The 121819-nt window shown below is 41.6% G+C and overlaps 2 protein-coding genes across 2 annotated transcripts; both read left to right on the top strand.

Moving 5' to 3' along the window:
- Positions 1-33994: 33994 nt before the first annotated feature.
- MINDY4B (MINDY family member 4B) lies at positions 33995-78658 on the top strand (the record flags this gene model as incomplete). Its single annotated transcript, XM_080929604.1, has 12 exons — positions 33995-34012; positions 34239-34313; positions 35843-36010; positions 43986-44105; positions 44779-44870; positions 46735-46900; positions 47504-47569; positions 61429-61499; positions 63534-63603; positions 64235-64396; positions 76931-77111; positions 78516-78658. 12 exons carry the CDS (start codon positions 33995-33997, stop codon positions 78656-78658), a joined length of 1332 nt encoding a protein of 443 aa, XP_080785730.1.
- Positions 78659-82422: 3764 nt separating this feature from the next.
- On the top strand, positions 82423-107511 carry LOC308430469 (uncharacterized protein; the record flags this gene model as incomplete). Its single annotated transcript, XM_080929603.1, has 4 exons — positions 82423-82652; positions 82708-82860; positions 94123-94193; positions 107093-107511. The coding sequence occupies 4 exons, from the start codon at positions 82423-82425 to the stop codon at positions 107383-107385; spliced, it is 747 nt and encodes a 248-aa protein (XP_080785729.1). The 3' UTR covers positions 107386-107511.
- Between the last annotated feature and the right edge of the window lie 14308 nt (positions 107512-121819).

The raw sequence follows: 121819 nt of genomic DNA, 5'->3' as shown, positions 1-121819 counted from the left end.
CTGGTGGTCAAAACCAGAAAACTTTATAAGCAAACAGGCAAGCCAGCAAGACAGGAAGAAAAATGGAAGGAAGAAACGAAGAAAGAAAGGAAGAAAGGAAGGAAGGAAGGGAAGGAGGGAGGAAAAAAGCAGGTCAATGGTTTCTTTCTTTATGCCTTTGAGTACCGAATAACGATGGTACTTGCAGTGGACAGCGTCCTACTAGACAACTTGGTGAAAGCAACCCACTGGGAACTGTTTCCAGCTTGGTGTCTGCAGCACTAATGAGCTCCAAATTTTGAAATTCAGAATTGAGATGGGATTGCAGTGTGTCGTGGGAGTTGGGAAGCATGGCCCAAGTCAAATTTTTCTCCTTGAATTATTCATCAAATGAATCTGCTGGTGACCAGAGGCCACAAGTAAGCCTGAAACTGAGGTACCTAACTCTCCAGGTGTTACCCTCAGGAAAGCCCCCAGGAAAGAAGAAAGGACAAAGATATCACAGTGGTCCGGCCACACCAAAGCTCATAGAAGGTTTGGAAATGATCAGGAAAACCAACCTGGAACTAGGAAGATGGATCAGTTAATAAAGTGCTGCTTCAAAATCATAAAAGCCTGAGTTCAGATCCCCAACACCTATGTGAAAAGCCCAGGCACAAGTCTGTGACCCCAGTAATGGGAGGGCAGAGAGAGAGGCACATCTCAGAGCTCGCTGGCTAGCCAGTCATACCTAATGAGTGAGTTCCAAGGTCAGTGACAGACCACAACTCAAAAAGAAAAATGGAGATGATTGAGAAAGGCACCCAAGTCGGCCTTCAGCCCCCATGAGCTCCTCTCCTCATATGCACACACATTTTCATTCAGAACAGTTTACACGGAACAGACTGCACACCTGGAATATAACCAGCTCTGGTGGTGGCATGCTATTTACCCTCAGTCATCAGAATACACTCTGATGTGTTTCACCTTAATTCATGACACCTGCGAGTTTCTAGAAGCCCACCAGCTAGTCTGTCCAGGAGCCAGTACATGCTTTGGTGATGGACTAGTGGCTCTCAGGCCTGGAAGTCATACCCTGAAATTCCCAGAAGGCTGTGTTAGGAGGGAAAGGGAGAGTCAAGGGCTGGAGAATGGGGTGAATGCCTCTCTTCTCCATCTCCCACTTTCCTCTCTGCTTAGAGTTCTGAAAGCCTCTGTAACACCATGCCCTTTCTGAGAACCTCTGTAACACCATGCCCCCCCCCTTTCTTTGCTGTAGAAAACAAGTGCTTGGTTGCTCTCTCTCCTATTAAAAGGTAGGCTTGGGAGAGAAACTGCAAATCTAATGAGAACCTCACAGACAGACCAACAATAATCCCCCCTGTGGGTAGGAACTAGAGACAGGCTCCTTAAAGACAATAGAATGTCCGTGAAAATCCTGTCACACACACACAAATCAATCAGTCTGAACGCTCACAGTTCACACTCTGTGTGCCCATCTTCCAACAGATGAAATGCCTGGGGTTGCTCTGAGCAGAGCGCCCTGATGTAACACGCTTCTGTGTGCTCCTTCATAGGGATCATAGCCCCTAAGCCAGACATTCATTTTTGCTGTGCTAGGCCTTTCTTTCTCATGGTGGCTAGCATTCTCCTGAGGAAGTCCAAATCTGAGTAGATTATTATCAGATCTAATTCTTCCAAATAACTACTTTTACTGATGCCACTGTAACTGAAGATGTGAAGCCGGGGTTTAGGATTCCAAGGGTGCATCTTATATACACAGGGTTAATTTTATTCCTGACTCCACTTGGAGTTCTTGGCCTTTTGTTACTTACTGTTGTATCACCATGCCTCAGTTTCTTGAGTTAGGATCACAGGCTGAGCCACAATGATCCTTTCCTTGATCCTTTTGTTTCAGTGCAGACTTACAATATTTTTATGAATTATGTCCTTGTAACTTGCTTTACTTTATCCTTGTTGTCTTGAGGAAAAAGTGTGATGTGCCCTTAACAAATCCAAACCTTAACACTATCCAACAGCTACACAAAACTAAGGCAACATTGAAAAAAGCAGCCTAATACTCAAATGCAATGTACCAACTCTAAGCCAGTTGAGAATTTCAGGATATGTGGGAGGCACTTGGTAACAATTTCTTGAATGACTCTCAACCAGACTCAGTCTTTTCTATTCCAGAGAACTAGCTGCCTCTAACAATGGCTAACATCCTTCAACTGAGTTCCTTTCCTACCATCTGACTGACCCTTCCATTTTCTTGATTTCCATTTCACTCCACCTCCAACAAGGCCTAGGAAATTTGAAGGGCATAGATTATCTTGATATTGCATTTCAGCAGCAACAGAACTTCACAGTGCTGTAGCTACATATAACACCCAGGGGAACATGCTGATACTGGTTGATACTGCGTCTAATGAATGAACCAAAAAGCTCCTAAGATATTGGTAAAGTTTCAGGATATGACCTGCAGGACATGGAGTGAAGGCCTCTCTTCTGCTCTTAAATCAGTTCTAAAGGTCACAGAAACTACACTGTCTCTAAAATGTAGATCCCTTTTCTCAGAAACTATATTTAAAATGAACCAGCTAGATAAACAGAGAAGGAACCGGCTGTCATTTGACTTCTCCTCAACTCCCTTTGCTTATCTGAAACTAGTCCACAGGATATCTGGTGTATTGGTCAAGGTTCTCTAGAGTAACAGAACTTAGAAAATAAATATCTCTCTCATTCATATGTATGGAGATTTATTAGGATGACTTGCAGGCTGTGGTCCAGCTTATCCAACTATGGATGCCTACAGATAGAAGGACAAAGAATCCAGTAATGCTTCAGTTCACCAGGCTGGATGTCTCAGCTGGTCTTCAGTAGGCTCTGATAACAGTGAAGGAATTACTAGAGATACAATAACCAGCAGGCAAAGAGCAAATGCTTCTGTCTTCCATGTCATTATACAGGCTTCCAGCAGAAGGTGTGGTCCAGATTAAAGAATGGTTATCCCACTTCAAAGATCCAAATAAGAAGCGAGTCTTCCCAGTTCAAATTCATCAAAATCCCATCATTGGCATGCGACTCCATTTGGGGGTTTTAGGGAATTCCAGATGTAGTCAAGTTGACATGAAGAATATCCATCACAAGTCCACCATTTGTCAACTTGACACACAACTGCCTTAATTGGTTCTGTAATAGTGTCTTCAAAAGCCCATTATGTATTATCTAGGCCAGTTGATTCAGGATGGTGAAGAACATAGAAAAAACAGTGGATTTTATAGTCATGGGCCCACTGTTGCACTTCTTTGATTGTAAAGTGAACTCCTTGGTAAGAAGCAATACTGTGTGGAATACCAGGATGATGGATAAGGTATTCTGTAAGTCCATGGATGGTAGTTTTGGAAGAAGCATTATTTACAGAAAAGGCAAATCAGTAAACTCAATAAGTATCTACTCCAGTAAGGATGAAGTGGTCCAGATTGCTGGCTTGTCTCCCTGGAAAATAGTGTCATATCTGAGGCTCAAGGCTGGTTTCCCTGTTGGTAGATTTGGCACTTGACAGCAACTGTAGCCAGATCAGAATTTGTGAATGGCAGCCATATTGTCAATCCCATATGTAACATACATTTTCTTCTACCATGGCTACCATTGGAAAATGACGTAAGTTGTTGGGGAAAGAGAAGGCTGATAATCCAAAGAACTCCACCTCAGCTAAAGTCACATTTGTTGGGCATTTGCATGGGACACAAGATCTTTAGATCCTTCATTCATTGAAGAGAATACTTCTCCCCAAGATATAGTGGTTTTAATGGAAATACCCCCCATAGGCTCATAAGAAGTGATACTATTAGGAGACATGGCCTTGTTGAAGTATGTGTAGCTTTGTTGGAGAAAGTGTGTTGCTGCAGTTGGTCTTTGGGGTTTCAAGTACTCAAGCCAGGCCCAGTGGTACTCTCTCTTCCTGCTGCCTGCCAATGAGGATGTAGAATTCTCAGTTGCCTTTCTAGAACCTTACTTGTCTCTGTGTTTCTATGATTCCTACCATGACAATAATGGACTAACCCTCTGAACTGTAAGTTAGCACCAATAAAATGTTTCCCTTTATTAGAGGTGCTGTGGTCATCACAGCAATAGAAACCCTTATTAGACAGAACTTGGTACCGAGGTCTAGGGTATTATTGCTGTGATATGCTAGACCATGCTTTCATTTGGAGAAATATGGAACACTTTGAAACTTTAAACAAGAAAAGCAGTTGGACACTTTAGTGGCACTTAATGGATCATACTAATAGAAACCTGGGAGGCGGGTTGCTGAAGATGATTTGAGCTCTGGAGGTCAAGCTTAAAAGTTATTTTTGAAAAGGATAATATTATAGTGTGGTCTGGAGCCCAATCTTGTTGTATTTTGGTGAAGAGCAAGGTTGTTTTCTTCCTTTGTCAAAAATATCTGCCTGAGGCTTAGTTAAAGGATTATGGATTAATAATTTTGGCAAAGGAGATTTCCAGACAGCCTACCTAGTATTGACTGTGTTGATTAATTATTAGTGGCCATGCTTATGCAGATCTATAATAAAAAGAAGCAAACTGAGCAAAAACAAAAAATAGTATAGTTTGAGGAGAAAGGGAACACAGGGCTGGGGGTATAAAGAAGGACGGAGTCTTGTGTTCAAGGAGATACACAGATTAAAGAAAAGCTTAATGTTAAAGGACAAACTCAGGGCAACACCTCACCCAGCAAAGCTTTCAGCTTGGGAAAAGGAATTAAAGAAAATATTAGAGCCAGATGTGGTGTCATACACTTTTAATTCTAGCACTGGGTGGCAGAAGCAGGCAGATTTTATAGTTCAAGGCCCCCCTGGTTTACAGAGCAAGTGCCAGGACAGCTAAGCTTAGGCAGTGGAGGAAACTATCAAAACCAAGATAGCTGCTAAAATGTATTTAAACAAGGGGGCCATGTTGCAGCCCCCAGAAAACAGCAGCACTAGACAGCTTTGGCCACATACTTCTGATTTTAGAGTTAAAGACAAAAGAAAAAAGGTATAGAATATCATTCAGTGAGAACAGGTACCCAGGCCATCTGCCATCAGGAACAGCAGAGATCTAGGGACACAGACCTGGTGAGACGATGCTCCGAGTAGTCAGGGAACAGAGAGGTCTGTGCCGAGCACTTGGAAAGTATGCCCCCCTGATTGGCACAGGGGAGCAGGAACCCTGCCTAAGGCTCCCTGTTTCCACACGGTGGGCCCGTGCATGCAGAACAGGTGCTCAGGTCATCTGCTACCAGGAACAGTGGAGATCCAGGGACACAGGTCTGGTGAGACGGCATTCCGAGTAGCCGGGGAGAAGAGAGGTCTGTGCCAAGTGCTTGAAAAATGCGCCACCCCCTGATTGGTTCAGGGGAGCAGGAACCCAGCGTTAGAGTGTCTGCTTCCACCCGGTATGCCAGTGCGTGCAGAACAGGTGCTCAGGCCATCTGCCATCAGGAACATCCAAGATCCAGGGACACAAGCCAGGTACACGGGAGGGACAAGAGCCAGTAACTGACAACAAGACCACGTATAATCACAGACAACAAGATGGCAAGAGGAAAGTAAAAAAATGTACTCCAGGGAAACCAAGACAACCCGGCAACACCAGAACCCAGCTCTCCCATCACAGCAAACAGCAGAATGTCAAACACTCCAGAAAAGGAAGACTCAGACCTGAAATCATACCTCAAGATGATGATGGAGATCCTTAAACAAGAATGGGAGGAAAAGGATAAAGAAATAGAAGCTTTTAAAGAGAAAATAAGAAAAACACCCAGATAACTCAAAGAACTAGAGGAAAACAGAACCAAAGAGATGAAGGAATTTAAGAAGGAATTTAAAATGAAAATGGAAACAATAAAGAAAACACTAAAAGAGAAAACAGTAGAGGTAGAAAACCAAAAAAAGAAATTAGAAGTCACAGATGCAAGCATCTCCAACAGACTACAAGAGATGGAAGAGAGAATCTCAAGAGCCAAAGACAACATTGAAAACATAGACAAAACAGTCAGAGAAGATGCAAAAACCAAAAATCTCTTAACCCAAAATGTCCGAGAGATCCAGGACACAATGAGAAGACCAAACCTAAGGATAATAGAAATAGAAGAGGGCAATGAATATCAACTAAGAGGCACAGTAAATATCTTCAACAAAATCATAGAAGAAAACTTCCTTAGCCTTAAGAATGAGATGACCATGAGTATAAAAGAAGCCTACAGAACTCCAATAGAGTGGACCAGAAAAGAAATTTCTCCCAATACATAATAGGCAAAACACCAAGTGCCCAAAGCAAAGAAAGAATACTAAAAGCAGTAAGGGAAAAAGGTCATGTAACATATAAAGGCAGACCAATCAGAATCATGCTTGATTTCTCAACAGAGACTATGAAAGTTAGAAGATTCTGGACAGATATCATGCAGACCCTAAGAGAACACAAGTGTCAGCCCAAGCTGCTATACCCAGCAAAACAATCAATCACCATAGATGGAGAGACCAAGATATTGCAAGACAAAACTAAATTTGCACCATATCTGACCACAAACCCAGCACTACAACGAATTATAGTTGGAAAACCCAATACAATGAGGGGAACTACATCCCAGTAAACAAGAAAATCCCTAAGCAAGAAAACCAATGGAAGAAAGACAGATGGGCACAATTCTACCTCCAAAAGCAAAAATAGCAGGAAACAGCAACCACTATTCCTTGATATCTGTTAACATAAATGGACTCAATTCCTCAATAAAAAGATATAGGCTATCAGACTGGATACATAAGCAAAACCCAGCATTTTGCTGCATATAGGAAACTCATCTCAGAGACAAAGACAGACACTATCCCTGAATAAAAGTTTAGGAAAAAACCTTCCAAGCAAATGGCCCCAAGAAGAAAGCTGGAGTGGCCATTCTAATATCAAATAAAGTAGATTTTCAACCAAAAGTTATCAAAAACTATAAGGAAGGACACTTTTTACTCATTACAGGGAAAATTTGTCAGGAGGAACCCTCAATCATTAACATATATGCTCCAAATACAAGGGCACCCATATTCATAAAAGAAACCATACTAAAGCTCAAAAAAGTCCATTGCACCCCAAACAATAACAGTGGGAGACCTCAACACCCCACTCTCACCAATGAACAGATCATGGAAACAGAAACTGAACAAGGACACAGTAAAATTAGCAGAGGCTATGAACCAATTGAAATTAATAGACATCTACAAAACAGTTAACCCTAAAACAAAAGAATACACCTTCTTCTCACCACCTCATGGCACCTTCTCCAAAACTGACCATATAATCAGTCACAAAACAAGCCTCAATGGATATAAGAAGATTGAAATACTCCCGTGCATCCTATCAGAGCACCATGGTCTAAGGCTAGTCTTTTTTAACAACAAAGACAACAAAAAGCCCATATCCACATGGAAAGTAAACAATGCTCTATTAATCAATAGCATGGTCAAAGAAGAAATAAAGAAAGAAATTAAGGATTTTCTAAAATTTAATGAAAATGAAAACAAAACATACCCAAACCCATGTGATACAATGAAAGCAATACTGAGAGGAAAACTCATAGCTCTGAGTGCTTCCAAAAAGAAACTGGAGAGAGCATACACTAGCAACTTGACAGCACAGTGGAAAACTCCAGAACAAAAAAAAAAAAAAAAAAAGCAGATACACCCAAGAGGAGTAGATGGCAAGAAACAATCAAACTGAGAGCAGAAATTGACCAAATAGCAACTAAAAGAACCATGGAAATAATCAATAAAACCAGGAACTGGTTATTTGAGAAAATTAACAAGATTGATAAACCCTTAGCCAGACAAACTAGAGGGCAAAGAGAGAGTATCCAAATTAACAAAATCATAAAGGAAAGTGGATACATAACAACTGAAACTGAGGAAATTCTAGCAATCATCAGATCCTGCTATAAAAGCATATACTCAACAAAGCTGGAAAATCTGGAGGAAATGGAAGAATTCCTAGACAGATACCAGATACTAAAGTTAAACCAGGACCAGGTAAACCAACTAAATAATCTCATAACACCTAAAGAAATAGAAGCAGTCATAAAAATCCTCCCAATCAAAAAAAAAAAAAAAAAAAAAAAAAAAGCCCAGGTCCAGATGGGTACAATGCAGAATTTTATCAGATATTTATTGACAATCTAATACCAATAGTCTCCAAACTATTCCACAAAATAGAATCAGATGGAACACTACCTAATCATTTTTTGAGGCCACAATAACCATATTTCTTAAACCACACAAAGACCCTCCAAGAAAAGAGAACTTGAGACCAATCTCACTTATGAACATTGATGCAAAAATACTCAACAAAATCCTTGCAAACCAAATCCAAGAACACATCACAACTATAATTCACCATGATCAAGCAGGCTTCATCCCTTGGATGCAGGGATGGTGTAATATATGGAAATCTATTAACGTTAGGCCAACAGACTATATGAAGTTCAAGAAAAAAAGAGAAATAAGAAAAAAAATGAAAAACCATCATGCTTAATTTTTACACACCAAGAAAAGGTTGACTAATTCCAGGTTACATCTTGTTTTACATTTACTTTATGCTCATTGTAACTAGTAAGGTCTTAATGTACACTATCAAACCTTTAAAAAAAAAAACAAGTACTGACAAAAATGTATTCGTATACTTTTAGGTAACAATGCTTAAAATCTGTACATTTATCTTTGTTTTTTAAAATAAAGTTGTTCAATTAAAAACAACAACAACAAAAAGTATTATTCAGCAGCTAATGAAGGCTATTGAGGCCCTACATGTGACAGGGGTGTCCTTATATTAAGAGCCAGAGAAGCCATTGCATCAAGTGTTCAAGGTGAAGCCTGAATTGCCTTGCATATTCTCAACTGTTGAATCTGCCAGAGCCATGAGATGCCTGCTGAGCAAAGCTGATAACATGGAGTAAAACCGGCAAGAAGTTTGCTGCAGTCAACAGAGCTGAAAGGAGCTGGGAATTTTCCCTGCTGGTTTTTCATCCAGTATTTCCTTATTTTGTTCCCTTTTTACCCTTTTGTAATGGTAATATATATCATGTGCCATTGTATGTTGGAAGTATGTTGGAAATAAATTCATTTTCATTTTTACAGGGGATTACAGTAAGAGATTATATGAGTCTCAGAATAGACTTCGAACTTTGACCCTTTAAACAATCCAGATACTATTCAGATACTGTGATGGACTATGAAGACTTGAAGTTGAACTAAATGCATTTTATGTTATGATATAACTACAACCCTACATGGCCAGAGGATAGGATGTGGTGGTTTGAATAAAAATGGTCTCCATAAGCTAATAAGCAGTGGCACCAATAGGATGTGTGGTCTTGTTAGAGTAGATGTGGTGCTGTTGGAGAAAGTACATCATTGCAGATAGACTGAGTTTTCAGAAGCCCAGTGGCTCTCTCTCTCTCTATTCCTACTGCCTCCATATCTGGATGTAGAACTCTCAGCTACCTGTCCCGCACAACGTCTGCCTGTGTGCTACCATGCTTCCCTCCATGACTATCACAGACTAAACTTATAAACTGTAAGATAGCCCCAGTTAGATGTTTTCCTTTATAAGAGTTGCTGTGGTCATGATGTCTCTTGAGAGCAATAGAAACTCTAAGACACTAGATGTTCTCATCAATTTTCCAATAATGCTCTTTCCAATCAGTGGCCATCCAACTAATCCACTGGATAGAGCCCATGAATCATTGAACAATCACACATCTGGCCATTTCTCCTTTCAAATAAAATGTATGACTATGTATACTGCTCAAAGTTCTGCCTACTGTCAAAGTTTCACTAGTATCTTTTCAAGTTGTCCCAGAAAGTGTTTGTATAACTATAGTTGTCCATTTCTGGGTGATCCCTGCACAACATGCACAACCATCAGTAAACCAGGCCCTAGTCTTCTCTTCCCTAGTCAACAGATCAGAGGGCATTCTTTGCAGGAGACATTGTAATGGGAGAAGAAAACATAGGCATTTGGACATTTTTGTATCTTCAAGACTTTATTTGAAAATATAATTCTGCTGTGGACCATGGGTGGCTTGAATAAAACCCATCTCATGATGAACAGCTCAGGTCACTTGGTAACTTGGTGGCCCATTTTCAAACATTCAGTTTTCATTAAGGCCCAGTAGTAGCCCAAGGGCTGTTCCCAAGGACTATTTCTCAAAGGGAAAGCAGTTGTCTGTAGATGATAGAAAAGTCTTGTTCCAAAATCCCAGAGGTCTCTTCTGTGATTCAATCACAGGAGCCTGCCAAAGGTTCCAAACAGCATCTTTATCTGCCACTGACACCTCAAGTATCAGTTCTGCTTGATAATATAGTCCAAGCAGTAGAGCATCCTTAACAGCAGCCTGGACCTGTTGAAGAGCCTTCTCTCATTCCAGGGCCCGCACAAATCTAACAGCTTTACAAGTCACTTAGTTTATGGACTGAAATAACACACCCAAACCAGGAGTGTGCTATCTCTGGAGCCCAAACAGACCCACTTGACACTGTGCTTCCTTTTTGGTGGTGGGAGGGGCCAGGACAATAAATTATTCTTCATCTTAGAAGGAATATTTTTGTATGCCCCACATCATGGACTTCTAAGGAATTTCACTGAGGTAAAAGGCACCTGAATTTTGGTTGGATTCATTTTCATCCTCTAATGTACATAAGTATTGCCAATGAGTCCAAAGTGAGTGCTCCACTCACTTGGCTCAATCAGCATAATATCATCCATATAGTGAAACAATGAAATATTCTGTGAAGGAGATAGTCAAGATGTCTTTTAAGTTATGACACAGGGCAGAAAAGTTAGTATATAGTTGGGGTAAAACTGTAAAGGTATTGCTGACCTTGGCAATTGAAGGCAAACTACTTCTGACAGTCTTCATGGATAGATACAAAGTAAAAGGCATCTGCATACCATGTACCAAAAGATGTGTTAATCGGCTCAAGTAAGGACACCACATCTGGCACAGCAGAATCAATCGGAGTCACTACCTGATTGAGTTTTCAATAGTCATTTGTCATTCTCCATGATCTATCTGTCTTCTGTACTGGCACACTAAGAAAATTAAAGGTGGATACAGTGGGAAACAACACCCTGTGTCCTTTAACTCCTTGAGGGTGGCACTAATTTCTACAGTTCCCCCAGGGATATGATACTGATTTTCATTTACTGTTTTCCCTGGTAAAAGAAACTCTAAAAACTTCCATTTAGCCTTTTTAACCAAAATAGCCCTCACTCCATGGGTCAAGGAATTCTAAGTATATCTATCCCACTTATACATTCTGGGACAGAAGAAATAACCACAAGATGAGATCCAGGGTCAACTGGACCTACTGTGAATCAATCTTCAGACAGATCCCATTAATCTCCTGATCTCTATAAGCCAAATGTTTCTTGGAATTTCCCACAATCAGCATTAATTAAAAACTAATATACAGTAGACACTGCAGAATCTGACTGTTTCCTTTCCTACAGTGTACAATCACCCCTGTAAAAGGCTGTAGGTCCCTGTGAGAAAAGAATAGAGAAAGACTAACAGTAAAATTCTTAGATATTTTATTAAGGTCCTTCCTCAGGGGAACCTGGCTAACTATTTCTTCAAGGGGTTCTGGGTTTGTGAACTGTCCTAGGTTTAGAAATTGGTTCATGACCTAAAACTTTTGCCACAATCCAATGAACCTTCTTTTATTATTTTGAGAAAATTTTCGCAGGCATCTTACCTACTTTGTGAGTGAAAACATCATTGTTGATTAGCCAGTACCAAAGGTCCACACAAGTTAGACCATGATCAAGTTCACTTTGCATGTGCTGATCATTACGTGTCAGGTCACTGTGGACTTTGCTTTGTCTACGCTGCCCAGTGTAATAAGTATGATCACCTTGTCTTTTGTGATCCAGTGCTGCGACCTGGCCCCTGCTACATCAGGGACTGATTAGACCCACTGCATTTTTGTGGGACATTGTAAGTATTTACATTTCAAATATTATCTCTTTTCCCTGTGCCCTCATACCCCCTTCCCTGCTTCTATGAGGATGCTCCTTTTTCCACCCATCCACTCCCACTTCACTGCCCTGGCATTCCCCTACACTGGGGTATGGACCTTCACAGAACCAAGGCCTTTTCCTCCTATTGAGGGCAGATAATTCCATCCTTTGTTATGAATGTAGCTGGAGTCATGGGTGCCTCCATGTGTACTCATTGGTTGGTGGTTTAGTCCCTGGGAGCTCGGGGGTCTGGTTGGTTGATATTGTTGCTCTTCCTATGCGTCTTTTCTCTAACTTCTCCACTGAGATCCCTGTGCTCAGTTCAATGGTTAGGTGCAAGCATCCTCATCTGTATTGGTAATGCTCTGGCAGAGCCTCTCAGGAGACACCCATATGAAGCTCCAGTCAGCAAACCCACTGCATTTGATTTATCCAACCAAGCAATAGCTTCTCCAACCACAAGGCAAAGGATGGCAACAAAGCCTTTTTAATATGCTAGTGCCCCTTTCACAAGTGTGTGTCTTATAAAATTAGTGAAGAGTGTGCTTCTGGGCCTTCCCGTTGTGCAGGATTATATTTTACACAGTGTACCAGCTCTAGCATTACAATTTCCCTGAGCCTTAAAATCTCTTCATCAGCACTAAGCCAATGGATATTAGATATCTATGACTCCTTTTTAATAAGCCATCTTTTGACAAATGCTTCAATCAACTATTCAAACAAACTTTGATACCTTTTTGCTTTTTAACTTTGTGAACTTCCATTGGTTATTAAACCTAAAATCTCCAACCAATGAGCTCATATCAATAAATTCAGCCTTATCTAGTTGTATATTTCTTCCACACCATACAGTTCATTCCCACACATATGGTCTAGACTTCTTCTTGAATGAGTTAGCAAACTCATTGAGCTCTTTAGTACTATAGTGAGTTCATGCACTACTTTCTACCTCTCCTCTAGGAACCTTAAGTCTGGTTATCAGTCTAAAGTTAACTATTGGTGGGTCCTGAGGAACATCAGCATTGTCTTACCCAGCATTTCCTTCAGAGAAAGTCACTGCTCATTTAGCAGACAATGAAGAATTCATTTTCTCCATGAAAGGTAGAAAAGGCAATTATTTCAGAGATTTGGGTATAACTTCCACTGTGGATGGAATGGCTACTTTCTCAGGTAAGATTAACCCTTGAGAATCCAAAGGTTTGAAGTTCACATCTTTAGTAGGATCCTCTCATGTTTCCCTATTCCCAAGTGACAGGATTCCAATCCTTTCCTAATTAATGTTGTTACTTTAACCACTAACCCCCTCCAAGTCTGGGACTTCAGTTTTGCCCAATATCTAGCTAAATTTATACTCAAGTTTGATGATTCCTGACTTGAGCTCTGTGGCTGGTAGACAGGAGATTCTCTTCGAGAGCACACTTGGAAATATTTAGGCTGTTTATATGCATCTGGGCTTTGTCCGTTTTATCACACAATTAATTGTTGTCCTTTGCCATATTCTGAGATAGTAAAAGTTGGTTAATTTTATAATAGAGTTAATTATTTTCTTTTTTCAATGTATCCAGAGATGCTAGGATCAACTAATTAACATCACTCTTTTCCTTATTTTTCCACAAATTGTCAAAAATTTTATACACAGAGCTACCAAATTATTCATCACTCACAACTAATAAGTAAGAATTATCAAATCCATTTATCTCCTTAAGTATGCATAACAGTTCACACCATGGGGTTTTAGTGTTCTCTGAGCTCTCAAGAGAGGCTTCAGTAACTGGAGGTGCTCAGGCAACTATAGGGGTTGGCAAATTGGAGTGCCTTTTGCAGATACTTAAAAGATTCTTAAAAGATCCATTCTCATATATTTGTTCTAAATATACTTCTGGTACCAAAATATTTATTAGTCAAGGGTCTCTAGAGTGTCAGAACTTATTGGAGATAGATAGATAGATAGATAGATAGATAGATAGATAGGTAGATAGATAGGAAAAAGAAAGAAAGAAAGAAAAAGAAAAAAAGAAAGAAAGAAAGAAAGAAAGAAAGAAAGAAAGAAAGAAAGAAAGAAAGAAAGAAAGAGAGGGTGTTATTAGAACAATTTTTAGGCTGTGGTCCAGGTAATCCAATAATGACTGCTTATGTACAGAAGATCCAAGGATACAGTAATCTAGTTCATGAGGCTGAATGTCTCAGGTAGCCTTTAGAATACACTGAAATCCTGTAGCTGTAACACCAGTGAAGAAACGGACTTGCTCATGAAGCAAGAACAAGCAGGCCGAGAGCAAAAGCTTCTTCATTTCAGGTCCTCATATAGACTTCCAGAAGAATACATGGGCCAGATTAGTTAAAGGTATATCTTCCCATCTCAAAACACTTAGATTTAAAAGTGTGCTCTCACACCCCAAAGACCCAGATTAGAAGTAGATCTTTACATTTCAAATAAAAAAAAAATCCCTCCCAAGTATGCTCCTCCATTATGGAGCTTTAATTAGTTCCAGATACAGTCAAGTTGGCCACCAAGAATAGTCATCACACCTGGCTTCTATAGGATGTGCACACAGATAACAAGGATAGCAACTTTTCATGGCTCTTAATAGCTCCTCCTAACAGCGAATGAATACATTCCTCCTCACCCATTCTCTCTCCCTCAAGTCCCTCCTATTTCATTCTGAAAGTTTTTCAGTTCCTCTGGATCCTCAGAAATAAGTCTGTTATTCCAGTGTCTGCATCAGCACAGCTCACAGCTCACAGCCAACCTTAGGCCTCTGTGAGAAATTACATAATCACAATGGAGGAACTGTTCCCAAGGAAGGCTGTGCCTCATCTCCATTCTGAAAGTGATGAGACCTGTGGTGGGGTGGAGTCAGGGAGGAGAAGAGCATTCCTGGCACTGAGGTACTTTCTGGACAGTGTTCTAACTATCCGTTTTATGTCTGGGGTGCCATGTGTCTTTGTACAGCCTCTCACTACAAGTTCCTGTTTTCTCTTCTCCATATACAGGTATCAACATTTCAGACAAAAGAGAGAAGCCTCAGTCTTATCAGTTTTCATTTCAATCTACTTCATGCATTTAGAAATCTCTTCAGCCCATATTCTGTATAGTTAAGAATCAGTCTGTGACTGCACTATCCACAACATACAAGATGATTTCCCCATCACAGTTGGCAGAGCTAATGATGCCTCAATAACGTCTACCAGATGGTGTGTTATTCCTCAGGAGCATTTGTTTCTGCCACACAGTGATGAACAGGGGTCCCAAGCCTGCCATACCCATGCAATCTTAGGTCAGTGATATTTGGGCTCTGCACATAGTCTCCCAAGATAAACAAAGCAACATGAAGACATACCTCAAGCCTCTTAAATCTTTTAAATCTTATATCCTATGCTTTCCTTTCTGCTTCAAGAGTGCCACATTTCATTTTTCACTAATAATAGTCAGGCTTATCTGCTATTTTTAAAATGGCTACTTTGAACTTGGAAGTTTCTGTGTGAGACATTTTGGGACTTTCTAAATCTGTCTACTGCCCAGATAGTTCAAAGTTCTTATTCTGTGAATTGCAGACACTTCAGACTGTAGGTCCAATTAATGACTCCCTTCAGTTGAGGCATGACCCTCAAACCATTAGGTGTAAAGAAGGCAACATGGATGTGATTAGATCCAACTAGAGAAGTGCTCAGCATCCTAGTGGAAGCCAACTCTGGGAGATACAAGCACAGCGCTTGGGAAGTTCTTGTTTATCCAGCAGATCACTAGGCAGAAATTATTTCATCAGGTCTGCATTACCAAACATCATGGTGGGGCCTGACAGAGAAAGAATTGAAAACTAGCCAAACAGTAAGAACACTTCATACAAACTTACTCAGAAGAGAATGAGATTGATCTAGGCAGCAGAAGGGTAAAGAGCCTAGATGGAAGGCTAACTGAGTCATTAATTGTCCTATTATCAACAAGCACCTGGTGGGAATTTTTCTATTTTTCTATACATAAACAACCCATGTGTTACAATAGAGGAGATGAGGAGCCAGAATAGAAGCCTTAGAGGTAGGATCCAAAGAAGGGCCATCAGAGGTTCAATTCTCACAGCTAAATGTGTGAATGTATCTTGGAAGTCAAGGAGAAGTAGGCATGTGAACATAAGAGAAGGTGTGTCCTCTGCCTGCAAATCTAGCACAGAAGACCTCACCTGCCACTGTACCCATCATGGGCTAGAAAGTGATGTTTTCACATACAAGTACACAGACACAAAAGCAAAGGGTAATAATGGAGATAGGGATGTGTCAAATGACATAAAGAGAAGAGGCAAAAGATAGACTCTTTATTCAGAAAGCCCATCTTCTCCCCTTATCATGATACACAAGATTCCTTTATTAAGACAAACTACATGTCATTACATGACTAGAATTTATTATGTAATAATTACTCCATAGTCACTTTGGTAAAAATACACATCTGTAGGTTGATGTCAAGGCAATACATGATTCAACAGTAGATAGTGGGAGAAAACAAAGTTTTAGTAAACTGGAAGAGGAGGAGGATGCAGGAGATTTGAGAGGAGGCAACATGGAAGCAGACGTGGATGTTTCTCTCAGTGCATCTTTAGATGGATAAAGTTGTTATGATTATTTCTAAGGGTTTCTATGGGTCAGTTTATCTTATCTAGGTGGGCAGTTTATATCTTTGTCAACTGGTTGTAAACTTATTGTGGAGAGAGAGAGAGAGAGAGAGAGAGAGAGAGAGAGAGAGAGAGAGAGAGAGAGAGAGAGAGATCATGGATTGAGAATTTAACATATAAACCTGTTTGATAAGTTATTGATTGTTGAGTCATGACTTTACTGGGCTGTGGAGAACAGTGTGTTAAAGCAATGGCTGAGTGGCAGCTGGAATGTGCAGGTCCAGCTCTGTTGCTCTCATTAGGTGAGGGTGCTCAAGGCCCATGGAAAGAGATGTGTGGGTACCAGGCTTGGTCACTAACCGCCTGGGGGATTGCACTAGAGCAGCGCCCTGAAGTGAGAGCTCCTGCAGAGTCTCACTCTGGGCCAATAGCAACAGAACTCTTTTAATATTTGCCACAACATACATCTATAAAATTTCCCCTCAGTGTCAGTGGTTGCTGTAAGGGCCTTTTGTTTTTTTCTACTTTATTTTTATTTGTTTGCAATTCCAGTACCTGGAGCTGGAGTAGCAGGTATTTATATGGTCCTGGTAATTGAACTCTGCTCTTAACCTCTGAGTCAACTCTCCAGCTCCCTGGTGGAACCTTTTCTAATGGATAACTGCTGCTAAAACATGGAAAGAAAGAAATCACAATTAATCCTTTGATCCTTTGCCTTGAGTATGTGGAAAGGGCAGAGATTTATAAGTCTAAGCTAATGCTGCAGCTCCTCTTTCTCCTCCTCCTTCTCTTCCTCTTCTTTTTTATCAATTTATTTTTATTTTATGTTCATTGGTATTTTGCCTGCATGTGTGCCTGTGTGAAGTGTCAGAAACTCCAGAACTAGAGTTACAGACAGGTGTGAGTTGCCATTTGGCTGCTGGAAATTGAATCCTGTCCTGTGGAAGAGCAGCCAGTGATAATGAGCCCTCTTAGTTAAGGTTCTTATAAGAAAGATTGCATCTTCAGGCTTAAGGCAAGAAAACCCGAAGATCAGACTAGGCTGCATAGTGAGTTTCAGAATATCAATATCCTGTCTCAAGGAGGGAAGAAATGAAATAAAAGGGAGAAGACAAAAGAGAGTAGAAAGGACAGAGAGAAAGGGAGAGGGGGAATGAAATTTCTAGGTTTGAGGTAATCCCTGCAGGCCTTAGGCAGTGATGGTACCACCAACTCCACCTCTACCTCCACCACCACCCCCATCATCATCTAACCCTGGAGTCCCAGTACTTCATTCTCTAGCATGTTCTGGATAAGCTTCCGCATCTGAATGACATAGGTCTGGCAAGGTTAGAATCTGAAGCTTGCACCAGCTTCTGGAGAATCCCTCAGTGCAAAGAGCAGTGTGACCACCTGCTGGGAACATGCAGAACAGCACACCTGCTCCGTGCTCCCATCCCTTCAACTACTTGATGCTCTTCATTGCACCTAAGCCCTCTTCTCCATGACTCTGGCAGGATCTTCACAGCTGTGCTTTAAGATTGCTTACTCTGTAAGGCAATAAGGCCTTCTTTGAGGGGAGGAAGATGAGGCTTACAGTAGTCACAGCTATACCAGAGGCAGCTGGACTTAAGCCAGAGCTATGAAAGAATTGTGACTGTTGGGATGTGGTTGGGAGAGGGTGGAGGAATGAGTAGGGCACAGGAAGAGCCAATGAGAGGACAACTGAGTCAGAACCACTAGGACTGGATGAGCTGTGGTCACTGGACCCATGAACCAAACCACTGACAAGAAGGTGGGAAGAAGGGGACAGGGAGTAGAGAAAAGACCAGCAGAAAACAGAGGGAAAAAGGCAGGAAACAGGCTGAGACCTGAAAGAAGAACCTAGAGTCTGTAGCAAACACTTAAGATATTCATGGAAGGAGCTAGTTAGGGTGTCACAAGGTCTACCCTTCCTTTCTGGATAGTAATATCATTCTGAGTGAAGTGGATAGCTGTTCCACCAGGCTGGATTTCCAACCTCCCTTGACACTAGTAGTAACATGATTCTGGCCAATAGAATGTGAGCAAACATGGTATGCAAATTCTCGATCATGCTCTTAAGGTATACACCCTTCCTTCCTTCCTTTCCTTTTCTTTTTTTTTTTTTTTTTTTTTTTTTTTTTTTTTCCTCCCTTAACTGCATTTTTTTTCAGGCAGCTACAGATAAGATTTGGGTATCTTAGCCTTAACATTCATTTTTTTCCTTACCACTTAATTTAAAAATAAAGAGGGATACATATACAGATTTTTAAAGCATTTTGACATAACATTATATGAATAATTTTGTCAGTACTTAAGTCTTATAGAGGTTTGATAGCATGCATTGAAATCCCATTAGTTACCATAAGCATGAAGTGCATGTAGGACAGAACATAACATGGAAACAGATATCTTTTTGGGTATAGATTAAGCATAATGACCTGTGAATACCAAAAATTGCCACAAAGCTATTATCTTAGCTCTTGGATTATTAATGATTTAAGGTCCAGGTGTACCACACTCTGAGAGGGTGCTATACATTTATTTTTTTTCTAAGAAGGACTGAGGCTTTCATTTCTTTCTTTCTTTCTTTCTTTTTTTTTTTTTTTTTTTTTGGCCTTTGTTTTTCTTGAGCTTCATATAACCTGTGAGTTGTTTCTGGGATGTTCAGAGCTTTCTGGGGTTAGTATCAAATCATCAGTGACTGCATAGTATGTCTGTTGTTTTGTGACTGGGTTACCTCACAGGATGATAGTCTCTAGATGCATTCATTTTCTTAGGAATTACATAAAGTCATCGTTTCTGATAGCTGAGTAGTACTCCATTGTGTAAATATACCAATATTTTTGTATCCATTCATCTACTGAAAGACATCTGGTTTCTTTCCAGCTTCAGGCTATTATAAATAGGACTACTATGAACATGGTGGTGTATGTGTCTTTACTGGAATGTTAGAGCTTCTCTGGGGTATATTCCCAAAGTGGAATAACTGGGTCTTCAGGTAGTAATATGTCCAATTTACTGAGGAACCACCAGAATGATTTTCAGAGTGGTTGTACCAGTTTACAACCACACAAACAGTGGAGGAGTGTTTCTCTTTCTCGACATCCTGGCCAGCATCTGCTGTCATCTGAATTTTTGATCTTAGCCATTCTGACTGGTGTGAGGTGGAATCTCGGGGTTGTTTTGATTTGCATTTCCCTGACGACTAAAGATGCTTAGCACTTCCTGAGATGCTTCTCAGCCATTTGATATTCCTCAATTGAGAACTTTTGTTTTTAGCTCTGTACCCCATTTGTTAATAGGATTGTTTGATTCTCTGGCATCTAACTTCTTGAGTTCTCTGTAAATATTGGATATTAACTCTCTATCAGGTGTGGGGTTGGTAAAGATCTTTTCCCAATCTGTTGGCTGCCATTTTGTTTTTTTGACAGCGCCCTTACCCTTACAGAAACTTTGCATTCTCATTAAGACTCATTTCTCAATCATTAGTTTCAGAGCACAAACCATTGGAGTTCTGTTCAGGAAAATTTCCCCTATGCCTATGTGTTCTAAGGTTGTTCCTATTTTCTCTTCTAATAGTTTCAGTGTACCTGGTTTAATGTGGAGATCTTTGATCCACTTGCACTTGAGCTTTGTACAAGGTGATGAGAAAAGGTCTATTTTTATTCTTCTGCATGCTAATTTCCAGTTGGACCAATACCATTTGTTGAATAGGCTGTCCTTCTTCCATTGAATGTTTACAGCTCCCTTGTCAAAAAATCAAGTGACCATATGTGTGAGGGTTCATTACTGGATCTTCTATTCCATTGATCCACATGCCAATCTCTACATCAGTACCATGTGGTTTTTAGCACAATTGCCTTGTAATATAGCTTGAGATCAGGGATGGTGATTCCTGCATATGTTTTCTTGTTGTTGAGGATGGATTTCGATATTCTAGGTCTTTTGTTATTCCAGCTGAAATGGCACATTGCTCTTTCAAAATCTACAAAGAATTGGGTTGGAATTTTGATGGGGATTGCATTGAATCTGTACATTGATTTTGATAAGATGGCCATTTTTACAATGTTGATCCTTCCAATCCATGAGAATAAGAGATCTTTCCATCTTCTGAGATCTTCCTCAATTTCCTTTTTCAGAGATTTGAAGTTCTTGTCATATAGGTTCTTCACTAGCTTAGTTAGAGTCACACCAAGGTATTTCATATTGTTTGTGACTATTGTGAAGTTTATCTTTTTTCTAATTTCTTTCTCTGAATGTTTGTCCTTTGAGTAGAGGAAGGCTACTGATTTATTTGAGTTAATATTATATCCAGCCACCTTGCTGAACTTGTTTATCAGCTGTAGAAGTTCTCTGGTGGAATTTTTGGGGTCACTTAAGTATACTATGATGTCATCTGCAAATGGTGATATTTTTACTTCTTCCTTTCCAATTTGTATCCCTTTGACTTCCTTTTGTTGCCTAATTGCTCTGGCCAAGACTTCCAGTACTATGTTGAATAGGTAGGGGGAGAGTGGGCAGCCTTGTCTAGTCCCTGATTTTAGTAAGATTGCTTCAAGTTTCTCACCATTAAGTTTGATGTTGGCTATTGGTTTGCTGTATATAGCTTTTATTATGTTTAGATATGGGCCTTGGATTTCTGTTCTTTCTAAGACTTTTAACATGAGGGGGTGTTGAATTTTGTCAAATGCTTTCTCAGCATCTAGTGAGATGACCATGTCATTGTTTTCTTTGGGTTTGTTTATATGATGGATTATGTTGGTGGATTTGTGTATATTAAACCATCCCTGCATCCCAGGGATGAAGCCTACTTGATCATGCAGAATGATTGTTTTGATGTGTTCTTGGATTCATTTTGCAAGAATTTTGTTAAGTATTTTTGCATCAATGTTCATAAGTTGTCTCAAGCTCTTTTTTCTTGAAGGGTCTTTGTGTGGTTTAGGAACAAGGGCTATTGTAGCCTTGAAAAGTGAGTTAGGTAATGTTCCATCTGACTCTATTTTGTGGAATAGTTTGGAGAGTATTGGTATTAGGTCATCAATAAATGTCTGATTTAGTTCTGCGCTAAACCTGTCTGGACCTGGGCTTTTTTGGTTGGGAGGCTTTTGATGACTGCTTCTATTTCTTTAGGTGTTATGGGGTTATTTAGATGGTTTACCTGGTCCTGGTTTAACTTTAGTATCTGGTATCTGTCTCGGAATTCATCCATTTCCTCCGGATTTTCCAGGTTTGCTGAGTATAGGCTTTTGTAGTAGGATCTTATGATTGCTAGAATTTCCTCAGTTTCAGTTATTATGTCTCCACTTTCCTTTCTGATTTTGTTAAGTTGGATACTCTCTCTTTGCCCTCTAGTTAGGCTGGCTAAAGGTTTATCAATCTTGTTAATTTTCTCAAAGAACCAGTTCCTGGTTTTGTTGATTATTTCCATGGTTCTTTTTGTTTCTATTTGGTCAATTTCTGCTCTGAGTTTGATTATTTCTTGCCATCTACTCCTCTTTGTTGTATCTGCTTCCTTTTGTTCTAGAGCTTTCAACTGTGCTATCAAGTTGCTAGTGTATGCTCTCTCCAGTTTCTTTTTAGAAGCACTCAGAGCTATGAGTTTTCCTCTCAGTACTGCTTTCTTGGTATCCCATAGGTTTGGGTATGCTGTGTTTTCATTTTCATTAAATTTTAGAAAATCCTCAATTTTTTTCTTTATTTCATCTTTGACCATGTTATCATTTAATAGAGCATTGTTTAGTTTGCATGTGTATATGGGCTTCTTGTTGTCTTTGTTGTTATTAAAAAGCAACTTAGTTTATAGTGATATGATAGGATGCATGGGAGCATTTCAATCTTTTTATATCCATTGAGGCTTGTTTTGTGACTGATTATATGGTCAGTTTTGGAGAAGGTGCCATGAGGTGGTGAGAAGAAGGTGTATTCTTTTGTTTTAGGGTAAACTGTTCTGTAGATGTCTATTAATTTCAATTGGTTCATAACCTCTTCTAGTTTCACTGTGTCCTTGTTCAGTTTTGGCTTCCATGATCTGCCCATTGATGAGAGTGGGATGTTGAGTTCTCCCACTATTATTGTGTGGGGTGCAAGAGTTTTAGTAGGGTTTCTTTTATGAATATGGGTGCTCTTGTATTTGGAGCATATATTTTAAGGATTGAGGGTTCTTCCTGACAAATTTTCCCTGTAATGAGTAAAATGTGTCCTTCCTCATTTTTTTTTTGATAACTTTTGGTTGGATAATCTATATCAGAATGGCTACTCCAGCTTGTTGCTTGGAGCAGTTTGCTTGGAAGATTTTTTTTTCCAACCTTTTACTCTGAGATAGTGTCTGTCTTTGTCTCTGAGATGAATTTCCTGTGTGCAGCAAAATGCTGGATTGTGTTTATGTATCCAGTCTGATAGCCTGTGTCTTTTAATTGGGTAATTGAGTCCATTTATGTTAACATATATTAAGGCCTAGTGGTTGCTGTTTCCTGCTATTTTTTCTTTTAGAGGTAGAATTGTGTCTGTTTGCCTTTCTTTTTTTGGTTTTCTTGCTTAGTTATTTTCTTGTTTTTACTAGGATGTAGTTTTTCTCCTTGTATTGAGTTTTCTACCTATTATTCTTTGTAGTACTGGATTTGTGGTCAGATATTGTATAAATTTAGTTTTGTCCTGGAATATCTTGGTCTCTCCATCTATGGTTATTGGGAGTTTTGCTGAGTATAGCAGCCTGGGCTGACACTTGTGTTCTCTTAAGGTCTGCATGATGTCTGTCCAGGATCTTCTAGCTTTCATAGTCTCTGTTGAGAAATCAGGTATGATTCTGATTGGTCTGCCTTTATATGTTACATGACCTTTTTCCCTTACTGCTTTTAGTATTTTTTCTTTGCTTTGGGTACTTGGTGTTTTGACTATTATGTGTCAGGAGGAATTTCTTTTCTGGTCCACTCTATTTGGAATTCTGTAGGCTTCTTTTATGTTCATGGTCATCTCATTCTTAAGGCTAAGGAAGTGTTCTTCTATGATTTTGTTGAAGATATTTACTGTGCCTCTTAGTTGATATTCATTGCCCTCTTCTATTCCTATTATCCTTAGGTTTGGTCTTCTCATTTTGTCCTGGATCTCCTGAACATTTTAGATTAGGAGCTTTTTGGCTTTTTTCTTCTCTGACTGTTTTATCTATGTTTTCAATGTTTTCTTCGGCTCCTGAGATTCTCTTTTCCATCTCTTGCAGTCCTTTGGCAATGTTGTCATCTGTGACTCCTGGTTTTTTTTTTGTTTTGTTTTGTTTTGTTTTGTTTTTTTGTTTTTTTGTTTTTTTTTTCCCTTTGGTTTTCCTCTTCCAGGGTTGCCTTTTTTAGTGTTTTCTTTATTGTTTTTATTTCCATTTTCAATTCCTTCATCTCTTTGGTTCTGTTATCCTCTAGTTCTTCGATTTCTTTGAGTGTTTTACATGTTTCCTTTTTAAAAGCTTCTGTTTGCTTATGGTTGTCCTCCCGTTCTTGTTTAAGTGAGTTTTTCACGCTCTTCTCAAAGATCTCCATCATCATCTTGAGATATGATTTCCGGTCTGAGTCTTCTTTTTCTGGAGTCTTTGGCATTCCACTGCTTGCTGTCATGGAAGAGCTGGGTTCTGATGTTGTCAGGTTGTCTTGGTTTCCATTGTTTAAGATCTTTTGCTTTCCTCTTGCCATCTTGTTGTCTGTGATTATACATCGTCTTGTCAGTGATTGGTACCCGTCCCTCCCATATACAGCGCAGTCTCGCCAGGCCTGTGTCCCTGAATCTCCACTGTTCCTGTTGGCAAATGGCTTCCTTCTTTTCCCTTTTATCTGCACCAAAATGCAGAGCTAATGATGGGAGACAATCAGGATTATTTGTGCCAAATTCTAGACATCATATATTTTATCCATGAACATTTTAACTATCTAGAAATCTTCTTAAAGTTATGATCACAGTACCAGTATCACACCTGGAAAAATAATACCTCTTTATTGTCAAGCATATAGTGCTGAATTTCCCCTAGCTTGTGTTTCCTTTTTTCAAACATACTCAACACATTATAAGTAGTTCCCATGTATCTTTTAACATGGAATGACTTGGAATTTTCTGGGAAGGATTCTCGAGCCTCCAGTGTGCTTCAGTTGCACATCTGGGGTTCTCTCCACCACACAAGTGTGCCCTAATTCTGGAACCAATGCAGTCCCTCAGTCTGTCTGTTGCTTAGAGTGACATTGGACAGGGAAGCCTGAATATAGCACCCAGACTTTTTTCTGGCTAACACATGTCCTAGTCCTTTTCAGGACCTGATCCCCCAAAGAAAATAGAGACACTGCACCCCCCCAGGCCCTGATCACCAAGAACTGAGTATCTTTTCCAAGGTAAACAATAAGTTGTGATGAAAATTGAGCAGTTTGTAAAATGGAGCTACAAGAATTCAGTCCTGTCTCTGTGTTCAGACAACCAGAAGAGGGCATCGGATCCCATTACAGATGGTTGTGAGCCACCATGTGGTTGCTGGGAATTGAACTCAGGACCTCTGAAAGAGTATTCAGTGCTCTTAACCACTGAGCCATCTCTTGTGGGAGAAGGTAAGAAAGAAGTACAGCGGGCCAGGAAATTGAACAGAGGTGTGTAGCAGTGGGAGATGGGGAATTGGCAGTAGCCACTAGAAAGTCCCAGATGCGAGGAAAGGAAGAGGCTCCCAGGTCCCAACAGAAATGACATTAACTGAAATACCCAGTAATGGGGAGAGAGAGACTGTGGAGGCCTTATCCAGACTGTAGACATAGCTCCCAGTTGAGGGAGAGGGCCACCCACCCATCTCAAAAATATTAACACAGAATTGTTCCTGTCTACAGGAAATGCAGGGACAAAAGGTGAAGCTGAGGCCATCCAGAGCCCGCCCCACCTAGAGATCCATCCCATCTGCAGACACCAAACCCAGACACCATTGCTGATGCCAAGAAGTGTTTGCCGACAGGAGCTTGGTATGGGTGTTCCCTGAGAGACTGCCAGAGCCTGACAAATACAGAGGCCGATGCTCACAGCCAACCATCAATCAGACTGAGCTCAGGGACCCCAGTGGAGGAGTTAGGGGAAGACTGAAGGAGCTGAAGGAGTTTGCAACCCCACTGGAAAAACAACAATATCAACCAACCAGACCCCCCCCCCCAGTCAGAACACCCAGGGATTAAGCCACCAATCAAAGAGTCCACATGGAGGAACCCATGGCTCCAGCTGCATATGCAGCAGAGGATGGCCTTGTTGGGCATCAGTGGGAGGAGAGGCCCTTGGTCCTATGAAGGCTCCATGCCACACAGCGTAGGGAAGTGGTAGGGTGGTAGGTGGAGGTAGGTTGGTGCGTGGGAGAGCCCCCTCATAGAAGCCGGGAGAAGGGGGAATGGGATAGGGAGATTTCGGAGGGGAAACTGGGAAGGGGGAAAACATCTGAAATGTAGATAAATAAATTAAGTAATCAAATTTATTTTAAAAATACGGCTCTATCCAGTTGTGGAGTCAGCAACGTTTCTAGATGGGATCAAATAGAAAATATGTTAGGTTTGGCAGGCCCTTTGGTTTCGGTTACCACTCTTCAATCCTCTACTGTGTGCAAAAGTGCTCACAGGATAGAGTGTGTTCCAATAAAACTTTCCTGATAGGTACAAGTTTTTAATTATAAAGTATTATGTTGTTATACAGTATGTAGTTGTATCATCATATGTTTTATGATTGTATGCTCTGTAGGACTATGGAATAGTGTAATAGATGTTCTTCTCTCCTTTCTTTATTCACATAAACACATAACAATCCGGCAGACATGGTGCCCTGTATCCACTACCTTGGCACTTAGGCTAAGGCAGATAACCAACCTGGGATACACAGGGAAATGTTGTCTCAAGAAATCAAAATAGTAATAATAAAAAGAAATCAAGATACGAAAATAACTTAAATTATAAGATATATCAAAGCATAAGAATAAATACGGACTGTGGGCTAGTCATTACTGTATCCCAACCATTTCATCTCTATAATTAGCATGAAACTGAGGCCCAGAAAGGTGAATCAATTCATCCAGACTTTCAGAGCAGTCCAGATTACAGCCTATCTTTGTTCCTTTAAAGCTTGTTTTCTAGGCAAAAAATGTATATTAAAAATTATTTGAAAGGCCAAGGGCAAGAGCCCAACCTCACCCTGCAACATGGATGTTCAGTAACAACAGAGAACCTGACTGTGCCTGTCGCCTAGTAACCGTAGCCTCTGATGAAAGAGCACTCTGATTTGTTATTTATAACTTATTTCCCAGTAGAGAGGGTGACGGATCTGATTACATTGTTAAAAGAGCCAGGGAAATCCTGAGATACAGTCTTAGAATAGATACAAACTTGCAGTCACAGCTGCCAGGAGATGGGGGACAGCCTCATAATAGTGTTGTCCCCAATACTATCAATAGTCACATAAGGAGTCACCTCTGGCTAAACACACATGGCAGATGGTGTAAGCGGTGGGAGGACAGGAGGCCGCCCACTACCTGTATGAAGATTCTAAGAAGCTTGCTGGACCTCATTTCTTACTGGCTAGGCTGCCTCCCTTCCTGATTTTATCAATATGGAAGGCTTCTGGGTCCTAGAGTTACATGCCTCTGAAGGAGCCATCTAGATTCCAAGAAAATGGAACATCTTTGTGACCATGAAAGCAGCACAGAGTGCTCCAAAACCTAATCACAAACAAAACCTCATCGGAACCAGACAACGCCCTGGGTCTCAAGAGACTTCAGGAGAGCGAGGCAGACCTGAGACGTTCAGTAGAACCCACGAACATATTACATAGAAATCGTCTCGTATTGTCCACCAACATATTCCATAGAAATCGTCTCGTATTGTCCAATCCGGTAGCTTTTTTTTTTTTTTCACTTGATTAGGCCCAGAAAGGGACGTTTCTTAGGTGAGACTGTCAGAACCTGGACTGGGGTGGGGAAGAAAGAGAGACAGAGCTCACAGAATTTCAGACTCCAGAGACCAGGGCATTGGGGTCTAACTTTTATTGTCCACTACAAAAACTTATATACAACTTTTCAGCCAGTAAGAGTGAGGTTACATAATCAAGGGCCAAACTTGTGCGTTAAACACTGTCCTGCTGTATCTAAGTTGCTTGCCCTAGACTCTGTAGGGAAGGAATCAATCACCCAGGGGGTTTCTGTGAAGACAGAGGAAGCAGCCATTGCTCTGGGCTCCAGGGCTCCGGTCCTGTTCTGTCTCTTCACTGGTTTGCCAAGAGCAGAGCAGAGCAGGCTGCCCTGAACAGGCTACCCAGGCTCTTCTTCCCTTTTCCCTCCACCAGGTTCTCTCCCACACCCCCACATGAGACTGCCCAGCAGATTCAACGATCTGTACGTTGCTTCCTTGTCACCTCTGAGGCACTGGAGTGGTCCCTAAAACCAGGAAAAGAATAAAAAGAAAAAAAAAAAAAAAGGAGCAGATTCGAACCAGCGACAGGATTAATCCGGCAGAGCCTTTGTGTCTCAGGTCCACCAGTGTGAACATCACATGTCTGTTACTGCAAGGTCAAGGAAACAGAAGACACTCGTTAACACAGTGAGGAACATAAAGAACAGGATTGCTATGGCACTGCAGATACCCAGTGAGAAACTTCAGAGCCATCACTGCCGCATGTGGTCCTAGACAGAGAGACAGGTGTCTTACTCTCCTCTCACTCTGTGGGAGGAGTTGAGGACTGTTCCTGCGGGTTTTTGTTTGGCTAATTCTTGTTTTGTTGTTATTGTTTTGTTTTGTTTTTTAAACAGTGTTACTAGGCAGCTGAGGCTAGCCTAGAACTTCGCCACAGCCTCCCAAGAAGTGAGATCACAAATCTATGCCTGTGAACCCTTGAGACATGTGTGTGTTTCCCTCAGTCCGTCTGTATTCTTGGCACTCAGAATCAAACCAGATTCTGCCCTGGGCTCTATCCTCTCTTTCCTGCCTGGCGTGTGGACACCTGGAGGGGAGCATGGACAGAGGACCCCCATTCCTACCTCCCAGCGTTGTTCCAGCTGTGCCTGGGTACACAGGAGACTGGGATCTCTCATTACTGACCGAGTCCTGCTTCCCTGAGCGAGTGCACTCGGGACACCCAAGCATCTTGGCAGACACACAGCCTGACATCTTGAAACAGCACCCATTTGTTATCTAAGTGTCTGTGGGTCAGGAATTTGGGGCACGGCTTAGCGGGATCCCTGATCAGTTTCACAAGCCAGTGGGCCAGGCTGACTCTCCATCCTTATTTACAAGTCGAGGACTAATTCTGAACTTTAAGTGCAGCTCTTTACAACAAAGCCCCACCCCCACCCCTGCCCCCACCTCCGGCTATGTGATCCTTAAGGAAGTCCTTGCTTGTCCAAACTGCTTTATCTGATGCCAAATGTGAATGTATACACCTTACTCAGTGAACCAAGGATTAAAGCCCTTTTGCAGGAAGAAATGCCCAGGAAGGGAAGCTCATTGACTAGCCGATCGGGACCTATCTAGATACTTTATTAGCACGCAGAACTCCAGGTTTTTGTGCTAAGTGACTGATTGCCATGATCCTCAGTGGGGTGGGTGGTTGCATGGTCTGAAGCAAGAAGAGTTAGTCAGGGAGTTGGTCCCACGTCTACCGTTCTCAGTTCTGAGATTCATGGGGCTGTGCTCACTCAACCTTACCAGTTCCTCTGTTTGGTGGCACGGTCCACTTGTCCCACAGAAATGTCTCCACATAGCCATTCTGGTATTCAGTAACCTGCAGGAGATTCCCTGGCATGAGATGGGTTTTGCATTTGGTGATTTGGCTTCACTGTCAGTTGATGTTAGAGCTCTGAGCGTGTCTATGGCCGGTGACACTGAGCCCGGATGGCAGGTTAAGTGTATTGAATACATTTTTCTGTTTCCTACAGTGCTTGGATTGAATCCAGGGTTGAAAGTGAATTGTCCAGGCCATGCGTGCATAGATCTGAACACTTGGTCCCCAGCTAATGCTGCAGTTCCGGTGACTGTGAAACTTTTTGATACTTAGCCTAGCATAGAGACAATAAACCACTGTGTATTTTTATAGCCTGGCTCTGCTCCTGATTTTCAAATCTGCATTTCCTCTGCCAAGATGTAAACAAACTTCTGCCACAGAAGATACAACCAGGTTAGTGCCTGTGCCTTCTCTACCATGAGACTGTAATTCAAAATAAATATTTCCTTTAAGTTGCTTCTGATTGGTATTTGGTTATAGCAAAAAGAAAATGACCTGGCACCCAGGCAAACTCCTCACTGTTGAACTACGACTCACTCTCCATGTTTGACTTTCAACATTTTCAAACAATTTATAACAGTTACCCAAAATTCGACCTACGAGCTCTAAAACAATGGTCCCCAAGAAACCTTGGTAATTCGGCAGAATAGGGCACAGAACTCAGAATGCCTCTTAGCTGTATTTAAAAAGATGCAAACAAGCAACAAGATGAAAACATTTATAAAGGTCCCAAGAGTCTCGACATGTCCAAAGGACAGAAGCCTCTGTCCCACAGAAGAGGCATTCTCTCTGATGCTTGGGTACAATTATCAGCTGAGAAACTCCCTAAATACCTAGGAATATCTTTACCTGACATTACTGACAAATTGAGCCATTAGCCTTGGTGATAAACTAAATATTCAACCTCTTTTCACTCCACAGAAGTCAGGGGTTTCAGCTGAAAGTTCCAAACTTCTAATCAAGGCTTAGTCTTCCTAGGAACCGGTTCTACTCTGAGTCTGCCAGTTTGTAGGGAAGGATCATCCATTTCCTTTGTTATTCAGGAATTCCCAAGTTTTGAGGAATCGGGTGCAAAAAAAAAAAAAAAAAAAAAACCCTCAACATATATTTTCCATGTACCATCCTAGTCATTAAGGCCTTTCAAATAATCACTGGGATCCACAGCCATTACTACTCGGCCAAAGGCAATTGCTGAGGAACTGAGGCCATTTCCTCTCTCAGAACTTTGGAGTTCCTGGCCTGTCTCAGACTCTTGCTGCCACTCTGAAAATAATACATTAATAGTAAATAAATAAGTAAACCATAAATATAAAGATATTAAGGGGGAACTTTAACATGTAAAAGATGAGAAAACACTGATTAAAAGTTGGATTTTTGGCGAGTCATGGTCATTAAGATTCTATTACCTGTGTCAAAAGGAGCATCGGAAACAAATTGGAAGACCTAATGACTTCTCTATGGTTATATTGTTAGAAGAGCAGACATCTGACCCTGGGCCTGACCTCATCTTTCTCCTTCTCACTATAAAACCAAAGAACGAAAGGAGAATACACCAGCCATCTCCTAGGAGATGCGGATTGGCAGAATTCTGTTAGGAATATCCAGTTCCATGTCAGAAAGTAGAACTAGAGAAAGTGAATAATGAGACATACAGGGTTTAACCTGATCCTAAAGAAATCTTTCCAGAGGCAAAGTGATTTAGACACTAACAAGACTTTAAAAATAAAACCAAGAGCCTCTAAAGTTCACCTTCTCTGTAGATGAAGTATTACATGAAAGCAACAAGAGAGAAAAATTTGATGTAATCTTGCAAGCTAATGAAAATGTTTGTGTAAGTCCCAGGCTTACTAAGGTGACTTTAAGACTGAACCAAGGAAATGATTGTCACGGCAGTCATGACTTTTCAAAGGCACAGAGCAAACCTTGATCCCATTACATTTTCCATACTTGGAATCCACACAAGCTGTTCTCATGGTTGGAATTCTATACACCATACTCAAATTACCCACACTTCTTCATTGCATCAAAAGCAGACTTGGGGCAGGAACATTGGGTGACTGCTGTGGGCAAGGGGAAAAGATACAAACCATAGGAGAAGGAAAATAGTCCTGGGTTTCCTACTGACCCTGCCCTCCAGCCCCGATCCAGGACCTTGTAACCCTTCTTCCCCATTGGCCTCACTTTTATATCCAGTCCTTCCATTCTATGTCTTTTTAAGAAATGCTCAAAAGCTCTGCTAAATGTAGCTACGTCTTGGTATCCAGAATCAGCCCTTCCCCCCTTGCCAGCACCTAACTGAAAAGGAAAAAGTGTGGGAAGTAGTGAACTGAACAAGGGATGATTGTGAATGAAAAGTTTGTTAAATGGCTGTCATCATTTGACTTAACCAAGTCTTGGATTAAGTCTACAGAACACTTGGGAGATAAACACAGTCCAAACAAGAAGATATACTATGTTCATAGATTAGACATCTTAATAAAGATAGCAAATCATTCCCATTTCACAGATTAAAAGAAACACTTATATAAAAAATGATTATGTCTTAGTCAGGGTTTTTATTCCTGCACAAAACATCATGACCAAGAAGCAAGTTGGGGAGGAAAGGGTTTATTCAGCTTACACTTCCACATTGCTGTTCATCACCAAAGGAAGTCAGGGCTAGAATCCAAGCAGTCAGGAAGCAGGAGCTGATGCAGAGGCCATGGAGGGATGTCACTTACTGGCTTGCTCCCCCTGGGTTGCTCGGCCTGCTTTCTTATAGAGCCCAGGTCTACCAGCCCAGGGATGGCACCACCCACAATGGGCTGGGCCCTCCCCCCTTGATCACTAGTTGAGAAAATGCCTTACAGCTGGATCTCATGGAGGCATTTCCTCAACTGAGGCTCCCTTCTCTGTGATAATTCCAGCTTGTGTCGAGTTGACACAAAACCAGCCAGTACAGATTACATAATTTGTCAAAGGCAGTGTGTAGTAGGTAAAGTGTGATCCAGAGATAAGAGGCGTGGGCACAGAGGTTGTGCAGCTGCCCTGGCCTTTCTCTTGCTCATGCTAGCTCATGTGTTAGCTTCACAGCCTTTCCTCTCTGGGCTTCCTGCACCACCGAGGGAAGGACATCTTATCCACCATGGCCTCTGCTGGTGACTCTCATGTGTATTGTCACCTTGTCCATCACTGGATGTGTGTGTCTATCTTCAAAGCATTCTATGCAAGTCAGAAGAAAAACAGCCCTAAACACACAGATTTCATAACAATTTTTAAGAAAAATGAACTTCTTAGCTGTTCTTCACTTCTGGATTTTTAAGTCTTTAAATAATTTAGATGGCAGATCTAAAATTTATTTTTATATGATTTTCTAAATAGAAATTTTGAGAACATTTCTCATTATTATATTCGTTGAGAACAAGAATTATGAAATTTCTTCTTTCTTTCTTTTCTCAGTAGTAGGGGTACCTAATAAATATTAAACATGGATGCCACCATTCCAACTGTAAAATTATAAAGAGAAAAACAAAGGAGACTTTTATGGGAATAGAATTAATAGTTAAACAGGGACAATTAACGGACTTCTTTACACCTCTTAGGTCTATAACAGAACACTAAATCTGGTAGACATTCATGGGACATGTGACTATGAAGTGGTTAACATCATCCCAAATTAGTCAAAGAGACAGTGCAGAGTGTCCCTAGGGCCACACTGTGGAAGTCGAAAGGTGCCTGTGATTTTCTGCCTTTCTTTCCTCCAGGGCTATGTATGTACCAATCCTCTCTGCCCTGACTACAATAAAACTAAGCGACCTCTTTGCATGCCTCTGATTTTATGGGACTGATGTTCAGAAATGTCTTCAGAAAAAAATGATCTCCTTAAGAGGTTCCATTTTAACACTCAGTAGTGGGAAAGGGGGATAAAACACTTGCTGGTGAGCAATCCTTTGTTTTTGCAGCAACAGCCAAAGTGGTGTGACAGCCACTGATGTTTTTAGTGCCAATTACTTACAATGCATTCAGCCAATAGGGAAGACGTTACTCTTGAGATTCCTCCTTGAAACAAATCAGAGCAGTCCTTCTGCCTCTGTGCCAGGCTTCTGTTCACCAAATTCTACACCAAAAATCTGTTTGTCTTCCTTTGCCTGTACAATCATCTTTTATGTGATCATGGTTCCAGCCCCAGTGCTAACGGACTTCTGCTCCAGGAGATACCCTGCCTCAGGAACAGTTGGGTTAGTTACACCCGCACAGTGCCTCATCAATTCCATTAGCTCCAATGATTTGATATGGGTAATTGGAACCCTTTTGTTTGGAAATCTATCCCGGATTAAACATTCAAGGAACTTATGCAGTGGTCAAAAGCAAAAAAAAAAAAAAGAAAGAAAGAAAAAAAAACAATGTACTCCATCTCTAATGAAAGTTTAATGGAATCTGCTCAGAGCAGCAACCCTGTGACTGGAGCTCGGGGCTGCCTGTGCTCCGGACAGCTTGCCCACACGCAGGCAGCTCCTCTACCTGAACAACCTCCTTTGTCCAAATCCCCGAATTATTTAAATGGATCCAGAGATCTCAATCCAGGAGCGAAATCCTTTAGAGCTGGACTTAAATGAAATTACTAGGAAACTTTTATTTTTTGACCAATGGAGGGGAGTCTTCAGGTAAGATGTCATCGTCACACTTCTGTGACACAGAGATTCTCACTGTTTAAGTAATCAACTTTTATGCTTGGCTTGTGACAAGTTTCCATTATAGACTTATATTTAAAATGCCCCCCTAACCTATCTGACAGAGACTTCCCCAGCAAGGCAGGGTCTGGGGAGGTGTGCGGATGTGAGATTTAACCAGACTGAGTAGTCTACTTAATGTTCTCTCTTTCACTTATAGGTTGGGAAACAGTCATACAACTCCTCAGGTAACTACTTTCCCAAACTCAGAAATGAAGAGGGGCAAGTAGCTCGGGTAATGACTTTCTCTGTAGTTGCTTCTTTGAGCAATCACATTTAACAGCGTAATCTGAGTTTATTCAATGCACATAATGTCACACAGGCAGTAGCATTTATCGGGTGAAAACACAAAGCTAGAAAACCCATGGAAGATTTTTTTTTCTCAGTAATCTCTCTTCCTACTTTTAAGAGCTACTTTCCTCCACTAAGTACACCATATGCTATTGTTTTAGAAAAGGTGATATTAGAACAGAAAAGTCTGACTTACAACACAAAGGTTTGAGGTGACAGTTGGGCTTGGCAGCTTTGAAAGCAGATCTACAGGCCTCGGAGAGTGTGTTTGCCCTTGCTGCTTTTAAATAAGAAAAATAAAATTATATTCGGGAGTTGAAAGGGATTTTCCAATCTCTCACAAAATGTAAAATGAAAGATGTTTTTCATCCATATAGCCTGGTATGTAAGAAGTTAATGACTTTGAATTTTGGGTTGCACTTCAGTCACAGGAGCAACGCAGCATTAAGATGATATTTCCTGGCACTAATATATGTGATCAAGCAACCGAATTGTTACTATTAACTACAATGCTAAGCACCTTCCTCCCAGAAATGTGTGAGCAAAAGCCTTATTTTTTTTTTTCTAAACACCCTCTTAGCCATAGTCTAAATTAGAATCAGGGAGATAATGTTTCTACTTTAGATCTGGAAGTATTAAATTTTGATGGTTACCTCGGGGGAGATAGACCACTCAAAAGATAAGACAATTTTTGAAAGGAAGAAGTAAATAAAAGTCAAGTTCTGGTTTTACCTAGGATGGGTAAGCCCACTGGTGTAAGTGTGAATTTTTCCACTTGGGTTAAAAAAATTCATCTCCTTTCATCAGCAATCTGCAGCTCAGATGCTGTGTTCGTGAGATAAGAAAGCATCCTTACCTCCAAGAATACAGAAAAGTGAAGAAGACCGAGTCTGCCATGGTCTAGCTGCCCATTGGGGAAGCTGTTTTCATAATACTGCATAGGGATGTGTGAACCTAAAGAGGTGATCTTAACTAACACACTATGCCAAAGCATCAGCAAAGAAATGTAAACATAGATTTGCATTTCCGTAAAAGGTGGGATGCGTGTTCTGTGTTTCACACTCCCTTGAAGGGAAATATGAATCAGGAAGAAGTAATGGGAGTGACCCAATTCTTTGACTGTCTGATTAATAAGTTAACAAGATAACCTGGAAAAGACATGACTCATTCAACACTTATAAAATGTCATCCCAAAACAAGGCATGGTGGCATTTACCCTTTAGTTTTCTCTAAACATAATTTCAAGTCAAGATCTTGATATCATTAATTATGTTTCCACAGTTACATTTCAGCATCCCAGTTCCATAAAATTTAAGGTTCCCTTTGACACAGACATTTTGGCCTGGTCAGTTCTTTTACTGCCATTTATCAGGGTTTCAGATATCTTTAAATGTGATGCGATGTTTCCGTAACACTGAAGACTTAAGTGAGGTCTTTACTGTTTGCTTTACTTGGGGCTGACGTTTCATACAGAATCACGATGGCAGCCATATATCTGCTGAGGAAACTGGAGGTGGATCCAGAATGTTTCAGTTCCAAGGACAGGGACAGTTGCCATCCAGTGGTGCCTGTGCTATTCCGAGACTCTCCGTCGTGTCTTCAGAACTGCATGGTTCTCCTATCTCCCCGGCAATGGCCACAGTAAGCACAGCTTGTCAATTAAACATGAAGTGAAATGCTATCCTCCCCCAGACAGCAAGACTGGGGAAGCTGATCTTCTGCCCGGTGACAGCCTTGCTGAACATGAGACTACCGATGGCTGTTGGGCGTAAAAGGAGTATATCACTAAAATGACTTATTTATGGTACCTGTGAAGGACACTTGTGTTAGCTGTCTTCCTCACAGACTCTGCCTCTTTACTCCCTCATCCTGACGGTTACATTTGAGAAAGAGCAGGGGGTACATTCTAATGGCTTGTTACTCAGTATACACTAGGATACACCCCCTAAGTAGCAGATGGATACGTGCTTCAGAATGTAAAAACACAAGGTGGTAAGAGAGGGCCATGTTCAGGAGTAGACAGGAGGGAGAGAGAGAGACAGGGACAGAAAGACAGAAAGAGACAGAGAGACAGAGGCAGAGAGACAGAAAGACAGAAAGAGACAGACAGAAAGACAGAGACAGACAGAGAGAGAGAGAGAGAGAGAGAGAGAGAGAGAGAGAGAGAGAGAGAGAGAGAGAGAGATTTGTTAGGCCTGTCTTTCAAACAAGGTATTGATCTCAGAAAGAAACAGTCTTGGGAGCTTTCAATTAATACATAGACTTAAGAACTTGACAAACCAGGTGTGATAGCACATCTTCAGTCCCAGCACTTAGGAGGGAGAGGCAGGAGGGTCTGAGTGAGTCTCAGGCCACAGTGAGTTCAGGACAGCCTACACTACGTAGAAGGGGCTTGTCACAAAAGAAACAAACAAAAATAAAAACTGATATTTGAGGCTCTAAGGTGATCAGGGATGCTCCTGGCCTCACAGACCATTTATTGAATTCAAGTCTTGACCCTGGTAAGAGTGGGGGTTAGAACAGGAGCCTCCCACAGAAAGACAACAGAGTCATCCCATTAGGCCCAACAAGCCAGGGTTGGAAGCAAGATCACTCGGGTGAGATTGCACTGTGATTGGGCTGTCCAATGGGGTCTTTTAAATCAGAATGACACTCCAAGACAATGTGTGTCTCACACTCTCCCCATCCTCCACATGTCTGTGCCACATTCTAGAGCCTCAAGGCTTAAGGATGAGAGTTAGCAGTTTCTTCAAAGGCATGTGCCCCTGGACACTTGCAAAGACAATCAAAAGCAGCACACGGATCTTGGCAATGACCTGCAGCATCTGCTGTGTGGCCAGACCCACCACGTTCATGAAGCTGCATGTGTACATATATGAAGCTGCATGTGTACATATATGAAGCTGCATGTGTACATATATGAAGCTGCATGTGTACATATATGAAGCTGCATGTGTACATATATGAAGCTGCATGTGTACATATATGAAGCTGCATGTGTACATATATGAAGCTGCATGTGTACATATATGAAGCTGCATGTGTACTTACTCTCCAGGTCCCACATGAATCTCCAAGTCCTACTTCAGAGAAATGAACAGAAACTGAAACATTTTCTGGAAATGCTACATAGAACTACTCTAAAGTCTTCTTCATTGGGCTCCTTGGCATCGAGGCAGGGTGTGTGTTTGCGTAAGCAGATCTGTTTCCCTCACAGCCTTCTCTCTGGCTCACAGGAGAACAGGCAGGTAGCAGGGTTCTCATAAGGCCTAAGATGCTCGTTCCACTGACTTGTGCAATTCCTAGTTAGCCATTCTTCTAAGTAATGAACCCTTGTGTGTCTAGGCCTCAAAGGTTATGAAGTCTACACTTAGCTAAAACCGTTAGCCTGTGTGTGACTAGCCCAAAACCAAAATGTTCCAAAGTCCAAAACGTGTTTGAGCATTGACAGGATAAGAGGAAAGTTCCTGACTTCATGTTGCAGTCAAAAGCAGGCATACTAAGTGTCATAGCAACTGCCTCTGCTCCTCTGTGTACTGGACATGAGAATTATACAGACTGCAGCTAGCTTCATGTTCATAACTGAGCCCTGTTCCCAAGGTATCTTCACACACACACACACACACACACACACACACATACACACACAGAGAGACACACACACAGAGTGTGTAACACATAATATTCAAAATTCTGAAACCTTTGACATCCCAAACATTTTGGATACAGGTTGATCAGTTTCTATGTGCATTTTACTAGATACAATGTTTTTACAACTATAAGAAATTTCTGTGTATTATCACTCAAATTTATATGTGTGAAAGATAAACTACTTTTTATGTGAAAAGAGAAGAAAACTGTGATTCTATATTGATATTTGCCTGCAAATAAAAAAGTAAATTCCACAAAGCTTCCTAGGCCACAGAGGAGGTGGGGGATGAGCCAGGAGACTAATGGGGAGGAAGCCTTTTTACATTTTGTACTCTGGCTTTTGAGCCACACAATGTACTGTCTATTTTTAAAAATACACAGAAATTTTAAAAATAAAAAGCACTCACAGATGTTTGAAAGTGCTGGGGAGGCAGGAGAGTGCTCGTCTGAAAGCTCTTGTAACAACAATCACAAGCAGAGACCTGAGCGTGCCCACTGCCCCAAAGGCAGTCCCTTCCCTTGGAAAAGGCTGTAAAACAAAGGATTCGGACCTGCTCAGTGGAAACAGAGTTGATGGAGTGTTAAGGAAGTCCCAGAAGTAGAGAGATTGATTTTTCTTTAAAAAATGAATTTGGACTTATTCCCACTACGTGGCCCAGATGCTAGTGTGTCCCTGAATAACAGAAGCATTCATTAAACACGCCTTGGGACTTCACCGTTGGGGCCTTGGGATTTGGACCTAGCCTGTTTTAGGGAGGAGGTTTGGAGGCTTGGCCAGTCCTAATCAGCCTTTCGACAGTGCAGCCGCCTGGCAAATTGTCAGAGCCTCTGACTCAAACCCTTCCTGAGTGTCTGGTGTGGCTCTGCAGATCTTGATTCATGATGCCTTCTGACAGGGCACAGGCTCTCTCTTTGCTGGGAATCCCCTCAGGAAATGGCGGTTAGGCACAGCAACACTCCCACCTGCTTCATCCTCTTCTCTCTTTCTCACTGCTGCTGCCTTTGTCTCACACTAGAGCTTTTTTTCGTACCTCACTTCTACGGCACGCTTGGTGGATGGGACAAGCTAACAGCTTCCACTGGGCTCTTAGCTGGTCCTGTCCTTTCTAGGTCCTTATCTGCTTTGACTTCCAGACCCTTAGCCCACACCCAGCCTGGAACACACTCTGGTGACCACTTATTAGCAACCAATAAACGAGTCCCTGATATAGCTGTAAAATCCCTAGAAATCTGATAAAAAGTGATAGTAATGACTTCATGAAATTCCTAGGAAAATGGATGTATCTAGAGAATATCATACTGAGCGAGGTAACCCAGGCACAAAGCAACAGACATAATATGCAGTCACTGATAATTAGATACTAGCCCCAGAAAGCTCTGAATACCCAAGAAGCAACTCACAGATCACATGAAGCTAAAAAAAAAATAAAAAAGCCAAAAAGTGGAAGCTTCAGTCCTTCTTAGAAAAGCAAGAACAACAAGTGTATAGCACCCACTTAGACTTGGGTACATACACCTAGATTTTAAATCATTAATAACTCGAGAGCTAAGAAGATAGCCCTGTGGCAATTTTTGATATTTAAAAATCATTATGTTTAATCTATACACACCAAGAAAACTTTGACTGTTTCCATGTTACGTTTTGTTTTACATGTACTTTATGCGTATGGTAACTAGTAAGATTTAAATGCATACTATCAAACCTTTAAAAAAATCAAGTACTGACAAAAATATATTCATATAGTTTTATGCCAAAATGCTTTTTAAAATCCATACATGTATCTCTCCCTCCCTCTCTCTCTCTCTCTCTCTCTTTTAAATAAAATTTTAAGAAAAAAGAGAGAGAGAGAAGTGTGGGCTCTGCTGTAGGGACAGCATGTGTGCTTTTGTCGTGTAAAGAGGTAGAGCCTGGTGCACCAACCTGTCTGTGGTCTAGTTCATCGACAGGCCTCGGTGGACGTTATTAATTCTATCTCTGCATATCACTCTGAGGCATTTTAGGACCCACTAGTGAGATCTGCTATAAACCTGTTTTCTGCCCATGAACTTGAACTGGTGTGTTTCTATAAACAGGGGCTCCTTATTAATACAGAAACCCTTATCCTGGCTTCTGCTGGGGTTGAGTAATGGAGATCTCTGAGATGAGACTTGTGGGAAGGGGAAAAAGTCAGGAAGGGGTGAGGATGCTCCTTTTCCTAGCTTAAGACCCACTACCTCCCATCTTGAGGTCATAAATTATGACTTCCTGCTTGTTTGTGTTACAGGTAGCCCACCAGAGATGACCACTCAGACATGGTTTAGAGCTAATTGAAAGTCTTGTTTCAGCCAGCTGGAACCACACCCGACGTAGTTAGAGATCTAGGTGTGACCTCAGGTGTCCAGAGCACAGGGTTCTGAAGGCAAACAGCACATCCTGTCATCTTGTTTAGCAGCTTCAAGTGTGTGTGTGTGGGGGGGGGGAGCTTCGCAGAAGCAGACAGCAGACAGTTTCTCAGCAGCTAAGAGAAAGTTAGGAGGTTCCGCACACACAGGCTAAGATGAGTTAATTGCACATCATGACCCTTTGTTTTTAGAATAGAGTTGGATAATTCTCCATCAAGGATATCAGATTTCAGTTACAACTGGAATGGCCTCGGCAAGGGGACGAAATAGAGGACTTTTTCCATTGTCTTGCCCTGACACCGCCGCTTGTCCTCGTGCTTGTAAACAGTCCTGTATTTATAACAAACACTTTCCTAGCTCCATGTCCGTTACTAACGATGATGATTGTGACAATGACAGTGATCGTCATTCACAGAGGTGTCACACACACATATTCAAACAGGTAAGGAGATCAAACATGATGAGGATTATGATTGAGCACCTGTTTGAATGTGTGTGTTACAGACACTAGAAAACTAGCAAATAAGATAAAAATGCTATTGCTATGCTTAGCCTAGGGAGAGGCACTATTAGGAGGTGTGGCCTTGTTGGAGGAAGTGTGTCACAGTTGGGGTGGGCTTTGAGACCCTCCTCCTAGATGCAAGAATACAATCTACTCCTGGCTTCATTTCAATGAAGATGTAGAACTCTCAGCTCCTCCAGTACCATGGCTGCCAGGACACTGTCATACTCCTGCCTTGATGATAATGGACTGAACCTCTGAACCTGTAAGCCAGCCCCAAGTAAATGTTGTTCTTTGTTAAGAGTTGCCTGGTTCATGGTGTCTCTTCATAGCAATGGAAACCCTAACTAAGGCAACCATAAATTATCAAGTGTCTGTCAGATTAATTTTACCATAAATTATATCTGATATGAAAATTAGCATTTTACACATAAGCTCGGCCATCTTTGTTACGCCGGCTGGGGTGCCTCCAGCTCTGCTCCAGAGTTCCTCAGAGGTACAACTGAAAGGTGAGGCCAAGCTGAAGGTAGCAACAGGAAGTCTGCTTGAGCTTGCAGTCTTTGAGTTAAATTTCAACCATAAGCTTTCTTAGTCTTCATTTTTCATGTTTATATATGGCTGTTCCTCCATTTTCCTTGCTGATTTTTAGTATTGTCCCATCTGTGTTGGGACATTCTCCCACACTACATAGACAATTGCACACTGACAGGCAAGATGGTGACATTCTGCCTTTACCAAGCACGATTCCCAAAGGCCCTTTCCCTTATTCATCATTAACAGGCATGATGTGGGTTGAGAGCAGCTGTCCCACTTCTCAATTTGGAAATAAGGGGGTTCCATGGTCAACAAGGTCAGTGTTAGTTGGAGCTTCTCAGGCCTTGGGTTAGAAGTTGTTAATTTCACAGGTTCAAGAATTCTGTGGCCCAAATCATGGCCAAATTAGTTAAGGCAAGCAATTAGTTAGAGCAAGTTTTTAAAATCTATATATTGGGGCTGTCTCCCTGTAAGTCAGGCAGAGTTCAAGAGCTCATCATTGGGCATAGGTAAGATATAGCTTAGGAGCCAGGGGTTTCCAAATGGTGGGTTTGGAAGACAAATCTGTGGAGTTGCAGAGGCAGAAAATGAGTATAGAGAGTTGCTCCTAGCAACCTCTGAAACACATAGATATGGTTGCAAGGTGTTCATAACAACAGGTTGTCATAATAACCTTTTGAAACAAAGGCATGATTCCCATTCCTGGATCAGGCAGTACAGAGCCATTTGGAGGTAAGGTTACAGGTGGGACATAGCCCAGTTCTTGAGAAAGAGAGGTTTAACCATAAACAGGAACGAACCTAGTTTGTTATTACTATAAGATAGCATTTAAGCCTAACACAGAGGCAGGATTAGCAAAGTCTGTCTTCTGGCCTATTCTGACTCTGAGTCTGGGAAAAGGCTTTTCATTAGTTTGCCATGCTTCTCCTGTGTACACTTTGGGCCAAAAGCCTCTTTGCCACAGTGTACCGTCATGGTTTATCTCCAGCCTCTGGGCATGCTTGCTGCTTTCCCTTACCATGCCTTTGCCCAGAGACCCAGCTCAGAGAATTTTCCAACTACTCAGGTCTGGCTGCCAAGAAAATACACACACTTCTAGTCTTTATAAAGACAAATTTTTCTTGAAGGTGGCCACAAAGATGTAAGAAAAGCAACTCCAGCTGTGAAAATAGGCTGCCATGGGGAAGAACACACTAGGTGCTCCTACATTTCCTTCTGCAACCCCAAGGGACCTGCTCTGTGCAAAGATAGGAAAGGGTATCGTGGCTCTGGACCAGCTGGGTTCGGGAGCCTGTTAGTGTTCTGTAACTGACTCCAAGCACCTCAACTTGATGTTTAAAGCCCTCTGAGATCAGGCCACAGAGTTTCCCCATCTTCAGTGTCTACCCTTTGAACCACCCTTTGCCTTCCTCCCCAGTTTCTCACTGGTCCCAGGACACCCTCTCTGCTCAGACTCTGTCCCAGACTGTGAGTGAGTACCTCTGCTCCTAGGGATGTGACATTAAATACCATTCTATAGAGCTCTCACCTTGGAGGAAGCTATCCCTTCTCCACTCTGGCACGCCAGGGAACTGACTGTACACAGCCACTCTTCTTCAAAACCTTTCACCTCTCTGCTTAATGAAGAAAAGCCAGGACGCAGCAGCAGTATCTCGTCATAACCTTTAACTCCTGTTTTATTTCTTTGATGACACATGACAATTGTTTTAGCTTTTCACTGGCAGGAGTGGTATAAAGTGTCCTTTCAATTCAAGTCTTTATTAAATTACAAAAAGTAGCCAATCTAATAAAAATAATTAAGCAGTGATTTTTCACACAAAAGAATACATAAAGATGGAAAGTATAGAATCAAAATGGGGGACGATTAGAGGACTGGGGTGCAGTGACCCATTGTTTTTGTCAGCTCGGTGAGTACAAGCATCTCCCTTCTCTGCCTTCGCTCTCACAGTCTAGATAAAAAGAGGACACTAAGCAGCTTAGTTTCTTTTATTAAATTTGGCTCATAACAGAGGATTTCATTCTGTCTTGGTAGGGACATCATGACAGAGCAAATCAGTCAAGAAACAAGGACCATGATAAAAATCCCTTGAGAGAAACAGCTCAAGGAGAAATTCCTTCATAGACCTCAGTGGGCTCAAAAGTATCCAGAAAAACATCCAAGATCCTTGGTGCATATCACTGAATCACTTACTATTGTACTAAGGACAGAAATACGGGGTACTGTCCATTCAATCTCCTCCCTTAGATCAAGAGAGAAAAGTCTCAAAGATTGTAGGCATCACAGGGTCTTGGAGAGCTTTGGCACTCACTGGAGCTGGCTGACAGTAGGAAGGAGACACAAAAACAAGGCACAAGAGATTCTCAGGGCAGTGTTCTAAGAGAACCTGATGTAAAAGTTTTGCCCAGGACTTTATGCAATGGATTCAGAAACTCAAGTCTGAGGAGAATCTGAACATAGATGTGAGCAAAGCTGACGCTTTCACCAGGATGGTCACTGTCCCCAGCTGAATCCTTTACTTCACACCTTTTTTCACTGTCCTTTTTCAGATGTTGCAAAGAAGCCTCTTTGGAAATACAAACCAAGTCCTCAGCAGTGACTGGAGAAAGGCGTGTTTTAAGTTCCACGATCCCTGCTCTGATCTGGCTTTTGCTTTACAAGTGGGAAAGGTGAGCACAGGTTCCGTCATTTCCAGTGATGCTGACCCTTGCTTCTGTGGATGCATGAGTCAACCAAATGCAGGGATGAAAGTGTAACTATAAGTGAGAAAAGACTTTGTAAAGTTACCAAGTATTATTTAGGCTCCAACAAAGTCCACATGCCTTACGCCTCCAACCCGGCTTAGCTCTTGTTGCATGGTGTCTCTACCAATTTCAGACCCCCATAATGATTCCCAAGGTAGAAGGAAGTTGGCACACTCTTTCTGGCTTGTTTAAAAATATCAATAATTTTTGTCAGAAGTCACTAGTCACACCTACATTCCAGGAGCTAGTCAACTGGTTTCCCATCTCCTTCCAGTGTAGACATGTGATATGAAGCAGGGCACAAAAGTGGTGGAGGGAGGGGACCCTAATTTCCCAGGCACCAGACCAAGAGTACCACAGAGAACTAGTCATTGTGAAGTTTAGCTTGGTGATGGCACCCAGTCACAGCCCTCACAGGAGGTGACAGAACAGTAGGGTCCCTGTGCTAAGCCCCAGGAGACACCAGGAAGGGGAGACCACAGAGAAGAGCAATCAGCACCATTGGTTCCAGGTTCACTTCCAGGACTGCTGGCCCAATGGTCCACTGGGATATAAACCAGCTCCAGCCTTTCAACCCTACTGTTCTTCATACACTCAGGGAGGTGTCCAGAGCATTCAGATGGCTGTTCAAGGATCTATCATCAAATACTTACTGTTTACAAGAGAGGGGAAAGACTACAGTCTTCACAGGTAAGAGGACTATGCTTAGCACTTTGAAAAGTGGCCTAGAGACTGAGAATCTTTATTTGATAACTACTCACAATGAAATTCTCAGGTTGCTTCAGAAAGGATTTTTGCCCCTTAAGACAGAAATGGCTAGGGTTCTCCCAGAGGGCTGGGTTACACTGTGGAGAGCTCTCATGTCTGATGTCACATTCAATGTCACATTCAATGTCACATTCAATGTCACATTCCTGCAGAATGAGCTCTGCAGAGTCCATGGTCTACTACAGGCCACCTGCTGAGTCACGTGGGAACGTCGGGTCCCAGGCATGCTCATTTTCCACTCTGTATGGAAAGGTCCAGCCTAACATCTCTAAGGAGGCTCAAGGAGCGATGAAAAATCTATGTGACATAGGACAGTGTATTGTACTTACCTTTCTGTTAAAGAATCAGCTTAAACATTACTTCATTTATTCTTAGAAACTAACAAACCTCTCGTGTGACCCCTACATTAGATATTAAAATAAAATAAAATAAAAATCAGCAATAGACATATATCGCCCCAAATAGGAGATAAAGGCATAATATAGTCTATGATCTTGATTAGCTATGTTCAGCAGAAGAACCTAGGATGTAAATTTTTATGCAAGTGATTTATTGAGGGAGTGCCCTCAGGAGACATCTGTAAGAGGGCAAGGGAGCACATGAGGAGGGTGGTGGTCTCCAGACAGGTCAGGGAGAGTCTAGGGAGAGCCAGGGAACCTGCTTTCTCTTCAGTCTGTCCACCTTCAATCAAGGTTTCTATACCTCCCACCCCAGCCAGTCACTGGCTATGGGCCATCCAAAGAGAAAATATATCATTCTTAGTCATTTCTGGGCAAAGTGACTCAACTCCACTAGAAGATTTAAAAAGCTGGAGTCACAGGGACATACCCTCCATGTGAGAACAAGAAATCCAAGGTCAAGGTCACAAGCACACAATTTAACACAGCCTGGGCTAGCATACAACATGAAAACATACAATAAGTCTCTGCTATGGGATCCCTGCTCCATGTACCTTATCAAACCTTCATTACAACTGTCTTTCTGTTTGTCTGTCTGGAGCTTTGCAGTTCTTCTGTCCCATTAAAGTGCTAGACAGACTATGTAAACAACTGGTTGCCTCTGCTGGCATGAAAAGGACATGTTTATTCAAAAGAAAAATAAGCAGAGGGAAGATTGTTCCCACTTTAGAGAAGTTGGAGGCTCTTGGGGGCACTGGGTTCAGGACAAAGAGCAGAGACTCAGGACCTAGATGGCATGAGTGTGGACCAGAGATCTTCCATTTTAATGATGAGAGTCCAGAGCAATTACTCAACCTCTCTGTTTATCACTTTCCCCTTACCTCTAAAACTGGAACGAACCTAGTATTGCCGAAGAGCAAGTCTGTGGGTTACACGAGGTGATATGTGCACGGGGCTACCTCTTTACGGTACAACCAGGTAGAAACTGAAGCTATGAGTGTCCGAGGGAGGGAAGCATTCAGATATCACATGGGGTTCTATCTGGGAAGAGGTTTTGCAAAATGAACATCTGTGAGATGAAACTGCAGGGATTACTTAGAATTGTACTTGAAAAAAACTACTGTGTTGGTTGGCAACAAGTTCAGGGTGACCCATTTTGGAGTTCAGAGACAGGTCAAAGTTGTGCACAGGAGAAGATATCTTGGTGTTGCTCAGGAAAATAATACACTGCTGTGAGGTCTGTAGTTACAATCCAAGCAGAAAGATCAGACTTTCCTGCAATACCCTCGCACGGCAAGCTGTGAGGGAAGCCAGTAGGTTGTCGCCCACACTAGGGGGAAAGGACTTGACCAGGAGAGGAGTTCATTCCCTCACCCCATGCTTTTCAGCTTATGTAACCTGAGCCGGCGTGAGCAGGAGCAAGCCCTGGCTGCAGTGTTGGCCGGCATCCTTTGGGCTGCAGGAGCAGCTCAGAAAGCCATCGTCTGTTTTGTCACCAAAGACATTCATAACACTTCAACTCTTGACTACTCCAGCGACAATTTCATTGAGAGGGTAAGTGCGTACCAGCCATCGTGTGGGCTGAAGAGGCCGGGAAGCCTGAGTGTGCTCATGGTCATGAAAGCACAGCCCCCACTGATGAACTGAGTTACCCAGAGGTACCTTCTTCAGAGGCGGCAAGCACCAAGGGCTGTAAGACGTTTACTGTAAGAGCAGTGGAAATTGCGAATTTCTCCTAATGTTTCTTTTAATGGAGAATATACTGCATTTAGGATGGTGGGCTGCAGTGTATCCCAGCGGTAAACATGTGCTGCTGAGCCTTGGGTTTGGTATGCTCCACCAAAAGAAAGAAAAAAAATCCATATCTTAAATCAACATTAACTGTATTTCTCTATCTATGATCATAAAGATAGCTAAACTCTATCGGGGAAATCTGTGTGTGGTTTTATCATTTGAGATATCACAGTGACTTAAAATTGAGGGGTGTAATAAGGACACTGCCACCACCTGGCTTTACCATGTGTGTCTTATGTGGCCTTTTTAGCAATGTGACTTTGTACTGAAACAAAACCTCCCTTTAGGTAATAACCATAAAACGATCTCTTTGAGGTGCCTTTCATCTTCCTTTGCATTTTTATCTTTAATTCCCATTTATAGCTCCAGCTCTTTGAGTTCTCAGAGAAAGAAGCCACTGAAAAGTTCATCTATGACCATTTACAATGTGTAAGTGTCTAAATGTTGAGATAATTCCTTTATGTGGAACCGATCTTACAGAGGTCTTCATCCTTTTATAAAGCACATTTCTAATGCTTCTTGTTAAGAAAACCAGGTCATTTTTTGAAGGCTGAGGAAGGGCAGAATAAGAGACAATGGAGCCTGCCTCTCCCTCCTCACAGCCCAGAAAGAGGCCAGATCACACAGATGGCATTCATGGATGCCTCCTTTCCTTCAGCTAACCAATCCTGGACAATAGCGCCACTCAGGCCTTACACCAAGATTTCTTCTAAGGGAAGAAAAGTGTTAAATGTTAAAGCTTACCTCATCTAATGAATACCAAACAGAAATGGAGGGAAACTTAGCTGTCTACAGGACGGATGGGCCACACTGATTGAAAGTGACGTAGGGCCTTGACCTCTTCTAATGGCACCTTCCACACAGTATGCGTCTTCTCTGCCCAGGGTAGTGACGGAACAATGTAGTGGATAATAGCAGTCGAGGAATAGAAGGTGTCCTTGTTATTTTTTAACATTCTTCTTTCTATAGAGGAAAGAAGAAAGAACCAAGATTTTCTGAAGAATTAGAAACTTACAGCTTAAGTACAGGATAATTAGCAGCATAACCATGAAGCTGTAAGCTGCAGGGTACATGGGCAGACGTGTGATTTATGAAACTCATTGCAAAGGCAACAGAGGCAGAGAACTTAGGCCTGGGTTCTTAACACACACAGTTAGATGATCCTGCGTAAACTAATATAGACAGGGTTTTGGTGAGAGGATCTAAGCTGAGGTTGCAAACATGTTTCCCAGTCAAAAACTGAGAATTGGGTAGGCCTGACTGGTAAACACAGAAGCCTGTGCAGAGTATGCATTGCTGTAGACAGGCGTGAGAGCCACGCAAGTCAAGCCCACCCAAGCTGGCTATCACTGCAAACCCACTGAGGGGAGCAGGCAGCCTTTCGTGAGTGACAGGTAGCAACCCCTCAGGTAATGCTGCCCATTGTAATCAACAGACCTTCACCAAATCCAACTTACTATCGATGACATCTGTCCTGCCTTCCATTTTAACTAGACAGAGATTTCAACATAGAGACTGGGGGCTACTTGTGGGCAGGAGGACCATTGCTGTCAGTTGAACTGCCCAAGTACAATGTTAAGGTCCTTGGTACCTTCTCTGTACCCTGAAAACATAGAGATTACAGTTTCTAGGAGTGTGACCTTATTTGAAACTGGCTCTTTATCAAGTTCTGAAAAAGTCAGACAGGATCAGGGTGAGCTGGAATCCAATGGCTGGTATTTGGTAAGAGGGAAAATTTGAAAACTGCTTCATGGGGTAAGTTCCATGAGAAACAGCTAAGGCAGAGAGAGGTCTAAGGAATGGGCCTGCAGTTCAACAAATGCCAATGATGTCAGCAAGTAGTGTGTGAAGACCCGGGCAGGCCCTTTCCTAGGACCTTCATAGAAGGCACTGGCCTACTCTGAACCTTGACTTCAAACTCCCACTTTCTAGATGTGTTAGAATATGGATTCCTACCATTTTAGGACATTCAATTTTCTGATATAGGGTGACAGCAACCCTGGGAAATCAATACACTGTCTCACATGAGCCGATCACGAGCCAGCACAGTGTTCAGCACTTAACATCTGAATCTGCACATGCCAAAAATAATCAGGAAATTTCTTGTCAGGATGGTGGAATCTGATTTGTTCCAGAAAAGATGGCGACACTGAGCTCACATTCCTTACATCTTCAGTTAACAGACAGGCTGCTAATCCCAAGAGATAAACTATGTCAGATCTGATAAAGAAAAAAGGAAGTGTCCAAGGTATACCTGAGATGGGAATGACTCTGGACTGTACTGGTGGCCCTAATTAACAGCCACAGTTAGGTTACCCTAATTAACCAGTAAAACTGAAAAGGAGGAGTTAGAGCTAGAGAGGTGTAAGGGTAGAGAAAAGTCTAGGTGGTGGGCCATGAATAAGACAGAAGGACAAATTTAAAGTTGGAGAAAAGCCTATCTTTATTAGAACCCAGAGAAGTAGTCAGGATTATTGGGTCCATCAAAAGCCATGCTGGGCTTGAAACTCTAGATAATAACTCAGTGTTGTTCAGCTAGCAAGCCAGTGGTATTGTAGCCGCAATTAGGTAACTTCCAGTTAGCCTCAGTCCCTACCCTGATCATTTCCTGTCTGCCTCCCGTGCCACTGAAACCTGTTCGCAGGTCTGAAGGTTCTGTGCTCTACCAGGTTACAGACAAACATGTAGGCACACTAGTCCATGAAGAAAAACAAGTGTGTCTTGATTAAAGTTTTCCTGTTGTCATACCTTCAAATGAGGCTTTAACCAACAAAGGAACTGCTTTGCAGGAAGGATACTGACAGAAAGCTACGACACTCTTCCAGCCCAGTGAGATGGCCAGGTGACCACCATTAGGACTCAGGACCTGCCCCCAGAGAGCTGAGCTCCCAGAAAAGCCTCTAAAGAGTTCTCCCACCTGAGCCCACAGAGACAGAAAGGAGTCACTGACATCAGAGTTCACTGCCTGCCCTAAAAGAACCAAGCACCCAGAAAAAATATCCTTCCTGAGCCCATGGGCACTCAGACCCACAGGAGAGACAGGCTCCAGTCAGTGACAACAAGATCACCTATAAGCACAGATAATAAAATAGCAAGAGAAAAATGAAAGAATCTAAGCAATGGAAACCAAGACAACCTGACAACATCAAAACCCAGATCCCGCACCACAGCAAGTAGTGGATGGCCAAACACACTAGAAAAACAAGACTTAGACCTGAAATAAAACTTCATCATGATGATAAAGATCTTCAAGAAGCACATAAACAATTACAGGAGAATACACATAAACAAATAGAAGCCCTTAAGGAAACACAAAACAAACTCAAAGAACTACAGGAAAACACAACCAAACAGGTGAAGGAATTGAAAATGGAAATAGAAACAATAAAAAAATCAAAAAAGAGACAATCCTGGAGATGGAAAACCTAAGAAAGAAATCAGGAGTCATAGATGCAAGCATCACAAACAGACTACAAGAGATGGAAGAGAGGATCTCAGGGGCCAAAGACAACATAGAAAACATTGAAACAACAGTCAAAGAAAATGCAAAAGCCAAAAGGCTCCTAACCCAAAATATCCAGAAAATCCAAGAGATAATGAAAAAGACCAAACCTAAAGATGATAAGTGTAGAAGAAGAGGGTGAAGAATCCTAACTAGGAGACACAGTAAATATATTCAACAAAATCATGAAAGAAAACTTCCCTACTCTTAAGAATGAGATGACTATGAACAAATAAGAAGCCTAAAGAACTCCAAATATATTGGACCAGAAAAGAAACTCCTCCTGACACATAATAGTCAAAACACTGGATGTTCAAAACAAAGAAAGAATCCTAAAGGCTGTAAGGGGAAAAAAAAAAAAAAACAAGTAACATATAAAGGCAGACTAATCAGAATTACACCAGACTTCTCAAGAGAGAATATGAAAGCTAGAAGATCCTGAACAGACATCATACAGACCCTAAGAAAACACAAATGCTAGCCCAGGTCACTATATCCAGCAAAATCCTCAATTACCATAGATAGAGAAACCAAAATATTCCAGGACAAAAGCAAAATCACACAATATTTATCCACAAATCCAGCCCTACAGAGGATAATAGATGGAAAAAACCCAACACAAGGAAAGAAACTACAAACAAAGAAAAGAAAAAAAAAAATGAAACAACCATGACTATTCCTTAACATCAGTGGACTCAATTTCCCCCCCAAAAGACATAGACTATCAGACTGGACATGTAAACAGAATCCAGCATTTTGATGCATGCAGTAAACTCATCTTAGAGACAAAGACAGACACTGCCTCAGAGTAAAAGGCTGGGAAAAAAACCTTCCAAGCAAATGCAAAAACCAAAAAGCTCCTAACCCAAAACATCCAGGATATCCAGAACACAATGGGAAGTCCAAACATAAGAATAATAGGTGTATACATATACCAGATACTAAAGTTAAATCAGAATCAGATAAGTCATCTAAACTGTACCACAACACCTAAAGAAATAGAAGCAGACATCAAAAGCCTCCCAACCAAAAAAAAAAAAAAAAAAAAAAAAAGCCCAAGACCAGATGGGTTTAGTGGAGAATTCTGTCAGACTTTAATTGAAGACATAATACCAATACTCTCCAAACTATTCCACAAAATAGAAACATAAAGAAGAAGAAAGAGTACCCTCCTCATTTTTTGAAACCACAATTACACTCATACCTAAAAGACACAAAGACTCTACAAAGAAAGAGAACATCAGACCTATTTCCCTCGTGAGCACTGATGCAAAAATACTCAATAATTTCCTTGCAAAGTGAATCCAAGAACACATCAAAACAGTCATTCACCACGACCAAGTAACCTATATCTTAAGGATGCAAGGATGGTTCACTATATGGAAATTCATCAACATAATCCACTATAAAAACAAACTCAAAGGAAAAAAAATCACCTGATCCTCTCACTAGATGCTGAGAATACATTTGACAAAATTCAACACCCCTTCATGATGAAAGTCTTGGAAAGATCAGGAATCCAAGGACCATTCCTGAACATAATAAAAGCAATATATAGCAAACCAGTAGCCAACATCAAACTAAATGGAGAGAAACTTGAAGCAATCCCATTAAAATCAGAGACTAGACAAGGCTGCCCACTGTTCCTCTACCTATTCAGCATAGTACTGGAAGTCCTAGCCAGAGAAATTAGACAACAAAAGGAAGTCAAAGAGGTTCACATTGGAAAGGAAGAAGTTGAAATATCACTATTTGCAGATGATATGATAGTATACTTAAGTGCCCACAAATTTCACCAGAGAACCCCTACAGCTGATAAACAATTTAAGCAAAGTGGCTGGATAAAAAATAAACTCAAATAAAGCAACTCCCTTCCACTACTCAAAAGATAAACAGGCTGAGAAAGATATTAGAAAATCAACACCCTTTACAATATTCACAAAGACTATAAAATACCTTGGAGTGACCCTAACCAAGCAAGTGAAGGATCTGTATGACAAGAACTTCAAGACTCTGAAGAAGGAAATTGAAGAAGACCTCAGAGGATGGAAAGATCTCCCATGCTCATGGATTGGCAGGATCAACATTGTAAAAATGGCCATCTTGCCAAAAGCAATTTACAGATTTATTGAAATCCCCATCAAAATTCCAAGTCAATTTTTCATAGAGTTGGAAAGAGCAATTTGCAAATTCATCTGGAATAACAAAAAACCTAGAATATCGAAATCTGTTCTCAACAATAAAAGAACTTCCGGGGGAATCACCATCCCTGATCTCAAGCTACATTACAAAGCAACTGTGTTAAAAACCACATAGCCTTGGCACAGAGATAGGCAGGTAGATCAATGGAACTGAATTGAAGACCCAGAAATGAACCCTTACACATATGGACACTTGATCTTTGACAAAGGAGCTAAAAACATTCAATGGAAAAAGGACAGCATCTTCAACACATGGTGTTGGTTCAACTGGCAGTCATCATGCAGAAGAATGCAAAATGACCCTTTCTTATCTCCTTGTACAAAGCTCAAGTACAAGTGGATCAAAGATCTCCAAATAAAACCAGGTACAATGAAACTATTAGAATAGAAAGTGGGCAAGAACTTAGAACACATTGGCACAGGCGAAATTTTCCTGAACAGAACACCAGTGGCTTATGTTCTAAGATCAGAATCGACAAATGGGACCTCATGAAACTGCAAAGCTTCTGTAACACTGAGGACAATGTCAAGAAGACAAAATGACAGCCAACAGATTGGGAAAGGATCTTTACCAATCCTACCTCTGTTAGACTGCTAGTATCCCATATATACAAAGAACTCAAAGAAGTTAGACTCCAGAGAATCAGATAATCCTATTAAAATGGGGGTATAGAGCTAAACAATGAATTCTCAATTTAGGAATACTGAATGGCTGAGAAGCACCTAAAGAAATGCTCAACATCCCTAGTCATCAGGGAAATGCAAATCAAAACAACTCTGAGATTCCACCTCACACCAGTCAGAATGGCTAAGATCAAAAACTCAGGTGACAGCAGATGCTGGTGAGGATGTGGAGAAAGAGAAACATTCTTCTACTTTTGGTGAAATTGTAAGCTGGTACAACCACTCTGGAAACCAGTCTGGCAGTTCCCCAAAAAACTGAAGATAGTACTTCCTGAGGATCCAGCTCTCCACTTCTGGACATGTATCCCAAAGATGCTTCAACATATATCAAGGAAACATGTTTTACCATATTTATAGCAGCCTTTTTTTTTTCCTGATTAGAAATAGGTTTTTTTTAACAACTTTATTTTACAAAACAAAGATAAATGTACAGATTTTGAGCATTTTTGCATAAAATTATAGGATACATTTTTGTCAGTACTTTTTTTCAGATTTTAAAATAATTTTTAAATAAAACTGTATGAATATATTTTTAGTCAATATTTGATATTTTTAAAGGTTTGATAGAATGCATTGAAAACTTAATAGTTACAATGAGCATAAAGTACATGTAAAAAATGTAACATGGAAATAGTCAAAGTTTTCTTGTTGTATTAAGATTTTTGTTTTGTTTCGTTTTGTTTTGTTTTATTTCTTGGACTTCATATAGTCAGTGAGTTGGGCCAGTGCGAGCCTCTGAGGTTAGCATCCCATTATCAGTGACTGCATATTATGTCTGTTCTTTTGTGACTCGGTTATCTCACTCAGAATGATATTCTCTAGATGCAGCCATTTTCTTAAGAATTTGGTTAAGTCATTGTTTCTGGTGGCTGAGTAGTATTCCATTGTGTAAATGTACCACAATTTTTGTATTCATTCACCTTCTGAAGGACATCTGGGTCCTTTCCAGCTTCTGGCTATTATAAATAGAGCTTCTATGAACATTGTGGTGCATATATCTTTGTTGTGTACTAAGGTGCCTCTGGGGTATATGCCCAGAAGTGGAACAGCTGGGTCTTCAGGTAGTATTATGTCCAATTTTCTGAGGTATCGCCAGACTGATTTCCAGAGTGGTTGTATTAGTTAGCAACCCCACCAACAGTGGAGAAGGGTTCCTCTTTCTCCGCGGCCTCACCAGCATCTGTTGTCATCTGAGTTTTGGATCTTGGCCAATCTGACTGGTGTGAGGTGGAATCTCAGGGTTGTTTTGATTTGCATTTCCCTGATGGCTAAGAATGTCGAGCACTTCCTCAGATATTTCTCAGCCATTCGATATTCCTCAACTGAGAACATTTTGTTTAGCTCTGTACTCCATTTTTAATAGGGTTATTTGATTCTCTGGTGTCTAGCTTTTTGAGTTCTTTGTATACCTTGGATTTTAGGCCTCTATCTGATGTGGAGTTGGTAAAAATCTTTTCCCATTCTGTTGGCTGCCGTTTTGTTTTCTTTGACAATGTCCTTAGCCTTACAGAAACTTTGCAATCTCATTAAGTCCAATTTGTTAATCTTTGACCTTAGAGCTTGAGCCATTAATGTTTTGTTCAGAAATTTTTTTCCTGTGCCTATGTGTTCTAAAGTTTTCCCTACTTTCTCATCTAATAGTTTCAGTGTATCTGGTTTAATGTGGAGATCTTTGATCCACTTACACTTGAGCTTTGTACAAGGAGATAATAAAGGGTCTATTTTCATTCTTTTGCATGTTGAGTGCCAGTTGTACCAGCACCATTTGTTGAATAGGCTGTCCTTTTTCCATTGAATGTTTACAGCTCCTTTGATAAAAATCAGGTGACCATATATGTGAGGGCTCATTTCTGGATCTTCTATTCTATTCCATTGATCCACATGCCTATTTCTGTACCAGTACCATGCAGTTTTCAGCACAATTGCCTTGTAGTATAGCTTGAGGTAAGGGATACTGATTCCCGCAGATGTTTTCTTGTTGTTGAGGATAGATTTTGCTATTTTAGGTCTTTTGTTGTTCCATATGAAATTGCACATTGATCTTTCCAACTCCATGAAGAACTGTGTTGAAATTTTGATGGGGATTGCGTTGAATCTGTAGATTGCTTTTAGTAGGATGGCCATTTTTAAAATGTTGACCTTTCCAATCCATGAGCAAGGGAGATCTTTCCATTTTCTGAGATTCTCCTCAATTTCCTTCTTTAGAGGTTTGAAGTTCTTGTCGTATAGGTCCTTCACTTGATTAGTTAGAGTCACACCAAGGTATTTCATAGTTTTTGTGACAATTGTGAAGGGTACCTTTTCCCTAATTTCTTTCTCCACATGTTTGTCTTTTGAGTATAGGAAGGCTACTGATTTGTTTGAGTTGATTTTGTATCCAGCTACTTTGCTGAACTTGTTTATCAGCTGTAGGAGTTCTCTGGTGGAGTTTTTGGGGTAACTTAGGTACACTATCATGTCATCGGCAAAGAGTGATGTTTTTATCTCTTCCTTTCCGATTTGTATCCCCTTAATCTCCTTTTGCTGTCTAATTGCTCCAGCCAGGACTTCCAGTACTATGTTGAATAGGTAGGGGGAGAGTGGGCAGCCTTGTCGAGTCCCTGATTTTAGTGGGATTGCTTCAAGTTTCCCACCATTAAATTTGATGTTGGCTGTTGGTTTGCTGTATATTGCTTTTATTATGTTTAAGTATGGACCTTGGATTCCTGTTCTTCCCAGGACTTTTAACATGAAGGAATGTTGAATTTTGTCAAATGCTTTCTCAGCATCTAGTGAGATGACCATGTGATTTTGTTCTTTGAGTTTGTTTATATGGTGGATTACATTGATGGATTTCCTTATATTAAACCATCCCTGCATCCCAGGAATGAAGCCTACTTGGTCATGATGAATGATCGTTTTGATGTGTTCTTGGATTCGGTTTGCAAGGATTTTGTTGAGTATTTTTGCGTCAATGTTCATAAGTGAGATTGGTCTGAAGTTCTCTTTCCTTGTAGGGTCTTTGTGTGGTTTAGATACGAGGGTTATTGTAGCCTCAAAAAATGAGTTGGGTAGCATTCCATTTGATTCTATCTTTTGAAATAGTTTGGAGAGTATTGGTGTCATATCCACAATAAATGTCTGAAAAAATTCTGCACTGAACCCATCTGGACCTGGGCTTTTTTTGGATGGGAGGCTTTTGATGACTTCTTCTATTTCTTTAGGTGTTATAGGGTTATTTAGATGGTTTACTTGGTCCTGGATTAACTTTGGGATCTTGTATCTGTCTTGAAATTCGTCCATTTCCTCCAGATTTTTCAATTTTTTGGAGTATAAGTTTTTGTAGTAGGATCTGATGATTTCTTGAATTTCCTCAGTTTCAGTTGTTATGTCTCCACTTTCCTTTCTGATTTTGTTAATTTGTATACTCTCTCTTTGCCCTCTTGTTAGTCTGGCTAGGGATTTATCAATCTTGTTGATTTTCTCAAAGAACCAACTCTTGGTTTTGTTGATTTTTTCAATGGTTCTTTTTGTTTCTATTTGGTCTATCTGCCCTAATTTGGATTATTTCTTGCCGTCTACTTTTCTTGAGTATATCTGCTTCCTTTTGTTCTAGACCTTCTAGCTGTGCTGTCAGGTTGCTGATTTAAGCTCTCTCCAGTTTCTTTTTGGAAGCACTTAGGGCTATGAGTTTTCCTCTCAGTACTGCTTTCATTGCATCCCATAGGTTTGGGTATGTTGTGATTTTGTTTTCGTTGAATTCTAGAAAGTCCTTAATTTCTTTCTTTATTTCTTTTTTGGCCCTGCTATCATTTAACAGAGCGTTGTTAATTTCCATATGTATGTAGGCTTTTTGTTGTCTTTGTTGTTGTTAAAGACCAGCAGTAGACCATGGTGATCTGAGAGGATGCATGGGAGTATTTCAATCTTCTTATATCGATTGAGGCTCATTCTTTGTCCAATTATGTGGTCAATTTTTGAGAAGGTGCCATGGGGTGCTGAGAAGAAGGTGTTTTCTTTTACTTTAGGATGATATGTTCTGTATATATCTATTAATTCTAGTTGGTTCAAAGTCTCTGCTAGTTTTGCAGTGTCCTTGTTCAGTTTCTGTTTCCATGACCTGTCCATTCGTGAGAGTGGGGTATTAAAGTCTCCCACTATTATTGTGTGGGGTGAAATGTATTTTTTGAGCTTTAGTAGGGTTTCTTTTATGATTGTGGGTGCTTTTTTATTTGGAGCATATATGTTAAGAATTGAGAGTTCCTCCTGACAGATTTCCCCGGTAATGAGTAAAAAGTGTCCTTCCTTATCTTTTTTGATAACTTTTGGTTGGAAATTTACTTTATTCGATATTAGAATAGCCACTAAAGCTTGCTTCTTGGGGCTGTTTGCTTGGAAGTTTTTTCCCACCCTTTTACTCTGAGATAGTGTCTGTCTTTGTCTCTGAGATGAGTTTCCTGTATGCAGTAAAAGACTGGATTTTGTTTATGTGTCCAGTCTGATAGCCTATGTCTCTTTATTGGGGAGTTTAGTCCATTTATGTTAATAGATATCAAGGAATAGTTGTTTCTGTTTCCTGCCATTATTGCTTTTGTGGGTTGAGTTTTGTCTGTGTCTTTTTCTTCTTTTAGTTTTCTTGTTTAGGAGTTTTCTTGTTTTCACTAGCCTGTATTTTCCCTCATTGTATTGGGTTTTCCACCTATAATTCATTGTAGTGCTGGGTGTTTGGTCAGATATTGTGTAAATTTTGATTTGTCTTGAAATATCTTCATCTCTCCATCTATGGTGATTGATAGTTTTGCTGGGTATAGCAGCTTGGGCTGGCACTTGTGCTCTCTTAGGGTGTGCAGATGTCTGTCCAGGCTCTTCTAGCTTTCATAGTCTCTGTTGAGAAATCGGGTGTGATTCTGATTGGCCTGCCTTTATATATTACCTGACTTTTCCCCTTACTGCTTTTAGTATTCTTTCTTTGCTTTGCACACTTGGTGTTTTGACTATTATGTGTTGGGAGGAATTTCTTTTCTGGTCCATCCTATTTGGAGTTCTGAAGGCTTCTTTTATGCTCGTGGTTATCTCATTCTTGAGGGTAGGGAAGTTTTCTTCTAAGATTATGTTGAAGATATTTACTGTGCCTCTTAGTTGATACTCTTCTTCCTCTTCTATTCCTATTATCCTTAGGTTCGGTCTTCTCATTGTGTCCTGGATTTTCTGGACATTTTGGGTTAGGAGCTTTTTGTTTTTTGCATCTTCTCTGGCTTTTTTGTCTATGTTTACAATGTTGTCTTCTGCCCCCGAAATTCTCTCTTCCATCTCTTGTAGTCTATTGGAAAAGCTTGCTTCTGTGACTTTTGATTTCTTTTTTAGGTATTCTACCTCTAGGGTTATCTCTTTTAGTGTTTTCTTTATTGTGTCAATTTCTGTTTTAAATTCCCTCATCTCTTTGGTTCTGTTTTCCTCTAGTTCTTTGAGTTCTTTGAGTGTTTTTTTTTTGTTTCCTCTTTAAAAGCATCTGAAGATTTTTGCTTTTCCTCCCGTACTTGTTTAAATATCTCTATCAGCATCTTGAGGTATGACTTCAGGTCTGTGTCTTCTTTTTCTGGAGTGTTTGGCATTCCAATGTTTGCTGTTATGGGAGAGCTGGGTTTTGGTATTGCCAGGTTGTCTTGGTTTCCTTGGGACATACTCTTTCACTTTCCTCTTGCCATCTTGTTGTCAGTGATATGTTCTTGCCTTTCCCTTGTATCTGGTCTGTGTCCCTGGATCTCCACTGATCCAGGTCGCAGATGGGCCGAGCCCTGTTCTGTGCCCTGAGGTCGCCTCAGGGTGGAAACAGAAGTTCCAAAGTTGTGTTCCTGGTCCCAGTCTTTAAGCCTTTAGGAGCTGCTGCTGGGAGGGGGGCAGGTGGGCTGGGCCCTGTTCTGTGCCCTGAAGTCACTGCTGGGTGGAAACAGAAGTTCCAAAGTTGTGTTCCTGGTCCCTGGATCAGGCAGGCCTGGGGGTGCGCTTACCGTGTGCACTCCACAGAGATCTCTCTGCTTCCAGGCTGCTCAGATCTCCTACTCATCAATCTTTAAAGCTTTAGGAGCTGCTGATCCGAGTGTCCAATGGGCTGCGCCCTGTTCTGCACCTTGAAGTCGCCAGCAGCCTTATTTTTAATAGCCAGAAGCTGGAAAGAACCCAGATGTTCTTCAACAGAGGAATGGGTACAGAAAGTGTGGTAAATTTACACAATTGTGTACTACCCAGCTATTAGAAATCATGACTTCATGAAATTCCTAGGCAAAAAGATGGAACTAGAGACTATCATCCTGAGTGAGGTAACCCAGTCACAAAAGAACACACATGGTATGCACTCACTGATAAGTGTATACCAGCCCCAGAAAGCTCTGAATACCAAGAAACAATCCACAGACATTATGAAGATCAAAAAGAAGGGAGGCCAAAATGGGGATGCCTCAGTCCTTCTTAGAAGGAAGAACAAAACTCTCACGAGAAGAAATTCAAGGTCAAATAGAGAAACAGGGATCGAAGAAAAGATCATTCAGAGGTTGCCTCACCTGGCGATCCACCCACCACATATGCAGCCATCAAATCCAAGCACTATAGCTGATGTCAAGAAGTATTTACTGGCAGGAACCAGAGAGAGATATCTCCTTGGGGACTATGTCAGAGTCATATAGATACAGCTGAGTATGCTTATAGCTAACCATCGGACTGAACATGGGGTTCCCAATGAAGGTGCTAAAGAAAGGAATGAAGGAGCTGGAAGGTGTTGCAACATGGGATGAACAACATTATCAACAACCAAATTCCCTCAAACTCCCATGGACTAAAACACCAACCTTTGAGCACACATTGAGAGACCTTTTGATCCAGTTGCATGTGTAGCTGAAGATATCAGTGTCTGGCATCAATGTGAGAAGAGGTTTTTGGTCCAGGAAGGGCATGTTTTCCCAGTGTAGAGGAATGCCAAAGCAACAGGGTGGAGAGGGGGTTCGGAAGGGAGTGCACCTCTGTGAAGACAAAAGGATGGGGAGGTGAGATGGGAGTGGGGCAGGGTAAAGAGATAACATCTCAAAGGTAAATACAAAGTATCTAATTTTTAAAAATGAGAATAACAACAACAACAAGAAAAAGGAAGCTAAGATAAGGCTAGCCCTGGGAGACTTGTATGATCAGTTGGGCTGATCCACAGGGTCACAAATTACCATTTGAACATGGATTCCAAATGCTTCAAGAACCAAGATGTGTACCAGACACTAACTTCTGCAACAAATCTCTGGGGGGGGGGGGGATTTAATACTTGCTGAACATTGAAGATAAAACTACAACTAAAGAGAATAGTGAATAAAACTGACATTGGGCACCTGTTCGTGCACAATCAGAGTCATTGCCATGAATCTCCTGGTCCTTCTAAGTTCTGTGGGGTAACTAGAGAAGACATAGCCACTAAAGGCAGGACTGGGGAAGACAACTCAGTGTCGACCAAGGATCTTGCTAGAGAACAGGTTATGCATTTTAGCTATGATTACAAGAGAATAATACTCTAGAAGAAAGACAAGCTATGGTGAGGACAAAGAGAATGTTGGCTCATTCGTAGTCTTCCAGTGAGGAAGAAAAAAAAGAATAAGAGAGAAGGCAATGACTCAGAGAAGAAGGGAGTCTCTGCTTTGCAAGTAACTAGGAAGGAGGGGGACTTTTCTGAGACATAAGGCCTTAAAGTCACACCAGCACATATGTCATCTATCTGAAATGTACTAAGTAAAGATCTCTCTCTCTCTCTCTCTCTCTCTCTCTCTCTCTCTCTCTCTCTCTCTCTCTCTCTCTCTCCCTCTCCCTCTCCCTCTCCCTCTCCCTCTCCCTCCCCCTTCCATCTCCCCTTCCCCCTTTCTCCTCCCTCCCCCTCCTCTCTCTCTCCATAGTTCAAAGGAGAAGGAAGCCATGGTGTCATCTTCTTCCTCTACAGCCTGGTCCTCTCCAGAACTTTTGAGAGGTAAATGTTACAAATCCATTTGTAAGCATCACCTACAGCATTGGGATCATGTAGATGTGGACTCTTGGATGGGAAAATGTCCTCATCCCATATTTTATTCACTGCTAATTCTTCCACCAGAATGCCTTTTTCTTTCGTAGTTGTCTAATTGCTGTCTATGCTATGTGAAGTTCTATTCTTGGCACCATGGAAAGTATGAGGATCTGATCTTCTCAGGGTTTCACTCTGGAAAAGATAATATATGTGCCCAGAAACACTGGATGAAACCAGGCAGCACCTGATATCTCATAGTGGTATAGATATAATGAGTCTTGGTGGACTGAGAAGGAAGGATCCTACAGTATGCACAGGAACATAGAAGAGGTAGGCTCTTTTCTGAACTCCAAGAGAGAGGCAAGATTTTGAGAATCAAAGAAGGGTAGGAGCTCCTAGAAAAAAAGAATACCAGACCCTAAATAGTGCTGATGAAAATTCGTCTTTGATGACAATCATATTTGTATGGGCTATGCTGTTATTTGGTTAGCAAGTTTACTTAATTCAACATGTATTTTAGGTGTAGACCTGCTTCTAAACACTAGTATTCAAATTCTTTAAGTCATTTGCTGTGATAAAAATGTAGTAGCTGGGCCTACACAGGCCTGTAAACCATTTAGGAGGCAGAGTCAGGGGGATGACAAATTCAAGGTCTGCCTGAGTTACAGGGTGAGTTTAAGGCCAGACTGAGCTACTTAGTATGATTTAATTCAATGAACAGAGTGAAGTGGGGTCTATTGAGCTTGCAAGAAGTATCAGCAGGCTAAAGACATTTGTTATCAAGCCTTTAGACCTGAGTGTGAGACCACAGAACCCGGAGTATGAGAGAGAACAGAGTCCCAAGTTATCTTCTGACTTCCATTAGCTGTGTTATGGTTTCTTCAAAATAAGATCAGGAATGTAGCTCAGTAATAGAGCACTTGACTGACATGTATGAAGTTGAGCCCTAAGTATAATAACCCAAACCATATATTTGAATACTGTCACTATAAACTCTGGATCTCTTTCTCTGTCTGTCTGTCTGTCTGTCTGTCTGTCTGTCTGTCTGTCTGTCTCTGTGTGTGTGTGTGTCTCTCTCTGTGTCTCTGTCTCTTTGTCTCTCTCTGTTTCTCTCTCTCTCTCTCTGTGTGTGTGTATGTGTGTGTGTTGTGTAGTATGCACACATGCATGCCATGCATGCTGAGCTTAGAACACAGGACCTTACAAACACTAGGCGAGTTCTACTGCTGAGCTACAATGCCCAGACCTTTAAAACTGTCTCATTTTCATTTGTTAAGAAATGTTCTTGCTAAATTGTCCATGTTGACCTCATGTTTGCTATTACCCTGCCTCCACCTCCCACATTGGTAGGGTTATAGCACATACTGTACCACCACGCTTAGCTATAAGTGCTCAGATCTATACCACTTTCTCTACTGCTGCACTTTGAAGACCACTATCCTCAGCTACATATTCTTACCAAATCCTTAGGTGTCACATAGAAGGCATGCCCTCCAGTCTCATAAATAATTTGACTCAGGAATATGTACTGTCTCCATCTCAGGATGCTCTACAGTTGACAACAGGAGTCACAGGCCACGTTATATGGTCAAGGGTTGGAACCTCTAGTCTCTGATCTTTAAGCCAAGAAATGAGGTTGCAGCCACTCTGGTGAGCACTTAATAAGTTTGTTCAGGCCTACTTTAAGCCAACACTCTCTCGTATGTGGTCATGTGTGAGCACTGTCAGTCAAACATCTGTCAGAGGATAAGCTCTCTATTGAGGCCAGCGTCTGTCACGAGTATACATAGGGGCTGCTGTGTGCTCTGTCTGTGTCTTCATCCCCCCCTTTACCACTTATCCTTTACCTTACCATCCAAAGCATAGCTTCCCCATCATCCCTGCACAGGTCCTAGTCCTACGAGATGTAGAGACATGAATGACACGTGCAATGGGCTTGTGACCAATCCCTGGTAGCATCACTGTTGCTGGCCAGACGCTGACAGGCATCTTGTTCTGCAGGCTTCAGAAAGACCTGGGTACTGCCACTCCTCTCTTGCAGTCTCAAGCTGGAGGTGTCTTGTGCAGGCAGGTAGGTGGGAAGACTTGGCATTTCTTTTGTAGACTCTGAAGCAGGCTTGTCTTCTAAGGAAGTCCACCTTCTCTTTGGACAGAACTTTCTCCTGATCACACTGTCTTTGAAAGATAAAGTCTGATTGCCAGAACCTAGTCTTCACTGTTCTTCCCAGAGTAACCCTGAAAACCTGAGATCTGGGGAACAGAAGACTCCCTGATATATGGCAGGAACACACAGCATAAAATAATTTAGCTCCATGCTTTCTAGTGCTTCCTAACTTACAACAGTGGAAGCCCACATTATGACAACATAAAAGAAGAAAAGCCAAATGACAGTACTTTCCTCCTATTAATTTCATCACACACATATGCTTTTCCAGAGCTCTGTTGGTATAACTGTAGTAAAAAAAAAAAAAAAAAAAAAAAAAAAAAACAAAAAAAAACGTTACCAATAAAAACCGAACAAAACAAACAAACTGAGCATTTAAAATGCTGTGTTTGCCTTTCTGTGCTGAGGGTGGGATTTAGGCCCTTGGACCCGGCAGGCCTACTGACATCCCCGGCCATTTCTGTAATATTTTTTAAAAGAAAAAAAGTCTTCATTACATTGCTACCTAAGATAAATATTAATGAAATGTCCAATCTAGGCAGTTCTAAACATGATCTTGACTGGAAGAGCAAGTCCAAATGTCTTCAATGGCTATGGGAAAGGAAGGTCTGAGGAAACATTACATGGGGTCCTGACCCGCAGTGATGTTGGCTACTTGCAGTGGAGTAAGGACACTTCTGAGGGTGACCGACTCTCACAGGTTAGTGTGTCTTAGCTCTTAACTCTCTAACCAGAATGCATGTATTTTTGCCATTTTTAAAAGTTTCTATTTCGATGAAATACTGAGCCTTCTATTCCTTTTGGTGCCATTGGTATGCCTCCCTCCCATCTCTGTCTCTCTCTGCCTCTGTCTCTCTCTATTTCTCTTTGTGTGTCTCTGTCTCTGTCTGTCTCACACACATACACACTCAGGGTCTAAGTGAAAACATCCAAGTCTGTGTTTTTTTCATACTGTATTTTACATATCTTAATACCTACAAAGTATATGTAAAACAAGAACCACGTGTGAAAACATTTACTGAAAACAATATTTGAAATACCCAGATGCGTGGAAGTTTCCTTTTACGCCGTGGTAGCCACAGCCTCCTCTGAAATACCTGGAGCAGCAGCCATGCCCCAGTCCTTTACTTATGCAAATGAGTGAGCACATCCTTTCTGTTCCTGAACACTTTAAAGATGTAGAATGGGGCCTCCAATTCTGATATATCTCTCACGAAGATTTTCAGCTCAGGGGATAAACAACTTCTGATCGACAGAAAGCAAACAATATACAAGCAGAGAACATGGACCAGAAAGTAAAGGAGCAAACAATCTCCCCAAACCATGAACCAAAGTTTCCTAGAGGCTTTTGTCCTGGCATTTGGGAGAGAAAAGGCCACTCCACTCCGTGGGAAGCACCACTTCTCTGGTGTAGCCTTGGCACCTGGAAGGTAGCTCACTCTGATGGAGGCCCCCTTTCTTGTCCCTCCTAACCCTGGGAAAAGCAAGGGCCCTTCTAGGCCCCTATCCTGTGTGCCAGTTCTCCTGTTCTAGCCAGATACCCTTCATGTGCACAGACTTTCTCACAAGGTGTGTTTTAAGTCTACACCCTCGCCTACCTCTCTGCCTGTGTCTAGATACATGTGTGTTATTCACAAACACAGCATCTCGTCCATGTGTCTGGTTGATATCAAGAAAATAGCACCAGGCCATGGCAGGCTGCTCACTTTTATGCACAAATGTGTTGTGAAAGTTTTCTCATTTTTCCTTAAGTGTATAATCCAGGTCCATCAGACAAAATATGAGAAGTATCAGAAAAACTAAGAGGAATTAGCCCAATCCTGTTATCCAGGGGTCTGTGTTTTCAGACACGATCCCTTCTCCTCTCCATTGCCATGTTACTCTCCTAGAACCCTTTTTTGCATTTATCTTTCTATACTAGTGAGATTCTGGCCATTAGTGAATTCAATGGCTGCAAAGATCCCACAACATGAATAATAAAGACTAAATGTTGGTATAGCGTAGATGAGGACAGATGGATTGTGATCATAAAATCCCTAATCACATTTTCTAGACATTTGGGGGTTTATTTTGGACTTTACTATGCTTGATAAAGAGAACTCAGGCATGAGTAAGGGTTATTTTTACAATAGAGGTGACAAGAATTTTAGTGCTTCATCTATTATTACCAAGTTCTTTCGCAAAATCGTAGGGCGGTTTATAAGCTGGGCCACGCCCCTACATCATCTGTCCTATTACTGATGCTTCCCCTTAAATCAACTCTACTTCAAGGTTGTTTTTAACCTGTATTGCAGCGGTGATATAAACCAAGCAATTGCTTTTCTCTTGTATACAGCTAAATAAATGTTCATTTTAAAAGTTTTTCCCATGCCACTGACCTCCGAGCCACAGGCCAGCAGTGGGCAATCCCTCCTGTGTTTGGAGGCCTTGCTACAAAGGCCAGAAACTCTATAGTGACAGAAAATAATCCTACCCTGAACTCCATAGACACTGGAGACCTCAGCAGGGACAAGACCTGCCCAGCCACTTACCCTGAGCTGATGACTGCTGAGTCTCTCCTGACCTCTAAGCAACAGGAAAGGCCTGAAGCAAACAGAATCATGACTCTTAATCCCCACGGAAGGCCAGGCTGCCCTCGGCACATACAAGGCTTGTGGCAGAACACAAGCAGCAGCATTCTAATGAGTCAGTTAGCCAGGGTCACTCCAGCACAGTCAGAGGATCTGTGTCCAGATACAACACTGAGTAGACCACACATGGTTCTCAGCCTTTCTAATACTATATATACCCTTTAATACAGTTCCTCATGTTGTGACAACTCCCAACCATTCACTTTTTGTTGTTGTTTTTATTTCATAACTATAATCTTGCTACTGTTACAGATCATAAGGTAAATATCTGTGTTTTCCGATGCCCTTAAATGCACCCTGTCTTAGTCAGGGTTTCTATTTCTGCACAAACATCATGACCAAGAAGCAAGTTGGGGAGTTAATGGTTTATTCAGCTTACACTTCCACATTGCTGTTCATCACCAAAGCAAGTTAGGACTGGAACTCAAGCAGGTCAGGAAGCAGGAGCTGATGAAGAAGCCATGGAGGGATGTCGCTTACTGGCTTGCTTCCCATGGCTTGCTCAGCCTGCTTTCTTATAGAACCCAGGTCTACCAGCCCAGGGATGGCTCCACCCACAATGGGCTGGGCCAGGGATGGCACCACCCACAATGAGCTGGGCCCTCCCCCCTTCATCACTAGTTGAGAAAATTCCTTTCAGGTGGATCTCATGAAGGCATTTCTTCAACTGAGGCTCCTTTCTCTGTGATAACTTTAGCTTGTGTCAAGTTGACACAAAAACTAGCCAATGCACACCCCATGGAAGAGCCATTTGACCCCCCACAAAGGGTCATGACCCACAGGCTGAGAATCACATGATAAATGCTGGTTAGCGATGACATCAACCTAGTTGCATACTAAACTCACTCAGAAAGCTCCAGGAACTCTCTGCCTGGAGACATTATCAGCTGCATAAGTAAAGCACCCATATTGTCAAACAGAGCTACACGTTAAGTTTTTAACAAGAGTCACTGCTTTTTCATTTTGCATGGGGTCCTAAAAATGAAAGGCCATTTAATGTTACTTTATCTTCCAAATAATCTTACTTTATCTTCAGAACACTAGATGCTTGACCTGAAAATTTACAAGTGATCCTAATGGTCAATGAGGGCTAGACACGTCTGTCCCAAGTAAGACTTCTTAGCTTCGAACACTGTGAGTACCTGTCAATCAATGGTTGTGGGGCTATACTGTATGCTGCAAGCTATTGGGTAGCACCCACTAGATGCACGTCACCACCAACCAGCAAGACAATCCAAAACATTCGTAGACATTTCCAAATGTTCCTACTGGGTGGTGAGGACAAACTTGTTTGTCCCTAGAAAAAATTGCTATTCTAAAGGAAGGATAAAATTAAATAAACTACTTTGACTCCGTGAATCCACAGTGAGAGGAACTGAGGAACCAGATATTATTTACAGAACCTACAGGAGTCAGCACACCCTGTCTCATTGGACGTCCTTTTGTTCTCTGGTGACATTTGCCAGGCTTTGGGGGCAAACCGCAGGCCTTATCTGAGGCTAAAATTGAACAGGTGTTTGCAAAGAAAGTGCTCTGAAGAAAAGAACCACATCAGAGAAAATGCTACCACGAAGGCGTGGGGCACATCAGAGTCAAGGATTCACAGGAACTGGCACTAAACTATGCTCTAAAGAAAATTACCTGGAAAGCCTAAAATATCCTCTAATCGGAAGAGGATGTTTGCAAGGAACTTAAAGACAGTTGAGAGCCCAGAGCACGTGTGGAAAAATGGGAGCTTTCCTGCTGGGGGGAGGACTTGTGGGAGACCATGGGGGGGGGGAGATCAGCCAAAAGCTTGCTGGCCAATTGGAAGTAGGGCAGAGGCTAGAGACTGCCTGGGGTCACTTTAAAAATCTACATAGAAATCAAATCTAAAATGCTTCCAGCTTTTGGGAAAGTGACTAATGTGGCTTTTCATCCTTCTTTCTTGGACTCAGAGCTCTCTCCCCAGGGAGATGTCTGTGAATGTGCCCTCGGTGAAAATTGCCAGAAATTGTACACTAATGGCTTGAAACCCTGAGGACGTTTATGATGATGTTGCTGTCATGCACTCAGAGTTTGTTTTTTTTTTTTTTTTTTTTTTTTTTTTTTAATGTATTATGGAACAGCTACAGGCAGACATTTGTCTTACTTAAGCGTCTGAACCATGGATATATAAAATATATAAAATATACAGAGACACAGTGGATTTCATGTGAGGGTTTTTAACTCTTTCTATACCCTCCTGCTACATCAGGACAAAAGCAGGTCTCAGCTCATATTCCATTGACTTGATTTTGCACTCACACTACTCATGAGAGACGGCACTTCGATGTCACCGTAGTGTTGACAGCTGTGGGCAGAGAGTACCCACCCTTGCCAGACTCTCTACCAGCAATGGATACTAGCAGTGATGTCTTATTTTACTAATGACTCAAAGCTACAATCTTAAACCCAGTTTGTCACTCGGTCATTAAGTTAAGAGATTAGAAAGGCCAGCAGGAGGGAGAGGAACTTGCCCAAAGCCTCAATAGTTCCATGTCAGAGGAGGATTTGAACCCTGTTCTAGCTATGGTCTAAGCTCACAGTCTCTGCTGTGATTCTTAGTCATTTCCAATAAATTATAAATATATAAACACTGGTTCTTGGAATTATGTGCTATAATTAGCACTTTACAATCAACTATAAATGCAAATTGATCTAACACAACCTTTAGTATTTGTTCCAGATGTACTGTTGTGCTTTCTAACATTTAGGCACCAACAAGGATTGTCTGGTTTGGACTTTGGTTTTGGGTTTTTTTTTAGGCCAGGTTGGCCTTGAATTCACAGAGAGTCACTTGCCTCTGCTTCCTAAGTGCTGGGATTAAAGGCTTGTACTACCATTGCCTAGCATAGGGTTTTGGTGTGTGACAGTTGAGTAGTTTAACAGCAGATCTGTTATGAGCTTATGTTGATACTTGCTCAGATGCTTTCTAAAGCGTTTGCCCCCGTTCCGTTCCTACAAAGGCAGATTGTGTCTGTCAGGTACCCGCATTCTTCACCTTTATTGGAATAAACTCCATGGTACCTAGATGTACTGTACAGGTACCATTGTGCTGGCCGCAGGGGATTCTGAAGTCAAGTATTTCACAGCATCCTATTCTGAATAAAAACACCTCACAGAGCAGACATTTGCTTGAGACAGCAAACGAGAAGGCTTCGGATGCTGCGTGGCTGTAGAGCCTCTGTAGTTCTGCCTTTGTCTTCCCAAGTCAGTCTTCTCTTACTTTGTGACAAAACTAGAGACTGCAGAAAACACACACATTTTTCTGCCCCAGTGTCACAGCTCAGAGGGTGAGCTTTGTCAGGTGACTTGGCATGCCCCCAGAGCCTACCAGACTGACAGTTTCTGCAGGAAGCAGCCAGCTACCCATGAAGCCTCCCTGTTACTTTTCTATTTGAAGGTACAGGTTTGAGTGTGAGGCTCTAATACCTAAGTGAGAACATAAAGAAGTTTGAGTCTAACACCATCTGGAAAGCCGTAGGAGGTGCGTATTATCATCACACCTGCCAGTGGGAGGAAAAATCAACTCCGATTTTTAGAAGGGAATGAAGTCATTTAGGTCTTGCCAGAATCGTTCCCACGGCAGCCCTGGCAGTGCCTCCTTCCGTCCCAGTGGTACCCTCTGCTCTCCACACATCTGATGAGGAGAAACCCAGACTTGAAAACACCTACTGAGGTGGCGCTCACTGCACTCCGCCACTAAGTCACCAAGGTTACACCTCGCAAGCATGATCCGATTTGTCTTTACAACATACCTGCAAACTCTGCCAGAAACGTTACATTAACTGTGTGTTCCAGGTGGCAGAGAGGAAAGCCACACCATTAACAGTGCTGGAACTGTCACCAGGGCTCGATGAAGAAAGCATCACGTTCCCTATACCTTTCCCCCACCCTGGTTATCAGCCTGAGGCCCTGGGACTTGCAATACTAACCTCATTATGCAAAGATGCTTCCTAAGTACTGTTGTACCAGCAGCAAGAGAAAGAAAATCTACATCAACTCACTATCTGCGCTGGAGATGGACTTTGTGGCCATCTTTGCTGTCCTTACCATTTTACATTGGCTTAAAGAAATGTATCTTATGATACAGAGATTTCTGTTGCTGTGGGTAACCCTGAAACAACTGGGCTTATTACACAATACATGAACCTAAGAAGAAAGGTATTTTATTTATAGCACCACTGTATCATAATTTAATTTCCCGTTTACCATGGCAACGTGCACAAGTTCAGAATTGGTGGAATCTCACCAATAAAATATATTTAGAATCCTGCAAAGGGGGAGGAGGTTGGTAAACCACGGCTGTCTACCCAAAGACAGTTAAAGTGCTTAAAGGAGACATGGCGGGCAAATGGTAATGTGCTGTGCCGAAAGGGGGAACCGGAGCTGGGGTGAAAGCTGACAGGATTCAACCAGAAGGTGCTTTGTTTTATTTTTGCAAGATTTACTGTTTTCAAACTTGAGGGTCACACCTTTGCCTCAAGCCAGGTTCAGCCACCTGTCCTCAGTAATCCAGGTAAAAGAGTTAAATTAACAGTGGAAAACACAAAAGGGAGATTTGTTCAATGTGGTCACATTGGAAAGATAGCCAGAGAGATCCAGCAACTCCCCTAAACTCATCCTGAAGTGAGAGCAAAGTTTAATCAGTGGGTCAAGGATGCGCACATCTAAGCAGTCCTGCCTACCAACCATCCATCCTTATCTGGGCTCCAGTCTCGTCCTGTAAGGTGGTCAGATAGACAAGTTGTTAGCACTGCTTGAAATCAGTGTCCAGGAGTACAATTTCTCTCTTGCCTGGGGTCTTTTCTTTCTCCCAGCACAAGATTCTTGAGGAATGTCCCATTTGTTTAGGGTTCATTGTTTTACTAGTTTGATAGTCACATAGAGAGTCACAAATGTCTCTTTAGATCTTCATTTCTGCCTGAGCAGTTGCATTACTTTAAACCAGATGCTTTCTCAGTGGTAATCTTCAGGCTCATCTCCTGACTTGTTACCCAAAGTGCCACCAGAATCATACATGGTTCTAGCACAATCTCTCCAGGGGAAAAATACTGCCTTTGCAGGATGAAATCTGATCTCTGTGCCGTTCTGAAGTGCCACGGTAGCTTTGAGTTCAGGAAAGACAGCAGCTGAATTGCTGGATAAAGGGACAGTTTGGGGTGTCAGCACCAGGTCGGGCGCATGATGAGGGCCAGTAGAATTTTGCCCAGTTTATAGCTGTTCTATGTAAAATATTGTATAGGTAAATATTACCCATATAATATATGCATATTATCCCTCCATCCAGAATTTTCGGAGGTTTTCACTGATTTTTACATCAATCATAAGATCTGCTTGAACTCCAATGACATGACACTTTATCACAAATAGCATTTTATCTTCTAGTTACTTTATCCCATTCTCTCTCTTTTTTTAAGATTTAAGATTTATTTATTTTTATATATTTGAATGTACTGTAGCTGTCTTCAGACACACCAGAAGAGGGCATCAGATCCCACTACAGGTGGTTGTGAGCCACCATGTGGTTGCTGGGATTTGAATTCAGGACCTCTGGAAGTACATTCAGTGCTCTTAACCACTGAGCCATCACTCCAGCCCATCCCATTTTCAAAGATTAAGAATTACATGTTCCACTTGAATATTATGTTACGTGCTAACAATCTCTAACTCTGAGATCTGGAGCAAGTCTACACTAGCTACATGAAAAGAGAAACAGCCCCTTTGTGTCAAATTGGCATAACACTAGCCAGCTCACAGGAACAAACAGCACTTAGAAGGCAGAGGCTGAGGTCCTAAGATTGAGGCCAGCCTGATCTGCATAGAGAATCTGAGACTATGAATCAAACTGTATATAATATTTTCATTACATATAATCTTAATCAAAACAAGAACTATTGCAGGAAGGCCAAGAAAAGAGTGTGTTCAGTTTAGCTCATGAATAGTTAAAAACGTATTTACAATTTGGGGAAAATGTTTCTGAAGCTAACCCTGGGGCTATTTCTCTTTGCATGTAGCTAGTGTAGACTTGCCCCGAGTTTGAAGGTGAGATACTCAGTGTCTTAGTTGGTTCCCACCCTGTGAGGAAACACATGAACCAAGTAACTTGGAGAGGAATGAGTTTACTCAATTTGGCTTATACTTTAATACCACAGTTTATCATCAAAGGATCGGGGACAGGAAGTCAAGTAGAGCAGGAACCAGGAAGCTGAAGCTGTTAGAGAGGCCATGGAAAAGGGCTGATTACTAGCTTCCTCCCCATTGCTTGTTCAGCCTGCTTTCTTATAGAACCCAGGACCACCATCCCAGGGATGGCCCCACCCACAATGGGCTGGGCCCTCCCATAGCAATCACTAATTAAGAATATGTCCTACAGGCTTGCCTAAGGACTGATCTTATTTCCTTCCTCTCAGATGACTTTAGCTTGTGTAAAGTTGACAGAAAACTAGCAGCACATTCAGCTTACCCTTAGGTCAGAGTCACTAATTCTAGCACAGATAGAAGAGAACCTCCTATGAGTGTGTCCTGGCTGGATGCCAGGAGTTGGTCCTTTCTAAACTATTAATTGGAACAATCCTCGCTTTGTTTTAAGCACAATAGTTATTTTTCTAGGCAACTAAAAGTTTCTCTGGTCCACTCTCAACTGAAGAATTTAAAGAGCATGAAGGAGTTTGAACAGAGCCACTAAGGGGAAAAGTGGCATATTATTAGCCTGTAACACTTGGGTTTATAACGTAATGATATTTTAAAGCTTGCTTTCCTATAGAACAGAGTAGGTTCCTGAAGAAACAGCACAATCCCAAGGGCTGAAGCAAAGGACTGAAAGACCAAAGTCAGGCTTTCCATTCCAGAAACACAGCAAGATCAGAGGCCACTTGCTCTTTCCAACTTTGGGTAGAAATCATGGTGTTTCCAAGTAGCTCATGTTTATCTTTTTAAGTAAGAAAAAAACAACAGGGAAAATGATTTGGGTGCTTTGTTGTCCTTCTGTTCTTGTTTTGAGACAGTGTCTGGCTCTATAGCTCAGGTTAGCCTAGTACTAACTGTGCAGCCCAGGCTGACCTTGAACTTGTAGTCTTCCTACCTCCACCACATGAATATTATTATAACTTGATGTGGCTCCACATTAAGTTAAAAAGTGATGGACATAGTTTATAAAATGCGTTACAATCTACAGAAGGTGTATGGTACCACTGGCAAGACTCAGATGGAATCAGGTTCTCGAGCACAACTGCGCACCTCTGCAGAAGCCGTGTGTATGATCAGGAGGCACTGAAGCTCCCTATTCCACAATTAAGATCAGATATTAGGAAAACATGCAAGGGCATACTTACTTTTACTATCCAAAACTTATGTCCTTTGAAACTTTTTACAAATATTTTGATTGATTCCACGGGTTCTAGAAGGTCAACCCACTAGAAGCCACACATTAAAGAAAATTGACTGTCCCTCCCCCACAAACCATAAGCTGTCGATGTCTGCTCAGTTAGGGGTAAGGGCTCAGGAAGGATGGCTAGCTTGCCTTTAGCACATCTTTTCTAGGCAACACCCACTTCTCTGAGTTTGTGCCTACCAGTGCTGTCCTGTCAGAAGACACTATTTTAGTGGAGCGTCCCTGACCTAGTTCTAAAGTACCATGCATTCACTTCCTCCTGAAGTCCTATTAGACAGTGGTTACCAATCCCATGACAATCATGCTACTATTGTATCAATGAGATGTCTTGCCATGTGAAGTGCACAGGCTCAAATCTAGGTAAGAAGTTAGTGACTCCTACACCCCACCAGAGGCCTAGATAATACTTTCCAATTCTATGAAAGCTAATCACCAGGGAGAGAACTTTCTTGTCACTTCTTACTTGATTCTTTTCATGTCCTATGACCAAAGTATTTAGTGTCTTCAAGAAATAGGTTCTTACTGTCATGTTTTAGTGGTTCCAAGAGCACTTGTAATAGCATACACATATATGGATATATATTATAAAGTCGGTTTCTGTATGGAGTTTGTCAAACATCCTTAGTTATCCCTCATCCACCCCCTCTTCCACTCTTCCCTCGATTTCTCTCCCCACCTAAATCTGCCTCGTCATGATTCAGCTTTTCAGCTTCATGTTGCCTCAGGTTTCTTTCTTTTCCCTCCTCACCAGTGGTCCCTTTCTAGTGTCCTGGATTCTACATATACTTCAAGTTACCATAATAATCTTGAATGGAAAAACATAGTGATATAGTTGTTTCACAAGTATCTATCAGTTCCCAGATATTTTCTACCCAGATACTGTCTGAAACCTCTGAAAAATTTTCTCAAGAATCCTGAAGATTCTCCCAACACCCCGTCATGTCTGAAGCCCAGCAATGGCTATGATCTCTTTTCATACCATTGGCCATAATCTGTGCTACCTCTGTAGCCCCTCACCTACATAGACAAAGGCCTGATGATATTTAACCAACTTGGACAAGAACTTTGAACTATGAATGAGGCTAAGGCTTTGCCATAGTATGTTGATTCAAATCTTAACACTTTCTTATGACAAACCTCCAGAAACTTTCTTGTATTGTTCCAGACTTAATGGATGCCCTCTTCTTTACCCAAGTACTTCCTGATCTTCAGTTACTGACATTTGCCCAGCTACCTCAAGAAATCAGCCTCAGATATAGGAATTCTTGCCTGTAAATCGTAACAATGCTCCTTTCTGGTTAATGGCAGGTACTGACTGCTACATCTGTATTTCTGTTGTAATCAGAGCTAAACCTCTTTGAGGTCTTACAGGTTTCAGAAGAGCAATCTTTAAATCAGACTTCAATATGGATAAAGCTCATAGAGAGTCTCATAAACAGGTCTTAATTATTACTTTTGGCCCTAAGAAAACACCCCTCCTTATAGACCCATGAAAGAAGGGAACCGCCCTGGGCATCCTCCGCCAGATGGTGGAACTATCCACTCGCATGGTACCCTAATTGTTAAGAACCTCAGACACACTATCTCCGTATGGTACCTATGTCTCTGACCTTTGGCTTCAATTGTGCCTTAGAGTACATTTCAAATGTTCCTCAGATCATAAAGGACTGAGTTGGTCCATGATCCCTCTAAACTGCTGTGGTCTTTATTTAGTAATGGCTGCTCAAAGAGGCATCTATCTTGTTCTAGAAAAGAAATACTGTATCTATACAAACAAGTCAGAAGTGATTTGAGACACAATGAAAAAGAAAAAGACTTAAAAACTAAGTCAATAAAATCTAAGAGTTTCCCAGGGCTGGTTGTCTTGGGAAGATACTTTGGACGGTTTTCCTAGATACCCCCTTTTCTGACACCACTGGCTGTCTGACCTTAGTATCTGGTTCCTGAATTGTCCAGTTTGTCTTCACAAAAATCAAACAAATTCAGGTCCCGATGATGCTTCAGCAGGGATGCCAGACAATCTGTTACCCACAGGGCCATTCAAAGAGGCAAGTAGGCATGTACTGTAGACCAACCAACTTCGCCTTCATGACTGCCCACAGAGCCCCGACAGAACAATTACAGTAGGTAGGACAGTGATAACGCAACCCATTCCACCTTAAGAGACGATCTTCAGTGCAAACACCTTGGCCTTGCTGCTCTATAAGGTGAGAACAAACAAGTTGGGGACATTATGGATTCACACTGTACACTGGAAACTTTCTAGGTCATCAATATGTTATGTCATGGTCTACTGAGCTGTTAGTATATCACGACTGCTACCAACCTCTAGAGGATCCATCTTAGCACTTAAAACAACCAGCCAGCATCAACCATGTCCCTCATAACAGAGTTCTATCCTGTGAACCCCAGAGACAAGCATTGACCAATAAGAATGGCTCAGTCCCTTATTTGTACATCAGGAAACTGGAAGGACCCACCAAGAGGACATACATGAGCAGGACCAGCTGATCGTGTGTCAGGTGTGTCAGGTCACACTGGTGCTGCTCTGCACGGCCACTGCATTAAGCTTACCCTTCTCTACTGGCATCTAGTTTGGAGGAATTCTTCACTGTTCACAATTGCAACCCACCATGGTAACATGAAACCCATCTGCTCTGCCCTGTGTACATCTTCACCAATAATATACATACTAACTCACAGGTATATGTGTGAACAAGTGTGTTTCCCACATTTCCTACAAGTTTTTTCTCTAGTACTCATGGTTCATGTTACCAGAAACTTGACATCTGCTGCATGAGGCATTGCCTGCCCTTGGGGATTACACTGGGAACAATCCCACTAGCCAATGGCACAGGACTGACATTCCCATTCCCTACATCTACGATGATAGTTATATCTCAGCTACATTTTCTCACTGTGAAGCCATGCTAGAGAAGCTTTACCTTCTCTATAAGGCCGCTGCATTTTAAAAAGCAAAGCAAGACATTTTCACTCTAACAAGCCATTTGAAAGTATGAATTCATTCTCCATGATGCCTCCGTTTTGAATATTGTACCACATACAATGGCCTGCAAACTACATGTGAGATGGGAAGCTCAGAACATCTTTTGAAACAGGAGGATGAACTGGCCTCTTTGACTACTCTGGAAGATCTATATGTTCATCTGCATTCTTCTTTCCCTTCCAGGTGGGCAGCAGGCTGAAGACTCCTACATTTCCTATTTGGCTGTGCAACATCAACGGAAATCACAGCATCCTTTTCTGCACAAATAGGCAGCTCTTGTCAGACTGGAAAGTGGAGCGCCTCTTTGACCTGCACTTTTACAGTGGCCAGCCCTCACAGAAAAAGCCTGTGCGTCTTACAATAGGTAACACTTGAGACTCCCAAGTGTGTGCTTTAGTGGCCCCAGAGATAACAGCTGTCCTTGTCTAACAGCTGTGTGGTTATTCACGCTCCCATTGCAAGAAATACTGCCTAGTTCTAAAGCCATTGTCATGTGGAACTTGAAAATGGAGACATTGGGGTGTATGTGTGTATGCACATGTGTCCATTTGTGCGGACATGTGTTAGCACTAGAAATAATATGAAGAAATAAATATATTTTCAGATAAGATTAAAAAAATAAAGGTTAAAGAGTAAAATTTCCAGAAATTTTTCTCCAGGGCCCCCCAAGAAAGGCGTGCAAAAGCAAAGGAGACACTGGTCTGTTCTGTACCAGCTCAACACTGACAGTCATCCAGTGACAGAAGGAACTTTTGTCCAGACAAATTCGAAAAGCATTTTTGAGGGAAAACTATGAGCCAGATGCTGGGATAGAACACTGTGGTGCAAACCCACTGTGACAGGAAGATCCTTTTTGTCTCAATTACAGCTCCAGTTCCTTAAGCTAATGAGGAAACCTTGAGATGTCTCTAAATATGAGCACCTTTGATAAGATGTTAACATGTGACACGTGACTTCCATCAGCAACTTTGGCCCTAGCTGTATGACTGACTTAGCATTTAGCACCGTAACCCTGGGGGTCCCTATTTCTTCTTTAATTATGAGAGACGCATACCAGTTCATTTAACTTAGTGTGGCATTGGTCACCTGTTCTTTAATGTCTATATCATTCTTATTTCTCCTTTCCTCTGAGCTAAGCGTCATCACCCCTCCCCTGCTTACAAACATCCCACACATTCTGTTCCCCTTCCCCGCTTACAAACATCCCACACATTCTGTTCTGAGTACTGTGTTGAGAGTGTATGTAACCCCAGCATTAAATTCCCAGTAGCCATATGAAGCAGGTACACTAGGCTCTATCCTTGGCTGAATGGTTGCCATATTTGGCTGATAACTGAATCTGTTAAATGCAGCAGTGGTATTTTAACTACTCTCTCAAATGTCACCTGGTTCATAGGAGACAAGCCTAGGCCTTGAAAACAAGTTCTAGATTTCCTGTCTATACTCTACCTCAAAACTAACACCTCTTCTTAACAAGTGATGAGCTTTCCTTTCGTCTGTTTTCCTGGGAATAAGAGCGAATGTCCTTTCTCCTTCCATGTGTTTCATTAAATGACGTGAATATTCATGACGCAGCACACAGCTAAGACAGATTTATTTTGTATGGGTATTTTAACACACTGCCTATAAGAATCCTTCCACTTAGCAGGTTCTAAGACCGTAGTGCCCTGAGCCAGTACCCCCACCCTTTGTGTCTTCTCCTGGGATGCTGACCTGGTTGGGAATTGACCAGTGGGCCTGGTTGTCAAAGCTGCTATTCTGTCCTCAGACACTCACGCCCACCACTGGGAAGGGGAGTACCATGGAGATGAGTGTGGATCAGGAAGACGCTTCTCTCCGCTGGAAATGGCCATCAGAACCAAGTGGAGGGAGGCTACCGTCAACTGGAACGGAACTATTCCCTTTTCCTAACAAGAAAATTAGAACGGAGTTTGAGGGGTCAGAACAAATGGGATGAAAATGAACAGCACAGAGGTGGGCATTTAATTCCTATATTCCTCTTTCGTGAGCCCCACTGAAAAATACCATTGGCGGTTTCTCATTCTTTGCACAGTCATTATCAGGGCTGTAGAGAACGTGTTTTTATCCCAGGGTCTGAGTAATGATTCCTTCATTTAATTCGGAAGAGAAAACACTGTCTCTTCTCATCATATTTTCCAAATTGTTCTTTTTCTGTGGCTTCACTAAGACTGAAGGGAGAAGCTCACTTCCATTTGAGGATGAAGTCATCAGAATGCATCATGCTTTTTAGCCATGGCAACGACTCAAGTCTTCCTGGTACAGGCAGTGTTCCTCTCCAAGGACACACCTCACATGACCACATTAGCTGATTCTTTGCTGTAAAGTAGCAAAAGGGCTTCCTCCCACTGAGAGAGTGGGGGAGGGGTGGTGCCCTGTGGGCGGAGCTCTGGCAGGTGCGCTGACAACTCAAGCAGTCAAAGCATCAGGCAGAAAGGTGTTCTTCCTACCAGTACTCTATTTGTTTCTTTCTCCTAAGCGAGATACAAATAATAATAACATAAACAGAGACCGTCTTATTCTTGCATAAAATAAGATTCTACAAGCATACAGTCTCTTTTCATCTCAGTGTTCTAAGAGGAAAACATCCTTTAAAGAATGCGATCTTTCTCTCTTATGCTAAATAGCCACACATTTTCTGAAGAGGTGCACATACTAGACACACATTTCTTCTAGAAGATGTGTGGGGGAAGCATCTAGACATTTACCTATCTGCAGACTCACTAATTTAGGGCTTAGGGAGTGGAGACCAAAGGTCAGATTCCAAGGAATGTTAAATTATTAAACGCCCTTTCATTTGGCTCAGGACTAGTATTATAACCTGAAGTGAGTGTGGAAGATGAAGCTTCAAAGTGAATAATAACTCGTGTCAACAGAGGAGGCCCCTGACTCAGGTGGCTGGTTATGGTACCTTACCAGCAGGTTTCCACTGAGAATTTTAAATAGATCAGACAGGTGACACCTACAAACCCTGGTGTCCTTTGGGCTACGTTGTATTTGGGGAGAGGCACACTGCCTCCTCAGGAACTGATTACTGGAAGCTTAAATGCAAACGGTGAGGCACTCTGTCACGTATCACTCAGCCCCAATTCTCCAGCAATACAACATTTTTTTTATATTGTTAGTTTTTGGGGGGGTTGTTTTTATTTATTTTTTGTTTGGTTGTTTGTTTGTTTGGTTGGTTGGGTTTTGTTGTTGTTGTTGTTGTTTTGGTTTTTTTTTTTTTTTTTTTTTTTTTTTGGCACAGAACTGTCTAAGGCCTGGTCCTTAAGGACACCATGACTTTCTCAGATCAACTGTGGCCCTCCTGTGTGACTGAGCACAGGTTCACTTGCTACACAAATTCAGGTTCTGCAGAAGGAAAAAGAAGGGAGTTACTTACGGTAGAACCCCCAGCAACTCTGCCCAAAGCACATAGCTCTTCACAGCAGCAAAATAAAAATAGTCCAGCCCCATTTCCACTCCTACCTTTAGTGATTCTTTGGTGTTTTCATTGTCTTTGAAATTTTACCTTGTTTATAACTATGTTAGCTTGCCATGTTTCATGCATTGTAATTTATGTTAAATTATTCCTGACACAAAATTCTATTAATAAAAAACAACAGTGAAGGAAGGATTCAGTTCCCACGTTTATATGGAAGGATAATAATTGTTTTATATAAAGATATTCTTCATTTTGCATGTCATGCCAATATTCTGTGTGTTTCTATTTTATCTCAAAGTGAAGCACCCACTCATATTTTGATTTATTTTTAAGATGGGGATATGGTATTCAGAATTAGCTATTTCTGCATCAAGCTCGTCTCCAGGGATGAACCAGACTGGCAGTGTGGGAATGAAGGAAAGACAGACATACAGACAAGCTGGGGATGGATGGGCTCTCTGATGGAGAAGCTCAGTGTGTTTAGAATAGTGAGCCGGGTTGTAGCATACAGCTGCATAAGGGGGCAGGGCTGTTCCTTACAGGTGAGAGGGCAGGGATTCTGTTATGCAGTCACTCAAGGAGACAGGTTTAGCCAATCTAGGTAGGTAGTCTTTGTAGAAGAGCATTCTTCTGGCCACAAACATCTGGACAGGAAAACTATAACAGAAATTTTCTACCCTATTGCCATTCACACAGCAACCAAAGAAAGATTTCACCATCCCTCTGAACCTAACTGGAAGTGGGGTAAGGCTTTGCCATTTTCCCATGGTCTAAAGCGTATGGTCCTTAACAGGACCATACCTAGGTCAACAGCACATTGACTCCAGACTTCAAACCTTTCCCACATGCTGTCTATTTTCTGGACTACCAGTTTACCTTTAAAGTTGCATTTTGAAGAAAATGACTTTATTATTTTCCCTATTAGCTCCTCAAACAAGGGAAAGGCAATTTATACGACTATGAATATATTACTCTTCCAGAATATCAACCTAAGCTGACTGTGTCTTTAAGTTCAAACAGGATGATGAGAAGATGGAGATATGTTCTCTCTGAAATACCAATCTTGTTTTTCATCAGTTTGACACAGTTTGACACAAGGTGGAGTCACTTGCTAAGGGAGACTCAATTAAGAAAATGTCTCTAAGAGCTTTTCCTGTACACAGCATACTAGTACATTCTCTTCATTAGTGATTGATGTGGGAGGGCTCGGCCCACGGCAGGTGGTCCTGATGCTGTATGACAGCCGACTGAACCAGCCATGGGGAGCAAGCTCGTAAGCATCACTCCTCCGTAACCTCTGCTTCAGCGTTTCTGCTTGGACTTCTTGATGATAGATTACAACTGTGAATTAAAATAAAGCCTTTCATCCCCCAGTTGCTTGTGGTCATGTTGTTTTATCACAACAATACAAATCCTAAGACACGCCTAGACAAGTATGTTGCTCTGAGTAATGGTATACTATCAGAGGAGAGCCATGTAAAGAATTTTTTTCAAGTTTAAGCTTATGTCACTAGACCAGATAGGACGAAGCAAGGGGCAGGTCTGGGTTCCTCATCTTTCAGAAATGGCCCAAAGCAACTGGATGAGACTTGTGTTGCCCTGTCCAGATTACACAGAACTTTCGGTCATACCTGGCCTGACCTTAAATATGAGTACAAACAGCAAGCACATATTATCTCCGCCTTGGCATGTCCTGATCCACTGGGAGGGTCTGAGACATTGTCAATAAGTTATTCCACTTTTCTAGTATCCATGCCGCTTTTGAAACCAAAATATCGGGAAACAACTTAAAAGATTCTTTCTTTTGGCTCACTGTCCCGTAGGTTTCAGTCGTGGTAAGGAAGCTAAAGGCAGGCAGAGAAGTTCATATCAAGACGGAGAGGGCGCTAGAGGGTCAGGGAAGCAAGCAGCTTCAAGGATACATGCTCAGCGCTTTTCTTCCTCCACCTTGACTCCAAGTCCCAAAGTTTCCAGAACTTCCCCAAATAGTGCCGCCGGCTGGGGACCAAGAGTATAGCGTGGATCAATAACGGCCATTTCCTCCCACAGTGCCGGACACTGTGCCTCGGCTCTGAAAACGGCAAAATTTGCCAGCCTCCTCCCACGTCTCATGGGATTTAGACTTTCCCGAGAAGAAGGCATGACTCAAAAACTCACCACACTGACACGAAACTGAAAACTGAGGTTAGTGTTTAGGAGGAAGGGAGTATGACATGCCAATCTTATAAAAAAAATGGGAGAAGGTATCTCGAAGGAAGAGTTGGGCAGTCTGAGGCGGCGAGGACGAGCAGAGGTAACTGGGTGGCTGGGTGACGAGCTGGAAGCTGAACAAGTGGGTATAAAGCTCTGTGGAGCATTTGTCAGAACAATGGAGAAGCCAACAGGACCAATGTGCCGAGAACGCGGAGAGCGTGAGAAACAGCGGGACCGACAGACAAGGCACACATGGCATTCTGCACTAGGGTGCGACAAACTAGAAGGGTTTTAATAGGTCTGGCGGGTTTGCATTCTGGACAAGTGCCTTGGTTGAAAACTCTGGCCAGAGCCTGGCGTGCGTGCAGAGACTAGCTGGATGGTTGTCAGGACACGTGGATGAGGGTGATCTGAGCACACTGAGGGCAGTCACAGGAGACGGACGGAGTGCCTTGAGGAAAACGGGGTCAAAGAAAGGGTAGGTTGAGGTGGGCTGCAGGAGGAGGGAAGGGGAGGAAGATGGAAGATCGGGACTTCTGAGGTTCTCATGTGCTAACTGGTGAAATGTTCCCTCACTAAGGACAGGGAGAAAGGTAGGCACGGATCAGGTGAGAGCGGGGAGGGGAGGAGAGAGGAAGGGGAGGGGAGGAGAGAGGAAGGGGAGGGGAGGAGAGAGGAAGGGGAGGGGAGGAGAGAGGAAGGGGAGGGGAGGAGAGAGGAAGGGGAGGGGAGGAGAGAGGAAAAAAGACTTTCTTCCCACTGGCTGGTTTGCACTGAACAGGGCCAGAACCAATACTGGGAGACACAATCAAATCATAGGAACTTGTACGATGTAAGAAATCTAAGGGACCTCTCAGAGGACAGACAAACAGACCTTATATAAAAAATGTGTGCTTTCAGCATGGTAATTGCTTAAGCTTAACTTTTTTAATATTCTGCTCTGACGTTCTTTGGGGTAAGAGGAAATAGGGAAGGGTGAGGGAAAGATGGGGGGGGGGGAGAGAGAGAGAGAGAGAGAGAGAGAGAGAGAGAGAGAGAGAGAGAGAGAGAGAGAGAGAGAGAGAGAGAGAGAGAAACTAATTTCATATGGCAGAAAGGCTTCTCAAATACCCACAGGAGTCAGTCTGAACAGCAGAACAGGACATGAGGAAGGAACACACACAGCACCAGTGGAAGAGATGGCCCAGACCCAAGACAAGGTCAGAAACGCCCAAGCACAGCAGTGATGTACTTCTGGGTGTGTCCATTTGGGTCTGGGATGGAGGTCTGTGGTGGAGCATTTGTCTCACATGAACTCAGACTCACATTCAATCCCTAGCGCTCAAGGGAAACAAAAAGAGCCCAACTTCATGAAAATAAATGAAAACTAGATTGAAGAAAAATATCCTATTGCCAATCTCTTAGTAAATGATTGTGTTTAAATCAGAAAGGATTAAGTTTGAGGGAATTCAACCCATTATTTTCTTATTATTCAGCTTCAATTACTCTACTAACTTGTTTATTTATGAGGCACCCAGGCTTGAACTCTGTGTAGCTGAGGATGACCTTGAGCTTCTGATCCTCCAGCCTTTGCCTCCTGACTGCTGGGATTCTAAGCAAGCACCACCAAACCCAGAGCTTCATACATGCTAAGAGAGCATTCTGCCTGCTGAGATACACTTCACCTCTAAAGATTAACCATATTTAAAATATTCATCTCTTATCTCACTTCTGAAAGGACCTGGGGTGGCTGGTATATTCCAAACTTCCACAAAACTGTCATTTTCTTCCCTTCAGTGACTGAATCAAACAACAAAGAAAGTGTTTTCACTACTGTCCACAAGGTGGTGCTGTGAGAGTAATATTGTCAATCATATCATCAAATATAATTATCCAGGTAAAGGTGAGCAAGTTACACACACACACACACACACACACACACACACGTGTTTCTTAAATGCATTATACCCACGCAATAGAATACTTTCTGAAATAAAAAGGGATAATGTAAGTTGATGACCACATTGTAGTTGGCTATCCCATAGATGAACTTGGAAAACTCATGCCAAGTGAAAGACCACACACACCACACAAGCTAGTGTGTAGCACATTACTATAATGGACAAAAATGGAAGATAAAAAATGATTGGCTGTTTCCTAAGGTTGGAGGGAAGGCAGAAATGTGAGGGGGGATTGGAGCTGGGTATGGTTTCTTTGGGCGGTGATCATGATGTCATAAAACTGGGCTGAAACCCAAGCCCTGCCAGCAACCCCCGCTACACAAGCCACCCCTGCCAGGGGACCAGGCAGATGGCAGATCTTTACTCCCCCTCAGCCACCCACCACACCACACCCACTGCAGTCTTCCTTTTCCCTACTCTTGCCCACATCTCGTGTGGATCTCACAGATCTTCCCCTCTTCACCTCCCTGCCCAAAGTCATTGCTTTATTGCAGCCCCAATGCCAGCAGCCCCCACCCCTCACCCCCAACTAGCCGAAAGGCAAATCCTGTAGGGAAAGAGTAGCCACCTGTAATCTTCACCTTTTCTTCTCTCCTCCAGTGTCAAGCCCCACAATTTCACACCCTGCTGTGGTTCCCCTTGACCCTCAGACCCCATCCCAAGTAGATTACAAAGGTCTTCTCCAATCTCAATGTATCACATTTTCCCAGTCTCCAATGATAGCAGATATTCCCTGAAACAGATTCAATCAACTAGTCTCAAGACCAGCATTAGAACAGAAATTCTGCGATGACCTCTCTTCATCATCTATTTCCTTTCCAACATGATTCAATAAGTAGACTCTGGTTGAACACTCCACTCTTCCTCCTTCTGGGAACCTCTTTAGACCCCCAGCCTATCCCCATTCTTAAGTGTCATCTCCTAATACCCCAAAGCACAATTTACCTGAAACTATTAGGTCCACAGAAAATTTCCTACAAAGCAATACACAGCCATCACATTATCTTAAAATCCAAAGAGGAAACAGAAACCAAAGAACAGAGTATCCACAAAGCAAAGGCAAAACCAGAAATTAGCACCTCAATTTATAATCATACAAATCCCAGATGCCTAGATGCCATTGTGAAAACACAATCAATAATACTAGGAGTAGTATGCCTGCAGCGAGCCCAGCAAACACCACAGTAAGCCCTGGACATTCCAGCACACCAGCAGCACAAGAAAGATCCTAAAACAGCCTGTCTGAAGATGATAGGACCCCTTAAAAGAGAAAGGAATAAATCCCCTAAAGCAACAAAAATAACAATAGAAACAGTAGGAAGAAATGAATAAACCCTTTAAATAAATACAGTAAAACACAAACAGTTGAAAAATCAAATAAACACAAAAAGCATATAAAACTATTCAAACCAGAAAATAAAAGAATCAATTAAAAAACCTTAACTGAGAAATTCTGGAAATGAGAAATTTAGAAATTCAAACAGGAACTGCCAAGACCTGCTTCACCAGCAAAACACAAGAGATGGAAGAGAAAGTGAATGTTACATCAATAAACCTTCTGACACAAAACATCCTAGAAATCTGGGACACTATAAAAAGACCAGACCTAAAAGTAAGAAGAATAGAGAAAAGAGAAGAAGCACAGGTCAAAAGCACAGAAAATACTTTCAACAAAATCATAGATGAAAAACGTCCTAACCTAAAGAGGAGATAAAGGTACAAGAAAACAAAACACGAAATAGATTGGACCAGAAAAGAAAGTCCCCTTGCCACATAACAATCAAACTGTTGAACCTATTGAATAAAAATGGAATATTAAATGCCGAGAGGGAAAAAGACCAAGTGACAAATAAAGGTAGACTTATTAGCATTAAGTTATACTTCTCAGTGGAATTCTAAAAGCCAGATAGGCCTGAACAGATGTACTGCAGGCCCTGAGACCATAGACACCAGCCCACATTACTATACCCATCGAAATTTTCAATCACCATAAAGAGAGAAAATAAAACACTCCATGATAAATCCAGACTTAAGCAACATTTACAATCACAGCCCTACAAAGATTTCTAGAAGGAAAACGCCAATCTAAAGAGATTAACTACAACCGAGAAAACACAGAGAATAAATACCTCAGACCAGCAAAGTCAAAGAAGGAATGCACACACACACACACACACACACACACACACACACACACACCAACATACACACACACACACGCACACACACCAACATAACAGGAATCAACAATCATTGGCCATTGACACAGCCAGTGGTCTGAATTTTCTAATGAAAAGTCAGAGACTAACAGAACGGATACAAAAACAGGATCTATCCTTCTGCTGCTTCCAAAAACACATCTCCACATCAAAGTAGACCGTGTCTCAAAGCAAAGGGTTGGAAAAGATGTTCCAAGCAAATGGACCTAAATAGAAAGCTAGTATAGCCATTTTAATATCTAATAGACTTCAACCTCAAACTAATCAGAAGAGATAGGAAAGACCACTACATATTCATCATAGCAAATATCCACTAAGAAGACATTGCAATTTATAACATCTTTGCTTCAAGCACAAGAGCACCCAAATTTGAAAGCAAAACACTACAATAGTGTAAATCACATGTTGACCCTCACACACTGGTAGTGGGGAACTTCAATACCCAATAGACAGGTTAATAATACAAAACTGAACAGAAATGTTGGGGCTAACAGATGTTATGAACCAGATGAACCTAACAGATATTTAGAGAACATTTAACCAAAACACAAAAATATACCTTCTTCTCTGAACCTCATGAGATTTTTTTCCCTAAAACTTGACCATACAGTCAGACCCAAAGCAAATTTCAAGAGATACAAAAAAATTCAAATAACAACATGCACATATCAGAGAAACAAGGACTAAATCTTGATATCAGCAACAACAAAAACAACAGAAAGTTTACAAATACATGGAAGGCTCATAGAGAGAGGCACTATTAGGAGCTGTGGCCAAGTTGGAGGAAGTGTGTCATTAAAGGTGGGTTTTGAGATTTCAAGTGCTCAAGCCAGGCCCAGAGTCTCTTTCTTTTTGATGCTTAAGGATCTAGATGTAGAACTCTCAGCTCCTTCTCCAGGACCATGTCTACCCGAAAGCTGCTATGCTTCTTGCCATGATGAGAGAGGACTAAACCTCTGAGCTGTATACCAGTTTCAGTTAGATGTCATCCTTTGTAAGAGTTGCCATGGTCATGGTGTCTCTTCGCGGCAATAAAAACTCCCAACAAGGACAAAAGAGAATAAGAATCTATTGTGATGTTCAATACCTTATTCCTAATACCATGGTTCAGTTTGGCATCAGAACAAAAGAAAGTCATAAGTAAAGACCTTCCTTAAATCAGTGGGATTATCAAGTAGGTCAATTATGGCAAAGCAGGGAAGTCTCTGCTGCTGGCCTGATGTGCAATCAGATAACATACTTTTACCTTCTACTCACAAGAATGGTTGTTAGGTCAAATGTAGAGGTAGACAGTGAACTTGACTCTGAACTACTAACAGAGTTGTGGAAATTCAAGCCAGTCAATTTGATAGAATCTTCAATACAAGTAAAGCTACCTATAGGGACTGTTGGTATACCAGGAAAGGTACCTATTAAAACTAAATAGACCCAAGTCTATCAACAGGTAGATCCATTAGCTAAAATAGTTACATAACGTGATAGGGCAGTTGATTTGTTTAATGCCAAACAAGAAAATTTTGTCTCCTATGCCAGGGAGTTTCCTTTTTACCTAACACGTCAGCCTTTTGTAGAGGATGTGGAGTGTTGTACTAGTGTCTGAATCTACTTCCTGCTAAAATTAGGGCATTATTGTCAGGAGCCAGGAAGGCTGGTGTTAGTTAAAGGCTAGAAGGAGGTTCAGGCAGTGGGGGAAATCACTGCAAGTATCTGGTTAGCTGACCCAGCCGAGGAGACAAGGGAACACTCCCAACTGCTTCTCCTCAGCTTTTAGCTAGTCCAGGCTTGAAGCTGATTGGAGCAGTTTGTACTCTGCTGCTGATTCCTGGCCAATAAAGAGAGGATCAGCCAATGATCTGGGCAGACAAGAGTAGGATGGGGATTTCAATTCAATTGTGGGAGGAGGGAGTGCCAGGTAGAAAGAAGTTCAATGGGGAAGAAAGAGAAGAGGTGGTTATGAGGCAGAAGGTCCATGGGAAGTCATAATGAGCTGGTTGCCAAGGGAGAGAGTAGCTATAAGGACTCACGTGGACATAGCAAGCCGGAGAGGGCAGAGGGCTAGACTATCTCAGAACCTGCCCCTCTTAGGTTGCTGCTTGTTAATAAAAATACCAGATCACTGTGTCTATTATTTGAGAGCTAAAATGAGCATAGAAAACCTCCTAAAGAATTGCACTGACATCCTGAGTCCTACCAATGACAAAAGGTCACCTTCAAAACCAAGAGATTCCAGACAGCTCTGACTTGAAACAGAGCCTCTAAATTCTGCAGCTGAGCACATACTGAGCTTTGGAGAAATTTCTTAAAGAGCCCAGTGCTATTTTGCTTCCCGAAGGAAGGACTGAATACTGCCCCTCAAAAGCCATTTGCTGGCACTCTATTTCTTCCTTCATTCCTTCATTCCTCACTCACTCTCTCACCCTATCCATCCACCCATTCACTGCCTGCCTCTTCTCACTAAGATATAGACCCCACGTGAACACAAACCATGTCTGCTTCATCCAATGGCGACTCTCAGCAGTTCGTGTAGGACCTGGTGTACCACAGCGCTGGATTAAAAATGTGTTGACTAAGTACCCGATGCTACAAGCTTCTCTATTCTGACGAAATGACATATTGACATCGTGTGTTGATAAAATCGTGAGCAGACTCCACAGAAGACCAGGGACTGTAGTGGTTGTAGGAATATCCAAAGGGGTTTAGTTCATAAAGAGATCCATCTAAGCTATATGAGAGCCCATAACTCAGTGGCAATACTTATCTTTCTAAACACCCACCAAAAGACAGGTCAGGGCTGAGTATAGTCTAAATTCGTATTTCATTTCAATGAAAAATCCCTAGGTAGTCTTCTGGGAAAAAAAAAACTGTCAAGTTTTCTATTAAAGAAAATGTGTATTGTAACTTGTGGCTACCATTCTCAAAGGAAACTGATGAAAACAGATAACCACTGGCCTAAACACTTAGCAAATAATCGAAGTCCTGCTGAAAAACTGTGGGACTCAAAACTTAGGTAAAGCCCAGGTCTTGGGTATCTAAATTTGGAGCCCAGTGCTAACAATATACTAAACTTGGCTTCTTGATGCCTTCCTTTCCCCAGAAGGTACAAAGAAAAGGACGGAAGAGGGATGAGGAAGAAATGGAAGGAAAACAGAAGAGAAAGAAAGATAAATGGGTTTTGAAGTAGGAAATGGTTGGGAAGAAGGTGCTTTATAAAATGGATACAGGGTGTGTGTGTGTATGAGTGTGTGTATGTGTGTGAGTGTGTGTGTATGAGTGTGAGTGGGTGTGTATGTGTGTGACTATGTGTATGTATGATTGTGTGCATGTGTGCATAAGTATAAATGTGAGTGTGTGTGTGTGTGTGTATGTGTATGTGTGAGAGTGTGTGTGAGTGTGTGTGTGAGTATGTGTATGAGTGAGAGAGTGTGTTTGAGTGTGTGTGTATGTGTGTAGATTGTCCTAAAGTTGTTTGTATTTTAATGTTAGTTCCACTTCCCCCAACTAGGACTGGCTAGTCATGTGACTCCAACTGAACCTTCTCATTTTAATTAGTAAAATAAAGGAAAGCCAGTGACTGGGTGGGGTAAGGGAAGTAGAGAGGTCAGAAGAGGAAAGAACGGAGCAACATGGAGCTTCCCAAGGACCAGCTGGACCCGGTGGGATTGATTGGTGTTAAAAAGCTATGAACATTAAAGATTTTACAGGTCTAGTATCTCATATAGAAGGGCAGTTTGTATCTTTGTCTATTTGATGCAATCTAATTGTGTAGAGGATTTGTGGATTGAGAGTTGGATATATAAACCTGTATGAAAGGCTATCGGGTCTTAGAGTTGTGTTTGTGTGGAATTTTGTGTACAGAAATACCCTAGGACAGAGGAAGAGAACAGGCAGTAAAAAACTGCCAAGGGCAGGGAGTTGCACGGACATGTTCGGCTGTGGTGATTCCTCAGACTGGGCTCCAGAGGTGTGTAGGGCTCCGAACTAAAACTGGGCCTGAGAAATGAGACCTTAAGGCCAATAGATAGATAAACCATTTAATATTTTTAAATATTTACTGCCACATGAGTGTGAGTGTGTGTGTGTGTGAGAGAGAGAGAGTGTGTGTGTGTGTATGTATGAGTGTGTGTGTGTGTGTGTGTGTGTGTGTGTGTATGCACATGTTGTAACCAGAGGAGGACAGAAAGTGCCCTCCTCTGTGACTGTCTGCCTTACTGCTCCAGCAATCCTTCTAGTTTCGCCCTTTCAGTATTGGGTTTAAAGGCGCATGTGCAATTATTCTTGACTTTTCCTGTACTGCTACTATTCAAACTCAGACCCCATGTTTGCAGAGCAAGTTCTCTTATCCACTGAACCATCTCTTGAGGTTAGCACAATTTTAAATCCTAATAAACACACACATGCGCATGTATACACACAAATACTGATACGGTTTTGTGTGTACACACGTATCACTTTCTCTGTGCATCGTGCAAGTGCTGAAGAGCATACCAGCTTTCCACATCTCACAGTAATGTTTAGAGATTTACAACTGTTTAATCCTGGTTTTTAAAATATATGATGTACACATTATTTATAAAATGCCTCTAGCCGTTCCCTTAATAGGTAAAGACAAAGGGTCATTTTTTGCATCCTCGGGGCGGATATCTGTCATTAGGGGTCACCTGAAGCAGTAATATCTTGGTGCTGACTGGACTCTCAAGAGCATAGTGTTACAGTGTGTGCATCTAGTCCCAGTTCCCCTGAGTATCACCTTCACAGCATAACATGACCTTGGGAAGATTATTTACATCACATAAATTAACAAACACTATAAACCAGGACTCTTAGAGATGCAATCATTAAGTATGGCTAAATAACCCACTGCTTACGGGGTCTTTGAATAACAAAAGTGTTGAGCAGTGAGCATGTATGATGCTGTAGAATATAACTGTTCTCTACCTGCTGTGGCCTCTGCAAAAGCTCCCTCTCCATGGAAAGTAGGGCAGGAGGATGCAGGGAGAAGGAGAAAGCACATTCCGTTCTGGAGCTCAAAATCCCATGTCACCCCAGTAACTTCAGGGTGATTTGTCAGCAAAACATAGCTTGGTCCTAAACAACCACCAGTACTAGTGGAGGGCGGAAAGATCATGATGGAACATCACTTTAAGGTCTGGATCTGGCCAAGACTCAACCCAAAGCCTCCAAGGATGCCTTAAAGATGTGCAGCTCTCACAGGGCCACCATTTAGTTCTTAGCAAATCCGCCCCTGTGCAGCATGTCTGCAGGACCTCCGCGGGTGCCTCATCATGCATCCCATAGGAGGAGTTGATCTTCAAGGCAGCTGTCATGAAACACAAGGCAATGGGTAGGACAGAAATGATCATATTTCCGGTGGTGCCACTAAAGCTCAAGTAAACCCACGGACTTTTGGCAAAATTAATTGGACTTTTTACTAATAAATGATACACAGAGAGCATGTTATGTATGCACACACAAAACCAATCCAACTAAGAATTATTTTAGATCATACCATTGAGATGAATCTTTAGTAATTTGTCTTCTACACATATTCACATCTATGATAACCGGCTGTGGGTATGAGCTCAGGTGTCAGGGCTGGTATAGCCCATACGAGGCAAGAGTTTTCATCCACAACATTGCAAAGAAACAAATAAGCTACACATGGTGGTGCATAAGTGTGATCTCAGCAATTAAGAAGCTAGAACTGTAGGATCATGAGTGTGAGGTCAACTTGACCTATATAGTAAGACCCTATCTGAGGAAGGGGAAGGTAATGGGAAGATAGGGAAAGGAGATAGAAAAAGGAAAGGAAAGAGGAAGGAGGAAGAAGAGGAGGAGAGGGGAGAGGAAGGGAAAGGAAGGGAGAAGACTATTTTTAATTGAAATAATGGAAGACTATTTTTATTGAAAATAAAGCTATTCTCATACAAAATATTATGATCACAGTTTCTCCTTCCTCATCTCTTTCCAGATCCTTCCCCCTTCCAATTCCAACTATCTCTCTTTTAAGCAACAAGGCTAAAACAAAACTAACAAAAAGAAAAAAAGAACTAAGAAAGAGCAAGAAAAATGCAGACTTGCACACATACCCCATATATGTACACAGGCACACTACACACACTCACTCTACACATATAAACCACATACACACACATTATATACACACACACACAGAGATACACCACATAGATACACACACTACACATACACAAACACAGACACACACACATACATTCACAGATATACACAAATAACACATATACATACATACCACACAGACACACACATATACACATACACACACACAATCTCTGAAAACTCAAAAGCAGAAGACAAATAAGACAAAAACAAATAAGTAAATAGCCCAAACAAAGCAATAAGAGACAATAAAACATTCCAAAATTGAGTTTGCATTGTATTAGCCTTCTACTACTGAACATGGGGCCTGTCCTTAAGTTTGGTTTGTAAACACAGTGAAACTTCCTTGGAGAAAGTAAGTTTTTCTTTCTGGAACAGGTATTAATTGGAGATAGCTTTTTGGTTGTGGATGGGAGCTTGTGTCTACTTCTCCACTGTAGCCCCGAGACTATGGTTTGGTTCTGGCGAGGCCTTCTACAGGTTGCCATGGGTTCTGTGAATCCACATGTGTATCCGTCCTATTGTGTCTGGAATACCAGTTTCGTTGGTGTCCTTGGTCCCCTCTGACTCTCACAATCTTTCTGCCTCCTCATCCTCATGATTTCCGGAGTCCTAAGGAAAATAATTTGATAAAGATATCCCTTCTGATTGTACATGATCTCTTCCAACCTCCAGGATAGCAGCTTCAGGAATGAAGAAATTCAGACCTGGCTCCAGCTATGCGATCTGCATACTAGTCACAGCAGAGAAAGCCAGTAGTGAGGCTCAGTGTGCACACTCCTGGGGCTAGACAAGGGGACAGTGTGTAAATCACCACTCTAGATGGCAGACAGCGGAGCAGCACAGCCACTGATGGGACCTCAGATGTGCAGCCTGCACCCTGCTTGCTCCCCTAGGCTCCCCCAAAGCCCCTGCAACTGATTAGGTGAGCATGAGTACAGCTGAACTGAAAATCTTTTCACATGCACTTCCAGTTAAAAAAAGACTAGTCAGTGGCTAATAAACTGTATTTCTTCGGAGTATTATTTAAAGTGGGAACTTATAGTCCCCATGATGCTTGAAGCCTGATTTCTTTGATGACTGAAGAGAAATTTCTGTGGAATGTGGCAGGAGAGGTGACTTCTGTCCTAACATTAACCTTCCTCTACAGTGATTTGTCACCAGGAGTGAATGACAGCTATGTCTACTGGCTGTCCACTCCCCCACACAATGACAAGTCTTCTGTGAGAGACAGAGGTGCCTGCAGGAAGCACTGAACCATAGTCTCTAATAACTCTCTCCCTGCATGCTAACATGGGATCAATAAGATCTAAATTGAAATGTGTGGTTGACTAGCTTTCTGAAATGCTCCCTGCCTCTTAATTTATAGAACTTAAACCTTCCTTTGGGGAATGAGAAAGAAGTATTCATATGTTGCTTATTTTCTATCTTGTCTTTTTCATACAGAGGACATGAGGAAGAATGGAGTCCTGTTCCTGACAGGATGAACATGAGGTTTGAGGAAGCAGAAAACCCTGGTAAGTTAAAGACATTGTAAGCCACAAATGCATAAGGGACATGGTTTACTACGAACTTCCCGGGAACTGCAGCATACTCACTCCTCCCAGCATCGAAAGAACTTACACCACAAAATGATAGAACGGGAAGATATTACAATTTGCAAAATATGGCTTCTGCTGAATGAACATTGCTTTACAACATCGCAAGTATCACAGATAGAACATAACATATTTTACTTTTTGGGGGAGCAAGGGACAAAGGGAGCTCACGAGGAAAGAAGTAGAGGCAAGAATAGGATGCAACTGTGGAGTATACTTGGGCTTAACCTCACTGTGTTCTGCTGCCAAGGCCCTTAAAGTCCTCTGTAGGCCACTTATCTCAAGGAAAGGGACCAGATGGGTTTAGTGGAGAATTTTATCAGACTTTTATAGAAGACCTAATACCTATACTCTCCAAACTATTCCAAAAAATACCTTACCTAACTCTTTATTTGAAGCCACAATTAATCTCATACCTAAATCACACAAAGATACTATAAAGAAAAGGAACTTCAGACCAATATCTCTCATGAACATCATTGCAAAAATACTCAATAAAATTCTTGCAAACTAAATCCAAGACCACATCAAAACAACCATCCACCATGAACAAGTAAGCTTTATCCCAGGGATGCAAGGATGGTTCAACATACCGAAATTCATCAACATAATTCATCATATAAACAAACTCAAAGAAAAAAACCACATGATCCTCTCACTCGATGCTGAGAAAACAGTCAACAAAATTCAGCACCCTTTCATGATAAAAGTCTTGGAAAAATCAGGAATTCAAGGCCCATACCTAAACATATTAAAGGCAATATACAGCAAACCAATAGCCAACAAAAAACTAAATGGAGAGAAACTTGAAGCAATTCCATTATAATCAGGGACTAGACAAGGCTGCCCACTGTCCCCCTACCTATTAATAAAGTACTGGAAGTCCTGGCATGAGCAATTAGACAACAAAAAGAAATCAAAGGGATTCACATCGGAAAAGAAAAAGTCAAAATATCACTATTTGCAGATGCTATGATAGTATACTTAAATGACCCCAAAAATTCCACCAGAGAACTTTTACAACTAATAAACCACTTCAGAAAAGTGTCTGGCTATAAAATTAACTCAATCAAATGAGTACCATTTCTCTACTCAAAGGACAAACAGGCTTAGAAAGAAATTATAGAATATACATCCATCACAATACTCACAAAGAGTATAAAATATCTTGGGGTATCCCTAACCAAGGAAGTGAAGGATCTGTACGACAAGAACTTCAAAACTCTGAAGAAGGAAATTGAAGAAGATCTCAGAAGATGGAAAAATCTCCCATGCTCATGGATTGGCAGGAACAATATTATAAAAATGGCCATCTTGCCAAAAGCTATCTACAAATTCAGTGCAATACTCATCAAAATCCCAACTCAATTCATCATATAATTAGAAAAAGCAATTTTTAAATTCATCTGGAATAACAAAAACCCTAAAATAGCAAAATCTATTCTCAAGAATAAAAACACTTCATGGGGAATCACCTTCCCTGATCTTAAGCTATATTACAAAGCAATTATGATAAAAAACTGCATGGTATTGGTACAGAGATAGGAAGGTAGATCAATGGAACAGAATTGAAGACCCAGAAATGAACCTACACATTTATGGTCACTTGATCCTTGACAAAGGAGCTAAAAGGATTCAATGGAAAAAGCACAGCCTCTTCAACAAATGGTGTTGGTTCAACTGGCAGTCAACATGCAGAAGAATGCAAAGCTCAAGTCCAAGTGGATCAAAGATCTCCACATAAAACCAGGTACACTGAAACTATTAGAAGAGAAAGTAGGGAAGAGTTTAGAACACATAGGCACAAGGGAAAGTTTCCTGAAAAGAACACCAATGACCTATGGTCTATGATCAAGAATCGATAAATGGGACATCATGAAACTGCAAAGCTTCTGTAAGGCTAAGGACACTGTTAAAAAAAAACAAAATGGCAGCTTACAGATCGGATAAGCATCTTTACCAATTCTATATCTGCTATAGGGCTAATATCCAATATATACAAAGAACTCAGAAAGCTAGACTATAGAGAATTAAATAATCATATTAAAAATGGTGTACAGAGCTAAACAAACAATTCTCAACTGAGGAACATCAAATGGCTGAGAAGCACCTAAAGAAATGCTCAACATCCCTATATTCAGGGAAATGCAAATCAAAACAAGATATTTGAGATTCTACCTCATACTAGTTAGACTGGCTAAGATTAAAGAACTCAGGTGACAGCAGATGCTGTCAAGGATGTGGAGAAAGAGGAACACTCCTCCACTGTTGGTGGGGTTGTAAGTTGGTACAACCACTCTGAAAATCAATCTGGCATTTCCTCAGAAAATTGAACATAGTATTACCTGGAAACCGAGCCACTCCACTCCTGATCATATACCCCAAAGATGCTCCAACATCTAACAAGGACACATGATCCACCATTTTTATAGCAGCCTTATTTATTATAATAGCCAGAAGCTGGAAAGAACCCTGATGTCCATCAACAGATGAATGAATATAGAAAATGTGGTACATTTACACAATGAAGTACTACTCAACTATTAGAAACAATGACTTCATGAAATTCATAGGCAAATGGATAGAACTAGACTATCATCCAGTCACAGAAGAGCACACATGGTAAGTACTCATTGATAAGCAGATACTAGCCCCATAAAGCTTGGAATACGCAATACCCAAGACACAATTCACAGATATTATGAAGATCAAAAAGAAGAAAAGCCAAAGTGGGCATGCCTCAATCCTTCTTAGAAAAGAGAACAAAACTCTCATGGGAGGAAATTCAAGGTCAAATAGAGGAACAGGGATTGAAGGAAGAATCACTCAGAAGCCGCCTCACCCAGGGATCAACCACATATGCAGTCACTAAATCCAAGCACTATAGCTGGTCCCAAAAAGTACTTACTGGCAGGAACCAGACAGAGATGCCCCCTCAGGGACTATGCTAGAGTCATATAGATACAGCTGAGCATGTTTGCAGCTAACCATTGGTCTTAACTAGGGGATCCCAGTGAGGTTGCTAAAGAAAAAACCTTAGGAGCTAAAAGATGTTCCAGCCTCATGGGAAGATAACATTATCAACCATCCAAACCCTCCAAAACTCTCATGGAGTAAAACACCAACCTCTGTGCGCACTTTGAGAGACCTATTGATCCAGTTGTGTATGTAGCTGAAGATACCAGTGTCTGGCATCAATGTAAAAAGAGGGCTTTTGTTCCAGAGAGGGCAGGTTTTCCCAATGCAGGGGAATGACAAGGCAATGGGGTTGAGAGGGGAACAAGAAGTGAGTGCACCTTTGTGAGGGCAACTGGAGGGGGAGGAGGATGGGAGCAGGGTGGGGTAGAGGGATAACATCTCAAATGTAAATACAGAGTATCTAATAAAAAAAAGGAAGAAACTAAAGCAGTGCTTCCAAGTACCTGCCAGAGATAGATGTGGACTGCAGATCAGGGTTAAGATACCGTACCTGGTGCAGGTCCCCAAGGCAAGATTGGTCCAGAAACTATGCCCAGACAGAAAGCTGCAACTGATTCTGGACAAACTATGGACACACTAGCAATGCAGTTAGGCAAACACCCAGCTGCCTACACTGTAAACCCATCTTCCATCAGAACCAAACAGCAGCCAGTCATCCTTGAATGGCCGATGTCAGAGATCCCATGATGGGAAACCGGCAGGCTGTTCTAGTTAGTCACCTTCCTTTCCAGGGCGACTAATGGCCGTCTGTCTAGCTTTTATATTTAGTCTCTTATTTTTCTAACCTATTTGCCAAATGTGTTTCTTTTTAGGTTGTGTCTCTAAATGACACTTTTTAACCAGGCTTTTAACCCTCACTTTTCAAAAGCCCCACTTCTCTTAAGACTCCAGAATTATGTAACATAGACCCAAACTTCTACAGAAAGTGGAGTTTTGTTAATGTATTGCTCTGTAAGGCCACAAACACTTGCTCTCAAATTTTTCTTTGGGGATGTTGCTTGAATTCTTCCTGGGAAAATACAAACAAACCCTATATATTCTCGAAGAGAGGCTGAGCTCACATGCTGCAGTGAGAACTACCCCCAAAGCTATCTTATGTGCCCCATGAGCCTTCCCTTAACTCCACAGGGGAATATTAATGGACCCAGTCTTGTGAATTGTTCATGAGGGTGATCACGGCTGCTCTGGTGTGAGAACAGCTCAGAGGACTGTGTTTCAGGAGTGTTTTGACTTCTCCTTAAACAAAAACTGTCGCCATTGGTAACCTGCTCTGCTTTTTTTCATTAGGTAAGAACTTGTAGTAAATGTGCTGGGATTTCTAGTGCAGGATGACTGGGCTCAGTGTTATGGGAGCATATTTTCCAAGACTTTGTGTGCTGACTTTGAGCCTCAGTGTGAAGTAGTGAGTGGCACTCAATCCAACTGTGGTGCTTACAGATGGAGCTTTGGGGAGAATTAAGTAGGAAAATGGGGGAGCACTCAGGATCAAATGATGGTGAATTTACAGAAGAAGGATAGGCCAGGACACGGGCACTCCGTATCCCTTGGCATGTCAGTCCTGCACTGCCACAGGACTCTGCCAGCAAGACCATCTCTACATTACTCCTCCAGTCTTGTCCCTTCAGAACCACGAGACAGACAGACATCCCAGCATCCATGCGTTGACTTGTCGCTGTGGCCAGACAGCAACAACATCAAGAAAGGAAGGTTTATTTTGGATCACTGTCTAGAGAGTTTTGGCATCATGGCGAGTAAGGCATGGCAGAGCATTGCAGTCCACACCATGGAAATCATAAAGTAGAAAGAGAAATACAAAAAGAGACTAGGACAAGATCATAAGCCCATGAACCTCTCTCTCTCTCTCTCTCTCTCTCTCTCTCTCTCTCTCTCTCTCTCTCTCTCTCTCTCTCTCTCTCTCTCTCTCTCTCTCTCTCGGTGTTGTACTTCCTCTAACTAAGCCCCGCCCCCTAACTTTCACCAGTTTCAGTGGTGCTTTATATTATGCATCCACTGAAATATTAGTTCATCGATTAGGAAAAATCCCTTATGACCTAATTGCCAATTTTATGTCCATCACAGGAACATAGAAATGTGCTTTCCCTTAGGTGTATCATATTTTAATCAAGTTGGCAATAATAACGAACCATCCGATTCTACCACTATGTGATAAATTACCCTTTTTAAAGAAAGCATCTAATCTTCTCTGAAATGCTGCTGTTGGCACTAGGAAATGGAAAGATGGACACATGGGGTTACCATACTCAGAACCATCAGACCCAGATGTGATGTTGCAGACCTATAATCTCATCAGTAATGAAGCTAAAGCAGAAGAGTCATGAGTTCAAGACAAGTCCGGACTGCCATCTCAGACAAATAGAACAACAACTACAAAAACACCTAAAACTATGTCTAAGACTATCAAGTCTATGAGCATCTGTTATGGCCTTGAGTCTGAAATGTCCCCACCTGTTTATGAGTTTGGACACTGGGTCCATGATTGATGGTGGTGTTTTAAGAAGCTTCAGGAGGTGGAGCCTGGCTGGCAGAATAACTGGTGAATAACTAAAATAGCATCATAATTTAAAAAACAATATACACAGGGTGTGCCTTTCTACAACCCCAAATCAGACCCACCACTGCAGTGAGCCTCTGTTACTGGTGGAAGTGTCTTCATCTCCAAAAATGTTGCATGAGGGAAAATAATCATGATAGAAAGACATATGGTGAAATCAAGGCTGGCCATAAACATATAAATCAAAACTCACTTCCAGCTCATCTATCCCAGCCCCAGAGGCTGCTGGCTGCTTCTGCTCCCAAACAAGCAAGTGCAGCAGTGGTAAGGCAGATGCTCGTGAATGTTACGGGAAGGATGGACCAGGACTGACTTGCACCACATGCTGGAGGTGTAGCTGCCCACCAACCCCAAGCAGCTCCCATTTCTGAGAGTATTACCAGCTGCGCCCACTCAGGTTCAGAAGGGATTTGCTTACTGCCCTTCCATGCTGTACTTGCATGCGTTGCCACTTGACTGTTCTTCCAGAAAAAGAAATCACAGAAGGATGGCTTGACTAATCTTATAATACAAAAAGAAAATTCCAAGGTGGTGAATGAAATAAACACTGAAGATCTCTGTCTTACTAAAGGAGCTCATTGTAGGTGTGAGTGTTCCAAGATTTTTCTTGCCAATGATGATCCCATAATGATGAACTGGCAGAAGACAGCATGGGTCCAGTCATTCTGAAGAAGAAAGAAGTGTAAGAGGAGCTAGTTCAGATTGAAATTCTAACAATAATATTGTCTCTGTTGTTGTGCATAAAAAATCTTCAATGGTTTTAGCTGTCAGTACTAGGTGAATAGTGACTTCTGCCAGTTTTTTTTTTTTTTTTTTTTTTGACATAATATTCCTTATAGCTGATACTTTATCTGTTCAGTCATCAATATAGAAATCAAATTGTTATGTCTCATTCTGGCATCTTCAATAAAGTCAATACTTCAAATTTTAATTTGGGGGAATTTAAAGTTTGGCCATGAACCAGAAATTATTTCTTTGCATATCAGTATTTCAACAGGATGGACTTTTAAAAGTATTTCTGTACTGTTAAACGTAGTTCTGTATTGTTTTGTTTTGCTTTTTGGAAAAAATTTGTCATCCTTGGCCCTTCATGGAACTCTGCTATTTTTAGAAGAACCATGAAAAATATTATCAAGAATTATTATGAAGCGATATACCCTTGTTTTATTGAGAAAAAAATAAAGAATATAATGTGCATATTTGCTACAAATGTTCATAAGAAGATAGTTACTTCACCAAAATTGCTTTTCCGACCTCTAATTCTCAACACTTAAAAAACTGTGAAAACGTTTCTCTTCATATTTAATTCAATTCTTATCAAAACACCTGTACCAGAACTGGAGAGAGGCTCCATGGTTAATATCTCTGGCTGCTCTTCCCAGGTTTGATTCTAAGCATCTACATACCAGCATATGACTAACTGTAGCTTCAGTTCCAGGAGATTCAATGTCTTCTGCTGGCCTCTGCTGGTATTGTACACATATATTACATTGACATTCACATAGACAAAGCACTCATATACACTTAAAATTGAAAATAACATTCTGCACAGTAAAGAAAACAGTCTAAAAATTCATTTTGAAAGCACAGAAGTCTTGGATATTCAAAATCCCTGGAAAAACTAGTAACATTGGAAACTGTCACTGTAGTGGCTATTCTTAGTTGTCAACTTGACTACATCTTGAATGAACCACAATCCAGAATTGGAAGCTCACCTGTGATCCTGATCTTGAGGCATAGTGGCTTTGAATCTTAGGACACTAAGGCAAGGAGATCTCTGGGATCATTTGGGACAAAGCAAGTCCCAGATCCAGATGTGGTGGTACACAGCTTTAATCTGGGACACACCTTCTGCTGAAGACATTGGAAGAAGGAAGGCTTTTTCTCTTTGCTTGCTTGCCTCGTGTGACTGAGAAACTGCTAGATCCTTAGACTTCTGCTCACAGCTGCTGCTGACCATTGTTGGGAGTTGGACTACAGACTATAAGTCATCAACAAATACCTTACTATATAGACACTACCCACAATTTCTGTGACTCTAGAGAACCCTGACTAATACAATCACCATACTTAATTTCAAATTATACTACAGGTGTAGTGGTGCATGTCTGTAATTCTAGCATTCAGGAGTCAGAGGCAGGCAGATCTCTGTTTAAGGCCAACCTGTTCTATATAGTGAATTTAAGACTAACTAGGGCTACAGAATGTAAAAAAAGTGAATATGAATTTTACTACAGAGCCTAGCACAACAAAAAACAATAACAATTATATTTGTTTATAATGACTATTATAAACTTAAAAATAAAAATTAAAACAGGCTTGTAAACTAATGGAAAAATTAAGAAGCCAGATATAAACTTACGTATCTATAGCTACCTGACCTGATTTTAAGATGTTGTGGTGGTTTGAATGAGAATTGGCCTCCTTGGGCTTGTACGTTTGAGTGCTTGGTTCCTAGTCAGTAGAACTGTTTGGGAAGGATTAGGATATATGGCCTTGTTGGAGGAAGTGTGTCACTGGTTTTGAGGTTTCACTTTAGGGGTAGCATCTTGCACTCTCTGCCTTCTGCCTACAGAACAGGCTATGAGACTCTCGGCTCCTTCTCCAGCGCCTTCCCTGTCTGTGCGTCGCCGTGCTCATTGTCTTGATGATAATGGAAAACAGTAAGCAAGCCTCCAATGAAATGTTTCCCTCTATAAGTTGCCTTGATCTTGGTGTCCCTTTCACAGCCATGGAACACTAGCTAAGGCAAATGCCAAAAACATTCAAAGTAGAAAAGACAACCTTTCTAACAAACAGTGCTGGGGAAACTAAAGACAAAGAAAAGAGCTAGACTGTAGACTGCAGGCATCTCACTTTCCACGAAAATCAACTCCAAATAGAGCAAATAAGGGAGAATCTAACACTGTGGGAGCTGGAGAGATGGCTCAGTGGTTAGAGCACTGCCTGCTTTCCCGGAGGTCCTGAGCTCAATTCCCAGCAGCCACATGGTGGCTCACAACCATCTGTAATGGGATCTGATGCCCTCCTCTGGTGAGTCTGAAGACAGCTACAGTGTACTTAGATACATAAGATAAATTAAATCTTTTTTAAATTTTAATACTATGAAACTGCAGTGGGAAAGTGAGGAAAAGACTTCCAGTTACACCTGTAAATAAGGACTTTCTGATGAGGACTTCATTCAGTTAGGAAATAAATCCAGTTATGGACAAATGGGACCTCGTGAAATTAAGAACATGTATAGCAAAGGAAGGTGACAAGACAGCTTAAAGAATGAGAGAAAGTATTTCCAGCTGTACCTGGTAGTGTATTAATATCGAGAATATACGAAGCATTCGGAAGAGTAAGCTATGAGAAAACAAACAATTCAGCTTTGGATTGGACCCCTTCAGAAGACCTCCATAGTTTGTGTTCGCCCTGGAGTCGATGTTAGTATCACAGCCTGAGGTTCATGTAGATGTCTGGGTTACCACCAGAGGCCATGTGGACATCTGAGATCCAGACTACTGTGGAGGCCTGGTAGATGGCCACAGTCTCTGCCACTACAGAAGGCCACATGAATGTCCGTGCTCTGGGTTGCTATGAGAGGCCATATCGAAGTGGGTGGCTGCCGAAGGCCATGCTGAAGCCTGAGATTCACGTGGATTGTCCATGGTCTGGGCTGCCACTGGAGAGGTGTGGGTATTTGAGACACATGCTGCACTGAAGGCCGTGCAGAAGGCCACGGGCTGTGCTGCCACTGAGAACCACGCGGATCTCTGCAGCCTGAAGCCATGTTCGTGTCCGTGGGCTGAGCCGCCGCCAGGGACCATATCGCTGTCTGTGGCCCATGTTGCCGGAGAGGCCATGTCCATATTCTTGATCTGAACGGCCACCAGAGACCATGCTGAGGTCTGAGCATATAACGATGCCAGAGACCAAGTGGGAATCCGTGATCTGTGCTCCTGCTGATGATAAAGAAAGAGCAAGGTAATTTATTTTGCTGTGGTGCTGTTGACTGAAGACTCATAGTTGAGAAAGGAAAGGTTAATGTGAAAATTCCTGCCTGCACCCCAGCCTCCCCTCAAAAATGTACAAGTCTATCAAAAGACAAAAATCTATCAAAGATAACGCTTTAAAATTGCGATACGGATGATGACTTCTGGGGTGGCGTGGGTGAGGAAGGAAGGACTCAGTTTTATTTAAGGGGTTGGTCACTGGGAGTTTGATCATCCTCCAGTGAATATATGGGCAATACAAATTAGACTTCTTCTTCTTCCTGCCCCTCCTTCTCTTCCTCCCCCTCCTCTTCCATGGAAGATCACAGGAGGGGCTGGGGGCACAGACCTTGGAGGACTGGGAAGTGAGTGTAATCAGGGTGCATAATGTGAAATTCCCAAATAATAAATGAAAATATGTTGGGGTAAAAAGAAAACAAATGACATCAAATGCTCATGAAGATGTGGGAAAAGAAAAACCTTATTAACAGTTGGGGTGTAAACAAGAGCAGTCACCATAGAAATCAGTGGTTTCTCAGAAAGCTAAAATCAGAGCTACCATATGACCCAACTATAATACTAATACCCAAATAGCTCAATATCTTACAGCAGATGTACTCGCTCATCCATGCTAATTGCTGACATCTATTCCTCAATCCCGTGTAGACATGCACATATAAAAATCAGAAGATCTAAATGTGAGAAAATATATGTGCAGTGTTTGCCCTCCTGAGTCTGACATGTTCACTTCATATTTCTAGTTCTATTCATTTTTCTCCTCACCTAGCTTCTTTTATGGCTCAGTAAAACACTTAGAACCACCTCGACCTAGGGATCTTCCTTTGTCTACTGTCATCCCGGATCTCCTGGTCTCTAAGAGTTTCCCTCACAGCAGAACCCTGACTCTAGACCCATTTCCTTCTTTCTCCTTCAGTTGGATGAACTGAAGTACTTCTAGTGTGCTTTTCTCATCTCAGCTGCCTCATCCTGAACTGCTTCCGGTAGAAAAGGAGGACCCAGTTATACCACTCTTGGACATATACCCAAAAGATGTTCAAACATATAAAAGGGACACATGCATCAGTATGGTCATAGCAGCCTTCTTTATAATAGCCAGAAGCTGGAAAGAACCCAGATGTCCTTCAGTAGAGGAATGGATACAGAAATTGTGGTACATTTGCACAATGGAGTACTACTCAGCTATCAGAAACAATGACTTTATGAAATTCTTAGGCAAATGGATGGAACTAGAAAATATCATCCTGAGTAGGTAACCCAGTCACAAAAGAACACACATGGTATGTACTCACTGAGAAGTGGATCATAGGCAAAAAGCTGGGAATGCCCATAATACCACTCACAGACCACAAGAAGAAGGAAGACCAAAGTGTGGATGTTTCTGTCCTTCTTACAAGGGAGAACAAATACTTCCCCAGGTGCTTTTTAAGTGATATAAAGCTGGCTTTTTTATTTTGGAGGCTAGAAAGTCTGAGAAAGAGGAAAAGGGGTTTTAATGTGCACTGTAGCCTTATGCTTTTTAGACCACATCGTCTATGTGCCCTCTCGTGGCAGAAGGTACAGAAACGCTAAAGGTTCTCAAGTGGTTCCCACCTGCCCTTGCAACAGGCTGTCCTCTACTTATGAGGAGGGTGGTCAACCTGTCTGTCATGGATGAAGATTTTTGCCAAGGAAAATCAAATATAGAGTGTTGGGTATTTAGTTGTTCGATATTTGTTTTATTAAATATTAATTTACAGCTGGAGAGACAGCTCACTAGCCATGAATACTGGTTGTTCCTCCAGAGAACCTGGTTTCAATTTCCAGCAACCACATGGTAGCTCAACCCATTCATAACTTCAGTCCTAGGGCATCTGACACCCCCTTCTGGTCAGACATGTACAGACACACATGCAGACAAAACATTCTACACAGAAAATCAACAAATATTTTTAAAATTTTACTTTGCTTGCCTTTACACTAAAATTTACCTAGTTAGAGTACTTTGTATAATGATGTGTATTACTAAGTATATCAATATGGTAACCAATGGAGAAGTGGTTTGGAAAGGAAGGCTTCCTGAAAGGTCCATCTGTCTGGAACCGGAAAGCAGTTCAGGATGAGGCAGCTGAGATGAGAAAAGCACACTAGAAGTACTTCAGTTCCTCCAACTGAAGGAGAAAGAAGGAAATGGTTCTAGAGTCAGGGTTCTGCTGTGAGGGAAACTCTTAGAGACCAGGAGTTTTGTGTCAACTTGACACAAGCTGGAGTCATCACAGAGAAAGGAGCTTCCCTTGATGAAATGCCTCCATGAGATCCAGCTGTAAGGCATTTTCTAAACTAGTGATCAAAGTGGGAGGGCCCAGCCCATTGTGGGTGGTGCCATCCCTGGGCTGGTAGACCTAGGTTTTATAAGAAAACAGGCTGAACAAGCCATGGGAGCAAGCCAGTAAGCAACATTCCTCCATGGCCTCTGCATCAGCTCCTGCTTCCTGACCTGCATGGGTTCCAGTGCTGACTTCCTTTGGTGATGAACAGCAATGTGGAAGTGTAAGCTGAATAAATCCTTTCCTCTCCAACTTGCTTCTTGGTCATGATGCTTGTCCAGGAATAAATACCCTGACTAACACAATAAAGATCTTTTCCAAATCTGTGGGCCGCTGTTTTGTCCTGCTGAGAGTGTCCTTTGCCTTATAGAAGCTTTTCAATTTTACGAGGCCCATTTCTTGATTGTTGATCTTAGAGCATAAGCCATTGGTATTCTGTTCAGGAACTGTTCCCCTGTACCCAAGTGTTCAAGTCTCTTCCCTACTTTCTCTCCTATTAGATTCAGTTTTATTTGGAGGTCTTCGATCCACTTACACTTGAGCTTTGTACAAGGAGATAAGAAAGGGTCTGTTTTCATTCTTTTGCATGCTGACTGCCAGTTGAACCAGTACCATTTGTTGAAAAATGCTGTCTTTTTTCCACTGGATGGTTCTAGCTCTTTAGAGGGAGGGGTAAAGGGAGCAGGATCAGGTATAGGAGGAGAAGGGGATGATATACAAAAGATCAGGAAATTGAACAGAGGTGTATAGCAATAAGGGATGGGGAGCTAGAGGTAGTCACCAGAAAAGTCTGAGATACCAGGAAAGCAAGAGGCTCCCAGGACCCAAAGGGGATGAGAGTAGCCCAACAAAGGTGAGGGAGAACCTGTAGAGACCTTACCCAGAGGTTAGGCATGGCCCCCAGTTGGGGAATGGGGCCATCAAATCATCTCGAAAATTTTAACCCTGAATTGTTCTTGTCTAAAGGAAATACGGGGACAAAGTACAGAGCAGAGGCTGAAGGGAAGGCCATCCAGAGACTGCACCACCTGGGGATTCATCCCATCAGCAGACACCAAACCCAGACAATATTGCAGATGCCTGAGAAGCCTGACAAACACAGAGACGGATGCCCACAGCCAACCATTGGATTGAGCATGGGAACCCCAATGGAGGAGTTAGAGAAAGGACTGAAGAAGTTGACAGGGTTAGCAACTACACAGAAAGAACAACAGAATCAACCAACCAGACCCCCCCCCCCCAAGAGCTCCCAGAGCTAACCAAAGAGTACACGTGGAGGAACCCATAATTCCAGCCGCATATGTAGCAGAGAATGGCCTTATCTGGCATCAATGGGAAGAGAAGCCCTTGGTCCTGTGGAGGCTTAATGTCCCAATATAGGGGAATAACAGGGTGGTGAGGTAGGAGTGGGTGGGTGGGTGGGTGGGTGGGTGGCTGGGGGAGCATCCCCATAGAAGCAGGGATGAGGAAGATGGTATATGGGGTTTGTGGAGGGGAAACCAGGAAAGGAAATAATATTTGAAATGTTAGTAAATAAAATATCCAATAAAAAGATCACCTGGGGGAGTATTATTTAATTTTTGTTTGTTTATTGATATTTTATTTTTCGGTGCTGAAGGTTGAACTTAGGCTTTCTACTACAAATTTGCACCCCAACCCCACTGTTTCTTTTGAGACAGAGTTTTATAAGTTTCCCAGAATTCCCTTGAACGTCTGTACCTCAGCCTTCTCTTTAACTTAGGATTGTTCTGTCTCTATCCCACCAGAATCAGCTCAGGATTTGTTGTAGCATACACATTGGCTGAGAAATACAATGCTACTAACTGACTTTATCCCGGCACACAACCTACCAAAATGTATTCCCAGGTTCCCGTGCAGCACGCTATAACCTTATAATTCAGTTCCTGTGAGGAGGAAATTCAGATACTCAATTTGGTCCTTAGAGGGAAATGGTACAGACCCTTCTGGTTCTTCTGAAGCTCCTCACCCCACAGCCTTAAAGTGAGCGGGCATTGTGACGGCCCACCTACTACCATGTGAACAATACCAGCGCCAGCAGACAGCAACGAAGGACACAGAAGGGGCCTCGGGACCTTTCTGCCAGTGCTGCTATGCTAGTCCTAGGAGCTGTGCTGCATTCATTGCCTACTGGAGAAATGTTAATATTCTTTACCAAGTCCCTACGTCCTGAGAACAAAACAGGAATAAAAGGTTTAATCACAAACATACATACACACACACACACCCACACACACACACACACACACACACACACACACACACACACACGAGTGCTGTGGCTGAATTAACTACAAGGTGCTGCAGGACACTGGGGTCCTCCGAGGCCTCAGAAAGGGCTTCAAGGAGAAGGTACTATTGATACTGAGTCTAAAAAAAAGCAGGGGCTAATGAGATGTACAGAGCAAAAGGAAACCTCATATCCCAAGAGAGAGCGTGGTGCTCTCCAGTGAGTCTTCCAACCAGGTGGTTAAGTAAAGAACTCTGAGGTCAACTATGTAGATTCAAATCCTACCTAATACATTCAACATTTGTTAGTTATCTGATGGCCTGTGCATTGCCTATGCTTTCGGGGTCTTCCACCTAGAATTCTCATGAGGACCAAGTGCAGCAGCCTGTGTGAAAGTCTCAGCATAGTGTTCCTGAGCGCTGTGGCACGTGCTCAGTGGAGTTGAGCTTTGAAACGAAGGACTAGAACCTGAGGGCAAAGGGAAGTTTTCCAAAGTGAATGATTAATGGCGAGATCAAAGAGGATGGATTCCAGCCTACAGCCCAAGGGGACTCTGAACAAGGGGATTCTAAACAAAAGGTAGACGTGATCAGAAATGTTTGTGCCTGCAGTTCAGTCAGAGGAGTTAGGACTTCTCTTTAAAAAAAAAAAAAATCTCAGTAGCTTTGCACAAGAAAAGCATTCCAAATGCAAGTCTTACAAACAGATCATCCTCGGCTATTGGCAGTTCACAGTCCTGTCTCTTGAGGGCTTACTGCTGTGTATCTAATACTGAGCCATTACCTTTCTACAGCCCAAGTGTCAAATTCCTGTGTTGATAAGAAAAAGAAAAATTTCTTAGTCAAAAGATCAAGAGTCTAGGGAACCTAATGCCTCCTCCTGGCTTCTGTAATCGCCTGCATGTATGTGGCATACATTCACACACATACACATAAATAAAACTAATTAAATAAATATTTCTACCTTAAAATAACTCTTCAGAGAGAAAAAAAAAGGAATTTCCATTTTTACCCAGGGTTAAGCTGCTGTAGAAGGGTCACTTACAGGCAAATACCTGTTTTTTGGTTTTTTTTTTTTTTTTCAAAATGGATGGTCCTATTGAGATCAAAATCAGATTGTACATGGCTGAGGTGTTGTGTACGATCTAAGGTTTTACTCTGAGGGTGATGGAGTAGAAGGTGATGCTGAACTGAAAGAAGGAATCTCCCTACTGATTCTAGCATCACATCCTTGGCTACACATAGCTTCCTTAAAAAGCCCTCCCTGTGCAGAGCACCTGTGCAGAATTCTTCACAGGCTCCATTTAGCCTGGGACTTAGAAGTCTTTGAGTCTGGCATTACCATTTGGGGGAGTGGAAGCAGAGGTCCCACCCACCCACAGGTAACAATGCTGAGAAAGTCACTAAAGAGACCTCAATACTCAGCCTAACCGACGAGCAGTATTATCTACTGAGAAAATTAGGCTGTATCCTCATGATCCTCAGAACCATGTATTCATCTGTCCCAAATCTTCTTGAATTATTTGTTTAAAAAAGAATGCTGAGCAGGTAGTTAGTACTACAGAAGAAATTGTATGAAACAGGCCGTGGAATGTATGTCATGACACCATTAGTGAGCTCTTTGCTTTGAGGCAGGCACACTCGATGATCACAGGTCCATCTGAAAGCTCTACTTCTCCCCAAGGAATTCACAGAGAGGTCTATAAATGAACAGAAACCGAGACTCATCTCTCATTAGCATGGGCATTCTCCTGTTGGGTCACATGCATCATTATGGTATCTCTGTTACTTAATGGTAATCATTCTAAATTAGTGTTTTCCCAGAGAACCCAGAGAGGAAAGCCAAACATGTATTTATTTGAAGAGACATCTCCCCTATTCCTGACTCTGAGATATCTCAGAGGCCAAGTGTGGTGGCACACACATATAATAGCAGCACTTACGCACAATTCAAGGCTTTAAAAGGAGAATCCAGAGACTGGTGGCCAGGTGGCCTTAGTAATGCAGCCTTCCAGTGACCTCTGGCCATGGAGAATGATGCCAGCCTCCCCTTTCAGAGGCAGAAACAACAAAAATAAGACAAATTCAGTTGACTCTGATGTGCCGTTGTTATATGCTCACCAAGTTTTTCTGTGGTTTCTGTATTTGAAACAGAAAACAATCCTCAAATCGGAGGAGGATCTGTTCCTGTTCTCCAGTGCGGGCCACAGATGCTCAGACCATGCAAGCTCCGCCTGCATGAGCAGGTAGATCCCACCCACCACCCAGCTATCTCCAAAGAATCTATGATTTATGATACACTGCCATCATTGTGAAGTTAATTATACATGCATATCATTTCTTCCACTAGATTAGAAAGTCTAAGAAGGCAGGGACAGCATCTGTTCACTCTTTAATTTTGAAAATAAGCTGAAAAACATAATTACCTATACATGTATACCTTCCCTCCCCTTCTCCCCATCCCTAAGCCTCCCCTGGTTACACAAAGCCTAGCATAGTGCCTTTCTGGTGATTTGATGACTTTAATTGAATGTACTTCTTTACCATTAAAAATAAAAATGCATTAAATTTAAGACTTACTTACAGAGGCCCAATATAAAATATGGATTGCATCCAATTTTGTTAAACGTGGTCACATAGCAAGCTGTGTGTAAATGGGCAATAAATAGGAAACACTAACATGTCTAATTGGTCTGAGTACAATTATTTTTGTCACTATTCACATAACCTATAAAGGTTTTAAAGGAGTAGTTCTTGGTATGTGTTTTTTTTTTTTTTTTTTTTTTTTGGTTGTTGATGTTTGTTTGCTTTATGTTTGTTCCTGTGACCAGAAGTCTGTGTTAGATGCCTCTAAATTATTCTCCACCTGACTTCAGTCTCTCACTTAATTAAAGTTTATTGTTTCTGCTAGACTGGCTTACCAAGGAGCGGAGGAATCCTTCCCTGTCCTCTTTCCCTATGCTTATAAGCACCGACAAACCCTGCTGTTATGTGGATCTGACTCAGTTTCTCACTCACGATGGCAAGTACTTCGTGGACTTGACACCACTCCAGTCAGCTGTGTGTGGAGGATGTTTTTTAAATGAGCTCATATTATTTTTACAACCAGGAAAATATTTTTGAAACACAGATATAGCCAGGTTATTTAACTGTTCTACGGAACCATACATAATTGTCAAGATGCTGAGCACATCAAAATTTCCCCTTCAACAGAGATGAGAAGAATATATGACCCCCTGTGTTTCTCTTAGATGCCAGGATTTGCCTTCTCAGCAGCAGTAGAGCCTTTGAGAAAGATGCTAGAAACCCAGACTGCAGGCTGTTCTGGGTCCCATCTGCAGAGGAACACATCCCTGACTTTGGAGACTGACGGACTGATGCAGAGGCTAGGCATGGACCTATGCCCTCTGAGAGCATCCATGAGGCCTCAATGCAAATCTCTCCTCCAGCAGATGAGGTCTTGCTTGATTCGGTAAGATTAGGGCTGGCTTGCCTCCTCTCTCTTTGGCAGTCTAGTCATTTCCAGGTAATGCCTATTTAATGGTGATGAGATCGTTGTTAGCTCTCCTCTGGGGGGGTTGGCCTTTTCCATTTCTGTCCCCAACGTGAGAGCATTTCTGTTTGACCATATTCTTGTCTACAATGTAGTCAATCTTCTGGATTTTTCGCCCCCATTTTGTATCCCAGTAGAGTAGTCATAATTATTGTTTTTCTTGCTTGGTGACTTTTTAAAGGCTACTTCCTGTCTACTAGTGGCTACTTCCGGTCCTCTTCATTGCTACCCCTCCCTCCCTGAGCAACCTGCTCTGCTGTTCATTGGTGGGTGATCTGCCTTCGCCCCACCCACTGCCAGCCCCTCAGCCTCTTTCTTACTTTTGGTTCTCTCACTTTAGATAAGGCTCAGCGGTTTCTTTATGATTAGAAGCCAATCGTTGCTTTGATGGGAAGTCTTTATGAATACCATTTGTCTGTTTTTTTAAATCAGTTTCTCTTCAAAGGACGAATAATCCAATGTAGAGTTTCATTTGAGTAGACAATATCAATTAGAAATTCTGAATACTAAACATAGGTTTCTACAAATCCAAACATAAGCTAATTTTTTTTGCTATTCTCAATATCTATCCTTCGAACTTGTCACCAAGAGGAAAGCCACCCCCAGCACTCAAGACAACAGAGGACAGTGATACCAATTCTTTTAAATATAACAAGAATATTTTTCAAGGCCCATTAGAATTAACTCTTAGTTAGTATCCTCTTAGAGTTAGTAAAAAGTGTTACAGGCATAATTAAAATATTTCACTGAATATCATGAAACATTTCATTGCACTAAAAGCTCATTTCATAGTCTAAAATGTTCACTATTTGTATATTACTAATTAAAGAATACATTGTATGCTAGCTGATAGACTATTTTAAACCATATGTTTAAATGTATACTTAAATATATTAAAGGTAAAACCATACTTTAATAAACTTATGTACTTAAAATAAATAATATAAGTATATAATAAAAAACATATTTAGTAAACTTTTATTAAATAAATGGTAGAAATTTTTATGTACATTTTCCAAAAGTAAAGTTATTTCAACTTATCCTGAAATTCCATTATAATTATTTTTAAAAGCAGGGACATAGGTGAGACCCCACCCCAGTTGCTGCCCTTCTCGGTCAGAGCTTCATCTTCCTTCCTGTCCCTACCTCCCCCACATTCACAATCCACACTCAGTCCCCACCCCCACCCCACAGCACTGCCTGTATCCCAGGAGACCAGATCTAACCCGGGACACAGGTGAGACCCCTTCCCTAATTCCCCAGCCTGTGGGATACCCACAGAGTCCAGTAGACGTGGGCTCTGTCCTACCTTGTCCAAGCTCCGACTTCATTCTTGTCTGCACGTCCGTCTGCACGGATTTGCACTCTGGGATATACACGCCAGACCCCACCCCACCCCCACCCCACCCCACCCCACTCCACCCCACAGCTCCACCTGCCTCCTGGGAGGCCTGGCCAACCTGGGATACCAAGGCTGACTAACTTCAGAGACAATCGGATGGTGAAAGGCGAGAGCAAAACATAATCAACAGAAGCAAATGCAATATGGCACCATCAGAGCCCAGCTCTCCTCCTCCTACAAGCCCTAGATATCCCAACACAGCTCAAGAGCACGATTCTGACCTTAAATCCCAACAGTGTCAACTAACCTGAACCCCTTAGCCCTTCCAGAGAATAAGCCACCAACCAAGAGCATACACTGGCTGGTCCAAGCCCCCTGGCACACATGTAGCAGAAAACTGGATGTCTGGCTTCAGTGGGAGAAGATGCTCCTAATCCTGTAGACACGTGATGGCCCAGGGAGGGGAACACACCCCAGGGCCTCCCTTTCTAAGGGGAAGGGAGGGGGAATGTGGGCGGAACTTTGTGAGAGGGGAGGGGGCAGCATTGAAATGTAAATTAATTAATTTTAAAAACTATTTTTCAAGACCACCAGGGTCTTCATGTGTTCATATATATTTGCGTAATGAATACCATCCCAACAGCTAGTAAAATATATATTATACATTCTCTATATTATAAGCTGCAAATTGTATTGAATTATTACAAATTTTCAAACAAGAAAACGATTGTAACTTTTTATTAAACTTATTCTATAATTGACTCTTGCAAAGAAGCAGAATACCTAAGACACACACACACACACACACACACTTAAATTCTGTCTCTAAATAAAGACAAATGCGGTTGCACTTTGACCTGACAGGAAACAAGCGGCCCACTCAGCCTCCTCACAGCATTCTTTCCTTACTGAGCTCTCATCCGGTGCATTAGTGAAAAGTAAATACTTTAACTATATCTCATGGTAAATTATCAAAGGACATAAGGGGAAACCACATTTGAGAAGCCCACAGTAAGAGGTTTATCTGGTCCATGTTTGCAGGTCGCTCTGACTAGGTTCTCATCTTTCATAGCCTCGTGCTCTCTGCAATTCCTCAGCTAGACATGGCTCCTTGCCAGTGTGCAAACCAATTCTGTCATAGCCTGGCAGCTTAAGTAATAATCTCACTGCCTTTGTAATCCAGCAAGTCATTTCTCAGAGGCCACTATAAACTCTATTGAAGTGTTCAGGTTTCAAGTAGTTGAGAGCTATCCGCCATTATGAGAAAACTCCTTTCTCCCCCATAGATATGAATAAAGAATTTTGTCATACACCAGGTAAATCAATAATCAGAATGTATTAAATCACTCGGCAGTGCATGCCTGTAATTTTAGCACCCAGAAGGTTGAGGCAGGAGGATTACATGTTACAAGCTCTAGGCCGGTGGGAGACCCTCCTTCAAAAAGAAGATGGACAGCACCTAAAGAACAGCTACTGAGAATGCCCCACCCTCCACACAAAGGCATCCACACTGCACCCACAGGAGCCACACACATCTGAGCATGCACAGACACGCATGTGTAAGAAAAGCATGATGTGGATGTTCAGTATCTTATTCTAGAAATAAATGACTTGTCCAGACACAAAAAGATTTTATTTTATTTCTAATAATTTAATATTTGTTTTATATCTTTATCCAAAATATACTATGATTGTTTTGAGACAGTCTCTTTTGTATTTTTAGTATAGAATAGAGTTTATTTAGGGCAAGGGGAGGGGGATTGAGAGGGTAGTAGTGACAGAGAAAGACAGAGAGGGGGGATGGGGGATGGGGACAGAGGGGGAGGGAACAGAGGACAGAGTGAGAGCAAGAAGGCAAGAGAGCAAGAGGGTGAGACAGTCTCTTTATGCAGTCAAGTGATTTCATAGTCATAATCCTTAGCCGTCTGCATGTTGTTATTCTATGCATGTACCCCACACAGCTATGTAATTTTCTTGATCAACTGTACACATCTATGCGCATACATCATATACACAAAAAAAACTATAAAAGTAATCAACATAGGTAATGCTGTCAATAGTTAGAGCTTTAAGGCTACAGGAAATAAAACTGACTATGAGATTTTTGTATATAATGTTGAAAATACCATAACGATGTCAGTAAGGAATATATAGTGTCAGAATAAATTTCTGTAGAGAAATAAAAGCTCATGGAGAAAATACTTAAAAATCTGTTTTAGATATCACAGAACAATTTTCATCCAATAAAAGTTTATCACTCTTTAAAGAGGTAGCAGGCATCAAGTACCGCAGTATTTAGAGAGATTCTATTGATAAATATAAGACTAACACCTGAATTTTAACTTAAAATATTAACAATCCTTGAGTGCCAGAAATTGCAAGGACATTTGTACATATGTATACCCAAGCAAAAGTAAGACTAATAGCCAATACTTTTCCTGCTTAACTACTTATCTCTGCATTCTGCTTTAATTAAACCCTCTGATGTTGGTACAAGGCAGCTGCTTCTCTGTCCACTTACAAGGTACAAAAGGCACCTCGTCTTCTGTAATTTGCTCTCATCTTAACATACCATGTTCTATGAATTGTGTTTTTAGGCCACACCCATGTGACAGACACTGCTCTAATCAGGAATATACACTTCAAGGGAGTTTGTTGGCATTTAATCAGAAGCTCCCACTCCAGAGGGGGCCATTACAAGATCTTAAGCTATTTAAATAATGTCTAGTCAGCATTTGAGGTTTTTTCCTTAACATAATAGATGTTGGTTGACATACATTTCCCCTGATAAAAAAGGCAATTGTTGGCTAAAGTTATTGTAAAAGCCCACTTACACCAGGGGCATATAAAACTGCTTGGCCACTATGGACGCCCTCCCAACTTGGCTCATTACAGTTGAATGAACCCTCCTGCATTCATCTAATTTGAAAGGATTCCAGGTTGCCAGACTCCAAAGAAGTAACTCACAAAATCCTGCCACTACGACTACATTTGTCACAGATTCACTGTTGTTTGTTCATGGGGTACCAGGGAAGCAAGAGTTCCATCAAGTTCTCCCAACCAGCTCTGCGCTATGTGTACCTGCTTGATAGTGTATACGCATGCAGGACACCTCAACCCAAGGCTTTTTTCATTCAAACTTTGTAGTAAAATTGCAGTAGCTCAGCCTCTGTCACCTTGTATGAGTGCCCAGTATCCACCAGTATCCCAGTGTGATGCCATAGCCAACTTAGTTTTAGACGTAAGGTCACAAGAGCTTGCAAAGCTTATCCAGGGCCAGGGCCATATACAGCTGATAGTGATAAAAGGTTTGGAGCCTGGGGCTGTCCACCTGAAAATCTGCCTGCTTTACTGTCCTGACCACAGTCCAAGGAGGCAATAATGAGGCTCTAGGAGGGGAGGGTCTGACTGAGACTCTCGAGTTGGCCTCCTCCACAAGGCTGAGACTTTCCAAAAGTGCAAATTGTAAGGAACTGCTGACTGAGCATCGTGACATCCTGGCCGAGTCAGCTTCCTGGCTATTACAGGTTAGTGTTTAAAGTTCAAACAGTGTATACTTCTTTGTCAGTATGTGGGACAGGCTGTTTACTGCCAACCGGCCAGGTCCTGACCATGTGACACCCCTAACCTCTTTTCTTGCCTATGAATGACCATATAACCTCACTGCCATAAGTGACAGTTCACAGTACTGCTCTTTCTCTGTTGAATCTCTGTTCCATCCCCCATTATACCTACCCAAGTGTCCTGTATAGAAAGGCAGCGACAAGCCTTCGACTTACTAAACCACCTCTTACTAAACTTGCCTCAATTTTGGAGTCTTCTCAGCATCTTTTTATGCACCATGTGAAAATCATAAGACGGTTTTGTCAGCAGTGTTGGCCTTTGGCCATCTATTTATATGTAAAGGAGAATATCTATTGAAACAAGCAAGAAGAATCGGGAGCGGGAGGTAGATTTTCAAAGATGAAGCTTAAAATTTTCAACACTGACATTTCAGCAAGCAATCCTCAAAGTTCTTGCTTAATCCTCTGCTTAATTAAAAAGGAGCCAGAGAAGCGGCCCAGAGCTTTAAACTGGCCACAAAACCAAAGGGCAAAGCAGAAGCAATAAATATAATTATCTGTTTCTTTCTGGCCCAAAATTAGCAAAAGCCAACAGGTAAAGGCAGTAATAAATGCAGGTATCGATGTCCTAGTCAAAATACCCTCTTGAGTTTGGGGCCACACAGAACAGCAGCCCTTCACTGAGGACTGGTGAAGGCAATAGAAGGTCTAGTGGCCTTTCCTTTTGTGCTTCTAGTACCTTGCCTTCACCAACAGTACCACCCAGTCAACAAGTAGAACCAAGATCACCCAAAGATAATGATATACATATGCCTGGCAAATTTTTGTTCACTCTCTGTCTTTATCTGACAGTATTGCTTAAGATGTGTTCATCAAAATACAAAATAGCAAAAGCAGACTTTAAAATCCCTGCCAAACAGTAGCCTTCATCAATAGGAACTTTCTAAATAGGTGAAATTATATCCATGTAATAGACATGTTTATATGGAAACACTTGTGTATCAAAAAAGTTGGTGGCAAAAGTATAGAACAATGTATGCAATGCAAGAATTTTTTTCTAGCAAAACAAAAAGGTACATAGAGTTCTCCTTCTACATCCAGGGTGAATTGGGCTCAGAATTTCTAAACTACCTTATATAAAATGGTGCAGTTTTAGCATATACAATATGCACATCTTCCTGTAAGCATTACAATATCTAGATTAATTTATTGTTAATTAATTATTATTAATAATTAATTAATAGTATTTAGAGGATAATGACAAGAAAAATGTATAACTTTCTTTCCTGGTATGTAAATTCTTTTTGAGGTTAGAGATCTCCTTATACAGAATTTAGTATATAACAAATTCACAAACCAAACTTCTTCCCCTCCTAAATAGTCAACAACTAAATGTGCAAAAGAACCACCATTAAACAAGACATCAAAAGCTATACATTTCCTATGAAACAGTATGTGCACAGATTTTTCAAAGCTGTGAACATGCAATAAAGAGTAAAACACATTTTGGTCACTTTATTAAATGACATTAAATAGTAAAGTTTCAACTACTAAACAGCACTTTGAATGGTGAAAACACATATCGTATATTGTCATACTTGAATGCTTTTCTTTAAAAACACAATTCCAGTCCTTATATATATTACAAAACAGCCTTAAAGGAAGAAATGACATCTTTTCTACAGTACTTAAGATACTCAATACAGAACCAAAAAGCAATCTAACAGAAGTAAAGGCAAGTCTGCACAGCTGTGTGGTTTCAGCAGCCACAGCTGGATGATGGACTGAAACATTACTATACAACAGGATGAAACATTTACAACAGCACAAGTCTAGGCCAAGTGCTTTACACCCAAAGAATAAAACAGGCTACAAAATGTGGAGAATTTAGCAGGCCAAACTGTATTACAAGCAACAAAAGATATATAACTTTTGAAACATATTTTATTAAGCAACAGCCTATAGTAGAATCCAGGAACATGAAACTCACAGATGTGGGATTTACTGTTTACTGCAATACCATACAGAACTTGCATAAAAGGTTTATAGTAACCTGCAAACATGGAGAATGGCCACACAGGCAATGAGGGTGGGTATAAAATTTGTCAGTGTCTGAACTCAAACTGTTTTTCATTCAGGGCCAATCCATCATAAAAGGATTTTCTAATCTTTTAAAATTTTTGGTTATACATGCTACTATTTGGAGAATTCTTTGTAACTTTTTTATAGGTAAGATTATTTCAAAATGAAAAGTCTAAAATTCTTAGAGATAATATTAGCAAAGTTATTAGGGTCAGCACTTGTGTTCTGGCTGTCCTCAAAAGCCAGGTTTAGCTTCATGTCCTTGACAAGACAATTAAAAAGAAGCAGAAAATAAAGAGACTTGTTCAATATGGTCACAGTGGGGGAAGGAACAAAGAGATTCACCATGCCCAGCTCTATCTCTGAGATGCTTGCATGATGTTTATGTTTAAGAAGAGCACTAGAGTTAACACCTAAGCAGTTTGGTCAAGGTGTGGGCCCTTCTATCGTTGACCTATCACTGCTGGATTCCTGTCTTTCCTGCAAGGTGGTCTGAAATAAAAGAAAATTTTTTTCAGGAAGACAAGTTCTTCTTCTTACTGGAAATTCCAGTTCCTGAGCCCGTCACTTCAAAAGTGTTAAAGACAAAGTGAGGGTCACAAGTATCTCTGGAATATTCTCATACCTGTGGGGCAGGTAGTTATATTAAAAGAGTGACACATTTGAAAGAGCTAATAAATACTATCAAGATGAAACATTTGGCTCCTGATAGAGTGGAAAGACAGAAGCAGGGTGGGTGTGACACATCTGTCACGCTAAATCCCTTTCCCAAGAGCCCCTTGGCACATTGACATTATACAAAGAAAGCAAGGCTCCTGTAGTCACACCTCTACTTATAATGCCTTCTGACGAGCCCCAGGCAATGCACTGGTTCTGAAGGACAGTTGGAAATGGTAGCAGGGCTGATCTTTCTTGATCAAAGGGCCTGATCTTGCCCTTTCTGTTGGAAGCATTTAACAAAGACTGCAGTAAGCAACAGGACTCACTTGTCCCTCCACAGGAGGGATCATACAAATTAAACCCTCGCTGCAGGAAACAAACAATAAAAGCCTTCACTGTGGGCAACCTGTTTACCAGCCCTAGTTGCTGAAAAGCAGATGCTTCCAGAATAGTTGCTATGGTGAGGAGTGAAGCTTGCCACTCACCAGACAGGAGGCTATCTCCTGCTAGTTAATAGTTTCACACCTAAACATTCTCAAAAGGATCTGTCATGTACAGATACTGACACGTGAAGTTTTAGACTAAAAGTCTAAGAAACTCCCCAAGTAGTTTGATAGATGATAGAAGATAGATAGATAGATAGATAGATAGATAGATAGATAGATAGATAGATAGATAGATAAGATAGGTGGGTGGGTGGGTGGGTGGATGGATGAATGGATGGATGAATGGATGGGTAGGTAGGTAGATAGATAGATGATAGATAGTAGATAAATAGATAATAGGTAGTAGATAGATAGATGATAGATAGATAGTAGATAGATAATAGATAGATAGATGATAGATAGATAGATGATAGATAGATAGACAGACAGACAGATAGATAGATGATAGATAGATGATAGATAGATAGATAGATAGATAGATAGATAGGTAGGTAGGTAAAAAAAAATTAAAGGATTCCATAGTCATTCCTATACCTTGAATTCAGGATTATTTTTAACCACAAATTCTAAGCAATAAGCTACTTGAATTTAGTGTTATTTCCATCAAGATTACTTTGCCAATGATGTCTTATTTATTTCTTCAAGAATGGGGCAGTAGTATTAATCCCAAAGATGGGAGGAGAAAGACCACTGACACAAATCATCAGAATGTAACAGGTGGTGAAAACAAAGTACTCACAAGCGAAATCACAAGAGAGTCATAGGTGATTATAACTCTTTGAAACAAAGGTACGGTTGCAAGGTGATCATAAGCAACTTTTTGAAACAAAGATATGCTTGCCATGCCTGGAACAAGCAATACTATTTGTAGTTAAAGTTACAGATCAAATGAATCTAAAAGATATCTACAGGATATCTCATCAAGCAGAAACATAATTCATTCTTTTCAGCATCTCATTAAATCTTCCCTAAATCAAATCACATTCTGAGACAAAAAGCAAGTTTTAGAAAACACAAAAGAACTGAAATAACTTTTGATCATATGATAGTGTAAGGAAACTGTACTTTAGCCGAGAGTATCTGAGCAACCATCTGGAAATTGAACCACACACTCTTTAGGAACCAGTGAGTCATCAAAGAAATTGGGGAGGAAAAATTTAAGTTCCTTAGAATGAAAGAAAAAAGAAACAAAGAAAGGGAGGGAGGGAGCAGGCAGGCGCACAGGTTTTGGAGTTGTAGATAAAACAGTTCCAAGAAGAAACTTGAAAACAATGAGAGATCTCAGATAGCCTCGCAATGCAGCTGAAGGTCTTGAAAAAAACAAAACAAGCCAAAGTTTAAAGCAGCAGGCAGGCAGCAAAAAGATAAAGCTCCAGAAATGAACGAATGAGTCACTACAAGAACAATAGATTGATTCATCCAAACAAAAAGCAGATAAGGAAGATGATTAAACTCCTATCCAAAGCAAAGACAGGAGAGAGAAAGAGAGAAAATCCTAATCAGTAAAACTGAGATACAGCAAGTGAGGTCATAGCGGACGCTGAGAATGTCTGTCTGTGAATAGACATAAACAAACTAGAGAAGTCAATGTTTTCAATAGATCAAAAAAGACTGTTGATAGAGTTAAACATTCTTCCTAATTAAAACGAAACAAAAACCAAGAAAGTCTCATAAAGTTAGGAATGAGAAAGGGGTCCACTCTCGCAGCTCTTATCTAATACGATGCTTGAAGCAGTAGAGCAATGAGACAAGGGAAGGGAAGGGTAAACGGAGGAAGGGAGGCAGTCAGAGCTGTGTTTG

The sequence above is a fragment of the Micromys minutus genome (assembly GCF_963924665.1).
Source record: "Micromys minutus genome assembly, chromosome: 15".
Lineage (NCBI taxonomy): Eukaryota > Metazoa > Chordata > Mammalia > Rodentia > Muridae > Micromys > Micromys minutus.
This window is presented reverse-complemented; position numbering and strand designations above follow the sequence as displayed.